This window comes from Onychostoma macrolepis, chromosome 14 (genome assembly GCF_012432095.1).
Source record: "Onychostoma macrolepis isolate SWU-2019 chromosome 14, ASM1243209v1, whole genome shotgun sequence".
Taxonomy (NCBI): domain Eukaryota; kingdom Metazoa; phylum Chordata; class Actinopteri; order Cypriniformes; family Cyprinidae; genus Onychostoma; species Onychostoma macrolepis.
Genome location: NC_081168.1, coordinates 4,892,952 through 5,012,335, shown reverse-complemented (window position 1 = coordinate 5,012,335; position 119,384 = coordinate 4,892,952). Strand labels below are relative to the sequence as shown.

General features: G+C 36.7%; 4 protein-coding genes across 4 annotated transcripts; 3 read left to right on the top strand and 1 right to left on the bottom strand.

Moving 5' to 3' along the window:
• The first annotated feature begins 4,065 nt into the window (after positions 1-4,065).
• fat2 (FAT atypical cadherin 2) lies at positions 4,066-53,636 on the top strand. The gene is given in 25 exon segments (XM_058797914.1): positions 4,066-4,292; positions 7,642-10,923; positions 11,533-11,844; positions 13,562-13,620; positions 15,012-15,323; positions 16,526-16,736; positions 19,010-19,149; positions 19,326-19,601; positions 19,953-20,163; positions 20,375-22,531; positions 22,534-24,411; positions 24,642-24,838; positions 25,245-25,398; positions 25,988-26,221; positions 27,251-27,640; positions 33,902-34,113; positions 35,636-35,773; positions 35,977-36,120; positions 37,748-37,945; positions 39,570-40,371; positions 41,582-41,736; positions 46,444-46,885; positions 48,156-48,315; positions 49,445-49,947; positions 51,198-53,636. Coding segments are annotated over 24 exon segments (13,011 nt in total). The 5' UTR covers positions 4,066-4,292; positions 7,642-7,670; the 3' UTR covers positions 51,671-53,636.
• A 4,759-nt stretch (positions 53,637-58,395) lies between these two features.
• Positions 58,396-66,767, top strand: mtnr1al (melatonin receptor type 1A like). Its single transcript, XM_058798097.1, has 2 exons — positions 58,396-58,621; positions 65,728-66,767. Exons 1-2 carry the CDS (start codon positions 58,435-58,437, stop codon positions 66,495-66,497), a joined length of 957 nt encoding a protein of 318 aa, XP_058654080.1. The 5' UTR covers positions 58,396-58,434; the 3' UTR covers positions 66,498-66,767.
• Positions 66,768-71,858: 5,091 nt separating this feature from the next.
• slc36a1 (solute carrier family 36 member 1) lies at positions 71,859-112,842 on the bottom strand. The gene is made up of 12 exons (XM_058798193.1): positions 112,645-112,842; positions 111,070-111,179; positions 110,220-110,331; positions 110,046-110,136; positions 107,602-107,690; positions 107,212-107,301; positions 106,308-106,392; positions 105,665-105,883; positions 104,187-104,285; positions 103,918-104,084; positions 101,355-101,524; positions 71,859-75,436 (listed from the first exon to the last, which is right to left on the bottom strand). Exons 2-12 carry the CDS (start codon positions 111,095-111,097, stop codon positions 75,168-75,170), a joined length of 1,419 nt encoding a protein of 472 aa, XP_058654176.1. The 5' UTR covers positions 111,098-111,179; positions 112,645-112,842; the 3' UTR covers positions 71,859-75,167.
• A 437-nt stretch (positions 112,843-113,279) lies between these two features.
• On the top strand, positions 113,280-114,964 carry atox1 (antioxidant 1 copper chaperone). The gene is made up of 4 exons (XM_058798194.1): positions 113,280-113,480; positions 113,671-113,743; positions 113,955-114,105; positions 114,689-114,964. The coding sequence occupies exons 1-3, from the start codon at positions 113,475-113,477 to the stop codon at positions 114,077-114,079; spliced, it is 204 nt and encodes a 67-aa protein (XP_058654177.1). The 5' UTR covers positions 113,280-113,474; the 3' UTR covers positions 114,080-114,105; positions 114,689-114,964.
• Positions 114,965-119,384: the final 4,420 nt, after the last annotated feature.

The following is a 119,384-nucleotide window of genomic DNA, read 5'->3' as shown; positions in this document are numbered from 1 at the left end:
TCTTCCTAATGTTGTATAAGGCAAATCTGCAGGACCGGGCCGTTGTAGCAATATGGTCTGTGAAGCTTAACTGATCATCTATCACAACTCCAAGGTTCCTGGCTGTCCTGGAAGGAGTTATGGTTGACGAACCCAGCTGTATAGAGAAGTTGTGGTGGAGTGATGGGTTGGCTGAAACCACGAGCAGTTCTGTCTTGGCAAGGTTGAGCTGAAGGTGATGGTCTTTCATCCAGCTAGAGATGTCACTCAGACAAGCTGCAATGCGAGCAGCTACCGTCGGATCATCTGGTAGGAATGAGAGGTAGAGTTGAGTGTCATCAGCATAGCAGTGATAAGAAAAGCCATGCTTCTGAATGACCGATCCTAATGATGACATGTAGATGGAGAAAAGAAGTGGTCCAAGCACTGAGCCTTGAGGAACCCCAGTAGCCAGAAGTTGTGACTTTGAAACCTCACCCCTCCAAGACACCCTGAAGGACCTATCTGAGAGGTAAGACTCGAACCACAGGAGCACGGTTCCTGAGATGCCCATCTTTCTGAGAGTGGACAGGAGGATCTGATGGTTAACTGTGTCAAAAGCAGCAGACAGGTCCAGTAAGATGAGTACAGAGGATTTGGAAGCCGCTCTTGCCAGTCTCAGGGCTTCTGTAACCGAGAGTAGGGCAGTCTCAGTAGAGTGGCCGCTTCTGAAGCCAGATTGGTTGTCGTCCAGAAGATTGTTCTGTGCAAGAAACAAAGAGAGTTGGTTGAACACAACTCGCTCAAGTGTCTTTGCAATGAATGGAAGAAGGGATACCGGTCTGTAGTGTTCTAAAAGTACTGGATTTAGAGAGGGTTTTTTAAGCAGTGGGGTTACCCGAGCCTGCTTAAATGCTGTGGGAAATGTACCAGAGTGAAGAGAGGTGTTGATAATGTGAGTAAGCGCAGGTATGACTGAAGGAGAAATGGCCTGAAGGAGGTGAGTGGGGATAGGATCTAGCGGACAGGTAGTGGGATGATTGGAAAGGATGAGTTTGGTGACCTCCGCCTCCGAGAGAGGAGAGAAGGAGGTGAGAGAGTGTGTATTTGTCGGTAAGAAGTTATCAGTTTGTGGTGGGAGGAATTGGTCACTGATGGTTCTTGTTTTATTTGTAAAGAAAATTGCAAAGTCATCAGCTGTAAGAGTTGATGAAGGAGGAGGGGGAGGAGGACAGAGAAGAGAAGAGAAAGTTTTGAAAAGTGTGCGAGAGTCTGAACAGTTGTTGATTTTGTTGTGGTAGTATGTCGTTTTAGCAATGGAGATATTTGCAGAGAAGGAAGAGAGGAGTGACTGATACGCACTAAGGTCAGTAGAGTTTTTAGATTTGTGCCACTTCCTCTCTGCAGCCCTTAGTTTAACGCGATGTTCACGGAGAACATCAGACAGCCAGGGGGCAGAGGGGGTAGTGCGTGCTGGTCTGAATGAAAGGGGGCAAAAGTTGTCTAGGCAAGATGTTAGAGTGGAGCAAAGAGTGTCAGTAGCACTGTTTGTGTCCAATGCTGAAAACTGGGAGGGTGAAGGAAGTGTAGATGAAACCATTGAGGAAAAGCAAGAGGGAGAGAGAGAGCGTAGGTTACGGCGAGGTGACCTGTGGGGGAGTGTGTGCTATGTCAGGAGTTAGTGTGAGGTTAGAAGTGATGAGGAAGTGGTCTGAGATGTGCAGTGGAGTAACTAATGTGTTGTCAGTGGAGCAGTAGCGTGTGTAGATGAGGTCCAGTTGGTTACCTGATTTGTGAGTAGCCATAGTAGACACTCGCTTGAGGTCAAATGAAGTGAGAAGAGTGTTGAAGTCAGTAGCCTGGGGTTTTTCTAGGTGGATGTTGAAGTCACCAAGCAGTACCAGAGGAGTACCATCTTCAGGAAAGTTTGAGAGCAACCAACTCCTCCAAGAAGTTTCCCAGTTGACCTGGGGGACGATACACAACTACAACGTGGATTTTAACAGGGTGGGTAATAGTAATAGCATGAGATTCAAATTAACTGTTGCCTGTAAGGGATGGTAGAAGATCAAATTTCCAATCATTTGAAATAAGGAGACCCATACCTCCACCCCTCCCAATTGTGCGAGGGGTGTGGGAAAAAGTGAAATTAGTGGAGAGAGCTGCAGGAGTGGCAGTGTCCTGAGGTTTGATCCAAGTCTCAGTTAGGGCCATGAGGCTGAGGCCGGAGTGAGTAGCAATAGAAGGAATAAAGTCTGCTTTGTTTACAGCAGACTGGCAGTTCCAGAGACCAATTGGAATAGAGAGCAAAGTGGTAGATGACAGAGGAACAGGCCGTAGATTAGTAGGATTAGCCTGCCTCCACCCTGCCTTATTAACAGTATTAATTGATGTTGGACATCAAAATAATATTAATTTAAAATGTGTAAATGTAAAATTCAAACTCAAACCAGTCCGTTCACTTTAAATTATTTAAAAGTACTTTTAAACAATTAAAAAAAAAAATAATATTAGTGTAAAATTCTATCCACACATTCATATGTACTTTAACATTATTGCATAAATATAGCCTACAAATAATCATGATCGGATAATCAAGAATAGCCATTAGAAAGAAATTAGAAATAATTAAGTGTCTGCCAATATCCATTTATTTGCTTATTACTATGGGACTATACAGCATCACTCCTGAAACGGCTTTTTAAAATTGACACACCATGTCTGGAAAGACTGATTGTGACTTAATGCAAATATTCACATCCTGAGTGACTACAATGACTTAATTAAAGTTTAGCGTTTTTTAAAGGAAGCTGAACACCACGACACACTCTGTTTCACTCCTTCACAGTCCTCTGACGGTTAATGTAAATTCAAGGCAAATGAGGACATGAAGAATCAGAGAAGCACACAAAGAGAAGGTCAACACATTATCTGAGAGGATGCAGATAAAACAGAGCTGTCACTCAAGTCTGTAAAACCCAGATGAAACTGCTTTTTCTGCTGACTGATAGTGAACGCTTCGCTCTGAGGCTGTGCCAAGAAACTCTTTGTATCTTTTAGTTTGTGTATCCTAGGATTAAGGGGTTTGGTTTCCTTCCTTGCATTTTGTAAGTGATGATTGATCCATTATCAAGATATGGTGTGAAATCATGTCAGTCCACAAGCTCTCAAAAGACAGGATGTCACTAAATACTGATGTGAACATGCTTAATCCACTCATAAAACTGTCCAAATAAGCAGCATTGTGAAATGTAGATGCATGTGGCTTTCTCTCGTGCCCTTAGGGTTGCACATTTTTCACTTCATCCTCAAAATGCACTTCGGCGAAGTCCACCTGCTGCCGGTGGCCCGGTGCCCACCGTCTGTTGAGTCTTATTTGTGGGCCGTGCTTGCTCCATGTGCTCATCCTCTCTCGCTCCACGGCAGGTCTTGGCACATAGAGCGGGGTCTGTTTACATCATCTCTGGCGGGTAGTTGGACGCAAAAGTGCTGTCGTACCTCAACGTACAGTTCTGAAGCCATTTTGGGTCTGTGACTGTGGAGAACTTTTAATTGGGGAATCTGCTAAAGAAGTGCTCACCTTGCGTCTCAACATGATACGCATTGCATTATAGGTAGCCTGAGTGTGAACAGTGATCTCTGTTTACATAACAGTCCAACAAAGACTATGTGCTTCAGGCTGTTAGCAGTAGCGCTAGCACTAATGATAGGTAATTGCCTTCTGGTATCCGTTGGAGCGGTTTCGTGAGTTAATCAGCCACTAATTTTCTTAAGTCTGTTTCAGTATTTTGTCCACAGACTTCAAAAGCATTGAGGTGACTGCATCTAGCACAAAGCAGAGACTCTGTACTGTACTCAGCAATATGAAACCTATGAGGTGTGCTTTTACTTTGAACAGGACTTTGTGTAAAACTTAGAGATCTACCTCGCCCAAAGGCTAAAACAAACAAAAAGACCGACAGAGAGAGAGAGAGAGAGAGAAAGGGTAAAAACGCCTCCAATCTGTGTGCCCGGCTGATGGTTGACGGGTGTTGGGCTGAGTTTAGGGGGAGGGTTTCAGAGGGAGGGACAATGTCATCAGGATTGGGGAGGAGAAGATCAACCTGATTCCTCAGGGAATGAGGTGTCTCACCAGCCTTGCAACTCTTTAGTGTCGTGAACATGCTAAATTAGCTGGAACCGTCAGCGCTGGCTTTTCTGGCAGAGTTTTAGTGTTCATTATGGATGAAAAGCTATTAGATTTATTTCCGCACTGGAATACTGTCATACCAAAGGTGTGAGGACTTTTTATGCAAAGAAAAGAAAAGTTTTATGCACGCAGTCGAGGACCTCAGGTGAGTTTCTGAGATGTCAGGCATGCAGCTGAACTTCTTTGCTTCATTTCTGTTTGTGAATTTTAATCTACATCCAAAAGTGGTGCTTTGTGGGATTTTATAAATCTTGTTATTTCGCTGTGGTAAGCATTTCTTTGGGCTTCAGGTAGGCTGTTACAAGTGTTTCAATTAAGCAGATGAAACTCATGTGATCACACTTTATTTTAAGGTCCAATTCTCACTATCAACTACAACTTTTGCCTCAATAAACTCCTCTAATTTTCTGTTTATTAATAGTTAGTAAGGTAATTCTTAAGTTTAGGATTAAGGGATCTAAAATATTGGTCAAGCAGAATAAGGCATTAATATGTGCTTTATAAGTACTAATAAACAGCCAATATGATAGTAATATGCATGAATTGGTCCACACACACACACACACACAAAATACAGATAAAAGTATTTTAAATATTGGTACAAACAAAAAGGTGTTAGTAATTACTAATGCGAAGACTGTGCAAGTGCATTTCACAGGTCTGTGTGTTTATAAAAATTAGTTATTAAAGCACATAGTAATATTCTTTTTATATTATTATTGTTAATTCAAATGTTCGACTTGTTATCTGAAACACAAACAGAAGCTCTCCTCTATTCTAACACCTTTTCACTGGGGCCTTGGGTAATCTCGGTCAATATAAAATGTTATTTCTTCCTAAATACACACAGCAATTTCACATCTCATCCATCAAGGCCTTTAATGTGTTGTGGTCGTTAAGAGATTATATACTGAACATTGAGTTGATTACATATTGAACATTTATTGAACATTTTGTGGTACAAGGTGGTTATAGACTAAGGTGGACACCTTGACGATAACAAGAAGGTGGTCACCTTAAATGTCCAGGTCCAAGTAAACTGGGTTTTAAGCCAATTTTCTAAACTATCCATTCTCTGAAGCCCTCCTAGCAATTTAGATAATTGCCTCCCTGTGGCACTAGGTGTGGATGTGAGGAAATTTATATGAGGTCCTCACGTAAGTATCCATAGACAGATAGGGAACCTACTCACAGATTTTTCAAAAAAATATTTTTTTTTATGAGGAAAGGATTTAATCTTTAATCTCCAATGGAATATGACAAAAAAAAAAAACATGCATTCATTGCTTTGCTTTAAATAAAGATAATTACGTTTATCATCATTTAATTAGCAGGCAGTTCAAAAACACTTTGGGAGGAAGTTCAATTCAGCGTCATCCGTAATGTCTCAACACCGCCAAACTAGCTGTTCTGTTAAAAATGACGCATCTGTGGGCATGTTGATGCTTGGCTCTGGCCACAACTTTTGCAAACAATAAACCAACAGCAAGAGCTAGTGTAATCCTGTAGTAATCCATGCACCACAAAGCATTGATCGTGCAGGGAAAGTAATAAGAACTCCTGTAGAGTATGAAAAATTGCTGTATGTGCAATAGTTGAAGACTGCACTTTGTTGGCTTACTTGTGGTTACAGTAGTACATGTTTAAACGCATGCTACAGTTTGCTTTGATGTGATTCTCCTGAGTGTTATTAGTGCTTGCTGCATGTAAAGTTTGATTTAGTACCATCACAAGAGTGCAAGCGTGCTGAACTGTTCACAGTATCCTTAAATGTCATTAAATCTAACAAAACTGGCAAAGTGAGAACTGATAGTGAAACCTGATCCGAGTGTGTGCCGCCTGGCTGAACGTGTGGCGGCAGGTAGCTGTGAGAGTGTAGGCTGGAGGGCAGCACACTGCACATCCTACTGCTAACAGACTCACCCTGAGGGATTTCACAACTCTTACCAGTTGGATTTCAGGAGATTTCAAAAGAGTTAAGAAGTATTATTGCTGAAACCCACACAGAAACGCAGGCTTTATTTAAGTCTAACCAGTATGGGACAGATTCATTCTCTGTTACTACCTCTATCACATTGATGCGTTCTGGGAAATATGGCTCCATTTACCCCACCCCCATCTTGAGAGATTTATGGCGGTTAGAACTGTTATCATACATTTACATAAATATACAGGAGACTGACGGAGAATAATAGTTTAAATAAACGTAAATTAATACAGCTTGCTTTTAAATCTTTACAGTGTCCTTTTTTTTTTTTTTTTTACCTGGTGTCACGCACTGTATTGGGGCATAAAAGTCCATTTTTGTGGATTAATGCTATACAATATTTGGAACCTCTCAAAGTACATTTTCAGTCAGTTTGCTAACTTTTAAGTAAAAACATCTAAAATATCTTAATATTTGAAATTCAAGCTAATTTAACTGACAAAAAAATAAAACTAAAGACTAAATTGAAATGCATTTTCATGGCTCCAAAGCAAAAAATGGTAACACTTTACAATAAGGTTCATTAGTTAACATTAGTTAACAACATTAGTAAACGTGAACTAAGAATGAACAACTGTATTTTCATTAACTAACATTAACAAATAATTAAGATTAATAAATAGTGTAATAAATGCATTGTTCATTGTTTGTTCATGTTAGTAATGACATCTTATTGTAAAGTGTTACCCAAAAAATATATAGTCATTTTAAGGTCCAATTCTCGCCATTAACAAACCATTAAATATGACTTTTGCCTCAAACTCCTATTGCTGCTTATTAATAGTTAGTAAGGTAGTTGTTAAGTTTAGATATTGGGTAGGATTAGGGATATAGAATATGTTTATGCAGAATATGTGTTTTGTAAGTACTAATAAACAGCCAATATGTTAATAATAGGCATGCTAATAAACAACTTGTTAATAGTGAGAATTTGTCCCTATACTAAAGTAAACATATTTGTTTTAGGAATAAATTGTAAGTTTATTTGAAACTGGGTGGGATATGAAACATTGGGTTAAATCTTGTCCTTAAAAATTGCTGTCAAACAAGAGGGTGAGGAAGGGAAGCTCAATGTCAGGGGTGCCTGACAAAATAAATAATTCTAGTACCCGATTTAAATAGCATCCCAATGTAGTTTAAGTTACAAAACCCATTTTCATATGCTAGTTGTAGTTGACTTGTAGTTAAAGAAAACTGGCTCAACCATGTGAAAATGTATCACCTGGTTTAAAGAGTTCTGGTGCTCTTCTCACGGTTAAACAATGTAATGTAGCTTGTCAAGGCATGTCAAAACGGGACAAAAAATTCCTTACTATGGTCTTTCACTAGGTGAAACAGACAATGAGATGAATATGTGTGTGGGTTTTGCACCTTCTAGTTTCGGTATATGGTTAGATAATGGTCATTGTAATATTACTTTGGCATATCAGCTCTTGGTAAAAGCATGTCGTGGTCTACTTGTCAGAAAAATAAAGGAATGTTAAACATTTTTTTTTCTTCTCTTCAGGTCTGCGGGCCCAGGTTGAGACAGTGAGAATGGCTTTCACAGACACAGCCATAATTCTCATTGTCATAGCAATCCTAGGAACGCTAACCAGATGTCAGGGGAGCCTGGTTAAAGACAACTCTCTGCTGAGGTTCACCCATCATTTGTATAATGCCAGCATTTATGAGAACTCTGCCCCCAGGACCTATACGGAGAGCCCGGTCCGAATGGGCATCATACTATCTGATCCCTTCTGGGAGGTTAAGTACAAGATTGTCTCTGGCGATGACGATGGCCTTTTCAAAGCCGAGGAGGTAAACGTAGGAGATTTCTGCTTTCTGAGAATCAAAACCCGAAGCAGTTACTCGGCTGTGCTGAACAGAGAGGTACGAGACATTTACACTCTCACCGTCGAGGCTACTGAAAGCACCTATGACAACCGAGCTAGAACAAAGGTATCGATCCAAGTGCTTGACACAAATGATCTGAAACCACTCTTCTACCCTGCCTCTTATCATGCGCTAATCAAAGAAGACACACCGATCAAGTCCAGTCTGGTGAGAGTGAGCGCAACGGATGCTGATATTGGCAGCAACGCAGAATTTTATTACTCATTCACCACTAGATCACACCCCTTTGCCGTTGATCCGTTCACTGGAACCGTTACACTTATCAAGGCACTTGACGCCAGTCAGAGAGACAGGTATGAGCTGACTGTGCTGGCAGAGGACAGGACAAAGAAAATCTCTGGCGTGCAGAAGTTTGGAAATGTAGCTAAGGTTGTTGTGACCATACAAAACGTGACAGAAAACTTTACCCTCGTCACACCCACCAGTGCAGCGACTCCACAAACAGATGACGACAAAATAAGTGTGAACATAAAAACGGAACCCAAGGAGAAAGTGGCATCTTTAAGTATAGTTGAAGGAGATCCGCTGAAGTGGTTTCAGATTATTCCATCGACGTTGCATGATGGTGGCTTTCAATTGGTCTCAACAAAATGGACCGATTGGTCGCAAAACCCATTTGGAGTAAACATTTCCCTGCAAGCCAAAGACAGAAGAAAACCTCCTTTGCTAACATCAATACAAACCGTGCATATCCCTCCTCCTCCTCAAGTTAAACCTTTGGCATTCGAACAAGAACTCTATTACGTCACTCTCAGTGAATTTTCTCCACCGAAAAGTCACGTAGTTAGAGTATCTGTAGGTTTGAGTTTCAAAAATATTACCTACAGCATCAAAGAAAACCCAGATAGCTATAAATTCAAAATCAGTGCCAAAACGGGTGTGATAATGACTTCTCAGACTCTTGACTTTGAAAAGCACTCTCATTACGAGTTTGATGTCACAGCAAATGATGGAGAAGCGTTTACCCGTGTCGTTGTGGATATAATTGATGAAAACGATAATGCCCCCAGGTTCACGTTGCCCTCATACCAGGCTTCTCTGCCTGAAAACATCCCTATCGGAACAAGCATCTTGGCTGTCTCTGCTATCGATGTGGACAAAGATAACAATGGTTTTGTAACATACTCTATAGCAAACACAAGTCCGGTTCCTTTCAATATAGACCCACTGACCGGTGTGATTTCGACCTCCCAGGAGTTTGATTATGAGCTCATGAAGAGATGGTACCACCTGAGAATCTGGGCTTCTGATAGCGGAAGCCCTTTTAACAGAGTAAGCGAATGCTCAGCAACCATCACCATGACCAACGTCAACGACAATGTTCCAGTGTTTGAGCGGGTGGCATGCAATGCCTCCATACCTCGAGACTTTGCTGTGGGGGAGAGTATTGCAGAGATGTCAGCACTTGATCTGGATGAGCTGCAGCAGATCATATACAGGATAGAGTCTGGGAATGATGATGGACTGTTTACAATTAACCCTGTTTCTGGCTCCATTAAACTTGCTAGAGTAATTCCCTCAAATTCCGAAGGCACAGAAAATCCTTTATATATTCTTAAAATAATAGCAAATGATGGCAAATATAGTGCCGAGCCCAACACCGTGACTGTGCGTATCACAAGCAAGGGCGAAGTCGCAACCACACATTGCGAGGAGACCGGAATTACAAGACAGCTGACAGAGAAGCTTATTGAGTCATTTAAGCCGTCTCTCAACGCTAAAGAGGAAGAGTACATCTCTGACGTTCATATTATTAACCAGCACTCTCCAAAGTTTATTGCAGGCACACCAAGCTCGATCGATGTCAGGGAAGACTTTGCTCTCGATAGATCGGTGTTGCAGTTTAATGCCACTGACAATGACTCTGGCTTCAACGGAAAGCTTGTCTATGCAATTTCCAGTGGAAATGAGGATGGATGTTTTACTATTGACATGAACACAGGTGAACTGCAGATAATCAGTGCTTTGGATAGAGAGAAAAAAGAGTTTTACATTCTCAACATAACAGTGTATGACCTGGGATCTCCACAAACCTCTACATGGAAGCTTCTTGCTGTTAACGTTCTTGACGCAAATGATAATCCTCCGTTATTTTCTCAGCCAAGATATGTTGTGAACATCCCAGAAAACACAGAGGTTGACAAAAGCATATTCAAAGTCAATGCAGTCGATTTTGACTCTGAAGACAATGGAGCATTTCAATTTTCATTGCTAACCTTCACCGATTTGTTCAAGATTGATGAAGTCACAGGGGTGGTGAAAGTAACTGGGCCTTTAGACAGAGAGACCTTTAGCAGATACGACCTAACAATTGAGGCCAGAGATCAAGCCAAACTGGACCCACAGCTTTTCTCATTTACAGATCTGGTGGTTGTACTGGAGGACATCAATGACAATCCTCCAAAGTTTGTACCTACAATCTACAGGATCAAAGTCCCTGAGGACGTTCCTCCAGGCACAGTGCTGTTATGGGTCGAAAGCTTTGACTTAGATCTGGAGAGTGGAGGTCTCATAAGCTACAACCTGAAGAACAGCGAAGCAGGGACGTTTTTCCTGGATACATCCACAGGGTGCTTGACTCTGGAGCGTGAACTGGACTTTGAGAAGCAGCAGTCATATAATCTAACTGTTCGAGCTGTAGACCACGGAAAGCCTCGGTCTTTATCATCTTCATGTTTTATTGAGGTTGAAGTGTTAGATGTAAATGAAAACCTGAACCGGCCCCTCTTTACCCAGTTTGTGCATAACGCAGCCGTTACGGAGGATGCTACGGTAGGAACCTCAGTATTGACACTAACCGCTGTAGATAACGACATGGGACGAGATGGAGTAGTCAGATATTACATCCATGATGGCTCAGGGCTTGGCGTCTTCACAGTTGATAAAGAAACAGGTATGATTGTGAATACAACACGTCTCACATGCTTTACCTAGATAGAAAAATACCTCATGGATATTGCTGACCTTTTCTTTTACAGCACCTGCCTTAAGCATGTTGGGTCAACCCTGCATGTTCAAACATTTACAGATCAGTCATTAGGCACACCAAACATATGTAAAGACAAAATGATACATGGCTTTCTCCTGCACGTTGAAAGATTTTAGGCATTTGTTACATTACATAAACTATTATTCTTTGACTACACAATCATATGTAGTAATATTTTTAATATTATTTTTAATTATCCGAGTAATTAATGATAGAATTTTCATTTTTGGGTGAACTATCCCTTCAAGTTTAGGTATAGGGTAGGGTTAAGGGATCTAAAATATGGTCATGCAGGATAAGGCATTAATGTGTGCTTTATAAGTACTAATAAACTGCTGATATGCTAGTAATATGCATGCTAATAAGCAACTAGTTAATAGTGAGAATTGGTCCTTAAAATAATGTATAACCGAATGTTTAACATTAAATGAAGGCAAGCACACAGTTATTGTTAAATGTGCAGTATATTGCTGTTGCTATTGGCTAGTAATTCAAGACAATTACATTTTGCAGGTGTTATTCGGACCGCAGGCCTTCTGGATCGTGAAGCCGTGCCACACTATTGGCTGACAGTTTATGCAAAAGATCTGGGCACTGTACCACTGGTATCCTGGACCGAGGTCTACATTGAAGTTTGGGATATTAATGACAATCCCCCTGAGCTGTCCCAGCCTGTCTACTTTGGCACAGTGCAAGAGAATTTGCCAAAGGACAAATCTGTGCTAAAAGTATCTGCCACCGACATGGACAAGTCCTCTGAGGGGAAGCTCGCGTTCCAGATCCTAGATTCTCAACGCGTATATTTCACCGTAGACGCAAAAACAGGTAAACTCTATACTTCAAATGGTCCATCAGAAAGTACTTGTTCATCAGTTTTGGCTTTTTATGAGAATGATGAAATGGCACAAGTTGGTGATTCATGTCATGCAATCTTTGATGGATTGATAAAACGTGTCTAAGCACATGTTTTTTTATAAGGGTGGTATGCCTTGTGAAGGGCACAATGAATAGGACCTCTAATTACTGTGAATACTATGATCAGTGTGTGTCATTTTATGTCAAGGGTGAGGACAGTTGTTAAGCAGGCCCACAGAGTCACAAAAACCGCAACACCTCTGACCCTTTTTGCAGCTCAACCTGGCCTTTGAACACTAGCTATGAAAATTAGAACTGCATTAACCAGCGTTGCAAGCTCGCACTTGTCTTTACTAAATCCTGTCTCTTTGTTGTTTCATATGCCCCACCCTTAGCTAATAGTCAAGGATTACAAAGAAGACAGGGGGTTGGGTTGTATTATATGAAGGATCTACCACACCGAAATGTTCATTTGTAGATGTTTAAAAAATTTCTATATTTGCATTTCCATTGTTAAAGTGCTGGCGGGTTTGGCTGGAAGCTTGAGGTGAAAAGTTCTGTCCAAAACCCAACCGGTGTGAAGCATTACTTTTAAAAGAGATCTCTATGAATATTGTATGCATGCACTCTATAGTCCAGGGGGATCAAGGAGAATGCTAAATGAATATAAAAGTGTAATATAATCGATGGTACATCTCAAGAGCCAGCAGAGACAGCAACAAATCACACTTCAGTATGGTTTAGCCTGCTTCCCTCAGGGCTAAAGGGACTAGAGTTTTTTTGGCTCTCCATGTCAGGACAGGACAGACTGAGATGACTAATCGTTAGAATGAACACTATGACTAAGCTAACCGCCTTAACAGCTTAGCACCACTAAACCATAGCATTTATCGAATATGAACACTTTTTAGTGAGTAAGTAGGCAAGCCAAATATTTCTTGTGTGGGTTGGGAACAGAGTTTACATTATCAAAAGCCAAATGCTCTAAGGGAGATTAAGACACAAGAATAGAGTCAAAAAGGGATGCTTTTTTGCATGCTGAAAGTGCTAAAGACGTCTTTTTAATCCATGCAGTTGCCTATTGTCCCATGCACGATAGAGCGATCTTTCCACAGGTGGGCATTAATGCCAAAACCACACTTTCAGGATTGCCTGCCTAAATACAGGCTGTCATAAAAGCCCAGCAGGGTTTGTTTTGAGTGCTGCACAAGTTGATAGACACTGTGGGTCCCTGCCAACCCTCGTCTACTGAAACGACACTCTGCGTTTATTGCAGTCACTGGTGCATTTTGTCCGCCCTTAGCCTGAAATCAGCTGTTGAGCCATGGAGCACACTTATCCAAGCCCCTAACACCCAGTTGTAAAAAGGTGTCTGAAAACCTCTTTTACTAATTCACAACACTTCAGTGGCTCTTAAGCCGTGGCTCATTTTCAGTCAGTTTCTTGGCAGCTGGGAAGACTGGTCTTTTGGCTAAATCCTCACTGACACGGATGTGAATAATCGTTGTTCCCACGGCTTGTATACCACAGGCTGACCTAGTATAAACAGTGGAACAAAACAAATAAAGCTTGAAAAACAAAGAAGGGAAAGTAAAACGGGCAGCCTGGTGTGAACGAACAGGTGTGCCATCCATCTGAAGCTGGTGGCATTGATCAGCTTGTCTGTTCTTCTTCTGTGTTTGTTTAGGTGTGATCAGCACCCTTGCTCCTCTGGACCGGGAACAAAAAGCAGAGCATATCATTGAGGTTGGTTCACTTGCTTCCTTCTGTTTACTAGGTCATGAACCTCAGGCCTGAGCCTTTCTCTGGCTGATTGCTGAGAACAGGTTGTTGTTTGTGTTTCCAGTGTGTTGTTATGTATTATAGTCTTAAATGGATAGTTGTAAGTTACACATAAAGGAGAAATTTTGGAGAATATTCAGGTTCGTCTTTGCTATACAACAATTCACAGTGTCCATAAGCTTCAAAAGGACAAAAAAGCATGATAAATGTATATATGACTTATTTTAAGTCATCTGAAGCCAAGCTCATTTTTGAGTACTGAACAGACAGAAATGTAAAATGATTCACTCATAATCATTTCCTCTAGTGTGCTGTTAACTTCAGATCCATTGTGACCGAATCATTGAGTCAGTGTTGAATCAGAGAACCAGATCTGTCCAATTTGTGAATGAATCACTCTTTTGAGCCAGTTTTTTACTTTTTTTATTTTTTTCGACAAACTGGTTGCTCTGGTTCACTAATCAAACATGATCAGTTTGAATCATTTGATATGGCGCTGTTGTTGTGTGGTAAAGAAATACACGAAGATTCACTTAAAATTAGTCCTATAAAAAGCATTATATTAGTCCTATGAAACAGCATTTCATTTTGGGTGAAGTACATGAAGCATATTTGTAGTGTGCTTAATAATTGGTAATAATAAAAGGGTTGATTTTGAAAACATTTTTGATCACCCATTAAAAAATTACATTTGATTTTTGATAACAATTTGCTGAAAATTCACATTTGAATCACATAGTGAGTAAACTTCATTTTAAAACAGTTACAGTCACATACATTATTTGTTTAAATGTGCTGCCTCAAAGAAATGTTGTTGGAAAGTAAAATGGATATGAATTCTGTGGATATGGTTACAGTAAATGCTAATATAAAGAATATTGCAGTTATAATATTTTATATTTAGACTGTTGTATTATTCATTATTAAATATCTCTGTTTTTAATATTTATTTAATGTTGGAAACATTTTATTTTATGGTGTCCATGTTACATTACATGTGTACTTACTATTATAATAACAACAGATTATGCATAATTACATGCATAATTTATGTATGTAATTAATGTAATTGCATAATTAATGATTATGCATAATTACAAGGACTGTATCTTAAAATAAAGTGTTACCTTAATGTTTAAGTAAAATTTGGATTTGTGAACCTAAGAGCCAGTTTTATAGTTTGTCTTGTGTTTGATTACAGTGTTACATCGAAATATTTAAACATTTTTAAAATTTCATAATGCATGCAACAGAGAGTTAAATACTCTGTGGAACAGCTGTTAATTTAAAGACAAATGCGTTTTTGATTTGTGCACATGATGTTCATGATGTTTTCCTCTCCTGTTGTTGTTTAGGTCATGGTATCAGATGAAGGGGCCCCTCCACTAAGCTCGACTGCAACCGTAGTCATTGAAGTCCTGGATGAAAATGATAACAGCCCTCAGTTCAGCCATAAGCTTTTCCAGGTAAAACTCCCTGAGCGGCAGAGCATGGCTGGGCCTCAGGAGATCTACAGGATGGTGGCCCGTGATGACGATGTGGGGCCCAACGGCATGGTCAAGTACAGTCTGGAAGACAGCAGTGAGGATCGGTTTAATATTCATCCTGAGACCGGGGTGGTGACAGCTAGAGGAGAGTTTGTTCGGGGCAGCTACAGTATTCTGACGGTACGGATACAAATTAGGGCTGTGGATTTTTAGGTTGACTCACGCTGTTTTGATTTGGTTTGGAACAACCATTTGAATCAGTATTTTAAAAAAATGCATTTATACAGAATATGTTAAGAAATATGTGTGTGTGTGTTCACTGCTGTGTGTGTGCACTTGGGATGGGGTTAAATGCAGAGCACTGATTCCGAGTATGGGTCACCATACTTGGCCACATGTCACGTCACTTTCACTTTCATACTGTTGTTAACTCATTACTCATGTCACAGTTCTATCACAGCTTTGGGGGGAAATCACACATGAGTTTAATTTTTTTGTAGTAAGAAGTACACTACAGGTCAAAAGTTAAGATTTTTTAAAGATTTTTAAAAAATGTTTTAAGTATCTGTTGCTCACAAAGGCTGCATTTATTTGATCATAAATACAGTGAAACTGTAACATTGTAAACTATTATTACAATTTAAAGGGACTGTTTTCTATTTGATTATTTTAAAACGTCATTTATTAGTGTGATGACCAAAATTTTATGGAATATATTGTGATATTTGTTGGTATAAATTTTCTTTATGCTTGACGAATGTTTTAGTGAAATCAATGACTTGATTTCAGGATATATTGCTTAAAAATACTGCAGATTCATATGCATCTTTCTTGAAATATGACTTTTGAATTATGAAAGCTGAATTTTTAGCATCATACTCTAGTCTTCAGTGTCACATGATCCTTCAGAAATCATTCTAATAGGAAGAATTTATTTCTTATTAGCAAAGTTTTGTGGAAACCATGATACAGAATAATTTCTGAAAGATTATGTGACACTGAAGACTAGAATAATGATGCTGAAAATTCAGCTTTACCATCACAGGAATAAATAACATTTTAAAATATATTCACATAGAAAACAGTTATTTTGAATTGTAATAATATTTCACAATTTTTTTAAAATCAAATAAACAGCATTGGTAAGCATAAAAATATTTAAAAATCATAATTATTAAAAAATAATAATAATAATTAGCCAGTAGTGCAAATGATCCACAATTCAAAAGTCATATTTCAAGAATGATGTATATGAATCTGCAGTATTTTTAAGCAATACAAGTCATTACATTCTACAAACATAAACCAAATTTATGGCAACAAATATCACATGATATATTCTATATGTTTTTCACCTTTTGTTTTCTCCTTCCCTATAATAGATTCAAGCAACAGACCAAGGCAACCCTCCAAGAATGTCTAAGACCCGTCTGCATGTTGAATGGCTGCCCCAACCTGAGCCCAGCTCCGATGTGCTGGCTTTTGATGAGCCTCCCTTTAACTATGTGGTGATGGAGACCGATCCTGTCACTGACATGGTGGGAATCATCCGAACGGAGATCCCACAGAACCTTCTCTTGTTTGACATTATCGGTAAGCACATCTCTATCACTTATCAAACTTAACTGTATTAGAGTCAAACAGTAAGTATGTTGGGTATCATGCTACAGCATGTAGGGGGTCTGGTGTCACGTGATGAGATCTGTGCCAGGAGCCTGATCTTAGCAGTGACACATTTCTTCAGATGACAAGCCAGAGCACCAGAGGAGCTGCCTTCCTCACAGCTCTGCCATCAGTCTCTCTGTAGCCGTGCAAGCAGCACATATTCGCCTGCGGTTAAGGGCTGAACCTGACCTTCACTCTGCTCCCACATTCTTACCTTCAGCCCTGCAGACTCACTCCGAGAGAAATGAGCTTCAGTGGAAATAAATCACAAGCATTTGTAGTAGGGAGGGAAAACGAATCGCATGGAAGAGAATTCACCTGTTGGGTACAGATCTTGTTTTATCTCAGCGTGGTTCTGAAATGAAGACAGCGAGGCCCGCATTAATTTACATTCGTTATCTTACTCTTAGATATGAACACATTATATTTTAACCAGAAAACTGTGGTCATTCTGATGAAAAAGACTCTTTGATACGAGACCCAGAGTCATACATTTCAGATAACTTACACATAGCTCTGAATTTGTCATGCATAATTTTGTGATTTATTAATGTTAGGTCATATATATGTATTTTTACTTTGTGCTTTAAATTATGATTTTTAATTTGATTCTGTACTTGATAAATGAAGCTAGACAGTTAGAAGTGATGTGATTACCTAAATGTATAATTAAAAGTGCTAGTCTGTAAACCCTGCACCTATTTAATTAGAAAGAAAACCAATGACAAAAATACGCAAATATTGTAATAAGTCATGGATTATTACTGTGCATGCCTGAATTAACAGTGCATATTTGATTTGTTCATTAAAGCATTAAATATTCTATAATGGTTTTATGATGGACTTCAAAGTATTAATTTATATTAAAATCAATAATTTACATAAACAGCAGAAAGAATATTCATATTCATCTTAGTGCAGTGTTGGTTAGAAGTTGCATCTCTAGTGTGTTTAACTTTAACCCTAACCCTGACTTTTCATCATTTAGTTTGAAGGCTTTGTTTTGCTGTAGCAGCCCATGAGAAGCCAATTATGTAGTATTAATTAAAAAAGATCATCAGACAGCTTTTGTTCAGAATATATCTCAAAACCTCCATCAAGGCCAGTATTAGATATGGTTGATCTTCAGCAAAGAGATAGATCCATTTGAAGACTGCTTTGTAAAGGTTAGAAATAAAAATAGTGAATAGGCACCTGAAAATATAGTTATTAAATCAGGACCAGAAAATCTTCAATAGGTGGAATTTTTAATAAACACCATCTGTTAAAGCAAGCATGAATTTACCCCCACTGAGTAAGACGTCTGGTCTTTTCATGCATGTGCCAAATATTTTCCCTTAAACAATAGTGCTGATGTGATGAATAGTGTCACAGGAGTGCCCTTGTTTTCTGTCATTATTGTACCAGGATGGGTATAACAACAAAGTCTCATGTGGGTGTTAGAGAGAAACTGCATGATTGGTACCCATAATCTGAAATGTTGAATCTACAGTATGCTGGTGCTTTTCATCAAGGCTTTTTTTGTTGCAACTCGTGCGCTTATTTTACTCATACAAGATTTAGAGGATTGCATGTTTATTATAGTTCACCTGAATCTAACTGTCACAACACTTCATGTTACTCAGCCCTAAAGCAATGCATACGGGTACACACACTTGGTAAACCACGTGTGAAACGTTATTTTCTAACTCAGCAGATTTTACATTGGACACTGAGTGTTGACCTAAAACAGAACCAAAAACAGTACAAAAGTAAGCAATTCTCTTAAAATCAAACATTATAATGCATTAATCTTCATTATATAAATATAATATTGAATTAGAATGTTTGAAGCAACGTGGTTACATAAATTTATAATTAAAAGCACCACTCTCTATACAAACATTGTAATAAGTTATTACTTTTATGGATTGTTGTAATTGTGTAATATTGAAATGCATACATTTAAATAATATTACTGGAATGTTATATTAAAATACATAAACAATGATTAATAGACCAGCTAGAGAAGCAACAAATGAATATGCACCATAAAGTTTGATTGGATACACGCCTTTGAGTATAATACATGGGAAGTGTTTTATTTTTTATTTTTTATTTTAAAGTTGACAAGCCTTTTTTGTGGTTGCATTTATGTGGTTAGTTACAGACCGATGGGTTGAGAACCACTTGTCTAACCAGTAGCTGATGTTATACCTTAGGTGGTGATGAAGAGCAGGACTTCTACATTGAGAAGAACACAGGGAGCATTGTGAAAGCTAGACGTCTGGATGCAGGCAGAAAATCTCATTACAACTTAACAGTCAGAGTCACAGATGGATTTCAGGCCATAACCACTCAGGTATGAGCACACATGCCAAATCCATCACACAATGAATGCAGAGTCAATAAATTCATAGCGTGCAAATAGAATGCGAGATGAAAGATTTGCCATTGTTATCTGGTCAGCATTTTAATATGTCTCACTTTAAGCCAATGGACAGCTGAGAGTGTAGTGGTTTGTCTTTCTTCTCTAAGGCCTACATTCAAGTAGTGGATATAAATGAGCATCGGCCCAGGTTCTTGAAGAGCCTCTATGAGGTGAGAGTGCCAGAGGACACATCTCCATGGAAGGAGATCCTTCACATCAGTGCCCACGATGCAGATGCCAACAGTGGACTCTTTTACTCCATCCACAGCAGCCTTAACCCAGACAGCCTCAAGTACTTTCACCTGGACCAAAGGAGCGGTGTGCTTGTCATGAAAGAAGAGCTAGACTACGAGACCATCTCCACTCATACACTAATTGTGATGGTAAAGAGATACTTGACTTGACTCATCTAGACTCTCATCTCAAGGTCTTATGTAAATAGTAGCCAGTGCAATCTGTTACAATTACGCACAAGCTTTTAAATTAAATGGGCATGAAAACATTTGGTTATTTTTCCAGTTGAATGATATTAGAATTCATTTAATCATTTTGAGTCACTCACATAATGATATAGATGGGGTCAGAGCACATGGAAGACCATAAATCCACATTCCTGAAACATTCCTGACCTCAATTAAGCACCTAAAAGAGAAAAAAAAAACATCAGTGGTCAAAAGTTATCTTCCTGACCCTTGCACCACACACACATTAAACTGTTTACTTTATCATTGCAGGTACGAGATGAGAAGATCCCAATAAAAAAGAACTTTGCGAAGGTTGTTGTGCATGTAGAAGACTGTAATGACCACAACCCATCTTTTCTGAGTACTCATTATGAGGGCACCATAAGTAATCTGGCACTCACTGGCACTGAAGTGCTACGAGTCAAAGCCCTGGACAAGGATACAGGGAGCAATGCGGAGATTGTTTATTCCTTTCACTCTGGTAAGACATTTGCCTGGAGCACTATGTTGCCTTTGCTTTTTAACAACTTTTGCGTTCATGGAAAGCACAGATACAAGTCTTGCCTTTATACTTAATTTTTTTAATGTGGCATTTATAAATACTCTTGGGTGGCAATTAAAAAAATGATAATCATGTTTAATCTGTTTTTGACATTTAACAAAATAAAGCAAACTCTCTCTTTTTTGTCCAGGTGGGAATATAGATGGTGCTTTTGAAATCGATCAGGAGACAGGAAACATTCGTGTGTCTGATGCATTAGACAAACTTCCACAGGAGCAGTATCACCTCACAGTAAAAGCCACAGATCAGGGCTTTCCCCAGCGCAGTGCCCTTTGCCCAGTTACCATCACCGTAAAGCTGTCTGAATTCACACCACCCAGGTTCTCCTCTGAAGAATACATCACTGAGATAAGTGAGGCCGTGCCTCCTGGCTCCCCTGCACTGTTTGTCTCCGCCAGCTGCCCATCTTCAGTGCTGTACAGGATCAATGACGGCGACCCCAATGGAACGTTCCACATCAACATAAACTCTGGACTCTTGTCTGTCCGAAACGCACTTGATTTTGAGCAACACCCTTCCTACCGTCTGACAATAAGAGCTACAAATACAGCGGGAGTCTCATCTGATGCAATGGTTTACATTTATGTGATAGATGAAAATGACAACGCCCCTGTTTTCCATCAGGACACTTATTATGGGCAAATTAGCGAGTCTGCGCCCCTCAACAGCTTGGTAACTGGAGAGAACAACACGCCATTAGTGATTAAGGCGTCAGATGCGGACAAAGACGCAAACGCTCTTCTGGTCTTCCAAGTCCTTGAGCCTGCTGCTCAGAAAGTGTTTAAAATAGACCCAAGCATGGGTACCATCTCCTTAAAGTCTACAGTTGACTTTGAGGCAACACCTGAATTTTTCTTCACAGTTCAGGTGTGGGATTCTGGTGAGCCATCACTAAGTGCTTCCAAGCCATGCAGAGTAAACATTCGTGTACTGGACATTAATGATTGTCCTCCCAAATTTGCTTTACCTGTATATGAAACTGCCCTCACCTTACCGGTTTTTGAAGACATGGATGTGATCCAAGTGACAGCTCATGATGCAGATTCAGCAGTGGCCTACATGATTTCAGAGAGTACTAGTAAAAATGCTTTTAAAATAGACCAGTCCACTGGAATCATCTTGGTGAATGATTCGTCTGAACTGCAGTCTCATAATGAGTTAAAGATCACAGCCTCAGATGGGTTATATAAAGACACTACCCTAGTGAGATTCAATATCACCAATGCAGCAAAAACTAGTCTGAAGTTTGAGGACAGGATGCATGTAGCTACTGTACTTGAGAACAGTACATCTATTAAAATTTTAGCCGTTCTGAGAGCAACAGGTAGCTACCTGAGTGAGCCCTTGCAGTACACTGTCTTGAACCCACATGGGAAATTTGCAGTGATTCCATCGTCTGGAATCCTGCAGACCACCGGCGTTCCGTTTGACCGGGAGGAACGGAATGAGTATGATGTGGCTGTGGAAGTCCGAGACATGAGGCATCCTCCACGTGTGGATGTCACTCATGTTAAGGTCTATATAGATGATATCAATGACAATGCCCCAGAAATATCAAATTTGCCTCATTCGCTGAAGATATCGGATGAAACCGAACCAGGGGATGTTCTCTTTCAAGTGCTAGCAACCGACAATGACTCAGGTGAGAATGGATCCATACTATTTTCACTGGAGGACGATTTCAGTCTCTTCAGGATCGACCGTTATCTTGGAGATGTGTCGTTACTAAGACCTTTAGATTTTGAGTCTTTGAATAAATATGTTCTTACTGTACTGGCATCAGATGAAGGTGAGCCGAGTCTGTCAGCCGTCGGGACGCTGTATGTCCAAGTGCAAAATCGTTCTCATCCCATATTTCAAAGTCTGTACTACCCATTGAAATTACCTGAGAATATTAAGCCATTTACAACGATCCTGCATGTGCAAGCAAGAAATCCTGAAGGATACCGCCTTATCTACAATCTAGAAGAAGACAACGCCTCCAGGTTCTTTAACATCGATTTCAAAACAGGGGTCTTAAGTGTCACTGATTTCCTAGACTTTGAGACTCAAACAAAGCATATTTTGACTGTTCGTGCCACGGATTCGGTGACTGGCACCTTTACCGAAGCCAATGTAGAGATTGACGTAGAAGATATAAACGACAATGCCCCTGTCTTTCAGAGTCTGTCTTATGTTGCAGATGTGTCTGAAGGCCTTCCAATAGGCACATCTGTTTTACAAGTCTCGGCTGTTGACAGAGATTCAGGCAGGAATTCAGATATAACTTACCAGCTGGTCGATAAAGAAAATTTTTTGAAATTGACCCACTAAGTGGGATTTTGGCGACATCGCAAGTATTGGACTATGAAACCTCGCAACAGTTCACTCTGAAAGTTAAAGCCACAGATAAAGGCACACCACCTCTCAGCAGTGAGGCTCAAATCATCGTGAACGTCATAGATGTAAATGATAACCCTCCAGATTTTAGCGAGCCGTCTTATCGTGCCTCTCTTGATGAAAAGGCCACTTGTGGCCACATCATTATCAAAGTTCAGGCTTCAGACCCCGATAGCAAAGATGACCTCCAATATAAGATCCTGTCAGGCAATGAAGGGAGATATTTCTCTATTAATGAATCATCCGGACTTATCTCGTTCTCGAATGTGTGCAAGAGAAACCTGGATCCGTTTTATAATCTCACCGTTGCGGTTTCCGACGGTGTGTTTCAGAAGACTGCCCCTGTTAACATTGACATGACAAACGGCAACAAGCACAGCCCCTATTTTAGCCAGAACATTTACGAGGCAGATCTGGCAGAGAATGCAGAAGCAGGAACTCGTGTGATTCGATTGGCTGCTATTGACCCGGACGATGGTCCATACGGCAGTGTTGATTACACTATCATTAACAAGCTTGCTGATGAGAAATTCTCTATTGACGAAGACGGACAAATTGTGACTTCTCAGTCTTTGGACAGAGAAAATCCATCGCAACGTGTGATCGCGATTAAGGTCATGGCTAAGGATGGAGGAGGAAGAGTGGGGTTTTGCACTGTGAAGATTATTCTAACAGATGAAAACGATAACGCCCCTCAGTTTAAAGCCTCAGAGTATCAGATTTCCATTCAATCCACGGTGAACAAAGGCTCACCGGTTATACAGATAATGGCTTATGACGCAGATGAAGGTAAAAACGCTGACGTCACTTACACAGTAGAAGAAGCAGAAGAGGTTACGGAAGATATTATTGAGGTCAACCCTTTTACCGGAGTGGTCAGCGTCAAAGAGAGTCTGGTTGGTTTGGAAAATAAGATTTTCAGCTTCAAAGTTAAGGCCAGAGATGGAGGCATACCTTTTTACAACTCCTCTGTGCCAGTACAGGTCAAAGTGGTCCCACCGGAGGTCACTCTGCCCCAGTTTACAGAGCCATTGTACTCGTTCTCGGCATCTGAAGACCTCCCTATCGGATATGAGATAGGCACAATCAAGGCGGACGCTGACATGCCACTGATATACAGCTTGGTGAATGGCAACACTGTAGACAGCAACAACGAACATGTTTTTGCTGTTGACAAAGACAGCGGTACTCTTGTAATGCAGAAGAACATTGACCACGAAAAAACCAAGGTGTACAAGATCGATGTGATCGCTCAAGGAAATCACAATGGCACCGATGTAGCATCTCTTGTATCTGTTCACATAGAGGTTCAAGATGTTAATGACAATCAACCTATGTTCGAGGCGGACCCCTATGAGGCCTTCCTGGCTGAGAATTTGCCCCCTGGCACCACGGTCATTCAAGTGACAGCTAATGATGCAGATACAAACGTCAATGGAGAAGTCTCATATATGCTTGAGCCGGAGTCAGATGATATTGGCGACATTTTTATCATTGATTCGCAAACTGGCTGGATTACTACCTTAAAGAGGGCTGATTCTGAGACCAAACAGCTTTATAGATTCTATGTGGTGGCCACTGATCATGGTGACTCTGTCAAACTATCCTCTTCTGCACTAGTTGAGGTTACTATCACAGATGAAAACGATAACCCACCTCAGTTTACAGACGAACTGTACCAAGGGTCCATCCTTGAGAACAGCAAGCCTGGAGAAACCATTGTCACTCTGACGACTGCTGATAAAGACGTGTCTGCAGAAAACAGACAGATTGTATGTTATATAACAGGTATGCAAAGTCACTTCTGTAGTTAAATGATGCCTCATTGTCTGTAGAGATTACAGTTGTCATTACCAAGTTTAAATCATTCATGAAACTGAGTTCTGGTAGTTCTTCTGGCTTTACAGTTCAGCTTTGACATTTTAATTCAAGTCTGACTGTTGTATAAACAGTTTTGCATGGGTGAAGTTATGTATTTTGGTTTTAAACAAATACTGTTGGTGTTTTCATCTCTGAAGATGGAGACCCATTGGGCCAGTTCTCAGTCACAGAAACTGGGGAGGAGTGGACAGTGATTTCCAAAAGTCCGCTTGACAGAGAAGACAAAGACAGATATAACCTTAAGATAATTGCCACAGATGGAAGGTTTCAAACATCTGCTAATGTAGAGGTCCATGTTCTTGACCTCAATGACAACAGTCCTTTGTGTGAGCAAGTAAGTCAGATATTCTCCAGAAGATATACAGTATGTATACTATGTGTGCTTCTTCAACTATGGACACTTTGTCTCTGTGGACATGTAGAAAATAAATGCAAAATAGTAATAAATAAATCTGGTGAAATGAACACATTTTTAAATGTAGGAAGAAATAAACAATGCATGCATGGGAAAATGTTTCCAATATGTTATTCATGAAGTAGATTGAAAACATTGAAATCCATTCAAGAAAAATCACTCTAGGGACACAAAAGTGCCTGTAGAAACACCCAAATACTAAAAGTACTTGGGTTATTGTTCTCAAATGACATAACTTTATGAAATATGATGTTAATGTTGAAATATGATGACAAGCTATTTTTTTTTTTTTTTTGGAAACTTCCCACTTTATCCCTTTTCCCAGCTACTTTATACTGAGGCTATCATGGAGAATTCCAACTCGGGCTTGTTCATCCTGAAGATCTCTGCTTCTGACCCCGACATTGGGACAAATGGCCAAGTGTCATTCACTCTCCATGGACCTAATGCAGACAAGTTTCATCTTGATTCCAGAACTGGTAATTTTGATCTCCAGATCTAGTCCCTCCTACATTTTCCTAGAAGAATTAACTGTTTAAAAATAGTTGGAAACAGTTAGAGATTGCGTTTGCTTACTACTTTTTTTGAGGAAATCAAATCAACAACAAAGATAAGAGGCAACTTTCCCAGGGCATTTGGAATTTTTGGAATTCCTTGTAAACAATGAGAGTATTTGATTTATGATAAGTTTATGTGACTTGCCTTCTTCCAGAGTATCCTATCTTAATGTAACATCTTTTAAGATGGTTATATTGTGTTTCCAAGATACAAGATGCATGAAATGCTTTGGGCAAAGGTAGAAAACAAAGGACTGTGTCAAGCTCTGAAGTGTTTAATTCCTGAAACAGCAACTTTCTTTGTTTTTTGTAGCCATGTTAAAGAAAAGAAACCACTAATTCCAAGTAAATAATCTGTTGCACACCTTTATCAAATAAATAACTAGTCGAGGCTCGTCTCAGATACCGTACATGTTACAACACCTTGTGTTTAACCCTCCCATGTTATTGTCAGTAAAGCCTTGTTTCGAGCATATGCATGCTTTAAAAAAAATTTTCTTTTTTTTTTTAGGAGAGCTGTTCACCCTTGCTGTCTTGGACCGGGAGCGAGAAACGGAATATGATCTTGTTGTCAAAGCGACTGATGGCGGTGGCCGCTCTTGTCAGGCAGACATCACACTCATGGTGCAAGACATGAACGACAACCCGCCACAATTCTCCACAAGCCACTATGAAATCACGGTGTTTGACAACACAACGATTAGGACGCCTATTGCAGTCATCTATGCCAAAGACCCAGACACAGGTATGGTACTGCTTCTCTTGTCACGAATGGCTGCTTCAAAGCAAAAAACACAGACTATTTTCGGCTTATCCACTCAGAAAGCGTTAAAAGCCCCCAGTTTTTTTTCCTTGACCCATTGCACGCAGGTTGAAATCCTAAAGGTATGCATCGTTTGATGTGGGATTGAAGGCTGTGACAGAGAAACATGATTAGGGAGGGAAAGACCACACCTGGAGATGTGTGTGAACATGTACACATACTGACTGCTGTCACAGGGATTCATGTGAATTTGAACTACTTTGCCTTTATAGAATGTCTTCAAGCAAATTAATAACATTATCCTCTCTAAGCACAAGTATTACGCAAATGTGCAAAGTCAAAAACAGAATGTGTTTATCTTGCAGTGTGAACATCAATCAATGGTAACATTTTATTCTGATAGTCCACTTTGCTAACTATAAGCAACTAGATGTCAACTAACAGTCATTAGAGTATTAGTAAACTGTCTGCTTAATATCTGCTAACACTTTAGTATGACTATAAGTAACTTTGCAAGTACGTCAACTTATTCTACCAACCCTAACCTAACAGTCTACTTATACTGAAATGAGTGTTAGTTGACATGTAGTTACAAATTAATGACAATGGCAAAGTTACTTAGAGATAATAGAATGTCTAAAGTAAAAAATAAAGTGTAAATCAACAGTAACCAATTAAATAATTATACGTTAACACTTTATATTAAGGACCAATTCTCACTATTAACTAGTATGCATATTACTAATATATTGGCTGTTTATTAGTAAATATGAATGCATTATTCTGCATGACCATATTTTAGATTCCTTAATCCTAAACTTAACAGCTACCTTACTAACTATTAATAAGCAGCAAATTAAGAGTTTATTGAGGTAAAGTCGCAGTCAGTAGTTAGTTAACAGTGAGAAATAAACATATTACATTTAAGACCCCAAATCATTTTTAAGCATCTGTTGTTCTGCCATTCCTGAACTGAAATACTGAGAATATTATGTTATATAACTCTTCCAGGTATAAACTCAGAGGTGAGATACTCTCTTCAAGGCGCCGACAGCGGTTTCTTCTCCCTAGATGAAATCTCAGGCATTCTGAGACTGGAGAGATCTCTAGCCGATGAGACCAAGTCCACTTATGAGATGAAAGTGAAAGCCACTGACCGAGGCCTCCCTCGCCACCTTTTCTCCTTCGCCACCATTACAGTACACGTGGTCATCCTGAGTGATTACCAGCCGTTGTTTCTTAGCTCGGAGTACTCTGTACAGATCCCAGAATCACTTCAGATCGGATCGGAGGTGATCAGCGTGTCCGCCCTCACCAAAGATAGCACTGAAAGTGAGCCTGTGCGATATACTATCATCTCTGGCAATGAAGATGGCCGATTCCAGATAAACCCCATGACAGGTAGGGGCTTTTCAAATTGAGGTTGCTTTTTTGAAATATACAGCATCAAACATGTCAACATTTTTACATACTGTATAGAAACACTTAAAATTTTAGAGGTAGATTTAGGTTTATTTTTGGTAGTGTGAGATCTTTTATTATGATGAAATCAAAGTGCAAACAATGTTATTTATGAATTAATGATATAAAAAATACTTCTATGTATTTAATGCACATAATGCACTATGTATAAAATGTTTTTACTTTTCACTTGATGGTTATGTGGCATTTTTAAAGTGATTCAATTTAATCTTTGAGAAAATGCCATTAAAAGTTCCAATATTGTTTTCAAAAAAGTTTGGTCACACTTTATTGTAAGGTCCAGTTCTTACTATTAGCTAACAATTAACTATGACTTTTGCATCAATAAACTCCTAATTTGCTGTTTATTAATAGTAGTTTAAGTTAAGGATTATGGGATCTAAATTATGGTCATGCAGAATAATGCAATAATATGTGCTTTATACACTGAACAAAATTATAAATGCAACACTTTTTTTTAGCTCCCATTTTTCATGATTTATTTGTTGTTTCACAACAATGGGCCTCAGGATCTCGTCACGGTATCTCTGTGTATTCAAAATGCCATCAATAAAATGCACCTGTGTTCGTTGTCCATAACATACGCCTGTCCATACCATAACGTTGACATCAGCAAACCGCTCACCCACACAACGCCATACACGCTGTCTGCCATCTGCCCTGTACAGTGAAAACCGAGATTCATCCGTGAAGAGAACACCTCTCCAAAGTGCCAGACGCCATCGAATTTGAGCATTTGCCCACTCAAGTCGGTTACGACGACGAACTACAGTCAGACGGCTTATGGTAGAGAAATGAACAGTCAATTCACGGGCAACAGCTCTGGTGGACATTCCTCCAGTCAACATGCCAATTGCACGCTCCCTCAAAACTTGCGACATCTGTGGCATTGTGCTGTGTGATAAAACTGCACATTTTAGAGTGGCCTTTTCTTGTGGCCAGCCTAAGGCACACCTGTGCAATAATCATGCTGTCTAATCAGCATCTTGATATGACACACCTGTGAGGTGGATGGATTGTCTCGGCAAAGGAGAAGTGCTCACTAACACAGATTTAGACAGATTTGTGAACAATATTTGAGAGAAATAGAAAACATGTACTATGTACTTTTGTGTACATAGAAAAAGTCTTAGATCTTTGAGTTCAGCTCATGAAAAATGGGGGCAAAAACAAAAGTGTTGCATTTATAATTTTGTTCAGTGTAAGTACTAATGAACAGCCAGTATGCTAGTAATATGCATTGGAATTGGTCCTTAAAATAAGGTGTTACTGAAAGTTCTTATGTATTTTACACTCTTACATTTTAGGGACCTTTTAACTAAAAAGATTTGACTGCAGCCCATGCAACACAAAACAATTACATTGACTTTGAGGCTGAATGTGTTTGTGATCTATGTACAAAACATTACTCATCATTACTTGCAAAAAGTAGACATGATATATTAGCATACTGCCATTGATCGTCTGTGGCTTATTCCTGTTGTGTGTAGCTGGAATTTTCTTCAGCATGAGTAAATGTTGAACAGAAGAACCTGTGCTGACATGTATCCACACAGGCACTTGCCAGCTTGTTTATTCCCATCTGTTCATTCCTCTTAGTCTCTTCTCTCTCTCTCTCGCTCATGTGCTCTTATCGCGAATCCTCAGAGCCTTCGTGCTGTAGGACTTTTGTGAGCGATTGAGCCAAACTCTTTATTAGCTGTCAAATAATACACTACTTTGAGTTCTGCTAGCAGGCTTTCTGCACAAATCAATTGGCTATTTAGAGATCATTTCAATCCAAAAGCTATAAGTCCACTGTGTAGTTGCTTATAGTCTCATAGCACATAACAGTCAAGCTCAGGTCTGCTGGGTATGCATTAGATTTTTGACTTTTTCTATTTGCCTAGAGTGTAGTGATTCTTTTTAAGATGTGCTATCTAGACAAACCTTTATATGGTATAAGAAAGTAAAGAAAATAGATGATTTATTGTAGTTCAGTAGCAGTTTTCTATGTCAGCAATATTTTCTTTCAGTGGATTCTTTTAGTGAAGTTTGCATGTATTTTTATACCACTGCATTTCAATAGAAATCTCCCCTTCTTTGAACAAAAGCTGAGGCTTTTTATCTTTTTATCTTTGATTGTTCTCAGGTGTCCCGTTTTCCAAAAAGGGGCAGCTAATCACGTTTTAACTTTAATAATCAAAGACTGTTTGTACATGAGAATATTTTTCTTCAATAAGTTCATCAATCATACATTAAACCACTTGCACTATATTATTTTGCCTTTTTCACAATAATTGTAGGATTAAAAAATAAATACATTTAATTTACATTTCTTAAACCTAATTAAACGCAATGAGAACCAGTAACACTGATGGATTCATGGGTAAGATGATTTACATGATGTAGCCATGAATTACAGGAATAAAAAATATGACCACATAAGACAATCACCTGACCTACTCTGGTGAAAAAGTGATCATAATTTGATTAACAACATAACACTGCTGACATTTCAAAAGAACTCTTAAATCAGGGGGGCTTAATGAAATGTCACAGAAATATAAGACTATGGACAATCTAATGGCTCAGTCACTGCAAATAGCCTCAGGAAAGACTTTAAAATATCAGTTTGCTACTGCACTTTTAAAATGACTCGGAGATAAAAAAAAGAAAAACTATAAAATTGAGAATATCGCTGCTTACTTGAGCTAATTGTTGAACTGGCAAGTTTGCACTTGCTTGTTAAAACTGGAAGGTCCACAAGGGTTAATTATGTGCAAGTGAGTCGTTTTGCAGGTTACTGTCGGCTAATTAACTAGGTTATTTTCCCCCACCCATACAGACCTTAGTCAAGGTAAACAGAATATTTATTTATTTATTTTTTTAATGGTGAATGACAATGAGGTGATGAGGGATAGATGAACTTTTATTTGGTGAATGACGATAAGGCAGTGAGGGATAGATGTACAGTCTGTTCAACAGATTGTACTTTTGTGATCTGGGTGTTAATCATCAGTCAAGTAAAGCTGTCCATTCTCACAATAATTATGAAAACAGGCAAAACTACCCAACACAGAATTTGTCATTGTGAGCTGAAGGGACATAATCCTTTATTGTCATACTGTATGTGTGACATCAACATTACAGGATAATAGGAGCAATTATATGCTATAGATTCATAACTGATTTAGACATGCTGACATGATAAAGCACATGAGTTTTTCATTGCAGGAACTCATGAATGGGACTACTGACTACTTTAGCCGTTCTACTAAGTAACTTTGCAACAGACATGTCGTCAACCTGCAGCAAATTATTCTACTAACCATAAACTAACCCAACAGTCTGCTAATACTCTGAGAGTTAGTTGACATGTAGTTGCAAAGCTACTTGTAGTTATTAGAATGTCTAAATTGGATCATCGAAATAAATTGTAACCCATGAATCATATAACTCATAAAATAATTTCATTTTTCCAGTTTTTGCATCTTCCAGTAGATGTCACAGTTTTACATCTTATTACCCACGGTTCAGTGTCACATTGCATCTCTCACGACGAGATGATTCTTGGGCTGTGATCTCTGCATTGACAAAATGCTCTAAAGTTATTTCAGTCATTCAAAGCAAATGAAAAATAAAAATAAGACCAGACATAAACTGATGTCTGACACTGATGGCTATTGCAATCCACATGGACTGTTATTTTTATGAATGCCGAGCTGCATCATTCTCCATCTTACAATTAATTGATCTACAAAAACACACATTTGGCAGAGAAACAGAGAACACACTGATGCATCTTCATCACACTTGACATTGACAAGTGCTCCTTTTGCTTAGACGAGGATTACTTTTGCTGTCCACTCTTGCATTGAACACAAGCTCTATGTTCAACCACGCCTCTATTGACAGAACGTGTACCAAGGACAAACACAGCCCTGTTAATAATACGGTGGAGGATCTCTAAGAAAGCCATTAAGTGACACAACATAGCCCTTGATCTTTAAAATCAATAAAAAGAAACATTACAGAAAGCAATTTTGCACTTGTTGCAAACTGGATTCTTGAGCCAAGCAAAAGTGCCAGTGCTTTTGTTGTTCAGTGCCCTCTCATTTTACTCTAATGTGAGCAGACCGACTAGCAAAAGGTCCAGTAGTAAACTTTCTCTTCTGCTTGAGAATGAGACATAAAATAGCAGCGTCTACCCATAATGCACAGAGCAAATCCCACCGGCTTTTCAAATGTTTTAGATGAATCAGCTTCTTGTAGGAATCAACTGCTTTGCAAAAACAGAAAAGGCAACATTGCATAAAAGATATCATGCATTCAGTCCAACTCCACTGTTAAGTACATGAGAGTTATTAATCGTGTTGGAATGTGAGTTTTCTATGTGGTCGGCGGATGCAGCAATAAAAGAAAATCAGCTGGTGTTATATTGAAATGCTTTCAAACCTTATTCTACCTGAGTTTCTGTCAGCACTATTCTGCACTGAGCACACAGTATGTTAGGCACACAAAACAACAGTTTAGTTTGGATAAATCTAAAGCAGATGAGCATAAACTTTGAACAATAAATCTTTCATTATCGCACTTCACATTAGAAACAGGTTTCTCTTCACCAAAACCCCTAGACCAGCTGGTAATGTGCTTCTGTCACTGGGGAAATGCAAAACAAACTTATCCAACCCAAGAGATTTTGTATCCTGCCAGCATTGTATTTTGTATTTTAAACCCTCTGGTGCTCCTTATTTGGGAGTCCCACTTGTGATCTTCACGGTCAAAAGTGACCGGACACCGAAAATGTAACTTTTTTTCCCCCTAGTAAAATCCATGTAAAATATTTTTGTTTAATAATATTTTTTCTTTTGTATTTTGAGAGAATTTCATGGTAATAATTAATATTTGATGCAATAATTATGATAAATTTTTCCCATTGAAAAAAAAAAATCAAATATTTTCTATTACTTTTCAATTATGGCAGTATTAAAATAGAGCCAATACCTTTAAAATCAAATTTTTGAAGCCAGATTAGTGCCATCTGGTGGGAGTAAAATAAGAAAAACATCTGCAATTCCATGGTTTAGCCCATAGATTCCCATATAGCTCTATATAAAAGGCCTATTATTTCTCTAATTGCTTTTAGACATAAATACTTATGTTTGTTAAATTGGGGGTTTATGGATATATATTTAGACATTTTCAAAGACAATATTTTGTAAAGGTTTCGATTTTTTATTGGTTTGAAATGTTGATTTAAAGCGTCAGTTTTTGAATTATTATTATTACTACAGTCAAACCTGAACACAGAGAAAGCATTTTGTTACACAAAATATTAAAATTCTATAAAAAGTAACAAAAATGAACAGGATTGTTTTATCAGAGCTTAATCCTTTAGGGGGTCTGATCTGATTTCAACCTCTTATTACAGATTTCTGAGTTGTTATGGCTAGCTATGTGGTTATAACCATACCAATTAATTTGAATGTGTATAATTGTGTATGTGTGTGTCTGTGAGTGTGTGTATGTGTGTGAGTGAGTGGAGCCTAGCAGCGTTTCAGAGTGTAACCCCTTCCTTGCTGTCCCTTTTTTTTTTTTTTTACTGCATTGTAGTTGAATTATTGCTTTTATTTTATATATTTGCTGTGTTACAGTCACACCAGTTCATAGGTGTGTGTGTGTGTGTATAAGTGTGTTTACGCATGGGTGTGAGTGGATGTGTTGGTTTTGCACTCTTGATGTTTTAGAGTTTCACGCCATCATTGCTGTGTACTTTTTTCTGCATTGTGGCAGATTTGTAGATTGTATAGATTTGTTGAATTTTTATGTTTTTCTCAATTTCCCATTCATTTCCTATGGTCATTTTTGAGCGAAGACCACAAATGTGACAATTTTTTCCGGCCACTTAGCCTACTCGAATCAAGCCCTCAGTTTTTTTGTTTGTTCATTATCCAAATGCCATAAAGTCACCAAGTTTCATATTATTCAGATGAAGCTGTGATTTAAAAAAAATACAAAAGTGACCGAAGAGCACCAGATTGTAAACCACTATTTAGTATTTTTTAATCCAAACTTTTCCCATTTTTTTCAGAACAAACTTTACTTTTCTTTGCCATTTTTGCAATTACTTTGGACTAGCTGGAAACTGATAAAGAGATGGCCCAGGCCTGGATGTGATTTTGTTGTTTTGTGCCACAGGTGTGCTGTCAGTGAACTCTGCGCTGAATTTTGAGCTCTGCCGCGAGTATTACCTGTCAGTGGAGGGAGCAAGGGGCAAACCGTCGCTCAGTGACATTGCCACAGTTATCATCAATATCACAGACGTCAATGACAACCCGCCTGTCTTTAACCGCAGTAGCTACAGTGCTGTGATTGCAGAGGACATTTCACCTGGGGACATGGTTCTGCAGGTATCACGCTTTCCCTTAACTGTCACTCAACATCCAATGATAAAACCTTTCAGTCACACTTTATTTTATAAAATAAATCCAATTCTCACTAGTATTAATTAACTATTAACTATGACTTTTGCCTCAATTAACTCCTAATTACTGCTTATTAATAGTTAGTAAGGTAGTTGTTAAGTTTAGGTATTGGGTAGGATTAGGGATGTAGAATATGGTCATGCAGAAAATTTGCTTTGCAATTATTAATAAACATCCAATATGCTAGTTATATGCACGCTAATAACCAACTAGTTAATAGTGAGAACTGTTCACTAAACTGAAGTGTTACCAACTTTTCAAAATAAGGCTAAATCAGACACTGTTATTCCTGAAGGTGCACAACAATATATAATTTTCTTAGTTTTTTCCATGTAAAAATAAATAAAAAATAAACATATAGATACACTGCATATCAAGGTGATAAAAAAATTGTATAAAGATATTAGGTAACACTTTAGAATAGGGAACACTTATTCACTATTAACTACAACTTTTCCCTCAATAAATTCCTAATTTACTGCTTATTAATAGTTAGTAAGGTAGTTGTTAACTTTAGGTATTGGGTAGGATTAGGGATGTAGACTAAGGTCATGTAGAATAACGCATTAATATGTGCTTAATTAGTACTAATAAATGGCTAATATTATAGTAATATGCATGCTAATAAGCAACTAGTTAAGAGACCCTAAAATAAAGTGTTACCAGATATTAATATGGAATAATTATATACAGATATTAAGAGTTATATATTCAGTGAAATATACTGTAATTATCTAGAATTAAGTGCATTTTTCTTACCACATCAGACAATTATATTTTTTTCTTGTTTAATGCTTAAATCGCTTTAAAGACAGAAAATAAATAAATAAAGAGTTAGTTAGTTAGTTAGTTAGGGGGGAAATTATGTCCTCCCTTTTTAACAAATTTTAAGTTGTAATATCTAACTTATAAACAAACAAATATAGTGTTATTTTAGTATTATTTATATGCTATTTTTTCTTAGTTATTTTTATAATTCAGTCATAATTAAAGTTTTAATCACTTGATTATGTGGTTTTGCCATTTTTTAATATTTCTATTTAGCTTTAATTTATTTTTAGTTTTAGTAATTTTAGTACTTCACCTTAAAATGATTTCAGTTAGCTGCCAAGTCAACGCTCAATGCTTTCTATGAAGCAAAATAATGCCAACTGTTGTCAATCTGGTGACAGGATTGAGACAAGCTATTGTGACAGCTGTTGAGTGAATGATTTACTGCATCTGTCAGTTAAGCAATCAGAAAAACAGTTTGAGTGGAGCAATCAGCTAATGGTGATTGTATATGAGCACTCACAGTCTGCTCAGCGATTCGCTGTGACATTAGCCGTGTCTGATGCAGACCGCTAGATTAGACGAATCTGCCGTAATCCAGAGCTTTAAAGCTTTGTTTAATACCATTCAGGTGTGCTCATCTTCCTTTCCTTTCCTAACTGTGCATCTGTCTCAGGTAATAGCCGTCGACCTTGATGGGCCTCCAAATAACTTCATCATCTACTCTATTGTGAGCGGTGATCCAAAGCATCAGTTCAGCATCGACCCTCGCACTGGCCACATAACTGTGCGCTCCACGCTGGACAGGGAAGAGGTGGGTTTCACTTTCACTCCTGAATCACCGCCCAGAGCACTACTCATTTGTTTTTATCAGGGATTTAGTTGTATCTGTTGAATCCTGTGATCACAGATGAACATTTTAATCACTACTGTGCGTATTTGACTGCTGTTATTGAACATCGGTGCCGTGATGTTCATATCTTCATAATCCCACTGACACGGCCCCTCGCCTTTCAGATAACGCACTACTCATTAACCGTGCAAGCTGCCGATGAGGGCGACCCCCCTTTATCCTCCGCCGCCCAGGTGACAGTGACCGTATCTGACGTCAACGACAACCCACCGATGTTCTCGCAGATCAATCACAACCTCGTTCTTCAGGTAAAAACACACGGCCAGAATCTACCTTTTTGCCTCCCTGCATTCCCAGTTATTGATGAATGATTTTGCTTTCTTCAGTCAGACGGCACCGCAATATCACACCTAACGATCTAGAAGAAATTCAAATGAGCTCTACAGATAACCAAGCAAACATTTGATGATTAAAATGGTTATTTCATGGTAGAAATGAAAGAATATGTTAAAAATGGATATTTGCTTCTTGCCGCTCCATCAGACACAAGGTTCAAATAACCAATTTTCACTCAGCTGCTTGTAAATTTCACAATTAGTTACAAACAAAATGCTAGTAACGTGCTGAATTAAATTGGAAATTTTAGAAAGAATGAAATAGCCCTTTCTTGTAAAATGTAATCCAATAGTCTGTTTTATTTATAACGGCAAAAAAAAAAACTTTTAGTAACAGTTTACTTAAAGCCTTTACATATAATGAATTCTAAAATTTGTTTTAATGCATTAATTATGTCTTGTAATAAAACATTGTATGATCTCATGAATAATTGTAACCACAGTTATAATACATTATAATGCCTTTCTATTCACTGTTACACCTTGAGTAAATGTAATGCATTAAAACACATTAAAAAACAAACTTTGGTTACATTTATTTATGAAAAGATATAATGCATTACAGTGTACATTATAATACTTGTATAATGCATTACACATAAAGGCTTTAAGTAAGCGTTACCCCCTTTTGTTTTTTATCAGTGTTGCAATTTCACCATTTTTTTTCCTTCAGTGCACTGAATCACAAGCATAGGATCGTGGGTCATCGAAGGTGCAAAAACGGGACACGGTTGTCATCACATTTGTGCTCTAAGATGCACAGAGGAAGTCAAGAGTTCAGGCTAAAGGGCCAATGAGCCATATATAATATAGTCATTTTTTTCTGCAACAGTGTTCGGACTGTTTACCTTTTCGGTGTCAGCCGGATCCATTGCTTCTAATTATAGGTTCAACTCTGCTGACTTGGAAATATTTTTCACACCCCATTTACCCCCACCCAAGATGTCTGTGTCTTCAGAGTGCAGCGGCTATTTGTCACCATGTAGGTGGTCAGTAACAATTAGGTTCATCTCTGCCAGCCGAGTGCTCCGTTTCAATTACCTGTTCCAGTTGTGCCAGCTTGAAGGTAGACGAGGAGCACATGTCGGTCCAATCGGTAGCACTTTGTTGACAAATGCAGACAGAGTGATAAAAATCACCAGCTGTTCTTGCCGTGTTTTCATTTCGACAGAATTGGGCTGTTTCTTCAAGCTTAGAATTGTTTGCACAGAAGGATCTGGCACTGAAAACGAGTCCCGTGACAGAAATATGCTATCGATTTGAAAAACAGCAAGAAACATACAAACATCACATTATTTTATACAAACATCATTGATTATTTTTATTATTTTCCAGCAATTTCTCTCTGTTCGCCATGATACATTCTGTTGCCAGAGCAATAGAATACAATAAAACTCACCTGCGTCCCGATCAAAATAAAGAACACATTTATGTTAATTGTTCATCTACTTGCGAGAAAGGACAGCTACAAGTTTCCTAAAAGTCTGACGGTATTTTCCAAGCATGTGCGGCTTGATTAATGGTGTTTTTCTGGACACAGGAAGGGGAGGCTGTGGGCGGTGGAATTCTGCAGCTGCTCGTAACAGACAGAGATACGCCTCAGAACGGCCCTCCTTTCTCCTTCTATATTGTCTCGGGAAACGAGGACAGGAGCTTTCACATTGACCAAGGAGGACTGCTGTCCGTATCCTCCCCGCTGAGGAGGAGAGGCAAGCCTCAGCATCTGCTAAAAATCCAGGTGAAAGATTTCACTCATTAATTTCAGTTACGAGTACAGCGCATGTTTACAACACATGCTCGTTTTAAGATTGAAGTGATAGTTCACCCAAAAATGAAAGACTGTCATCATTTGCTCATCCTCATGTTGTTCCACAGCCATAAGACTTTCTTTCTGCTGGAAAACACAGGAAGAAGATTTTTTTTATGCTACTCCTTTCTCCTGTAATGGAAGTGAACACAGATGGGTGCTGTCAAAATGTCCAACAAACACTGTGAAACTACCATAAAACACTAATTGTATGCCATAGGACTATTCCAAGCCGTCAGAAGCCATAATGCTGTTGTTTTTTTTTTGTTTTTTTCTTTTTTCCTTTTTCACTTTTAAAGCTCAGCAACCTAGGTCCTCATCATTTTAGTTCAGAATTTAAGAATTTGCTCCCTTTCAATTCATGATGCAGAATTATTATATTATATTATATTATATTAATGATAAAGAACAAATCTACTTTCAAGAAAGGACAGCTACATACAACTTTCGTTAAAGTCATATATTATGTTATATTATATTATTGATAAAGAACAAAAAATAGGTTTGCTAATAGTTCATACTTTAACGAAAGTTGTATGTAGTTGTCCTTTCTTGAAAGTCATATATAATGTTATATTATATTATATTATATTAAATACATTATATTGTATTATATTATATTATTGATAAAGAACAAAAATAGGTTTGCTAATAGTTCATACTTTCAAGAAAGGACAACTATGTACAAATTTCTTTGTATTTAAAAATTGTAAATACATTATATTATATTATATTATATTATATTATATTATATTATATTATATTATATTATATTATATTATATTATATTATATTATATTATATTATATTATATTATATTATATTATATATTATAATGTTGTAAATACACATTCCAATAAGTTTTAAGTTTGAAATTTTAAGTTCAGATCTATTTATTTGTCTGCCTCTCTTTATAACCTACATGACCTTCAAGAATTCAGGCGTTTCATGGAATTCAAGGTTTTCCTAACCTTTCAAATTTGTCTTGACATACTTTTCTTTGCTAGTTAAAAATTAGACTTATTATAATTATATATTATATTACATTATACTGTATTATAATATATATATATATATATATATATTATACGACATATTATAATTATATATTATACTTATCATAATTATACTACAGTTTCCTTGAATTTAAATGTAAAATTAAAATTTTAAATAAATTGTAAATGTTCTAATTATACTTCCTTCAACTTAAAGGAATCTTTGTTTACTATTCATTGACATTGTATAGAATAGAGTACAGTGAACATTTTTCAAAACTTCTTCATCCTGTCTTCCATAGAAGAAAAACAAAAAGTCATACAAGTTTGGAACAACAGTAGAGTAAATAAATTAACCTTTCATTTTTATGTGAACTATACCTTCAAATGGAATATGGCATGTATGTGACAGTACAACCTGACATATACTTGATTGTTATCTGTGGACCGGTGATTCTACCACACCGTCTTAAATTATTTAAAGCACTCTTCAAAGGTCAGTGTATTGTTCGCACGTCGCAATGTTTTTTTCACACATCACATAAATATCATCTCCACAGGTCACTGACAGCGGCCACCCTCCTCTGTCCTCAATATGCGTGGTGAAAATCAACATCTCAGAGCAGAGCCGATATCCACCCACTGTGACTCCGCTAGAGGTTTTCATCACCACCGCCGGCAGGACGTTCTCGAAACGTGTCATCGGCAAGCTGCATGCCACAGACCAAGATCCCCAAGACGTGCTGTCTTACAAACTGGTTTCTGATGGCCTGGACCAAGGCCTGTTCTCTGTGGATACAGGGGATGGAAAGATCGTGGTGGAGAAGAACCTGAATCCAGGCCTGTACCACTTGAACGTGAGTGTGTCCGATGGGAAATTTAGCATCTGGGCGGGAGTGAAGGTCCATGTTTGGGCTGCCGCTCAACACGATCTGGATCAGGGCTTCACGTTGCAGTTGGCTGGACTTTCGGCGGAAGAGTTCGTGTCCGATCACTGGCGAGGCCTCCAGCGAAGCCTGGGCTTGGAGCTGAACATCCCCAGACAAGAGCTGCACATCGCCAGCTTGCAACAGCAGCCAAACTCCGTCAACATGGAGGTCCTTCTGGTCCGGAGAGCTCAGGACGGCTCCGTCCAGCCCGTGTCTGCTCAGCGCCTCACTGGGGTCCTTTCCACCATAGAAGATACGCTGGGTTTGAACGTCTTGAGACTGAAGCATGATGGTTGTGTGGGCGCTGGTTGCCCACCTCGGGGTTGCAGGAACGCTGTGGTGATGAGGCAGGGGAGAATGAGTAACTACGCCACAGCGAGAGCGAACTTCATCACCCCACAGCACAGCTGGGAGAGCGTGTGCTCCTGCAACGGTAGGCGACGAGACCACCAGCGTCTTATTTTGCATTCCTCTGAGGATTTAGACAAACCCGGAGGCCTTGAATATTATCTTGTTTCTCACTTAGTTGCACCTTTCTGGGTTTGCCTTAAGGGACAGTTCACCCTAAATGAAATGCACCCTCATATCGTTCCAAAATCATATGACTTTCAGGTTACACTTTATTTCGATAGTCCACTTTAGTACATAGTTTCCAAGTAACTTTGTAACTACATGTCAACTAATTCTCATTAATTTGCAACTCCATGTCTACTAACTCTCAGTAGGGTAGGTTTAGGGTTAGTAGAATAAGTTGACATGTACTTGCAAAGTTCCTCATAGTCAGTATGTTGTATGTTGTGGACCCATCAAAATAAAGTGTTAGAAGATATTAAGCAGACAGACTACTAATACTCTAATGACTGCTAGTTGACATGTAGTTGCAAAGTTACTTACTGTTAATAGAATGTCTAAAGTGGACTATCGAAATAAAGTGTTACCGACTTTCATTGTCCAGAAAACACGATAGGAGATGTTTAGCGGAAATTTCAAGCTGCACAAGTGACCAGGGGCTTTCAAGCTCCAGTAAGGAGCAATAGTCTGTATCGGTGGTTCTCAACCAGGTGGCTAGGGCCCACAAGATGACTTAAAATGACTCAAAATAAGACTAAATAAGCTCTAAAATAAGCTAAACAATAAAAAATCAAGATATTTCTTATAATTCACCCCCTCAACAACTGTTTTTGTGTTTGACAAACCTCATTTTGTGTTTCCCACCTCATTTTAATACTGTGATTCAAGTAAATAGCAAGTAACATGGAAAAGTCATGGGGTATTTGAATATTGTTCTGGACATTGGGGGCCTTGAAGAATAGAAAGAACAGCATTCATTAAAAAAATCTTTTATAACTTTGTATGTGTGTTTACTGTAATTTTTTGATCAGGTTAATGAATCCTTGCTGAATAATAGTATTATTTTCTTCTAAAAAAATCTTACTGATCCCAAACCTTTGAATAATTTTAGCCTGTATGTAAACAGTACAGTACTTAGATTTTTTTTGGTGAACTCTTCCTTTAAGATGTCTGTCGTGATGTCCGTTAATAGGCCTGTTTGACTTGATTCCAGTTATTAGTTTCAACAGGAAGCAGACAGCTGCTGCACATTTTGCCAAATGTTTTTACTATTTATGCTTCCTGCGTTGCAGAGTCTGCTGTGAGATTTGACGGCAAGGGTTATCTGAAATATCTCTATCAAATGGAAGAGGGCAAAGAAAACTTCCATCTGTCTCTTCGACTCAAGACGTCTGCTGCAGAAGGCACAGTGATGTCCACCAATGCCTCTGACTGGGGAAAATTAGAGGTACGACATTTTTCAAACACACGTCTTTAACAACTTCCTTTGTCTTGCACAAAAAGCTTACTCTGAGCGAATCGCTGTAGGTATAAATCTAAAATACAAAGAAAACCCTGCCATCCAGATCACAATAGAACGATCACAGGAAACTTCACTCCACCCCATGACAAATGCAGTGTCCAAATGTTTGCAGTAGAAGCTTGTTTGTTCTCATGAACGACTAACTGCATTAAACGCGTTAATATTCAGGAGCACATTCCAAAAGGGAATGAAAGCGCTTGTGATGTGGATTTCATCCCACCCTTTGAGCACATCAGGGATAAATCAACCTGTATTTCTGAAATGAGTGTTATGATAAATTCATGGCTGACTGCTCTCCTTCTTTGACTCAGAGGCGCAGTGAGGGCTCTTTGAGTATTTGTTTATTTAAACGGCCTAATGCAGCTTTGAAGCTTCAGCTAGAGGAAGTCTTTATGGTTCTGCACAAAAGACTGTAAAGTGCATTCATGCTCTATACATTGTGAGGAAGATAAAGAATGCGGCAAGCATGACTTAAAACTCTGACCTCTGCTTCAAAATCATACGACATCTCTCCCTCACCTCATTTATGCACCATAATTGAATATTCAATTTAAATGGCTTGCAACATCAAAAGTGCACTCTCCTTTTTTTTCAAAGCTTTACCTCTGGGTTTTGAAACTTGGCAAGCTGGACCATTTCATTGTTGCAGAAGGGCTTCAAAAGGAATTGTTAAACATGGTCATCCAAGAAATCTTCAGGGCATTCATCTTCACACGTTGCAAAGCTATACATGACATAATTCATCTCTCTCTCTGGAGAACTAACATTCCGGCGCACCTCAGCAAATTCCTATCAGTCTTTTAATTTGAGAGGAGCGACAGCTCGTGCTTTGGAAACTTGTAAAATTTGAATCAACTGCTAAGCTAGTACTTTCAGTTTTCTTACCTTTTAAGTAATTACTTTCAAATGGAAATCGAGCCTGTTTGAGCAAAGCCACCTGTGACAAGAGAAAGGGAAGAAAAGGTGACTTGTCAGTTAAGCAGCTGTAGCATTTATGAATACTGACAGCTGCGATCTAACATCATTAAGAGAAACGAGATCTGTGGCGGGATAGATACGCTGGAACTGATACCCTTTAATGCAGTGAGGAGTCTGAGCACGGGGGCATTGAGCGCAATAATTAGGTTTTTCTTCAAACCGGACTCACATCAGGAGGTCTGTTACGAAACCTACCTAGACAGCGTTGTAAGGCATCGCAGACACGATCATGATGCCAAGACTCTTCCAACCAAATGATTTGTCCAAATTCTATTGCAAAATTTTATGCAAGATAGAATTGATCAATTTTATTTATTTATGTAAATATATACATATACATTCATAAGTTTTTTTTTTTGTAAGAAATTAATGTTTTTATTCAGCAAGGATGCATTATATTGGTCAAAAGTGACAGAAAAGACATCTATAATGTTACGAAAGATTTCTCTGTCAAACAAATGCTGTTTGAACTTTCTATTCATCAAAGAATGACTGTAAAAATAACTAACTAAATACATATGTTAAGCAGCACAACTGCTTTCAGCATTGATAATAATAATAAATGTTTCTTGAGCAGCAAATCAGCATATTAGAATGATTTCTGAAGGATCATGTGACACTGAAGACTGTAGTATTGATCCTGAAAATTCAGCTTTGCATCACAGGAATTCAAATTATGACCTAATTATTTTAAATCGGAATAATATTTCACAATATTAATGTTTTTACTGTACTTTTGGGTCAAATAAAAGCTGCCTCTTTATAACACTTAAAAGTCTTACTGACGCCAAACTAGTATAAATACATTCATACAAAATCAATTGAGTCTATCACTACTAAAAAGTATCAATAAAAATTTTTATTCTAGTAATCCAATGGTTATCAATCCTGTTCCTGTTTAAATCACATGCTATTTGTTCATGTGGAGTTACTGCCATCTTGAATAGGATGCTGCCTATATGAATCCAGTGGACAATAAAGCAGAGCTTTACAGAGCTTTCATCCATCATGCATTGAGGGATAATAACAATAATCAAGTGAGGGTTATTAGTCAGGCAGTATGAATATATATAGATGATCAGGACATTTTTATTATGCATAAATGGTGTATTTTGTTAAAATGACCAGTGCAATATACATTATCTCACTTAATACACAGCTGCCTGCCAAATACATTTTAAACATTAATGTGAGTCAAAATTACTTTTATTTGGCCACAGAATACCACAACTGACCAATCAAGAACAAATATTCCGGAGAATGAGTTTAACCACATCAGCAAACAGAATTTTTGCCGTCATATCTAACAGTCATCATTTCTTAAGAAAAATAACTGGGCTGGGAATATCACTTTAAGTATACTCTCTACTGTTTGCTGGCATGTAAATGTTTAGTTGGCTGATGTTTTGTTTCCTATTTACAAGCACAGCGAGATCATGTGCTGTGTGTGTTGTTTATTTTTTGATGTGGACTCTGGTGGATAAACAGCCTTCATACCTGTCAAACTCAGCATTGCCCTCGAGGAACCAAAACTCAGATCGAACATTCACCCTCGATGAGGTCTCTCGGGAAAAGTTCCTCTTCCTTTTTTGTGCTCAGCTCACCACCACCACTGCACACTCAGCTCAGCCCAGCACAGCAAAATCAAACAGCAGCTCCGTCCAATGAAAGCAAATGAGCAAAACCCATGGGCTGACTGGTATCAGATCAGAGCAAAAGGCTCTGTGCTTCGCTTCTCTCATCGCAAAACTCTCTGAAGATTCTGCCGCAGCAATTAAGAGGCTGGTGTGAAGGAGATGATTGTTAATAATGCATACTCTCAGCATCAGTGTAATACTTTCAAATGTGAAGTGCACACACACAAGCTATGTTTTTTTAATGGACAGAACAGGAAACTAATAAATGCATATGTGAGTGATCCATTATTTGTGGGTGGATCGCTGATGAGGCATAATGTCAGCGTCCGTTTGAATGCTTTGCATCACAAAGTTGTTGGTGCGATTGAAGGAGAACCAACCGCGTTCTCCCACGAGTTCTGTCTTTCACAACTACCTTCAGTGCACACAAAGGGCTTCTTATCTCCCATGGAGCGAGCGCAGGGAGCACAAGCTTCCAACTGTGCAAAAACACAACCTGTCTAACCTACCTCAGCAAGAGCTTCGCTGGCTCTTCAGCAACCTGGGCACAGTCCGTAAATATGTAACTTTATTCAAGCCGCAGACATCAGGCTAAATCTAATAAGTGTGCACTTTTGTTTTGATGGTTTTTGAATATTTGCCAGACTGAAGGTGCTTTTCTGGGTCAATGACGTGATGCTCATTTTTCTTTAGCCTTTTCAAAAATACATTCAGTTTGCAATTCATACATGCAGTGGCTTGACTAGGTCTCTTTAGTGATGAACATGCATTCAATTTACAACTCTACTACAAACATAGACTTGGCTTTATTTCTTTTGTCGAATGAAGGCCTTAAAGTTGGCCGAAACATCACTGTTTTAAATAAAAGTCAAGTCTGTGTTTGTAGAGTGAGAGTTCTGCACGGTAGTAGTCTAAGCCTCAGACGTCACTCCCACGGACTGTTGACTGAACATCTGATGCATATCGCACACAAAATTGGAAAAACTTCAGGAGCCTCAAAGTCATCACTGGATTGGTTGAATTATACAGGATTTCTGGGAGATGTGTGTGTCGAGTTCTGTAACGTTCCATCTGGAAACAAAAATGCAATGATGCCAAATCCCCTCATGGAAGAAGAAAGCCATCGTGTTTACAACTGTGCTTATCAGGATCAACTAAATGCTGGTTTTTCAAAAATATGTGAAATATTTAAAGTTCGCAGCATAGAATCTTTAAAATATGTCCAAGAGTTTTACACATCAGTCTGTTATTGTGGGCACATTTCCATGCCCCTAAACGTGACGTGGCACGAAACATGATTGGTTGCTTTACCTGTCAGTCATGCGGCCTCTTGGGCGGACCTTGGCCATTCAAAGCGGCCAAGGTTCCTAGAACTTCTGCAGTCATTCTGGCATGGTAGTGATTCATTTGAAGCCTGAGTTAGCACGGTACTGATTTAATTGGAGCCTGATTCTGTGCAGTAGTCATTCATTTGTCAAGCTCACAATCCTCTGTTGAAAGAACCAGCATATGCTGGTTAGGTATGTTTTGAAGCTTAAACCCAGCTCAAATCAGCAGCCATGCTTCAAAACATACCTAACCACCATAAGCTGTTTTTTTTTCAACAGAGTCATGACACAGCACACCATTTTTATAGCATCAAATAACTAACTAAAAGCAAGCTTATTAGGAAAAAACAAACACTTGAATATACATTAACATGACAAGAACGACCTAAAATGTTGGGAAATATTTATTTAAAGTGTAATTTGATTATTTAGTTTGGCTTAGATCCCATTCGTTTACATGGAGATGGCGGGGTTTATGACCTACACTGCAGCCAGACAATTTTTTTAATGGTTACATCACATGATATTTGTATAGTCACTATACAGAATATTATAGTTTAATTTTTTCAAATCCCCATGAAACAGACATGAATACAAAGAGTACATTTCTAACTTTTAAAAAAAACTATTCCTGTTCTTATCATGAATGCTGTTATTTGTCATTGACTCGTGTGTGTTTGTTTTTTTAGCTGGTGGACAAGGATCTGTGGCTCAGATATAGATGTGGCAATATGCTCCCTGCCAGTCTGCATGTGGCCAACCACCCTGTGGCTGATGGCCGCTGGCACCACGTCTCTCTGGAGGTCAACGGCACAACCCTTAGACTCACCATTGATGCCAGCCACTCCAACTCGGTGGTTCTGCCTCAACCCTGCAGGCTCAGTCAGTCCGGTGGGGCCCTGGTGCTGGCCAGCTCCAATCCCAGCGCAGATGCAGAGCGCCTTGGCTTCACCGGCTGTTTGGAGAGCGTACAGTTCAACGGAGAGGCAGTGAGAGCAGAGGAGAGGATGACAGGAACTGGCCCGCAGACCGGCAGACTCTTCGGGATCTACCAGTGCTGCTCGGATGTGAAGATCTGTGCCAGTAATCCTTGTGAGAATGGAGGCACTTGTGTTGAAGAGCCCAGTGGAGGTGGGAAAGCAATGCTACTCTAAATTTGCACACACTGTCTTCACTGTTTTACCTACCCGTTCTTAAAATTAGATATGCAAACTAGGTCAGCAAATCTGAATGCCATTTGCACAACGCAGTTTCCCAACTTGCTTGTCTACACTATGAGTTTTGAAATATGGATGATTATAATGCTACATTATTTAATCAGCATATGATGAACTACTGCTGCCGTGATCACTAGAAAACATCAAAATTAAATGCATTTTATTGTGTAGACATAATAGTTTGCAATGAAAATAATAAAAATTTGTAATAATAATGAATTGATAACACTTTACAATAAATTTAAATCATCACCATCATTAACATAAGGATGAACAATACAGTTTAATTGTTTTTATTAATAGCGGTTAACTTTACAAAAAAAAATTACTTTTGTAACATTTCATGTTATATGGATTAATTTATAATTAATCTAATGTCCTCATTTGTAAGTCGCTTTGGATAAAAGCGTCTGCTAAATGACTAAATGTAAATGTAAATATATATATAATAATTATTATATGCCTGTAATATATTTAACTATGCAACTATACATCATTTAATCAGCATATGATGAATTACTGCTGCCATGATCACTAGAAAATGTACACAAACATTTTTGTAAGATTAAAAATAAATAAAAAATTATAAAAAATGAATTCATTGGTACCACTTTACAGTAAAGTTTAAATGAACAACAATAAAGTTTAAATTATGCAAATATAAAAATGAACAATTAGTTAACAGTAAACAATAATATATTTACTGTATAAATAAAAAATAACCAAGATTAATAAATGCTGTAAAATGTTTACTGTTAGTTTAAAAATGCATTAACTAATGTTAATGAATTGAAGTCATCTGTACCAGAACCTGGTTAAGCTGGAGGTTTGAAGTTGTGCTAAAGTGGTGCAAATGTATTCACCCCTTATATATTTCACCTTTTTTTCTTTTTTTAAAAATCTGTTTCATGTTATAAGACTGTGAAGTACAGAATTAATTCTTGAATATTAAACAAGGTCCCTTAACAAATTGGTAAGGGACAACAAACAGAAATGCTGGAATGTCTTTGGAGTATCTAAGCTGCACTACACAGATATGGAAATAAAGCCAGGGAGATCAAAAGATCTCTCAATACCCCAGTGTCAGTCTACACTTTCATCTCAGCACAGAGAAGTTCCCGTGGAAATGTCTTTATTATCTTGACCATTACTCTAAGATGCATTTTTTTCCATCTGTCCTCCAGAGTTTCGCTGTAGCTGTCCATTGCAGTACTCTGGCTCTCGCTGTGATAACGGCATCCTGCCGGACGATCCTTGTGCATCCAAGCCATGTGCTAATGGTTTGTGTATGCCAAATAATCAAGGGTACATCTGCAACTGCTCTGCACAAATTGCTGGAAACAGGTGAGACTCACACAGCGAAGCTCTTGAAATCACACATGCATATTATCTCCTTGGTGAAGGCATTGAGAAATCTGATTAATTTGCATGAGAATGCATACTCACCCACACAGGTTACATGCGTTATGTGCATTTACCATTTGCTGTGCACCTTTGAGTTAACAAATTAAAATGTTATTGATTGTCCTCATTCATATATAACACTAAAGCTTGAGCAAATTAGTCATGGAGTGAGAATTTCAATCAATAGATGTCCTTCTGGGTGTCTCTGTGCGCATCAAAGCATAACACTGTATTGGTCACCAAAGCATCACTGTTTATATGTATATTCTGAGACTGGAAACATGCATGTAAAGATGTAAACTAAGACTGTATGTTTAGATTAAAGCTTTTTTTTCTATAGTGTTTTCAAATTATTTTTTATTTAATATGAGTTAATAGCAGCAAAAAACAAGAAAAAAAGAAAAATATTAAAAACAATTTAACCTGCTAAAAATAATAGTCTACTCTACAGAAACTGAATCAATAATCAAATGTAAAAATAAAACACTGCATGGTCTTCCCCGTATTAATTAAATATACACTGATTTACAGTATATTAATGTTACTAAAGTTATTCAGTGAAGAGGAGTGAATTATTCTCTCGTTTTCTTACCCACATTCAAGTGTTGATTTAAAAAAAAGAATGCACAAAGATAAAAACCTTTGACATATTGACAAAAATGCTGTCCGTGACTGACAACTTAAAAAAAAAAAAAAAAACGCTGACAGGGAAAGTTAACTGTAGCATTCTATAATATCAAATGCACAAAGATATCAAAGATAAAAATATGGAATGAATTAAAACAAGAAAATACTCTTCACGCCTGGAGAAAGAGGTGTGTAGCTGGCATTTTTGATTTTATTACTCAAGATGAAAAGAGTTGATCACCCAGATGATAGCTTGATAACATAACTGTTATTCCATACATAAAGAAAATGTAAAAGAAATGCATCTGGTACACTGGACATTTGGGATGAGGAAAATGTTAAATTTTGATAAGATGGCATGTGACTGAGTGTGAGAATATCTATATCAGTGTGGTCCACATACACTCTCCCACATTCAGTCAATTGTTCCTTCTCTTTGCAGATGTCAGAATGCATGCACTCCCAATCCATGCCTCGCTGGCTTCGCCTGTTCAATGGCGGGAAACTCAATCCACTGTGAGCGCACCACCTCCCCTCCTTATGTGGAAATCGCAGAGATCTGCGCAGGCATATTGGGGCTTGTCCTCCTCGTCGTGGCTTTTGTGTGTTTCCGAAAACACTACGTCAGCCGCAAGAAGCACAAGTCTGGCTGTGTGCAAGATTCCAACGGCTACTTCCCAACGTTGCCCAAAAGCATGATGAAAGAAACCGAGATCAGCTCTCCTATGGAGATCAACACCCTGATTGGCTCCGTAGGCGATCTGGACAGTCCTTTCCGTTCCCTCAAACCTCGAGAACAGCGGGAGCTCGGCCCTCAGGTGGGCTCTCGGTCCAGGCCTCAGGGTCCTGTGATTTGCAGCGTGGCCCCCAATTTACCTCCTCCACCCTCGACCAGCTCTGATAATGACTCTATTATGAAAAACAACTGGGAGCACGACTACGAAGGTGAGAACTCGAGTTTTTATTTATTATTTTCCCAGCTTCAGCAGGCACTTCACTCCATTTTGAATTTAGTCACATCATAAAAGACGAGAGCGGTGGAGGACAAATAGCTGCGTGTGCTCCTGCAGGTCAATGGAAAAGCATGTGTGGGTCATATTCAATTACATCTTCTGTTTGCTGCAGCACTGAGCACTTTCTCATGTGTGCCTCTTTTTAAAAGCTATGGCTTAAAAACTATCACATTTAAAATTGTGACATATAAGCACATCCTTAACACTCGAAAACAGCGCAGAATTTGACTACTTTTTGAATTTTGACTTAAAACATGGCTAATTTTTACTAAATTGAAATAGTCAGCAGGACAGTGTTTATCTATAAACTGTCATAAACAGTGCAAAACATTCACATCCCACTCGCATAGTGGGAAAACTCTGAGTGACACTTTATTAATTTCATATATTTGGACATATTGGGTATTTTATTGGTTTAATAATAAAATTAATGTCACACACCATTGAGGAATTTTCTCCTGCTCTTGCAATTAGGGATGCACAATTTATCAGTACCCATATCGTTCTGTACATTCTGTACATTCTGTACATTTATAAGGTAGTGATTCCTTAATTCACTTGTAGTTTATTATTTTTTTATTATAAGTATTTTTTTCATTTAAAAAAAAATTAGATGAGTAAAAATAAATAAGTAAATAATAATAAAAAATACCCTACTGTCCAAAAGTTTGGGAAATAATATTTTTTGTTTGTTTTTGAAAATAAAAGTATCCTTTGGCAAGGACACTTTAAAATGGACCAAAATATTAAGCAACACAGCTGTATTATTGATGATAATAATGACTGCAGAAAATTCAGCTTTGCCATCACAAATAAATTATATTTAAAAACATATTGAAAACTTCTAAATACAAGTTAAAACAAATATTTTAAATGGTAATAATTTTTCACAATATTACTGCATTTTCCATCAAATAAATGCAGCCTTGGTAAACTTCTTTTAAAACATTAAAAATCTTCCCAAAACTTTCAAACAATAGTGTTTATCAGCCATAACATGAAAGCATAATTTTAATATTGGTGCATCACTACTTGTAGAACACCTGTATAGACCAAGAGCAACTGAAGTCATGTGGTACAACTAGTTGACATAGACTTAACTCATCTATAGTGTCAGAAATAATTTGTGCAACCCCCTGTTGCAAGAAATAAACGATTTCTAATAATAACTCTCATTCACAGTGTATCCAGCTGATCCTGACTACTACGGCCGTCCCGCGGTTCAACAGTTCCCACAGTTTGACATTGTGGAAAGCACCTACTCGACGGCTTCCACAGAGTCACGCAGGAACTCTCGCTTCGGAGGCTTCCCTTTCCCGCTGGACCGCGCCGACCGCCGCGCTCCATTACCCCCTTGTTACAGCAATCAGAATTTAGATGACTTCTTGGGGCCGGATGGTCTGCCGCTGCCCAGCTCTCAGTGCCCTAATGAGTACACTGCCATAAGCTACTACCCTACCCAGCACACACGCAGCCTGGACAACGTCTCCAGCGGCTATAAGAGGCTCAGCGTGCGTTTGAGCGTGGCACAGCCTTCGTACGCGGACGGCGACGGCTCCAAGCGGCCTGGATCTACTAGAAGGACGTCTCGCGGTTATGCTGGCTCAGATATGATGGAGAGTGACTACGGCAGCTGCGAGGAGGTCATGTTCTAAGAGACTGCGGAGGATCAAAGGTCCCGTATGAGTGGGGTTATAGAGGGGAAGCTCATCTCGTACATATGAAGCTCAACGGCTGAAAGCCACAGAAGCACTATCAGTATTAAGTCACTTCCAGGGAAAAGAAATACATTTGTGTGAAATGCAACTTTCCCCATAATGTATAATCTGTGGAATTATTGCATGACTTTAAAATGTCTACGGTGTGGTTATAAATGATGTTATTAGTGTGTAGAGATAATGCGGCCTCATTTGGTATAGCGAGTCAATCGCACCCTGTCCAGTTTGGTTGGAAAAAGTTTGTTATTTTCAGCACATGTTAAATGACTGATTGTAGTGTCGCATGTCATTATCAGATTGGAAACCAGCTGCAGGGCGGATGATTATTTCTGTAAAACATATCTGAGGTGTGTTGTTCTCCGAGCCCATATGTGCGCACCAAAAATCAGCGTGTAATGAAATTTGAAACGTTTTCAAGCGTTCCATATGGTGTAAACATTTTTAGCAACGGCACATTTCACTTCAACGAAAGTATAGAGGTTACATTGACTTGTACATGCGACTGAAGCAGAGGCTGGTTCCCTGCTGTATCAAAAAATTGGTACACAATGTGAAATATAAGATGTATGTTAATGAAATATCAAGTATAGGTCCATGGTAAGTTGATGTGTCATTGGTTGTTGGGAAGTTTACTTTTTGACTGTTTAAAAAATTTGCTAAACATTTACTCACACTCAGGCCTGTAGTTTTTTTACTTATTTATTTTTATTTTTTATGGGAATACATTTTTTTTAAATTTAGCATTACATCACTTGGTATGGGGTGCCGTCCAAATGAGTGCCCAAACACAATAATCCCAATAATCCACACCACTCCAGTCCATCAGTTAACATCTTGTGAAGTGAATAGATGCTTGTTTGAAACAAATCCATCATTAAGGCATTTTAACTACAAACTGTTGCTTCTGTCCAAAATATGAGTGCATAATAATGTTTTCCTTAAATGGAGAAGTCCATTTCATGTTGTCCTCTCACCATATGGCATGGACTTTTTCACATTGGTGAGCAAGTGATCTAATACTAAACATCTCCAAATCTGTTCTAATGAAGAAACAAACTCATTTACATCTTGAATGGCCTGGGGGTGAATACATGTTCAGCAAATTTTTGTATGAACTATTCCTTTAAGTCTGAATCGCTGCGCTTGGTGAATAGTAATTTGAAATGTGAACTCTGGCTTTATCTTCTCATGCTGCAGACGTTACACAGTTTTAGAAGTTTTCAGTGATCAAAGGTAATCAAACTTAAGCCATAAAAAAAATTCTGTGCAGCTTTTTATGGCTCAATTATGCTTCTTGACAAACTGTCATAATGCTTACTAATCATTAAAATGATCACAGATACTGCCAAAGTATGAAAGAAACTAAACTGATTGAAGAATCATGTATACTGTATGTGTGTGTGAACATCACAAACAGCTGCATTTTATATTCTAAAGTGCTTCTGTCTTTGAACTGTATTCATAACATTGATGTCATCTTTAGGATTCAGTGTTTTTTGTTATGAATAGGGATTTCCAACAGAGTACATTTTATTGGATGCAAAGATGACCTGAATGCGACTGGCTTTGGAGACAAGTTTAGCGGACTGCTGCATGTGTCATCAAATGATATTGCATGTACTCCCTTCCCTCATTGACTGTAGTCTATAGTGTTTCATATGACATAGTACAGTGTTGATGTATATATTATTGGCAGCTGTGGCAAGTATTTGTTGTGATCCGCCGTATGTTTGTGCAGTGGGTGGAAAGTGCGAATGTAATTTTTTGTATTTTGAAAATTCAATGTGGGATGACACCCATGTTTTAAATAAGTTCCTCTGTGAGAGAATCTGTGTTGTCTTTGCCATTTCCCATCTATGTAAAAAATACTATGAAATATATAAAATAAAATTATGTTTAATATACAGAATGTACTGTGTTGTATTAATTATAATCTTGTAGACTCAAATATTCAATAGTAAAAAAAGTCATTTTTTTATTTTTATTTTTTTTTAATTCAGCAAGAATGCATTGGTCAAGAGTGACAGTAAAGACATAATGTGTCTTTATAATATAATAACGTTGTTTTTCAAATAAAGGCTGTTCTTTTAAACAAAGAATCATTAAAGAAAGGTCATGGCTTCCAGAAAATGTTAAGCAGTACAGCTGATTTCAACATTGAAAATAGTAAATGTTTGAGCAGAACATCAGCATATCAGAATGATTTCTGAAGGATCATGTGACACTGAAGAGTAATTGTCACCGCAGGAATAACCTAGGTGAAAAAATGCACTTCCATACAAGTGCTCTATTTTCACACACTAATTTTGTACTTAATATACTAAAAATGATTCTTTAGTACTTAAGATAAACTTAAGATCATCTAAGTGTACTCAACTGTGCTATTTTGGGACTCCATGAATATGAACTAAAATGTGCTTTAAAGAATTTAAGTCAACTTAAAATGTTAAATCAGCATGATAAATTATTTTAAGTTGACTGAACATTTTAAGTTTAGTCAACTCAAAAAAAGTTAGGTATTTTAGCTGACTAAACAAAAAACTGTAAGGCAGCTGGGTAACAAATTATTTTAATTTGAAACAATTTTTTACAGTGTTTACAGTTACCACTTGTAGTACACTTGAGCGTACTAGTGTATGAAAGATGGGTTCAAGTGTACTACAAGTGGTAACTTAATACATTTTTTTAAATACAGAGATAGTAAAAGCACATTTTAGTTCAGTTGAGCACACTAAGATGATCTTAAGTTTATCTTAAGAACTAAAGAATCATTTTAATGATTAAATACATATGGAAGTGCACTTTTTTTTCTCTCCTGGGAATACTTAAAAAAAAATTATATATATTCAAATACAAAGCAGTTATGTTAAATTGTAATATCTGTTTTTACTGTATATTTGTCAAATAAATGCAGCATTGGTCAGCAAGAGACTTTAAAAACTTTTAAAAATCTTACTGTATATGCTACAATATATATAAATGTGCTTAATGTGGTAACATCTGAATTATTTTCTTCAAGCCCAAGTATCTGTCTTAATGCTACATTTGGGGACACTATCATCAGAACTGTTTTTTAGTGCTTTTTGTATAGTGCGTCTAACAGTTGTTTCCATTCCAGACGTCTCTGAATGAATTAAGCAATGGATGAGGGAGACTCATTAGCTTTCAGATGCAGAATAAAAGCGATTAGAGTAATGGAAGAACATAAGCGATCGAGGTCGTGAATCAGAGCGGCAACACTCAGAGGAGCTCTGACTCAGCTCGCCGGGGGCTTCGCCACAATTACTGTAACTCAGCTATTCCCCAAGATCTATGCACGAGTGAAAGTGGAGCAGTCCCATAATGTACAGTATACATCCCCTGTCCTGAAGCACAAGAATCTCAAATAGCCCCACAGCTGAGGACCCTTGAGGCTGAGGACCCTTGAGACTGTCAACTCATAACAGCACTGAGTGCCGTAACTCATCTTGAACTCATACACATGACATCTGAAGCGTAGGATGTAACTGTTTAGAATGTCGTTTGTTAAACAGTACCGACTATTCACACTCCAACTCTTTAATATTAATGTCCTCGATTAGATGCTGCGAAAGCTTGGTGGATTTTGGAGTGGGCAGGTTTGTGATAAAAAAAATAATAATTTCAATTATTCAATTAATTTTTTAGTGTTATCAGAAGGAGAACGACACACACCTCAAGCTCAGCCTAAAAATGCTGACCAGATATTTCACATGATAGGCTACAGGAAAATTGTCCACCCTGTTACACCATCTTTTTTTTTTCATTGGACCTTAACGGAATGGAGGTTTTAAGTCAATGAAACTCATTAGGAAACAACAGCATGCTAGCAGAAGATTAACATTTATGAGGAATTTTAATAGATATAAAATCTATCAACACAACAGGGTGGACATCTTATGTTTTGCACAATTTTAGGTAAGCCTTCTAAAACTGAGGAAATGAGAGAAAAGTTTATGACTCACTTATGACTCACTTTGTGTTCGGAATTGCTTTCCCTCAAAAGAAATGATGTCACTTCTAGCAAATCATGTGATTTAGGGCACATGCTGAAGATTTTAAAGGGCAAGTAGCACCAGTGTATCAGGGTGGACTGGAGTCAGTGAGACATTAACTCATTTTTGGGTCATGCCTACATTCCTACAGGATTTTGGATGCCCTCTTGAAACGGTACTGCGTATTTTGCTTTAAATGGTAGTCAGCTTTCATGCCACATGGTTAACATGCATAGATGTACCCCACTTGAGTACTAGTGTATTCATTTGCATGTTCTTTTTATCATAAAATACAATTCATTGTGATGCATGTTTTTTTTTTTTCTTTGATGTATAAAACCATAAATTAGTTTAGGTCCCACAATCTCCAGTCCATCATGTGGTGCTACTTTTCCTTTTAAATCTTAATCATTTGCCCTAAACAGGGCATACAATCACCCTGTTTTATGTCAAATAAACTGTATTGTTTTATGTCAACTGTGTCCCACTGTGCAGCTGTTTACAACTTACAAGCTTAGATGCACACATAGTTGACTCATCAGCATAAAAGGGTCACCTCATAGAAACCTTGTCCCAAACCTCTATAATCAGCACTGCTACTGAGCGTTATTCAGATGCCAGTCAAGTTAAAAACCATTCACCTCGCACATACTGAAACACAGCAGCACGAGTCATAATTTTAACAGGATACAAGTGAGCTCCGTGTAACTCTGGCTTTGATACTCTCACGTAGCATGTGGGTACACTCGCTCACATCTGGATTGTTAAATACGGTGGCTGGAGCGCAATGCAAACTGCTTTGCATTCATCATCATACTCCGCAAACAAAAAAGGCTGGTTATTAATATGACCCCTAGTCATTTCCGGGTCAACAGATGGAGGGCAGCAGTGTTTGTGTACTCAGATTAGTGCTTCTGTAGTGCAGTTTCAGAAGAAGGGAGAGTAGAAGCAATCGACTATGGGGAAAATACTGTGAACATCATGCGACCACAACTCACGTGCAAATACAAATATATGTGTTTCTGTCATTCTATATATATATATATATATATATATATATGACCATACATTAGGCAATTCATTCTTATCTCTCAGGTTTAACACATTTGTCTGTTTGGAAACTGATAGATGATGTTCAGTCTGTTATATATGGCTTCACAGTGCAGCATAAAACATTGGACATGTTCATATCGATCATGAATTTCATGCTTATTTTAAATACTTAATTATTGCCTCAACAACAACAAATTTTTTTGAATGAAATGAAACTAAACATTTTATCTTCAACACATGATCATATACTGTATGTAGTAAGTGAGTGCACGTGTTCTACATGCTTTGACATTTGGTATTCTGTCATAAACTTATCAATAAACCAGCAAAGAATGACAAGATAAAGGATAAGATATTTATTGACCTGGCTGACTGACAGATGATGAGGTAGTGGAATACATCAGGAGAAAATGTGCCATTACTGACAGCTTATTATGAGCCATAAACCCACACCTGGTGTCCAACCCTTCTTCAACAACTATCATTACAGCGGTCAATCATCATCTTAAGTATGTAGAATGCCACATTTCTTTAATGCTACTGAAGCATTGTAAACTACATAGGTGTGCACAAAAGGCATGATGGATGATGTGAAGAGCGAGTGAGACAGCCACATATGAATGCAGTTTAAAAAGATGCAAAGGTTTTACATATTTGTTGTGATGAATGAAATTATTTTTGAATTGGATTTTTATGCTTCTGAAATGTCAAAAGTGAAAGAAATAAATGTCCCATTACACACACACACACACACACACACACACACACATGAATTTGTGCTTTACTCTCCATAGGCGTAATGGTTTTTATACCGTAATAATCCCAATGCAAAGCAGCGTAGCATACTGTTGCTATGGTTTCTTCTAACGCAAGAACGCATAGCATTTAACTAACAATACAATCTTATAAAAGTTTTTACTGTAAAGTGTGTTCTCTAAAATATATGTTATACATACTTTTAAGACTTCCAGCATTGTGCTTCGATATTTTTAGGGCAGCACGACAGCGCGCTTTAACAGACAGGAGCCATCAGGTACACTCACATGACCAGAACATCCTCATCCTCAGCATCAGCATCAGCATCAGCATCCAGCTTTACACAAAGCCAACGCATGTCAGAGCACATACGCGGATATAAATGGCACAGGTCTCTGGATCTCCAGCTGCGTTTCACTATGGTAGCCTACTGAGAGAACTTCAGAAGTTTGGGGGGCCGTTTATCCACTCTTTTATTTCCTGACAGCTTTTTGGAGTCAACATTGTGAATGAGGGCTGCACGATTAAGAAGTGAATGAACGAACCCCAGTTTTATATTTTCTGTATCAGATTTATGAATGGGCGTCTTGACAAGCACAGCGCGCTTCGTAAGTTCTCACGATCTACCAAAGAGACGCTGGATTACAAATGTCTCTCCGCTTGTCCAGCAGGATTTTATGTCTAAAAACGAGTTTGAATCGCAGCTATTTTATTTGAAACGACACCAGTTTTCTTTGATTTTCGATTTAAGTACTGCTTTGCCTGTTATCGCATCTACATGCCTCTGTGGCAGCTGTAAGAGCGCACGGCTGAAGCGGCGGTGTCTGGATGCGCGGAGGACCGGAGCCCTCGCCGCTGTCCGGTGATGATGAATTGAGGATGGTGGAGGGAACAGACGCCCCTTTGAGGAACATTTCGACAGGAAATCGGGACAGCAAGTACCTCTCTTTCCCCTGGGTGGTGACTTTACTCTCCAGTGTTCTCATCACTACAATTATAGTAGATGTTCTGGGCAACCTGTTGGTCATTGTATCGGTCTTCAGAAACAGAAAGCTCAGGAAGGCAGGTAAATGTCTTCATCTCTATAATTCATCACGCTGACAGTCATCTATTTGTATATTTTACTGGCAAGGTTTTCAGAAGTAACTCGTTATTGATATCTCTGACTGTGACTGATTAAGAACAGATTTGAAATGTTTTTGAAATGTTTTTGTTTCTGTTCTTTGACAGAGTAAAATAATATGCATTATGAATATTTATTAGCCTATTATCACCTGGTATGCATGGTCTTTAAACCTGAGCTACTAAAAGTGCCTAAAACCAGAAAACAGACCATCCTGACCAGTAAGACCAGCAAATCAATTAATACTGTATTTTTATCCCCCAGCATTTTTTGAGCAGGTCATTATTAATCTTTTAATCTTCTTTTATAATAATAATAATAATAGTTGTTATTATTATTATTATTATTATTATTATTACTATTACTACTATTAATAATGATAACAATTTTACTACAAAAAATAATTGTTCAGTAGTATCTTAATGTTTTTATTTTTACAATTTATTATTATTATTAACAATATCAATAATAATTTAAATTTAGGTTATTATTAATATTTAAAATCGTTTTATTATAATTCATATAATAATAACAATAATATTAATAATCGCAGAAATACTACAAATATAAATAATAGTCCTGCTGAACAATTATTGTTGTTGTTGTTATCATCATCATTATTATTATTATTATTAATAATAATAACACAACAATTTAAGTGATCACAATTTCCATCTTTGTTTTGGACTGTCTTGCTGTTAAGCAAAAAACAAACAAACAAACAAACTTAATTATTAATAAATGACTGTAAACAACACCTTAAAAACATACTTTACCTGTGAACATCTTTTTTTTTTTTTGAACAGACTGTGGTGTAGTGGTGTTGTTTGATGCCATTCTTTAGACCAAACAGTAGCTAGTATTCATTTACAGCCTTGATATTAAAGTACCATTATCTGATTAGCTGTCTGTCTCAGCTCATTATTTAAGATTCAGACACAGTAATTGACTCATCAATGATTTCCAGACCATCAGGTGTCATACTGAAAAGACAAAAGCATGGTGGTGTGCAGCTGCTGTATGAATGCTTCTGCATGCTGCCCTGTTAACATTGTCAGTTTTAATCTGAGATGCAACATCTCAATCTGTCCTCCGGCCACTGGTCTTATCTCATGAACACACACACACAGCCTAACCTTTTCCTTTTGGAGATTTAAGCTTTAAGTGGTTCTAAGGTGCAGTTATTTTGTCTGACCAACTAATAATTGACCTTTAAAAGATACAAGCACTGAGAGAATGTAAAGACAAATGAGATACAGTACACTTCTCTTAATGAGCTCAGCCTCAGATCTTCTCTGCATGAGAAATAAAGTTTCAAACAGAGCTTGAAACTGAGACAGCTTGCATATGCAAGCAAACCAGACACATACAGATCTGGCTAATGCAACATGTGTAGTGTTTTGGATACTAAATAGTTCCAGACACAAATATCCTCATATGTGATGTTTAATTCTGTTGATTATACCTCCTTATACAGAACAATACTAAACAAATTGTTGTTTCCTCTTAAAATGAAGACATTCAGGCTATTTTAATGCAGGAGCTCACTCAGTGCTGGCAGTGAGACAGGTTCATGAACTCCTGACACCTCCAGTAATTAGAGCTCCAGTGTTTTGCTGCCATGTGATGAGTGTGGTTGCTTTAGAGACACCAGCACAGTATTTACACATCATTTGGTCTTCTGTCTTGGTGTGATTTTATTTATTCATTAGTATTTTCGTCATGTTTTTCAGTAAAAATATTCAAACATCCTTAAAACTAAATAAATTTACTTAAGAGGCAAAATTGCACAAGATAAATAAGATAAAGTCCATTTCAGCCATGAAAAAAAAAAAGCTCACAATTCTGCCTATTAATTAATTAATTCATTTATTTATTTATTCTGAGAAACTTGTATGAAAAATTGAAAAACGTATGAAATTTCAAGATATAAATGATAAAGTAAGAACTACAAGATATAAACTCAGAATTGTGAGATATAATATAAATAGAAATGGAAACAGAAAAAAGAAAAAAGAAAAAAAAAAGAAAAAACACAGAATTGCGATTCTCTTTTTTTCCCACCATGGAATAATAAAATTTTAAAAATACTTGTTTTCTCACATTTATATTTATATCTCACAATTCTGAGTTTATATCTTGCAGTTCTCACCTTTTCATTTATATCTTGAACTTTCATATATTTTAAAATTTTTCATACAATTTTCTCAGAATTATAAATAAATAAATAAATAAATACAATTTTATAAATGTGAGAAAACAAGTATTTTTTAAAATGTATTATTCCATGGTGGGAAAAAAAGAGAATCGCAGAATTACGAGATATAAACTGAATTCAGAGGAAAAAAGTCAGAATTGCAAGATATAAACTTAGAATTGTGAAATATAAACTTGCAAGTCTGAGAATAGAAGTCAGAATTTTTGTTACTTTTTATTCCGTGATGGAAACAAAAAAAGAAAAAAGAATTGCGCGAAATTGTCAGAATTGCAAGAAAAAAGTCAGAATTCTGTGTTTATATCTCACAATTCTTTTTTTCGTCAGAGTTAAGTCCCAATTACTTTATTATTATTATTATTTATTTTTTTTGTAATTCAGTGATAGGAAAAAAGGTTGAATAAAATGTATTTTTCTTGCCTCATTGGCAAGTGTTTTTCTTTCTTCTAAATGTTGTTAGATTTAAGCTAAAAAAAAAAACAATTTTAAGCTGACAACAACTTACAGTAATTTAAGATATATATTCTGAAAACAAGTCTTAATACCTTATGCAATGTTGCTTCTAAATTTACCTTGTTCTAAAGTTACCTTGTTTTCAGCTTTGCTGTAAAGGTCAAAAACCATTTTGCTATAGAAAATGGTATAAGTGACCATGCTGTCTATCAGGCATTGTATGTTGGTATTTAAATGTGTTTTCATTGTAAACACTTATAGCTGAAGCTCTACTTATCTCATCACTTGATGCTCAGTGAGGGCAGATCCATTACAGATAGTGGATCTGGATCAAAGAGATTTTAAATGTGATGATTTATTCCATCACAGGTCCTGACACTTCAGACTGGTGGATGCACAAGTGCCAAATTCAATTTGAGTCCCATTTCCATCACATTCATCAATAGACAGCAAATTAATTTATAGCATATGAATTCATCAGTATTGTTGACCTCTATTCTAGTACCTCCATGACACCAGAATTCACATGAAGAACAATCTAGTCCATCAAAATTCACACACGTCCATCAGTAAAAGAGTCTGCTTTGATCACCTATCTGAACTCCCAGAACAGCGCTGTGAGCTTATTTCAAAATGACAGCCTGTAGGCATGAATTTACATGTGTCCTGTCATCACGGATATCTGTCAAGCAAGACCAGGTGATCTGTGAATTAATTGTGCAGTGCTACCTGTGCAACAGAGTAAAACAATAATCCTGCAAAACTACAACTACAGTTCGTCGTCGTGTCTTCATATCATGTGTCATATTTGTTACCCTTCTCCACATGACTGGGTCTGAATAGTCAATCAGAGAAAGCCATTAACATGTTCTTTGCTTCACCCAAACAGACCATTTTCATTGAGTCCCTGAGCTGATACTCATGAAACGCAGTGGTGACAAATAAAGTAACAATTACGGCATTCGTTCGTTGATTTGTTGGTGATTGAATTGACAAGAAGAAGATAAGGCAGATATCGCATTATGGGGGAAATTGGCTATCAAAATTGCTCCAAAGTCATGTCCCGGGGGTCGTCTTCAGTTGAAATCACGTTCTGGGAGATCAGGGAATTTTCTTTTTAACCCACGGGCTGAAAAAAACAACAACCAGTGGCAACAGTATAAAAGTAGCTTGATTCCACGGGAAAAACGCAGACTTGGCAACCCTGGTTTACACTTGTTGTTCAGTTATCTTGGCTGTTTTGGTATAGACCAAAAAAGAAAGTGATGCACTTAGTCCTGGTTCGCTTAGCATTCACACTTTTTAACCCTTTTCCCAAAAAAAAAAAAAAGTTGCCACTTGATCACAAAAATTTCATGGCCCCCAGAATATTTTGTTGCATGAATATCTGAACATGCAATTTGTCAAAAGAAAGAACAGAGCCTCTGCTTTAAAAAAAAAAAAAAAAATCTAATAGTGTCATGTATTAATTTTTATTTTTAGCAATACTTGAATGTGGGTTTGTTTCATGAAAAACATTTTGAATAAAAAGCTGAGAAAATCACGTTTTCAACTTCTTGGCTCGACATTTCATTCGCTAACATTTGGCAGTCTTGATTTATATGCTGTTTAATGTTTGACAACGCTAACGACCTCACTCATATGATTTTGTACAATTTCTGTGACGGCTAAGTTTAAGGACGGGGTTATGTGTGGTCCTTCGTACGAATTCCTACGAATTTGCCACCTCGTAAAAAACATATGATATTTCACATTTGTACAAGTTACGAATTCGTACAAATTAGCCACCTTGGCCAAAAGGCACGAATTACCGTGAGATCGGGTTGTTTGATGATTGCGTTATTTCACATATGCATCTGCTTACATATGAGATCGCTTGTTTCTGATTCTTCTTTAACAGGTTTTGATCCAGAAATTAAGTAATCATTCAGAAGATGCGTAATAGCACCCCCTATTGTATAACAGTGAAAATACGGAACGCCAGAAAATCCTGGCAGGGTAAGAGTTAACACCGAACCTAAAGATACAAAACTAAAGGCATATGGATATGGTCACAACCTGATTGGACAGATTTATGCCTTATATTTTGAGAAGAAACTTGCCGAACATCCAGAACTGCTGTGCGCTGCGCTAAATGCACTAATTACATATGGAGGTATTTTTACCAGTTCATAACTCACAAAGAACTTAATAAATGTGTTAAGGACTAGAGTCAAAACAGTGGCAGGAATTCCAGGTGTGTTTGAGCATTCAGTCCATTTTAGGGACATCTAGTGACATTACATCCTGTTTTTGGTTCGTTTAGATGTCTTTGGTCTATGTTGCATTCATATTTTGAAAGGCCCGCCTTTTAAGGCATCTTGGTCTGCTTTTGAGCGCAGGTTCAGATGGCAGAGTTCACACTTATTCAAATGAATTGCACTAACAAAGCAGTCGCACCAGAGTTTGTTTTAATTAAACAATCTCTGTGTCCAAATTATGATGGGTCCAGCATCCCACACTCCTAATACTTTTGCTAGAGGATGGTGAAAATCATTTGCAATAAATGTGTTGTTTACGTAGTACAAGCCTGGCCGACATGTGATGGATTAACATAGCTGGATGTGAAGCATGTGCTCAGTAATTCAAAGAATTCAATTAATTGACTTCAGTCACAGAAGTGGATGCACAAGTCAATACAGAAGTGGATGCACAAGTCAATACAGCACTTGTTGAATGGAGCATCTGGTACCTGGAGAGTTGAAAAGTGAAATTTAAATAGAAAAAACAATTTCATTAGTGTGTTGGCGTAAATCTGAATTCTATTATGAAAGTCAGCCCAGTTAAGAGATCCCACAGATGCACTAAATGTAAAAACCTCGTGTTCAAAGCGCTCCACAGGCACGGACCTGATTTCATTGTTTTATTATAATTGATAATCGCATTGATGTAGTTACACAGAACTAGCAAATCCTTTCATTAAAGAAGAAAGGCCAGGCATTGGTCTTATTATGTGTGTGATCTTGAGCTACATGAGTTACGTGAGAGAGGAGTATGAAGACATTGCTCAAACATTACAGGATCCAATTACACCGTGTAGGTCACTGCTTTGAACCTCCTGGATTTGTCTACTCACAGTTTGATATTGATATTTACAGCACATGAGGTTTGTGACTCATATTAAGCACCCCTGTTTGTTTTGGGTTTATCACACAGATATGTTGCTGGCATTTATGTTTAAGTAAAGAATAATAATCGGACACCACAGAGGCTGATAAGAGACTTTACCAGCCGGTTTAAGACTGTTAACTGCTAATCGAGGTGATTTGTATGATTACAAGTTTTCACACGATCATGCTACGATACTTCAAAATACTACAAAATATTTCAAAACAAAAAACAAAACAAAAAAACAGTACATATGAAACTGATAAATCTCGCATTCTTCTAATCAAGTCAAGTCAAGTCACCATTATTTATATACTGTAGCACTTTTTACAATACAGATTGTGTCAAAGCAGCTTTACAGTAGCTTCTACTGTCATGACATTATAGAAATAATAGAAATAATTTTATGGTATATTTATTTTTAATCATGAGACTAATGTTTTAAAATTACACATCACCAGTGCTGGGTAATAACCCGACTGATGTAATCAGGATCAGATTGTCAGATTCCAAAAGCACATGTAGTTAGATTATATTGCATTTTAAAATGCTCATAATCAGAATACAGTTACTTTTTTATGGGTTACATATATTATTCACTCAATGGCAGTCAATTTTTCATAATTTTCATTACTGATTCTCCCCAATTCTTTTTTTTTTCAAATCAATATGTTGTATGTATGTACTAACTCCAATTTTTGTCATGTAATTTGTAATCAGTAATGGACTACAAGTAATCTACCCAGCACTGCACATCACATATCACATTATATCCACAGAGGACAAGCAGTTTGGAGAATGAATGAATGTAACATAAAAATGGTCAAATTAAACATTTCCTTTTTAGTTTTATTTTTTATTTTATTTTATTTTTTTTACTTAAAAAAATAGTTTCAAAAAGGTTTTTTTTTTTTTTTTGCAACAAGCAGCATTTTCATTCAGAAATTGGTAGCAAATTTCACAATTAATTACAAAGAAACAGCAAGTAACGTTGAATTAAACTTTGTGAATTGCATTTTTTGTTCTGTTTACAACTTCAGGAAATATTTAGAATTTCGAAATGAACTTTCATGCTTTTTTTTTCTTTTTCTAAAAATCATACATTTCCGTATGAATCACATTGTAAGAATTGATATGGAATCTACAAAGCAACTGGATATAGCTAGACAACCTGGACAAACAACACATCTTAACTCTGTGCTTTCACTGATCTTTTACTCTCTTGTCCTTTCAGGTAATGCCTTTGTGGTGAGTTTGGCAGTAGCGGATCTGGTCGTGGCCATCTACCCCTACCCGCTCGTCCTGACCGCCATCTTCCATGACAGCTGGATCGCTGGTGATATTCACTGTCAAATCAGCGGCTTCCTCATGGGGCTCAGTGTGATCGGCTCTATTTTCAACATCACAGGCATCGCCATCAACCGCTACTGTTACATCTGCCACAGCCTTAAGTACGACAAGCTCTTCTCCAACAAGAACACAGTATGCTATGTCATACTAGTCTGGGTGCTGACTATCCTGGCCATCGTCCCAAACTGGTTTGTAGAGTCTCTGCAGTACGACCCGCGTGTCTACTCTTGCACCTTCGCCCAATCTGTGAGCTCGCTCTACACCATCACGGTGGTGGTGGTGCACTTCATTCTGCCCATCGGCATCGTCACGTACTGCTACCTGCGCATCTGGATCCTCGTCATACAGGTGCGCAGACGGGTCAAGCCCGACAGTCGGCCCAAGATCAAGCCTCATGACTTCCGGAACTTTCTCACCATGTTTGTGGTGTTTGTGTTGTTCGCCGTTTGCTGGGCTCCGCTGAACTTCATAGGCCTGGCGGTGGCGATCCACCCCAGACTGGGTCAAGCCATACCCGAGTGGCTCTTCACAGCCAGCTACTTCATGGCGTACTTCAACAGCTGCCTCAATGGCGTTATATATGGAGTGCTAAACCACAACTTTCGAAAAGAGTATAAAAGGATTATACTTGCTATTTTCAAGTTTAATTGTTGAGTTTTCGCAATGAGACGAGCACTGTGTCTTTCTTAAAATTCGCAAGTTATTCAAAGCGATTGAGTGCAGCGTAACGATGCATCTTTTGTGATTCAAATGTTTTTATTGTTTGCATTTTGTTATACCAAATATGGACATATTTTGAGTCCCTGTATTTACATCCTAATATTTGCACAAAATGATATATGTTTGAACTTGAGTTCCTTGTTTACATTATCATCTACACAATATGTTCTTATTTAGAAATGTAATTGGCATCTAAATGTGGAAGATCCCAACACTAATCAAAACCCTTGATAATATCTATTTGAAATCCTATTTTTCATTTGATTTTGTTGAATATTCAAATGTCTAAAAATGTAGTGTTTAAATATATATATAAAAAAAGAAATATTTTCTTAAATGCAATTGCTTTTAAACGTCATGTGATTTTTATTTTTTAAATATTTATTATTATTGTACTGATCATGGTGTCTCATTTTTATTGAATATGTGGGAGGAAAAACTACAAAAACAATTAGTGAATGTTTGAAGTACTAATGGAGCATATCGTATCAGTGAGAGGATTTTCAGATTATAATTAAGATGATGATTATACTTAAATCTACATATCATTTTATCTCAATTTAATTACATGTCATTAAGGTGACATATTTGGAGAGCCTTAGGATTTATTATTAAATAAGAAAAATATATCTATGTTATGAATTAATTAAAGTTAGCATATATTAATGAGGATGTAAGATAGGAGATTTTGATAGATTACATATATGAGCATATTTTTGCTGAGCTAAATTAATTTACTGTATTATCTGATACCTCAAGTGCAAAAAGGAATGTATGATTTAATCTAAATTACTTTACACAAATGTATAAAAACAAATTATAATATGAAATTTAATATTATAGCTTGTTTTCTGGTTAAAACAAAGAAAATGGACCATAAGTGGAAAGTTAGAGCAGTTTATCAATCCATTAAATTCATGACCTAGAATGTTGCAAAAACATGCACAGAAATATGAAGGTTTTTTTTTCTTTTTTCTGAGCGTTGAAATGGAAAGCACTTCCATGTATCCTACAAATATTTGTTTTTGTGTGTAAAGGTGGAAATCAAAAAGTGTAATACTGTGTTATTCAAAATCTCCACTGCACATTTTCTGATCAAATATTTATCATATTTTTATATGTAAACATTCCTATGAATGCACATCTGAGTGCTGCATTCATGTTTAATAGTAAGATATCTTAATAAAATTTAATCACTGTGCAACGTGTTGAAATATTCACTCCTCTGTGGGAAAATGAAGGGGTGTTTTACTCATAAATATAAAGAAACTTTTTCTGACGTGGTTGTTTTCATAGATGAACACCACACCACAAGTACATGTTTGACAAGGCGTATGTTGTTTTCAGCGACTCAAGTGTTTTACAAACAATAAACACAAGTCTAGAAACTAACACTTGCCTGGGGCAGTTCTCATCGTGGCGTGCTGCCAGTCATCATTATCCATTCAGAGCAGGTTCAGCTGAAGAAGAAGTATAGATCTCTGACAGGGAGCTTTGTGGGTCAGTGAGGACAAATAACTTGTAGATGATGGATTTATGCCTCAGGGTTTGAGATGAAAACACGGAAACGTCTCGCAGATGCTGAGACTCACACTAAACCCAAATCACAGTAAATGTTATCGGTCCCACATTATATTAGGTGGCATTAACTACTACTTACATAAAAAATAAGCACAATGTACTTATTGTGTTCATATTGTATTGCAAAACACTTCTGCTGCTATTGAGGTGAGATACGGGACAGGTTTGGTTGTATGGGTAAGTTTAAAGAGTCAGCAGTGTAATTATAAATGTAGAAACAGAAATTAATTACAGATTAAGCCTGTAAGTATTTTTTTAAAATATAAATGTAAAATATGTATGTACGCAATAAGTGCATTGTATCAAATGATTAATTTAAATGTAAATACATAGTAGTTAAGGCCACCTGATATAAAGTGGGACCAATTCTCACTATTAAAGGGTTATTCCACCCCAAAATGAAAATTTTGTCATTAATCACTTACCCCCATGTCGTTCCAAACCCGTAAAAGCTTCAATCGTCTTCAGAACACAATTTAAGATATTTTGGATGAAAACCGGTAGGTTTATGACTGTCCCACTGACTGCCAAAGAATTAACACTGTGAAGGCCCAGAAAAGTATTCTCGTAGCTTTGTAAAATGACGGTTGAACCACTGATGGCAGATGGACTATTTTGGCGATGTCTTTAATATTTTTCTGGGCCTTGACAGTGTTATTTACTACGCAGTCAATGGGACAGTCACAAACCTCCCGGTTTTCATCCAAAGTATCTTAAGATGTGGTCCGAAGACGAATGAAGCTTTTACGGGTTTGGAACGACATGGGGGTAAATGATTAATGACAAAATTTTCATTTTGGGGTGGAGTAACGCTTTAAATTTGGTTAGACATGCTTGATTGTTCCAGGTTCAATGCAAGTTAAGCTCTATCGACAACACCATTACTACAGAAAATCATTGTACATAGATCACATTTACTGTGATGTACTTACAGTGGAAATTTATGGGGTAGGGCATTTCACTGGAATATTAAATGTTACATTTTTCAAAGCTTGACAAAGCAATTTTGAAAGCCCCCATCACTAATATCATATTCATCATAAAACATAATTTTGCAAAGAAATCTGTTCAATTGATTCAAAGTTTCAAAAAGTCTTGTTTCTCCCATCATGATATGTAATAACTCAAGTTTGATAGGATATAATTGCTTAGGGTTCTCTCGAAAACCTGATTTGTCAATGACATAATATGATGATATTACTGCAGTGATCGTCTTGTTCTAAGCCGTAATAGACTTTTTTCTTAGCAGTAATTTGCTCAATAATGCAGTAATAAACTCTTAAAATCAATATTGTCCCTGTACAACGTTCTTTTTAACATTACATTTATTCATTTAGCAGATGGTTTTATCTAATGCAACATGCACATGAGGAATAAAACAAGCAATTCATTTTAAGGATTTCAGAAATCGCTCAAGCTAGACCAGGAGGGATTAAGACATAATGAAAACATAGAAGAAACTTCTTTTATTTGTTACTTATTAACTTCATCTTCAGCTGGTAGACTTCAGCTGCAACTTTCTCATGAGTGATGACACGCTTCACATATTGTCGACATCAAAAGCTGAGTCAAAACTCATAAAATTTATCTGTCTCTTGGTAGATGCCAGCCAAATTACACAGAAGCCAGTGTGACCAGGTCGTGCCATCCTCTCATCCATGAACACAAACTACACCAGGTAAAAGAAAACACGACCCAGACTATATTAAATGCAGCTTCGCTTGCTGTGAGTGTAAATATGGTTTGTGTCGACCACAATATGTTCTGTGTAGTGAATTTCTGCCTGCCGAGAGCATGAAACCATGAAATTACACAATAAACCATTTCTGTGTTGGGTCACCACTTGATGTTCAATGTAAAATCTGGGTTTGGAAGCTAAATCAGTTGATAATGTGACACCTCAAATAACACTCACTATTGTATGGAACACACACACACAAAAAAATGGGTTCTTCAGCAGTTCTTTGTGGTAGTTGAGGTGCTATTTAGCACCGCTAAGTGGTTCTTTGGCTCGTAATCATAGAGGAACCAATTTAGGTGCTATATAGCGCCTATAAAGAACCTGTAATAGTTCTTCAGCAGTTCTTTGGGGTGGTTAAGGTGCTATATAGCACCATCTTTAAAGACATAGGGTGGTTCCCCTATGATTACGAGCCAAATAACCACTTTTAGCGCTATTTAACACCATTTTTTTTTTCAGAGTGAAGAATATCAACATTTTGTCAAAAATACGAGTCCCAATTTCTACTTTTAAACGCAGAGGAATGCCAAAGTTGCTGTGTATTGTAATTGACAGCATGCCACAGATGCTGTCCGTAGACTTAACCTGTATTGAACCGGGAAGATTTCTGTATTTCTGTCTTGATACAAGTCAGATATTACTTGACCTTCATTACTTCCGGAAAAGTGCTGAACACTAGGAGTTCTTTTGTTGTTGTTTTGTAAAAACGAGCAGCTGAAGATAATAGACCATGAGCAAAACTTGACTTTAGCCCACACTGTATTTTTTCCTTATAAATAATGACAGCCTACCATAGCAATTTCCGTTTGATCTGTCCTAAGTACAAAAGACTCTTCCTGCAATCTCTCACACAGTATTGTGGATGTTTTACCATGCCAATCAAAGGCTTTGCCATGATGCAACTTCAATGAAAGAGTTGTAGATTACAAATCTACATTCTCAGCTCGTTCATTTAAGCAGACGTCATATTAGAAGAAGGGTAATAAAAGTGAAATGTATGAATAATCAAAGCTAGATTTCACACAAATTGTCTATAAGTCTGCAGAAGGCAAACTTGAAATTTGATGAAATTTCTCAATTAATTTTCCCTCACAATAAGCAATATTCTGTTGGCAGTGCTAGATAGATAACTGGCAAACTGTAATCCGTTACTGATTCCAAATGACATGACACAAACGTAATCCATTACATTGCACATTTTAAGTAATATAATCGGACTACTTTTTGATTACTTTTGACCTTGTTTTTAACTCATTTACCATGCTGATTTAAATAGGATAAATGTGCACCATATTGATATAATAATACAAAGATAAAGAAAATATATTTCATTCGCTGTTAACAACATGAAGTGCATTAGACATTACATTATATCAAGGTTTCCTAGACTGGGGCTTGTGAAGGAATTGCCGGGGATTGTGAATTTAATAAAAAGTAAATAATTAACCAAATCATAAAAAAATAAAATTTTAATTAATCATTTTCAAAAGAACAATCATAATAAAACTCTCACTAAAAAAAGATTCAATATTTTATTTGCTAGCATGACATGAACATGCAAATGTGTTACTTAATTATTCATTTCTTACCTTAAAATCTCAGGGGGTACTTAAAAGTAAATTGATTACGTGGAAGAGGTTTAGCTGACAAAAAATGTTTGAGAATCCCCATTACGAAAAGTAACCCACCAAATTGGCTAGTGATTTGACAGCCTTACCTGCATACAAACCTGCTTTGACTTTCCTTTCTGTCTTTACAAACCGGCAAACCAAGCACTACCTTTACAAAGTGTTACAAATTTCTAAAACTAATGCAACTCGAGCCACTTTTAACAGCCAGACACAACTGCCAACTGTTACAGCATCATTTCAAAATCTTTCCAAGTACCCTTGTAGCATGCATACTGTTGGTTGGAAAACACTGTCTTACAACAAAAAGACACAAGTGAGAAAAATCACACCTGGAAGAGGCAGTAACATCAAGACAGGCTATCGTTTCTTTAATTCAAACACAGAGCACATAGCAGCTCTCAAGGCCTGCTGTTTTACATGAACTAGAAAGACAATGACGCAATTCAACAGGTGGACCTTGAAACTCTAATGTTGATAATCCACAAATAAATTAACTAGTAATATGTACAAAAATGAGCAATGTGACGCTTCTCTATTTGTAGAATCTTACCTTTACATATTTAATCTATTTTAAAGTAAGATATGTCACCCTGGACCACAAAACCAGTCATAAGGGTCAATCTTTCCATTGATGTATGGTTTGTTAGGATCGGACAATATTTGGCTGAGATACAACTATTTGAAAATCTGGAATCTGAGGGAGCAAAAAAATCTAAATATTGAGAAAATCGTCTTTAAAGTTGTCCAAATGAAGTTCTTAGCAATGCATATTACTAATCAAAAATTAAGTTTTGATATATTTACAGTAGGAAATGTACTAAATATCTTCATGGAACATGGTCTTTACTTAATGTCCTAATGATTTTTGGCATAAAAGAAAAATCAATAATTTTGACCCATACAATGTATTTTTGACTATTGCTACAAATATGCCCCAGCGACTTAAGACTGGTTTTGTGCTCCAGGGTCACATATGTTCATTTTCAACAAGGTGAGCATGAATAAATGACCTACAGCATATGTACAATAACACAAAAATACATGAAGTCACAAAATCAAAACAAGTAACACTGCAATTACAAAAGCAGCAGTTGAATGCAACTTAAAAATTACCGTAAATCTTATATATATATTAAAGAAAACTCTCCAGTAAATAACTTTGGCACTGCCAACCATACAGTGCTGCTCACTAATACCGGCACCCTTGGTAAATATGAGGTGGCTGTGAAAATAAATCTGCATTGTTTATCCTTTTGATGTTTCGTCCAAAAAAATTTACAAAATTCTAACCTTACATTGAAGTAAAACAATGGAAAGTTTTCTCTAGTTCACATTAGCCAGTTATTGGCACCCAATTATTGCAACATCCTTTTCCTGAAAAAACAGCTCCGAGTTTTCTCCTATAATGCCTGATGAGGTCAGAGAACACCTGACAAGAGATCAGAGACCATTCCTTCATCCAGAATCACTCCAGACCCTCTAGATTCACAGCTCCATGTTGGTGCTTCTTCTCTTCAGTTCACTCATTTTCTACAGGGTTCAGGTCAGAGGACTGGAATGGCCAGCAGACGCTTGGTTTTGTGCTCAGTGACACATTTTTGTGTTGTTTTTGAGGTTTGTGTTTGGATTATTGTACGGTTGGAAGATCCAAATATGACCCATTATAAGATTTCTAACAGAGTCAGTCACTTATTGATTTTTTATCTGTTGGTATTTGATAGAATCCATGATGCCATGTGTCTAAACAAGATGTCCAGGACCTCCAGCAGAAATATAGGCCCACAACATTATAGATCCAGCAGTATATTTAAACATGGACATGGCGTACTTTTTATCCCTGTTTGCACCAAACCCATCTTGAGTGTTTGCTGCCAGAAAGCTCTTTTTTAGTTTCATTTGACCATAGAAGCCAGTCCCATTTGAAGTTCCAGTCGTGTCTGATAACTGAATACGCTGGAGTTAGTTTTTGGATGAGTGAGGAGAATTTTTCTTGAAACCCATTTGAACAACATGTGGTGATGCAAGGGATGTTTGAGATATATATATATATATATATATATATATATATATATATATATATATATATTTGTAGGCTTTCTGACCCCAAGATTCAACTAATCTCTACAATTCTCCAGCTGTGATCCTTGGAGAGTCTTTGGCCACTCAAACTCTCCTCCTCACCGTGCATTACGACGATATAGACACGTCCTCTTCCAGGCAGATTTTTAACATCTTTAGTTGATTGGAAATTCTTAATTATTATCCTGATGGTGGAAATGGGGATTTTCAATGCTTTAACTCTTTTCTTACAGCCACTTTCTATTTTGTGATGCTCAACAATCTTGTTCTGCACGTCAGAACTATATTCTTAGGTTTCACTCCTTGAGATGGATGATTAAGGGAATTTGGACATTTATTTCATAATGTGAGTTTCCCCCCCACTTTAAATTGTTTTACGTCAATGAACATTGAATTTTGTGAATTTTTGGAATGAAAGATTAAAAAGATAAACAATGCAGATTTATTTTCACAGCCCCCTTTGCTCATATTTACCAAAGGTGCCAATATTAGTGAGCAGCACTGTATATATATATATATATATTTATATAGCACTTTCATACAACCAAAAAACAAAAATAAAAAATTCAAGTACCTCAGTAAAAAGTGTGTTTAACACAACAGTACAAGTGTTTTAAAATTAAAGTTACTCAACATGCATACGATTAAAACACACTTCTGTTGGTCTGCCTGAACTTGAAGTGTTTTGTGTGCTGAACATCATGAGATCTGGAGTCTGTTTTAAAACAATTGTACACTGCACATCTGGAAAGAAATCTGGTTATATGTACTGAAAAAACTACAACTTGTAGATAACGCACCTGTTGAATATAAAAGACTGTTTGATGTGTGAGATGGCACAAATAAAAATAAACCAATAAAAAATTACTTAAATATATAAATCAATAAAAAAAAACAACAACAGCAGACACGGTGCAGATAAAATTGTTTAAAGACCACGGATCTGACTAATCTTTTGATTGATTGAGATTGAGAGGTACTGGGTATTGTGTAATTGTGCAAACATTCTGTACTTTGAATGGATTTTCCACATATTTACAATCAAGTCTAGGTTGAGTCTGTGTGTAATATGCAGAAGTAAATAACTCGCTTTTTGTCTTGAAACCAAGAGCCCTAAGAATACAAAAACACAGTTACAAACTGAAATTGTTGACGCCGCTTCTTTCCAATTGCAACTACTCCGAATGAGTAAACAACACGTGAGAACCTGTTAAGTCTAAATTAATGTGATAGGAATCTGTTTGTGGCACTGAAACACTGTAAACAAGCCATTAAAATGAGCAATACAGATATTATTCTGTTAATATTCACCTTAAAATTGGGATGAAAAGGCTGTTTGACCCAAAAGATTTTGTAAAAACGAGGTCAAAGTAACTTGGGAACTTGATATGAAGAGACTTTAGTGCTGCAAAAACTGAAGGACAAAAACACATAAAAAATCCATGAGCCATCTACGGACTTTCAGAAAGAAGAATCCCAAGTGAAATTTAGCAGAAATCAAAGGAGCATGTAGTAAGTAAATGATTCAGCCGGTCTGCACGGCCAACATTTAATCTGTCGCTGCGTCAGCATTCACAGCAGCTGCAGGTGAGTGCTGTTGTGTCTGCTGTTGTTCCGTGCCACAATCTCCTGGATGGAGATGTACGTTCCCGCCACAAAGCCTACAAAGCCAATGAGACTGATGGCGATGTCCTTAACCATCACCCACAGCTTCATGTCTTCATTATGGAAGGTGATGATCTGAAGCAGGGGAGGGATGATGAGGGCCAGAGCGCTGCTGCTCACGGAGCCCACCAGAGAGATGACCAGGTCAAGCTCCGGGATCAATACGGCCAGAGCACCTGCGGTGAGACAGCAGAGGAACATCACGTTAAACCGCAAGACCACTTCCGGCTGCTGCGCTCTTCAATGCTGTTTGCATTGTACCATGTTAAAGACGGTTGTAAGAGCGCATATTTTATCCCTAACATGTTTTACAGCGAGCATCCAGTGATAGTAAAGTACAGACTTTTCATAAAATGAGTCTGTGTGTTTTTCAGCTTTGTTTATAATTAAAAGTAAAATGACTTGTATATTAAGTCTTGTTTTCTGTAAAATTTATACAAATTGTTAGTTTTTGCTTAAAACAAGGGAAAAAAAGGATCTTAACCCTTGTGCATTGTTCAAATTCACTACCCTTTCGTTATGAAAACATCCACTAAATTAAACTGCTGTAAAATTGTATCAGATAAATATTTTGTTAAATTTTTTTTTTGCGTAAATCTGTTAAATCAACCTCAGTCCTGATCAAAACTACTAAATCTTTTAAAAAATCTAGGATTTTTACTCTTTAATTGTCAAGTTCATAAATGATGTCACTGATTTGGGGGAAACAAACAAACAAACACAAAATGACTTATTTTCAATATAAAAAGTGATTGTGAACTGGATATTTGTTTACCTTTTATCACAGTCTTGGACATTGATTAGTAACAACATTGGCTTTGATGCATTGTTAGTTTTTGTGCAGCATCAGATTTAAATTTTTTCTCCCTCATTTACTGTTCGTGGCTGTTTTTGCCCCATTGACTTCCATTATAACAACATTTTTTGATTGCAAAGCCATGACACCATATAATCATGCATTCTTGATTGTTGGTGGTTTTCCCTGTTGGGAAGAGGTAAAATTTGTCATTTTTACTGTTGATCACCAGGTAGCACCATTAACCCTTTAGATAGGCCTGTGCAAAAAAAAAAAAGCTTAGTTTCTGGCTTGTATATGGACTTATATGGAGTATAACAGCATATTATAGTGTGAGTGTGTGAGTGTGAGTGTGAGTGTGTGAGAGAGACCTTTGCTCACTTACCTTGATGCATCTGAGAAAATCAAAATATGCACCTCAGCTCTCAGAACTACATGGAGCAAACAAAAACTAAGTAAGTGTATTTATGCACCTGCTGCCTTTTGATGGTGAGAAGTACGAACGGCCTGTGTGAGAAATGCTTGTCTTTTCTTGATGGTAAAGCCAGTTTAAAACCTTAAAATCCTTCAGTGATACACTTTTCCATTTTTTCTGTAAAAAATCTACTCTGCATCAAATTTATGAACATAATTTATTATGAACCAAAATGCAACAACAACTTCAAATAAACTGAACAATGGTGCAAGAGTTGAGGATGGATGGAGAACTAAACAATTAAACTAACTATTTAGTGCGTATGTGTGCACGTGTGTGTGTGTGTGTGTGTGTGTGTGTGTGTGTTCAGTCTTTCCAGCAGGACTTGCAGCATATCACTTGGACATATCACTAACAGATGCAAGTGCTGACTGAAAAAAGGGAGTTGGTCTCCACGTTGGTGGAAAACCACACTTCGCCGTTTCTCCCAATCCACCCAGATCCAGGATCCTCTGAATCCTCCTCGCCTTCAGTGGAAGCTGGAGAGGATGATGAGGATGCCACAACAAAATCAGGATCTGACTCTCCTGAGTCTGTGGTGTCAGAGGGAGAAGACAATACATCCTGCAGCTCGCTGGAGGGGTCAGGCTGCATAATCATTTCTAAAACTACGGTACAAGTCAAGCCCTTTCTCATGTTGCTTGCTGCTCTTCTCACCATCAAATGACCAGCCGGATGGCATTTTGTTTAGTCTGTACTTCTCACCATCAAAAGGCAGCAGGTGCATAAATACACTTACTTTGTTTTTGTTTACTCCATGTAGTTCTGAGAACTGAGGTGCATATTTTGATTTTCTCAGATACATCAAGGTAAGTGCGCAAAGGTCTCTCTCACACTCTCTCTCACACTCACACACACACACACACACACACACACACAGAGTATAATATGTTGTTATACTCCATATAAGTCCATATACAAGCCAGAAACTAAGCTTTTTTTTTTTTGCACAGGCCTATCTAAAGGGTTAATGGTGCTACCTGGTGATCAACAGTAAAAATGACAAATTTTACCTCTTCCCAACAGGGAAAACCACCAACAATCAAGAATGCATGATTATATGGTGTCATGGCTTTGCAATCAAAAAATGTCGTTATAATGGAAGTCAATGGGGCAAAAACAGCCACGAACAGTAAATGAGGGAGAAAAAATTAAAAAACTAACAATGCATCAAAGCCAATGTTGCTACTAATCATTTACATGTCCAAGACTATGATAAAAGGTAAAAAAAAAAAAAAAAATTTTTTATATTGAAAATAAGTCATTTTGTGTGTTTTTTTCCCCAAATCAGTGACATCATTTATGAACTTGGCAATTATAGAGTAAAAATCTTGGATTTTTAAAAAACATTTAGTAGTTTTGATCAGGATTGAGGTTGATTAATAGATTTATGCAAAAAAAAAAAAAAAAAAAAAAATTGAAAAAAAATATTTATCTGATACATTTTTACAGCAGTTTAATTTAGTGGATGTTTTCATCCCGAACATAACGAAAGGCTAGTGAATTTGACGACAGTGTATTGTTGAGTTTTTGAAAAATTTCAAAATAAGATTTGTCACCAAAAATCATTCCATTTGCTGAAACACCGAGAAAGTTATGGCCACATTAAGACTCAACAGCACTCCAAAGTGGACGAAAACTTCCACAACAGTACATAAGGGTTAATTAAAAGGAAAAACAAGATAATTTTTTTGCCCCATTGGCAGATATTTTTTCTTGTTTTAAGCAAAAAAATAACAAATTTTAAAAAATAAATAAATAAATTCAGAAAACAAAACTTTAATTTTGTTTCTCAAGTAAGTGTATCTTGATTAAAGAATGTTTAGGTATTTTTTATTTATTTTTTTAAATGGAAAACAAGATACTAGATACATACTACGCAAGAAAATACTTTTTTTCTTCATGGTTATTATTGCCATTTTGGTTACAGAATATACTGTTTCTGCATTTAAATGAAAGTAAACTCTTGTAGCTTCTGTTCCTTGTAATTTTGTATTTTAATAAATTAAATCCTTATATATATATATATATATATATATATATATATAAAAAAAAAACATTTTTCATAGTGATATTTCCCCCCATTTTAAATTCTTATTATCCAATGAAAGGTTAGATTTTCATGAATTTTTTTAATAAAAGATCAAAAGGATTAACAATGCAGATTAATTTTACAGCCTTCTTTGATCATATTTACCAAGGGTGCCGATATTTTTGGCCATGACTAATATATATACACATATACATACATACACACACACAGTGTGTATAGGCCTAATAATAATTATTAAAACCATTTTGAAGCACAAATATTTAAAAACCTACTTTACGTTTTGTATTCCAAAATTAAATCCCTATGAAATGTCTCCATTCTTCCTGTTATAAAGGAAAAACACATTATTTGCTAAATTGTCACTGCGCCTCCAAAGTTCCTTAATGCGTTCCTTGAGGAAAAAAGCAAGCGCCAAGCCCTGGAGAGGGAAAATGTAAAAAGCCAGAAGCCGATCGTAATGCTGATGAGTGCATTTCATGTAGAGTAGAGGACAGTGCATGCCGTGCGCTGCTTTGGGAATGAGTTATCTTGATCTGTCACTAAGGGGATTGAAGTGGGCATGGAAAGGCACTGTTCTCCACCAAACAAGCCTCCTCTGATGTCCTCTGAACGTTCCTCTGTTTTTCAAACTGTGCACGGCGGGAATACACCGCAGCTTTTAAATCTTCAAACGTTCACATGGCAAATTCCTGTCTGTCACACATGAACACACACCCACTCCTGTCACTTATTATTATTTTGTAGGGGTTGTCGGCTGTTCACTTTCTTCTCATTTGACACAAGTCTTTTTGAACCAGGATATCTGGTAAATCGACACTGAAAAGCTGATCTTTTGAACGCCTTGCCACAACCCACTCTCTCTTGAAGACTTTGGCGAGGGAAACCAAACCGAACCGGACGGCCTTCTTTGTAATATGTTGTTTTGAAAGGCCAAATTTGAAGCCCAAAGAGGGATGAGATGTAGGTCACTTTGAAGATTTGAGCAGCAAACACCAAGCAGATTACAAAGCAGACACAGGTGACAGATTCCCCTCGGGGACCGAGAGCAGAACAAGGCTTTAAAAGCTATTGCAAAGTAAATTCACATTAAGGACATGTGCTGGATCAATTGATGGATCCTCCAAGCACGACTCTCTTCCAGCAAACTAAACCGTACAGGCGTCTATGAGTCCTCGGCCGGTGACTCATTTGTTCCTTACTGTGATAATGGAGAACACGAATTTGCAGAATGATTAGACACATTACAGAAAGATTACTGTATGGGTCAAATGACATGCAAATTGTTTTATACAGATCTATTAATTTATTAAAAAACACTTTAAAAATACACTTCATACATACATGCTTACAATGAATTAAATAAACCTCTTCTATTATAAGCATGTTTTTAATTTCTGAATTATCATTAAGAGAATAAAGTCAAAGATTTCAGAGTGATTTACCTGTCCCCATATCATAAAGAAATCATAATGATGAAATCTTGAAAAGAAAAATTGCTTAAATAGTTTGGCATAATCTTTTATAATTATTTACTTGACACAATACTGCGTATTAATATTTGAAAAACATGCAAAAAAAAAAAAAAAAAGTCACCAACTTGCAAGAAAAAATTAATTAAAAAACAAACAGGAAATGACATCATGACTGTGTGTCAAGGTCAAAAAGTGTCTTATAAAATATTATAAAGCCAGGTTAGTTCAAGTTGTAAAGAATAAAAACAATATATTTAATATTTATTTTTAATTGATGGTTACACTACATGACATTTTGCTAACACTTTACAATCAGTTTTAATTTGTTAACATTAAATGAACTATATTAGTTAACATGAACAATATTTATAGCATTTATTAATGTTAGTTAATATTAAATTCAAAACTTACTAATACATTATTAAAAGTTGTATTCGTTAACAATTTGTTTACATGAACATTTTTATTAACCAACATTAACAAAGATTAATGCTGTAAAACAATTGTACATTGTTGCTTCATGTTAGTTAATGCATTAATTAATGTTAACAAATGAGACCTTGTTGTAAAGTGTTACAGACATTTTTTGAGTAATTCATTAGAAAACTTATTGAAAATGGTACAAAAGTTTTCAAAACCATATGAAACCATCATAAATATAAAAAATACATTTCTAACAACTAATTTAATTTAAAAATTAAGTTAAATTGTTTTTTTTTTATCGTGGACTCTCAAATGTGTCATTTATCAAAGCCAATCGGCTTTAGTAATATTGAGAAAATATATCTGAAGAGGTTTGCGTTCCTCTGACATCTTGTCTATATTAGTTAGCAGTTGTCATCGTTCGGTCAGAAAGATTTCACAGAGCATGCTTTAGACAACAGCTGGAGCTCTACCATCCTCATGTCTCTGCTCAGTGTTTAGTAATTCATGTCCTTTCCCAAATTTCAGAGATCAAGGCCAGAGCTGTATCACAGACAGCTGCCATCTGTTTCTCTGTACTCAACCAGCCACGTCCACAGCCCTGTAACACTGGCTTCACATCCTAAACAAACCGTCCTTTACGAAATACACTGACGTTCAAAAGTTTGGGGTCAATATGATTTTAATGTTTTTTAAAAAGAGCATAAGTCTCTTATGCTCATCAAGGCTGCATTTATTTGATCAAAAATACAGGGGGAAAAAAAAGAAGGTAATATTGTGATCATGATAATACTATTGCAATGTATACTTTAAATTGCTTTAAACTTTGAAATATAATTTATTCCTGTGATTTTTCAGCATTATTACTCCAGTCTTCAGTGTCACATGATCCTTCAGAAATCCTTCTAATATACTGATTTATTATCAATGTTGGAAAAAGTTTTGCCTCTTAATACCATTTTGTAAACTGTAATATTTTTTCAGGATTCTTTGATGAATAAAAAGTAAAAAAAGTACAGCATTTATTCAAAATGGAAATCTTTTGTAACAATATAACTACCATTTAAAAAGATTGGGGTTAGTACATTTTTTTCCCCCTTTTTTTTTTTTTGAAAGAAATTACTACTTTTATTCAGCAAGGAATCAAGGATGTTAAATTGATAAAACATGATAATAAAGACTTTGTTGTTTCTTTTCTAATGTTAGAATATATTTCTATTTTGAATAAATGCTGTTCTTTTTTAACTTTTTATTCATCAAAGAATCCTGAAAAAAAGCATCACAGGTTCCAAAAAAATATTAAGCAACAAAAAATATATTTTATATTTTACAACATACAACATTTTGAAACAAAAAATAAATAAATGTGGGCATGGCTCAAACATCTATTAACAAACATACATGTTTATTTTAGCACTTCCGTCAGTAAACACGGCAACACGCAGCCTGCAAAACACTAGGCGATCAAAGAAATAATACAGTTAAATAAGAAAGTAGCCTAAATAATTCGTAACAACTTCAATCACATGCTGGAAAATCTGCGTTGGCCTGATAACAATTAGAATGTAAACACTAATGCTTACCTCGGCTTTTATATAATGTAAGATTTAAAATTCTCTGACAGAAAAACAAACATGTTGATATTGTCTGGTTTAAGGGAGGACCTCATTGATGTTCTGATGTTTCCAGCCGCACTGAACACGCGTTCAGATGGTGTGCTTGTTGCGCAAATGCATTTTAAGCAACCGTGGCCAGGTATCTTGCCTCATTATTCCACCACTAAGCAAATCTTCGCTGGCCTCCTCTTGCAAATAGCACCTGGAAACGGCTTGAGATATGAAGTGCTCGCCCATTTAACACTTAAAGCGCCGCACCGCAACAGCTAAAGTCTGTCTACACTTGACACGACAAAGCGAGCGTTAAAAATCATTTGAACTTTGTGTCAGCACATCATAAAACGAGGCAGTCGTGCAGTACCGCCATCCAGTGTAGACCGCATCACTGATTATAATGTATTGTATTCTATTGACTATTGTATTTTGTTGTGCCGTGCCGTGCCATGCAACGCCTCTCGCATACGGTGTAGACGCGGTGTAAAGGAAATGCCATGGCGTTTGAGGTAATTTGTGAATTACAGTCTAAATAAAGCAATTTACAGCTAAATGGTATATGCTATAAATACCGAATTCTATTGCAACTGTTACTGTTATTGCACTTATATCCAAAACTTTGTATTTTATGCTTGTTATAGTGTGTGACGTCACACGCATTACCGCGGTTCTTATGGCTACCGTCACAGCCCTAAAAAACGGTTTCCATTATTGATAACAAACTGTCATATCAGAATGATTTCTGAAAGATCAAGCGACACTGAATTTTTCTGATCACGTAAATATTTTGATCAAATAAATTCAGCGTTAATGAGCATAAGAGTTCTTAAAAAAAACAAACAAAAAAAAAAAAATTTTTTTAAATTTTTTTTTTTTTTATAAATTTTTTTTTACTGATATTAGTGTAGAGAAAGCTGATATTTGATCAGACAGGCCTGTCCCTCTCGCTCATTAACTGGACGTCAAGCACATCCCCAGGTCTGAGCGACTCACCTCTGGCTCACCTTAACATGTCACTGAAGACCCGTCTGCAGTCAGCACATTTCTCCTCTTGGAAAGGAAAACGGCTATGCCTTGCCAATTGAAGGACTTCTAGATTAATGAGGTCTGCCACTTTATTTAAGCTATTTTTATAAAGGCAGTTCTCGCACAGCAAGCATTTGATTTGCACGCACAGCAACTTTGACAACTGTGCTTTGAGGCAAACTGATTTATGTATAGAAGAATACGAGAGAAGCCCACTTTCAGACCTTTAGAGAAACTCAAAAAGTGTCAAGCGAAAAAGGTGTCAAACTACAGAGGATATAAGAGCTGTTGGCAAAGGACATCATTTCCCATTAATCATATTTAACCCCAGAGCACGGTTTTATCGGCTCAGCACAGTATGAAATTCATTATAAGATCCAGCGCATATCAAGCACATTTGCTATACGGTTTAAAATGGCATAAGACGACGAGATTTTTCTCTTGCCAAGTAAAAAAGTGAATGCCCATGTGTAACCCGCCATAATGCTGCACTCAATGCAAGTCTATTTCTTCTGTTTTAGAAGTCGAGTTGCTTGTAAAATGAATAGCACACTTTTCCACAGCCTACTACATAATATTAGGTGACTAAAATAGCATAATTTATATTTAAATATTATTTGTTCATTTAAATGGACTTAAACACATTATAAATGTCTAATTTTGTGCAGCTTTGCCTTTATTTAATGTAAAATATCTCTAGCTGACGCATTAGTTAAAAACAGAATGGATTCACTTCATCATTATCGAAAATATTAATACTTCAGGATGTCTCCACCTAGCCAAACGTTTCCTTTATACTCATGACCACATTTAGAGGAGGCGATAAACAAGCAACAGCCTGTCTGGAGATTATTAGCCTTGGTGGTAACATTACGAGATCCTTGGCTTTTTGTTGCAATTACAATGCAAAGAACACTACAGGAGCAGGAACGAGCTTAAAGCAGTCTCAAGGCAACAATATTCAAGGATATATAAATGTTACATATCCTTAGTCTCTTAATTACCAAACGCAGTGAACCTCAGGGACGCATTTCACAGTTGTAAACACAGAAGACATACAGGCATATCTGCACTTCCCAGCACTCAGAGACGGCAGCAGACCAAAGTCAGCTCTGGGTCAGAGCGAGGGAGTCCACATTAAGCGTTTCGCATTTAACAACACTTCTTTTTAGAATATTCCCGGCTCTGATTAGCAGAACATTGGTTCGTTGAAGTTGGAAAATGGCCAGGCTAATTTGTTTATTTCAAGCTTTGAAAGTTTCGGCGTATTCGGACCACACAAGTGAGATAATTTAATAACAATCCAATTTACATTGCTGCACAGGGCAAATCCCCTTCTGCCATGTGAAGATTTCTAGAGGCGGACTGTGACAAAACTACAGAGGGGAGCGCAGACGCTGCGACAAATTACCCATTATTCCCTTGTGAACAATTCTTGACTGTCAGACAATGACTTTTTGAAATATAAATAGAGGCTCATCATGGGTTCATTGTCAGGAGACCGATGCAGCGGCCTGTGTTTGAGCAGTAATGAATGTTTGTATCTTGAAACGCACTACGAATCTCCATGGACAAAATATCCTAAAAAATTCAACTATTTATAAATATCTGTTGTCTGAAGATCACAAACAGTAGGCAGCTATTGTTGGACGCAACACAGGCCTGCATCTGTTTAATGAAAGTTTGATGCTGGCGATGTGATCGAAGCGTCCGGGTGACTCGCTGCTTACACGTCACATCAGATGTCAGAATAACGTTTTAACATGTGCTCCTCAAAAACGTGAGCCAGCATTTATACAAATCGTGTTGTTCTATATTACGTGTCAAAAGCAAATAAACCGTCGCATATTACGTTATTACAGACTGGCTGCACAAAAAGATCATTCTAGTGCGAGGAAAATGTATGTCAAGGCCTTTGCCCATTCTTGCAAAAATAAATAGAGAAATAAACATGCATATTGCCAGTAACAAGTCCATTGAGATGTTCCCAATGAATCCTTTCAGTCCATTAAGAAGGCCTGTTGTCAGTGGCCATTATACAAAATTAATAAGCTCATCTCAGACATATCAGTCACAGAGCAGCTATTTATTTCTCAGCAGCATTTCAAAATGAGCAACTATTAAACTGTCAGAAGCACATGGAATATGTTGTTTAGGATAAAAGAGCCTTCAAAAGGTGGGATGAAACACAACATAACGCCTCATTACAAAGTCTAGGACAGTTAGTGTCATGAACACTGTGGCATTAGCCTTGAAAAATAGTGTGTTTCAGCCTCTCCTATGGCACTATGGTCAGAACGAGAAGAGATAATGAAGCTGAGACTATAATGTCATTATAAATTAAAATAGGAGTTGTATCTTAGCTCTAAAAATCCTCCAGGAACACAATGACAGGTCTGCATGTACCATCTCATCAATGCATATGTGAAAATGAGGTTGAAAATCTATAATTAGTAAATCTGAGTATTCATCATCACGCTCAAAATGAGCATCACACACTCAGCAGCCAGCATTTGTGAGGACTAAAACTGATGCTCATGCCTGTCTTAAATTGCAATGTAAGAATCTTCCGGTTCTTATCTTTTTAAGACATTTTGCTATTTTTGAGGAGGTAAGGTTAGTAGAAAAAGAACACTTCTGAATGATGGGGAAAAGAGGGTGAAGGACTTAGGGGATGAAACCGACTGGACTCAAGCATGAGAATCCAGGCTCAACTTGCTGGAACACATGCAATAACTGCTACGTCATAGCTCTCAATTAATTGATGATTATTGAATATTATTATTATTGATTATTATCATCATCATCATCATCATCATCAATGTGGAGTGGAGAAGGGGTAGGATTAAATAAGATGCTACTTCCTACTCCTTTTCAGACATGTATATGTTGTTAAAATGGTTTTGTATTGTTTCACAGTTTTTATTGTATTTATTTTACATGATTGAAATAAAAGTCTTAAAGTCAAAGTCAAAAGCAGGGGTTTACACCACAGACTTGGCAGTAAGCAACCCCCCAGCAATAACATAGCCAGTTTTATTAATTTATTTATTTTGCATGTTGCTAATTCATATTGTAAAGTAGATTTAGTATTCTCACAGTTTAATCTGAGTTACTGCTACTTTAACAAACAGTGAAAAAGCCTTGACTCGAGACGCTGTGTGGTCTTATGGTTCACTCGTCCAACAAGAGCACTGCAGATAAATCCTCAGAGCTACTGAAATCAAGCTACAAGTCCAATATTTTCAGATTGGATTTAAACTGAATTTATAAACTCACATGTCCTAGTCCCAACATTCCCAAATCAGAAGCCCTGTGATTCCCTGCCTTCGGCTCAAGACACGGGGATCCATGACCCCTTTAGTTAATTAACATTCCACCTTTTCCAATTGCTTCAAGGCTCTCTAAAAATACTTGATTCCGACTGGACAGTTGCCGTATTCTATGGGCAAATGAATCATTTTCCCAGGAAATGGATGCCTAGTATAGCTGTGCTAGTTTCATGTCTTTCATGTCACCCCAGGATATCCTTCTCACATGATTAAAAAAAACCCACACAACAGATTTATCATGTACATTATTTATTTGGTAACACTTTAGTTTAGGGTACAATTCTCACTATTAACTAGTTGTTCATTAGCATGCGTATTACTAGCATATTGGCTGTAATATTAGTACTTATAAAACACATATCAATGCCTTATTTTTTTAGATCCCTTAATCATTAACTTAACAATTACCTTGCTAACTATTAAGAAACAGCAAATTAAGAGTTTGACACAAAAGCCATAGTAATATTTAGTTAATAGTGAGAATTAGTCCCTAAACTGACCATTCACTCATCTGCCATAAGGCTCTCAAACTAAAACTTAAATTACGATATGGCTTAGTATAATTATCCAACGGCAAAGGCTGCAATTTAATTAAACAAATATTTGTGCTGCGTGTTTCAGAGTGGCACGACTGTGTTCTTACACCAGAGTAGCTCATTATCCACGTGTGTTTGCAGTGCCTCAGTTCGCAATAAATGCTGCTTCATACGAGTTTGTGTTGTTTTAACACGCATCTGGGAATGCAACATGCGCCAACCACCTTCACATCCTTGCAATGAGAACAGCTTAATATCAACAAAAGACAAACTTTATTGGCTCCCAGCAGTTTTAACGCAAAATAAAAGTTTGATGGTTTAATGTCTGAAAATTAAGACCACCATAAATATTAGTATTGTGATTTTATAGTATAGTACAACAGTAATATTTCTTATTTAGCTTAGTAATTGATATATTTGGTAAGACTTTAGTATAGGGACCAATTCTCACTTTTAAAGGGTTACTCCACCCCAAAATGAAAATTGTGTCATTAATCGCTTACCCCCATGTTGTTCCAAACCTGTAAAAGCTTCATTCGCCTTCGGACCACAGTTTAAGATATTTTGGATGAATGGATTGTGGGATTTGGAGGTTTGTGACCGTCCCATTGACTGGCAAGTAAATAACACTGTCAAGGCCCAGAAAAGGATGAAAGACATCGTCAAAATAGTCCATCTGCCAACAGTGGTTCAACCGTAATTTTACGAAGCTACAAGAATACTTAAATAAACGTAGAAAACAGCGTATCTGTGTGGTGCGGCTGACACAGAACTGCATACGCTGTTTGCGTTCAGCAGATACTCTCCAAAATGACGCTACACTGACTCGGAGGAGACAAATTGTTGAATAAAGTCGTTATTTTTGTTTTCTTTGTGTAAAAGTATTCTCGTCGCTTCGTAAAATTACGTTTGAACCACTGATGGCAGATGGACTATTTTGATACTTTTCATACTTTTCTGGGCCTTTACAGTGTTGATTCTTTGGCAGTCAATGGGACAGTCACAAGCTTCCCGGTTTCTTAACCAAAATATCTTAAATTGTGGTCTGAAGACGAACAAAGCTTTTATGGGTTTGGAACGACATGGGGGTAAGTGATTAATGACAATTTTCATTTTGGGGTGGAGTAACCCTTTAACTAGTTGCTTTTTAGCATGCCTATTAATAACACATTTGCTGTTTATTAGTACTGATAAAGCACATATTCTGCATGAACATATTCTACATCCCTAATCCTACCCAATACCTAAACTTAACAACTACCTTACTAACTATTAACAAGCAGCAAAACTGGGTGTTTATTGAGGCAAAAGTTGTAGTTAATGGTTTGTTAATAGCAAGAATTGGACCTTAAAATAAAGTGTGACCATATTTAATAATAAAAATAATCAATCACTATTCTTACTCTTAAATTAGATTCCCCTCCCCCCCAAATCGTGTAGCCACGATAATAACCATCTGACTGTACATTATCCCTCACTTACCAGGTGAAAAATGATAAGTACAAATATATACAGTAAAAGGTCAGATGTAAGGAACGATAAGTGTGTCTCTATAAATGATTAAAGGTCAGATCGTCATGTGAGCGGAGAGCGAGGCATCACGCGAGTCCATAAAAAAAAAAAATTAAATAAAAATAGTAGTTCTGAAGACCTTCACTCTTTACTGGATGGCATTTTCAGAGACCTTTGGAGCCGCATGGTTCAGGTGTCTCCTTTTGTTTCAGCAGGACTGAAGCAAGCAGGTTTGGAGCCTCCCTGGGGCTGCGGGAGGTCAATTTCAGCAGCTCCTGAGGTAAAGCAGAGGAACACTGCGCAGTCAGAATGCCCTGGTGCTCATGTGTCAGCGTGCTGTCAGCGGTAGCGCTGCACTCCCAGAAAAAGTACAGGACCAGAGGGGGCTCACGCACTGTCCATTCCACTTTCCATTAGGAGCACACACGGGCACGCTCGCACCCTTGGAAACACAGTAATCCTGCTCTCGTTTTTGATGTGCTCTCCTGTGAAGCTGATTTTGAGAGCAGGCACTCCTCTGTGAGAATAGAGGCTTTATAGGAAGTACAAATGCGCTCATTTCTCCTTTCTACGTGTCACGAACCCAATTCATTCCTATATGGCTTTCTTCAAGAGAAATTCTGTATTGAACCATCAGGGAGCAAAGCAAACAGAGGAACTTTCTGCACTTAATTCATCCAAATACGATTCCGGTAGAGGGGATTCTTAAACAAATGAAAGACAGACAGCTTCCTCGCCTCAAATCAAAGCAAGACACAATACTGTGACACTTACAGAATTAAACAACTCAGAACGCTAAGCTCTAACCGTAATCCAACAACGCTGTTTGAATGCACAATGCCTTTAAACAGCATTAAAGACAGAAAGGATTCCGAACTCCGAAGAGCTGTTTTGCTGTGAATTAGTCATCATCTAGCATTGCATGATTTGTACGGGATGCTTTTTTCTGAGTATTGCAGATGGCATATGTATGAGGAGGAAATGTATGTCACAGTATGAACGGCGAATGAATTTTAACAGAGTAACTTGTATGTGCCCGCCACATGCATACCAAGTGCTTGTAAGAACCAGACAGTAACGATAATGCCACATCTCAAGTTGCTTGCTGACATATACAATAAGTATTTGTTGACAAAACGTTTAGGGAACTTGTTTTTTGTAGGTTTATAGCATGTGACACACCAATTACATGCTGACAATGCCATAATAGCTTTACAACAAAAAAAAAAACGGCAAACGGAAACACTAAGACATGGTTTTGTCTGCAGTTATAGATGCTCAACTATGCATGTCCATGATCCATTTTTTATTATTCATCTATTATTTTTACGGTCCATTTCACTAGCACACTTGGTTGCCGCAGGACAATACCTCTTAAATTTCTGTGTTATTTTAAACATCGGATATTAAACTTTATGAAAGAGTTCTTGGAATTTAACTTTCTGTTTTGCCTTCGGCATATCTGCGGTTTTCAACCCACAACACTTTCTGCTCATCCCCTCCCAAACACAGTGAAACAAACTGTGACATGCATGTTTTGATAATCACATGCTAAAATGAATCAGATAATATATATTGGCGAGCAAGTGATGTAACGCTACATTTCTCCAAATCTGTTCTGATGAAGAAACAAACTCATCTAAATCTAGGGGTGAGTAGAGTGAGTGGAGTGAACTATTCTACTATTATGAGTTGCTGCTCATGTAGAGCATTTCATTTCATTTATGAGGTTGTTTCAGTGAGGATGCTGGCAGCAGGACAGCACACCTGTAGCTCAATAGTTTTTGTAACAGTGTTATGCACACTTCATAATAGCTTGGTTGCATGATCTGACGTCTACACACTGCGCTCTTTTCTTCGACCTCAATAAAGGAGAAACATAAGGCTGACAACAGATGAACAGGACAACAACAACTTTCATAAGACCTCATTAATCTGAAAGCAAACAACATGAAAAACACTTTACACAACCAGGTCAGTGATGATCATGAGCCAAAGGACAAGGTAAACTAGGGATTTTAAGATCCTTTCAGGCCAAATGCAACATTAACCTAATGTTCTCAACACATTCTTGTTGCCTTAAATATAGCAGGAGCTCATTTCTTAGTGACTTTGAGAGGACAGATGATGTCTTATCTTTACGATACACATGTCTGTCTGTTTTTGTAGAGTGACTGATGTTCTTAAAAGGTTTCGTGGTTTCAAGAAGCACCACTTAACTGCTGCATGTTTTATAACAGCAGTCGGATCAAGTATCCTTCAGTTGAGACACTGGCGAACACAAATGGAGCACATCGTGGCTGTGGTCTCTTCTCAGTCTGATAGCTTTAAACTGGATTGACTTCTTAGCAGTGACGTGACGAACATGCACTGCTTTTTTGTGCATCTCCTGCTGTGCATTTCCACGGCCTTTAGGGTTCATCTAAGTACTGTATACAGCTGGGGTGATGGAGGAGTGTGGAGGGATGCTCGGATGTATTTGCTCATTCATCTGGAGAGATACAACTACACAGTCCTGCTGACACACCAATTACAGCACAGAGGATCCCTGGCTAGCCTCAACATCAAAAAACCTTGAGAAGCTCTCATTAGTTTCGGAAGTGAACAAGTTGATCAACAGTTTCAATCTTTTGGACAAAGGCCATTTGAGGAAAAGGAAGTGTAAGTTACTTAAGTTTTCTTTGGTCTTTTTCACTGGGCATTACAGGACATATGAGCCGGATCATTCAATAAACGATCATCTAACATGAAAGTTCAAGCAATGTCACACCTGCGGCCATTTCTGTTAAGTAGTAGTACATAACAGATACATAACCGTAACTAAAAAAAAATGAATTTGCTTGTGCTGTGGTTTAAAAGAAGTGTTTGCATAAAAATCATTCATTAATATGTTTTCAAAAAGTGTAAAGACATAATGTTACAAACGATTTCTATTTCAAATAAATGCTGTACTTCTGAACTTTCTATTTAACAATGAATCCTTACAAAACGTGTCATGGTTTCTACAAAAACATTAAAACATTTTTCAACACTGAAAATGATAAGAAACGTTCCTTGAGCAGCAAATCAGCTTATTAGAATGATTTCAAAAGGATCGTGACACTGAAGAAATTTAAATATAAAACATTTTAAATATGAAAATGTAAAACTACTTATACTATAAAACAACTATTTGTGTTATTTCACAATATTTCTATTTTTACTCTATTTTGTCAAATAAATGCAGCCTTGCTAGGAATTAAGTTAACTATAAAGTTTTAATTGTTCTATATGAGAATAGGGAAACTATGACAACGTCACACAGGAACACTATTGTTGGAATCACATTCAGAGCAACTTTTTTCCCCCAGCTGTTAAGCAAATAAAAAAAAATAAAAAAAAACATCAACATTGATAACCAATCAGAATCTTAAAAAAGACTTAAAAAAAAAAATAATAATAATAATAATAATAATTAAAAATGCAATTGAATGCAAGCTGCAAAAGTAGCAATACTCACAAATAATTGAAATAATTCATAACTCATGAAATAATTCAAAATTCATCCCTATGTTAACATAACTGAAATATTATGATACAATTATTTTAAAACTACTAAAATTGTTTCTCAACTTTGGTTCACAAGTTTCCCTTTTACGGAAAGAGTGCTTCAGCATAATATAGCCTAGACATTGTGATATTTCCATGTCAAAACACCATGCACTTGCCATAAAATCTAATAACAATTGAACTCCAAAAGAAGCAAATATACAAAGCAAGACATTTGCACCTCAAATATATGTTTCAATACAACTACACAAGCCCTAAGAGGTTAATTAGCTCTTAAAGAGAATCGATCATGATGACATGTCAATTAGCCTTTGAAAAGAGTACATCAGTCCCAGCTGGAATACGTCACAACCAGAACCAAACTATTCAGCTTTAAGAGGGATGAATGGACAATATAACTGCTGCTTGCTGCCCTTAAAAGCCACGCTTCACAACTGCTCTGATTCAGGTGAAAGTGGAGGAGATAACTTCCCTTAGCTATTGTCTCAGAGTATTGGTCTTGATGTCACTTACTCTCACTGAAATGGGAAAACACACTTTTCTTTTGAATTTTGCATGTCAATTAAATCAAACTGTAAAGAATGATAGAGCTTAAAAGAGGAATTAGGAGAAAAGAGGAAAGCAGCATTTGCAAAGCAGTTATGTATTTGTAAGCTGGCATGCTTTCCTTTGAAGTCTGGTTTAAAATCAAACCACAACAGCGCCTGAAAAATGGCAAGTAAGTCTTTAATCCGGTTTCATTTTTCTGTACACCAAAACCTGAAAGCTGAACTGCTAAAACTAAGCACAGAGAAGAAAATAAAACATCAGATCAGTTTCCTGACAGTCTAAAATGAGTCTTAAGAGATTATCAGAAATACTGAAGCAATTAAACTTGTTTAAAAGAAAAAAAAAAAAAAAAAAATCGCAACGCAGACAAACTGTGCAACGGCTCATGAATTAATAAGAACTGATACAGCATGCAAAATAAACTTTATCAGTGCGTGTCAGATGATTTTTGGAGTGAATTGGGATTTTACACTCTACAGATCCCTTTAAGGCATTTAAATCTTTAAACTGTTTGATTAGAAGCAATGAGCAATACGTCCTATTTCTAACTCAACAAACTAGGACAGTTTCCTACAAAGCTGAAGAATTTCTCATTTAAACATCAAGTCTGTATCTCTCATTTTAACATTAAATTCTTTTGCATTGTTAAAAGAATAGTCCACCCAAAAATGAAATTTCTGTGATAATTTACTCACTCTCATGTCTTCCCAAGCCTGTACGACTTCATTTTTCAGTGAAATATGGACATTTGTGTGACAAGATGTTAATTGATGGACTGGAGTGGTGTGGATTATTGTGATGTTTTTATCAGCTGTTTGGACTCTCATTCTGACGGCACCCATTCATTGCAGAGCATCCATTGGTGAGCAAGTGATGTAATGCTACATTTCTCCAAATCTCTTCCGATGAAGAAACAAACTCATCTACATCTTGAATGGCATGAGGACGAGTACATTTTTAGCAAATTTTCATTTGTGGGTGAACTATTCCTTTAAAACATGTGAAAAAGCTTTAAATATAGCCCTTGTGACAACTTTCTCACCTACGTATTTGGATTTTGATGTTGACGCGTTTCTGGCATGTATTGTATATACATTAACCAATCACTACTTTTGAAGTGATTTGATGTCAATCCTTTGCGCAAACAGCTCTCTATAAACTAATTCTATATGCCAACTATATGTCAGTCAGCTGTGAAGCCTTTAAGCATAAAGGATCAGTCCTCTTGCCAAACACAGTGTTCTTGTCTTCTGACGTTATTCTCTGCGACACATGCTTACTGCATCCGCACTATCGGCACAGCCCAGCCACTGCTGGCATTTGATGGATTTTGCATACACTTGTGATCATACAAGGAAGAAGAGCCTCAGCTCTGCACACTAGATGAAGCCCTCTAGCTTCTCTCTGGAGATCTTCGAATCAGATGTCATATGCTGCACACTCTTGGTCTCTCTTCATCTCCAAGACAAAGGCACTGCCAACCACATCCTGTCTGCCCTCAATAAACCAACGCGGATTTTCTCCAGTGTTTGATTTTGAATTCAGAATTTAAAAAGGAAGGAAACACGTTAAGACACTAATGCTACAGAGTGAATATTGATGCAAATTGCTGAGTAGACAGAATAAAGTACAGCGTTCTTCTATGCTTACACTGAGACCATCCCAATGGACTGAAAACTTCCAGAGACGCTGCAAATCAAAGTTGGAAAAACACAAGTATCGAGGTTGTTGCAATGAGATATATGGCACATATCACCAAAAAAATATTTTTAAAAAAGGTAACACTTTATTTTAAGGTGTCCTTTCTTGTTACACGTTGCATGAACTTACTATTATAATAACAATACATTATGCATTATTACATGCAAGTAACCCTAAGCCAAACCCTAATCCTAACCCTAACCATACAGCAAGTACATTTAGTTAATGAATATTACTCAGTACTTAAATGTACAATAACACTGTAACAAGGACACCTTAATAAACTGTAACCATTTTTTTTTTTTTTTTGGTTATTTAATTTCAGGACTTTTATCCTGTTTTCCAGTACAATTATCTGAACATCCTTAAAACACAGCAAAATTTGCATATTAATACTTGCGGCAGTGTATATATATATATATCCTGAATTTTATTATTGTTTTTCCCCCAATTTATTGATTGTTGCTCTTATTTTAGGCATAAACCTCACTAAATGGCTCAATAACTCATTTAAAAAACAGCAAAAAATCTAATCCTTTTTAAAATATAATTTAAATTTATAAAGTCAAGTTCTTTAAAAATCCTCGTTGTACTTATGTTTCATATGGAAAAGTTTCAAATTAATAGCTCTAAAATGTCCTGTGTTTTAAAGTAAAGTAAAAAATAAATAAATAAAATAAATACTGAACTGCTTTTTTTTTTTTTTTTTAAATGTACACTACCATTTAAAAGTTTGGAGTTGGCAAGATTTTTAGCAACTCACCAAGGCTGCATTTATTAATTTAAAAAAATACATTAAAAACAGTAATATTGTGAAATATTATATAAAATTTAAAATGACTATTTTCTATTTTAATACATTTTAAAATGTAATTTATTTCTGTGATCAAAGCAGAGTTTATCATCATCATTACTCCAGTCTTCAGTGTCACATGATCCTTCAGAAATCATACTAATATGCTGATTTGGTGTTTAAGAAACATTTCTTATTAATATCAATGTTGCAAACATTTTTTTGGATTCCTAGAAAAAAAAAAAAAAAAATCTTACTGGCACCAAACTTTTGAATGGTATAAAGAAATGGATCAATTATTTTTTTCTAAGTTTTAACAAAATCACATGGACAATTATGCTATAAAAATACCAAATGTATACAGTTTTGAAATGTATATCTTGTTTTAAGGAAAAAAAAAATTGCGGTGAAAAAAAATAAAAACATCAGACAGAAGTACACATTATGACAGCTGTGACAGGAAGGACTGAAGGACTTTGACCCGAAGTCAGTGACATTCAAATGGAGGGCAAGATGAATGGCTAAAAATGTCTGGTAGCCGAAGACCGTCTAAACTAAATGGTCAGTGGAGCGTCCAGCACTCTGTCAAAGTATCATTCTGAGGAAATGACGACAGATTGCGGTCGGCACAAGCTTTGATTAGGCACTCCTGGACATGCCCATTTGTAACTGTCCGGCGTAAAGCGTGATGAACTGTGAAGGTGCTTTGACAGCATCTTCACCTCAGAGACTCGCATCCCGTGTGATTAATATTCAGAAAGCTGACCCACAATCACAGGCCTAACACCTTGTAATTGATCTGCTAAACCACAACCCTGATTCTTACACTGAATAAACTAGCAGCCAAAATTTTTTTCTCTGTCAATTTAATGCATATTTGAAACAAAACAAAATGAGATATTACTTGAGACTGGATTAAAATTAGTATTTTCTGGGGTTTTTTAATAACGTAATAACCTATAACAAAGGCTGAGTGCTATTGAACATTCCTGCTTCATGACTTGTCTTCCAGTGAAATGGGTGCAAAAAAGATTGAACTACACTTTATTTTTATTTATTTATTTTTAAAATTTTACCTTTTCAAGGGAATGTCTTATTGTTAAGGCAGCTTGCCTTGGATTGTTATGCACTCTCAGTTATGTGCTTAAAGCAATGAATAACAAAGGTTTTTATTCTTGTCATTTCATTTGAGATTAACGTGAACACCTTGACTCACTGCGAATTGTTAGCATCTTCCTTTCTATTTGTTAGCTCTTTTATTAAAAGTGCAGCGCATAGAGCGATATGTTTCTATGAAAGAGCAAAGTCATAAAGGGATTGTTCACCTAAAAATTTCAATTCTGTCATCAGTTGTTCCAAACCTGTATTTCTTCTGTTCAGGTTTGGGAGAACTTAAGGGGGAGTCAACTGAAGTCAGTTTTCTTCATTCTGCTAAATAATATCCAATACTATCACACGTGCTCACACTGGGTCATGTATGAAAAAACATTCAGGTGAGGAGATAAACATGCATTACATTTCACATCACAGCTAATGTGTCACATGACATTTTCATTCCCTTCCATTCTCAAAAAGGCAAATAAAAACATCAAGCACAATGCCTTGGGCGATTTAAACACGAAAGGCCCATCTCTTCCGGCCCCTGTGGCATTATCACACGGGAGTTCGCAAAAAAAAACAATGTTTACAACGCTCAATTTAACTAATAACCAAATATAATCTCGCAGCTGCACATCCGACTCCATGCCAACACCACAATGCTGACAATTTTCCCTCCACGCTTGAAAGCCATTAACATGGCCGCTGAAATGGTCCCTGCGAATACTGCTTTAATGTTTCTGCTTTAAACCAGTTCAAAGCAACTAGGTCGACACAAGCAACAACACAGAAACACTAGGAGCATATTGATTTCTCAGATTCTTCATACAGTCCTTTTTAATCAATTAACAAATATTTTTTTTCCATGCATGCTACACATTGTCAGATAATGGATATACAAACGCAAATCTCCTAAAAACTGTCAAGAAAATGTCTGGGTCATATTTTACGCCAAAAATCAAACAAAACAACAAATAAAATATATTTAAAAAAAAAATTACACTAGGTGTTCAAAACTTTGGGATTACCATGATACTAAAGACCAGAGTAATTCTATGGAAGCTAGTTTGCCCCACAGAACAAATTTTTTTTCTCAGAATTCAGTTTTTTCCCCCCCTCGCAGTTATAAGTCTCTCTCTCTATAACTTTTCATTTCACAATTACAAGATGTAAACTCTCTTTATTTATTTATATCTTACAATTTCCAATTTTTTTGTTGCAAATCTAACATTTTTTTCCCAGAAGTGCAACACAAAAAAAAAAAAAAAAAAAAAAAGGTCAGAATTGTGAGATATTAATATGTAAGGATAGAGTTTACATCTCAAAAAAAATAAAATAATTGTGAGAATAGGGAGATATAAACTCGGGTCATTTCTACTCACAATTCTCTTTTATATGCCATATAATTCAGCTAAGCCATGAGAGGAATAATAGTTGTTTTAACTATATTTTTTAAATCAAATAAATGAAACCTAGCAGTGAGTTGCATTAATATGTAATCTACATGTTTGATCCCCATGTGATACCTGAGACTAAGTAAAGTATATTAAGATTAATAGGCTGCACATATAAGTGAAAGCTGTGTTAACAAGATGAAGGAGTGTTCAAGACTGCCTCCTAGTGAAGAAAACACTATCAGCTGCTGCTCGTGTGAGATCACACCTCGCGTATCAAACAGGAATGAACAACCTCAGGTTTGAAAAAGATATTTCAAGGCCTAGGATGTGTCTGTTGTCCTGTAATTAGCATGATCTGGTTCAGCACGTGAGCCATTCACAACAATTTTAAAATAGAAGTCATGATTTCCTTCATGCACACGTTCATGTTTACTACCCAACCACCCTATACAACCCACCTACTTCAAACAATCAAAACACAAACCTTATTTTCAACACCCCATCCATATATCAATCGCACAGCTGAGTCACACGCGGAAAACATTCGCTGTTGTGTTCAAGGTCCGGCTTGTTTTAGAAAAAGTGACAAAAGGTAAAAATAGACTTCTAACAATGACAAATGCTCTGTGAAGTGGCTGAACAACCTTGAGCATGAACGCGCGCACAAGCAAATGAGCCGTTGAAAACACTCCTGATTCTGACGCAAGCAGCTCAATGGCTGATGGTTTTAACTGAATGACTGCTGGAGTTGTTTTAAAGCAGGGGTCACCACACTCGGTCCTGGAGGGCCGGTGTCCTGCAGAGTTTAGCTCCAACTTGCCTCATCACACCTGCCTTGAAGTTTCAAGTATACCAAGCAAGACCTTGATTAGCTGGTTCAGGTGTGTTTGATTAGGGTTGGAGCTAAACTCTGCAGGACACCGGCCCTCCAGGAACAAGTTTGGTGACCCCCGTTTTAACCCTTAAAGACCTAGAACATTTTTGGGGCACCTGACACGCCTGTAATTTTCTTTGTTTTTTCAGACCTATTCTAGCAGTCAGCATCAAGTGCCATATATCATTATAAACAGGAGAACTTGAAGTTTCAGTCTAGCTAATTTAAAGTTTCAATTTTCCCTTTGTTTTCTCTAAGAATTAACAAATTTCCAGAATGTTAAAAAAAACGCAAGCAATAATTGGGTGTCACACTTTCATGTGCACGTGCTCCATTAACTCAGGATAAAGCCCGAGTTGACAGAGGAAGTTGATGATCAGCTTCATGGTACCAACAAAGCCGGATTGGACTGGTTTGGTTTTGTCAACTCGAAACTAATCCTGTAACCCGGAGTTTGTTTAGCCACCATCATGGTACAGGCCCCCAGGCGGTGCAAATGTTGTATCTTAAAAAGTTGTATCTGTGTTTTACACTTAAAAATAAAATTTTGTCTACATATAACATTCCCCAAGCAAGTTATAGCCATTTATTACAATATTGTTATAGGCGCTTTTCAGTGAAAAACAGGTCTATTTACTTTACTAACAATATAGATGCATCCAAAACAACATTTAGGGAGTAAGGAAAATGGAAACCGTGTTATATAATAACAAAATACAGTAAAAAAAAAAAATTACTTTTTTTCCAGAAAAAATATATTTTCAATCTGACTATGAACAACAAACATTTTAGTTTTTTTGTGAATGTTTTCATGCACACACGATACACTTTACGTTTGCTCAAATTCCCATAGAAACACACTAAACAATGGTTCAAAAGACCAAATATGTCTTATGTGAAATATGAATGTGTGACAGTTTGAACCAATCTGGGCAAGGGGGTGGGACTTAGCATCAACAATCATTCCTGTTTGGCTCAGAAGGACGAAATGCATTGGTTTCTTCTGACCAATCAATGTTGTCAAAATGTGATGATGTAATCACGTACGCTACGGAGCCTCTGAATATCCAACTGAGACAACTGTGATGCGATATCTCCGAAAAGCGGAGAATCTCTGCTTTACGACACTTTTTAAAGCATTCAGATAAGATTAGCAGTTCAAAAGTTATTAAACATTTAAGAACAATAGTTATTTTTAGCCGTGGGCGGGTGCCTCGGTTTTTGAGGGTTAAAGGGTTAGTTCACCCAAAAATGAAAATTAGCCCATGTTTTACTCACCCTCAAGGCATCCTGGGTATATATGACTTTCGTCTTTCAGACGAATCCAATCAGAGTTATATTAAAAATGATCCTTGCTCTTCCAAGCGTTAGAATGGGAGTAGGCGGGTGTTTTTGTTCAATAGTCCAAAAGTAGTCAAATAAAGCGCATCCATCCATAATAAAATGTGCCTCACACAGCTCCGTTGGGTGAATAAAGGCCTCCTGTAGCAAATCGATACGTTTTTGTAAGAAAAATATCCATATTTAAAATATTATAAGCACTTTTCTCTCACTTCCACTAACTGTCGTATGCAGAAGCGTTCCGTCGGATGACGCAAGATGTATGCGTCGTGCACGTGCCTGTGAGAGATACTAGTCTCGCGAGTTTGTTTACAGGAGCAAAGGAAGCAAAGTTTCCTTACTTTACCAAAGGAAAACCAGCCTCCTCTTGGCTTATATCCAAATCCTGACATTTTTCTTTACAAATCCTTGTTTTGTGCTTCTAATTCGTGACCAGAATTTTGTTTTGCTGTCTCTCCGTGTTGGTCACTAATTATAGACGTTACATTTATAACGTTTTAAATATGGATATTTTTTCTTACAAAAACGCATTGATTCACTACAGCAGGCTTTTATTCACCCCCCGGAGCCGTGTAGTGGTGCAACGGATCACAAAACTCACGGTTCAGATCATATTACGGATTTTGAGTGACGGATCGGATCATTTTTTGGATCAGCCAAAAAAAAAAAAAAAAGAGTTTGCTTTTCATTTATTACTGAAAGCTTACTCTACCACAGCAAAAACTACTAGCTGAACTAATAAAGTCAGTAACAAAACAAGAACAATTACACAAATTACAAGCATGGATGAATACAACAAAGTTACTAATAAAGACAGTAACACTAGTATTCAGGTGCAGAAATGTAATAATTAATTGTAAAAAAAAACACAATATTGCTCTTCACTGCAGGTATTTATAGGCTGCTGTCTCTTTAAGACCAAATGCACGTAGTCTACCTAATACTGACACGCTTCCGGTTTCTTTCTCAGCTGTTTCGGTTCACTTAAGACATAATCGACTGTGTTTACTAGCCAAAACGGGTATTTAAACATAACTTTGTGTGTATGTTTCCTTTCAAAGAGAAGTGAAAGAGGAATCAATCTGTGTGAAACCCCCCCCCCCCAAAAAACAACAGCATGTGTTCTCTTTTACTTAATGGTTTAAAATTGTTTGAATGGGTAAATTGGCAAGACAAAACACATGCAAATGATAAACTTTCACTCTGTGATGGTTAAACTTAACAGTTAACCCGTGAATCACATGCGTGCCGAACCGTGGGTCTGGTCCGTACGGATCGCAGATCATCTACGATCTGTTGCACTCCTAGTGTGAAGCACTTTTTATTATGGATGGATGTGCTTTGACTACTTTTGGACTGTTGGAACAAAAACACCCGCCTACTCCCATTCTAACGCTTGGAAGAGCAAGGATAATTTTTTAATATAACTCTGATTGGTTCATCTGAATGAAGAAAGTCATATACACCTAGGATACTTTGAGGGTGAGTAAAACATGGGCAAATTTTCATTTTTGGGTGAACTAACTCTTTAAGGTGTTGTGTTGCAGCATGACTTACATGTGAGGCATACGAGAGCCACGCGGATGCTGAGGTCCACCATCAACGCCCATCTAGGACCACAGCGCGCCACCGCCGGTGGGATCAGGATCTCTGCTGACACGTAGAACTGCAGCGCATAAGTTATGTAGATCCCAAAAGAGTAAAGCAGCTTCACGGTCTGATATAACCTACAGAGCAGACAGACATTAGACACTGATGTCGAATTGATCATATAATAATCCGCCCTAGTCTTTATAATCAGGAGGAAATGTAAAATATGAGAAGTGTAATAACAAATGAAAGCATCGTAAAAGTATCTCTGATATATTCAATAATCATGAAAGAGCATTGTCTCTGGAGTGACACATCAATCACTAAACTGCTGCTAATAGAAACACAAGACTGACACTTCTGCGATTTTGCATTGAGTCCACAGCTTCTCCTCTGCACCGGAGTTTGTCAGCAGGGAACAGAGATGTCAATGGGTGTATTTGGGTCTGTTCCCGGTTTCTAAGTAGTTTCAGTCAGCTTTTTTGTCACCTGGGCTCAGTGACCTGTTGAAAATGTTTGCTTTGTATTCACCTGATGTGAATAAGCCTCAAACCATCTGAAATCAGCTGCCTTCAATTTCCCAGCAAGTCTGAGTTTTTGGTAGAAACTAACAAAATCTTTTTTTTTTTTTTTTGAAAGACTAGGCTAGACTTGGTGTGAACAGTTTTGGTACAAAAAATACATATGAATATTTAAAAAATATATATATATATAATTTATTATCATTAATAATCATAATCCATAATCAATTACTTTAATAATGACATTTTTTTTGTATATTATTGTACACTTTTATCACTTACACTGTTAAAAAACGGTTTTGTTATTCATTTAGCAAAATACAGTAAAACATTAATATTGTGAAATATTATTACAATTGAAAATATTTTTCATGTTTATTTATTTCAATATGTAATTTATGCAAAGCTGAATTTTCAACATCATTACTCCAGTCTTCAGTAAAACAGTAAGAAAAAAAAGAAAAAAAAAAGTAATATTGTGAAAATATTACAGTTTAAAATAACTTAATGTTCTTCATTTCTGTGATGGCAAAGCTGAATTTTCAGCATCATTACTCCAGTCTTCAGTGTCACATTTATTAAAAATAAATAAATATGTGTATGTGTGTATGTATGTATGTATGTATGTATGTGTATATATATATATATATATATATATATATATATATATATATATATTATATTATATTATATATATATATATATATATATATATATATATATATATATATATATATATATATATATATACACACACACACACACACACATACACACGTATTTATTTTTTGTTGTTGTTTTGACTTTTAATAGATCTGGGAAATAATAAACTGAGGAAAAATTAATTGTCAACATGTGCTCAAATAATTTTCGAGATACTCTTTGTTAATCCATTTTTAATCCCCTTGGGGAATATGGGTAATGGAACTACAACAAGTGTTTCTCAGGTTTGTAGTGCATTGATATTAGACTCATGTCAATCCTAAAAATCAGAATAGCTTTTGTGTATTATGTTTTTGTAATGTCTTAATAAATATATAAAGTGGGACTAGAAAACAATAAACATTAAAGGGGACCTATTATGCAAAAATCACTTTTATAAGGTGTTTGAACACAGTTGTGTGTGAAACAACCAACCTATAATGGTAAAAATCCACTCACTCTTTATTTATTTTTTTTTATAATCCCAACACATCATAAACAGTCTCTCAGAACAATTCCAGATTCTCCCTATGTACACGTCACCGTATGGAGAAATCCCCGCTCCTGCCCTATTAGCATAAACACAACCTCCCTCCATCTAAGCTGCTGAGGACACTGTGGTTAAGTATTATTTTCGAAGGAAATGTCCCGAAATTCCTGTATGATTGCGACAATCATTTTACGCCAGACTGCCTCACAAACGAGGGTCATTTCAATGCTGAATTTTCCCAAAAGTTGATTCTGAAAGAAGGATCAATACCAATGCTTTGTGCACGAACGCCAGCTGCAGACAAAGCAAGCGCGTGATATTTTGTTTTCCCAAAACCTTTCTGAGAGAGCTTCTTGGCACTCCATAAAGCTAATGTTGCTAAAGCTACCATTGTCTCTGCCTGTTTTCACTGATGCTGCCTTCACCTGCTTCCAGAATGATCGTAAATAGGAATGCAGTAGTTAAAAACTGCATATGAAAGCAATGTGAAGTCGACTGCTTGAGAGTTTCTGGCATTTTCAGTGTGTGAGATTGTTTGTTGTTGCCGTTATTACCGGAGTATGAGCTCTTGATGCTCCGCCCTCTTCTGAAAGGGGGCCAGGAGAACCAGCTCATTTGCATTTAAGGGGACAAACACAAAAACAGCGCGTTTTGGCTCATACCCTAAAAGAGGCAACTTTAACAAGCTATAAAAAAAAAATAACCTGTGGGGTATTAAGCTAAAACGTCACATACACACTCTGGATATCAGAGATTTACTTTACATCTTGTATAAAGGGGCATAACTGGTCACCTTTAAAGATCCCCTGGCACTCACCAGCACAACGGTAAATTCAATGTGATGCTGCCTCGAATATGCTCTCCGAAGCCAATGTAGCCGATGGTGCCCAGGGTGATGTAGAGGGTGGTGACGATGCCCATGCCAATATACAGGACCGTGGTGAAGTTTCTGGGATTCTGCATCTTATTCTCAAGTGGTAGCACCTGATGAAGATCGAGTATGACACCTTTTAGAATTGAACTTTTTTCACTTGAATAATATTTCTGTAGTGACAAACATAATATCAGAGCAAAAGAAAAACTTACAACTCCAATTCCCTCAAAGGCGAAAATTGCTGTTCCAAAGAAGAGAGGATAGTCAACTCCTCTTCCTGCCAGCGGGAGGTTGATAGGGTATGGAATATTCTGACAAGGCAAAGCAAGAATAGAAAAGAACGTCTGACAGTCTGTGACACAGTGAACATTTCAAAAAGAAAAAAAAAAAAAAAAAGGTTTACATGAATGTATTGTGGAGTTCAAAAAGTCTGAGACAATGAATATTTAACATTTTCTCTTTTTTCTGTTGCATTTAATTTATCAAAATTAAAAAAAAAAAAAAATTACTATTGTTTAAAAGAGTTGTTTTCTATTTGAATGTTTTAAAATGTAATTTATTTCTGTGATGCAAGGCTGAATTTTCAGTCTTCAGTGTCACGATCCTTCCGAAATCATTCTAATATGCTGATTTACTGCTCAAGAAACATTTCTGATTATCAATGTTGAAAGCAATTGTGCTGCTTCATATTTTTGTGCAAACCATGATACTTTTTTTCAGGATTTACTGATGAATGGAGAGTTGAATAGAACAGCATTTATTTGAAATAGAAATATTTGTAAAATTATAAAAGTCTTTACTGCATCCTTGATATATAAAAGGTTTAATTTCGTTCTTACAAAAAAAAAAAAAAACCACGCAACTTACTGACCCCAAACTTTTTTACACTATAGTTAGACAGTTGTTGTCTTAAATATTTCTTATTAATTATATACTGTAAACAAAATGGTTATATTCCCTGATAAAATAATTCTCAGACTTTTGTGACACACTGTATAAATCAGATTTTAAGTAAACAATTTTTGGAGCACAAATGTTACACAAATGAATCGTGTCTTTAAGTCGCAGTATAAATTTACAGTGATTGTATGATGTTCAAGATGCAAGCATTTGAACCCTTGGCTCTTTACAAAAAAAAAAGTTTTCCAAACTCTCTCTAGCCAAGCTGTTTCCACCATGACAAATTTTCTTTCCTTCCTGAAAAAATGTTTTACCTGCTTGCTTGTTTCTCAGTAGCTGCAATGCTGATTACAGACGCAGGGTCTGATTCAAGGCATTTTAAGCTGTTCAATACGAAATGTGTTCTAAAAAACAACCCTGAAACCTGTCATTGACACTTAACTCTTCATCCATAACATCTGAGACTCAATCAGCAGCCCCGGGGAGAGGCCTTGGTCCCAAGGATTGCTTGGAGCAAAGTATCTATTGTTTCAAACCTAACAAACTTTTTCAAACATTCTGCTTGAAAAGTGTATCTGGGCTATATACACGTGTTTAAAATAAACAACACTTGGTTTAATATTTGTGTTATTGTAATATTTTTTAACACATTCATACATAATGTGGCTTAAGTGTTCAAATACTTTTTGGTCCACCCAGGATGTTGTATTGTGGACTAAGTATGTATCATATATGACACTGATATATTTTCACCGTATTAAGTGTGTGTTGTGTGTTTAACGTGTCTTACCGTCAGACAGTAGTAGTATATGAGGACCAGGCTGATACACATGGAAATGTTTGCCACAAACGACAGCGGGGCCAAGTACTTGAGGTTGCGGATAAACACCAACACGATGATAAAGGGCAGGAAGAAGAGCATGTAGAGGCGAGAGTCGTAGCTGGGGACAATCACTGCCGTTTCGTTGTTGTGACAGTTCACGGTCGTCCCGTTTGCAGTCTCAACCACCTACAATGTGCAAGTCAATGGAAAGATTATTTTATGGCAGTAACAACGATCCTTTAACAATATAAAAGAAGAATTTTCCATTTGTAAATTCAGATTATAGAAAGGAAGCACCTCTTTTTAATCAAGTGAACTGAAAAGCAATGCTGCCCTCTTGTGGTCAACAAAGAAATTTTGGGAAAAGCTTTTTGATCCAAAAAGAACAATATATTAAGTTTTTAAAGTTTATAATTTCACTGTGAATTCACATGTTCTGCCAGTTGGCCTACATGAACACTACTGTTTTCTCTGCTTTCTTATTTTTTTAATAATATGACAATAAAGGACATTATACTGTGCGATTCTGAAGATTATTATTTTAATGTGGACAAAACCTTTATTCAAATCTGAAAAAAAGTCTCTTCTTCATTATTTAAAGCTCTCTCACCTGTTTGACATTGTCGCTGAGGAACACAAAGTAAACACAGCAGAAACCCAGCTGGGTTATGTTGAGGAACAGATTCACCACACGCCTGAAAACCAAAAAACAAACACCGAAACAAATCTATATGTCAGTAAGATTTTCCTTTTAAAGAAATTAATACTTTTATTCATCAAGGATGTATCAAACTGATCAAAAGTGACATTAAATACATTTATATTTCAAATAAATGCTGTTCTTTTGAACTTTCTACTCAAAGAATAACAGTTTCATCAAAAATATGCAGCAGCAAGCGGTTTTCAACATTAATAATAATAATATGTTTCTTGAGCAGCAAATCAGCATACAAGAATGATTTCTTGTGACTATAGAGACTAATAATATAGCTTTGAAACAGGAATAAATTACATTTTAAAATGCATTCAAATAAACAGTTATTTTAAATTAAATTTTCACAATACTTGTATTTTTAATCAAATAAACACAGCCTTGGTGATCAAAAGACTTTAAAAAATCTCACCGCCCCCAAACTTTTAATTAGTAGTGTACATCTACTAGACAAGAAAAACCCCAATTGGAAAGCACAGTGTCTTAATTATTGCATGCAAACATCTTAAAATGCGTGGTTTCCTTTAATATATAATATTATAAAATGAATTTTTAACATATGACAAGAAACATTTCATACCACAGACGAGCAAAAACTCTTACAATAACATCTATGTATGTGTGCTATCATGTGCAAGATGAGAAACAGTAAGGTTGCACAGAGATCAGGTGCTGAGAGAGTCATGTGACAAATGGTTAAAGATTATAGTGAGAACAGCACAAACACAAGTTAACTTTAACATAGTGCTGATTTTAAAAACTGCCCTGTAAGCAGTGAAACACAGAGTTTCAGTTACTGTACCTTCCCCACAAAGAGTGTCTGCTCAGCCACGACACGTTCTCCATGCCATACGCCACTGCATCTCCGTAGGAAAGAAAGGGCTTGCCCATCCTAAATATAGACAACATTTCATTTAGAAAAACAGATAGAAACGTGTGCAATTCAACAGTCAACTGCATGACAGAAACACAAGTATTTACCCTACTAATAATTTCCTACTAAAAAGGTTAAAAAACACATAAATGTAATTATTAGACCATGGGTAGATGGATAAAATCTCACTGTAACTATAAAGGGAAATGACACTAAAATTTGCCATGACAGAAAACAAAACAAATCTTAGATGTCAAAAAACTTGTCAAGAACATGAGGGGCAGCATTTCTAAAAATAATCAAGCTGTTTATTCTCACTTTGCACTTAGATGATGTGCACATTTCACAAGGAGGTTCATGCAATGAACAGCCACGATTCCCATAGCCAGAAGACTTATAGGCCCCACCTGAAAAATGAGAAGAGACGGAGAGTAACAAACTATTGATAAAGCATGTTTAATCAACTAGAACATTTGGGTAAAGCATTTTAAACAACATGAATTTCAAATACAGCCCACCAGGAACAGTCTGAGGTTTAGTGCCTTAACATGGCACTCAACATGTTAACACAGTTGGTCACGGCTCTTCTGCTGATTTCAACTGATCCAATTTATTCCTGTGATCAAAGCTGAATTTTCGCATCTATACTCCAGTCTTCAGAGTCACGCAATCCTTCAGAAATCATTCTAATATACTGATTTGCTGCTCAAGAAACACTTCTGATTATTATCATTGTTGAAAACAGTTGTGCTGCTTAATATTTTTGTGGAAACTCGTTTTAGGATGATTTTATAAACATTATAACATTATGAATGTCATTACTGACAGGTTATTGCATTTCCAATTTGTGAGGAAGGGTTTTATGTGATAAGGAATAGTAACAATGGGGTGCAACTACATCTGTAAACTGCACAAAGCAACTGACAAAAAGGTCAAAGCGTGATATTCAAGTCTGGCAGTGAAGCAGAAAGCATCCTTCAGGGACGTGTCTACACGTCTGGCATCTGTGATCCGCTGGAAACACTTGTCAGATTGTGTCTTGTAGTTCCTGTGTCCTCAGCTGATGCTGAGAGGTTTTAGTGGTCTGCAGAGGCTGAAAACACAGCTCGGCAGTGCCATGACACAAGCACGCCTTAATGGTGCAGCTGTGTCACACACGCAAAGAGAAGTCCAAGAAAGACGTCGCTCAGCAATTTGTTGCTTGCAAAGAAGACCACAAAAAAAAAACTTCAGATGCTAGTGATTGTTAAGGCTTGAAACTAGGGCTGTGCAATTAATTGCATGCGATGGTCACATGCATCTCGGTGCAAGCCGGTTCCGTAATTAGCATTAAATTGCCATCATCTGCTCTCAGATGGAGCCGCATTTAATACACAGAGCCTTAGTTCACTGACAAGCTGTGCAATATCGCGTTCAAAATCGAATGTGATTTTGAACGCGATATTACATAGAACGGACAATTGCATGCGATTAATTGCACAGCCCTACTTTAAAGAATAACCATAAATTTAGTTCCGAACTTAGTTTGTGCTATAGACATGAATGAGGCCCCAAATAAAGCAGATTTTTGAGAAAGGGTATGCTATTACTCTTCCATTCGATCAAAGCCATGATTTGATTTGGTGCATTAAAATGGAAAGAAAAAAAAAAAACTATATATAAAAAAAAAAAAAAATCTAAATGGACTTCTGTTCAAAAGTTTGGGGTGAGTTAGATATTTTTTAAGAAATTAATAGATTATCCAGCAAGAAGGACACACTGATTTAATCTGAAGTTACAATAAAAACATTTATAATGTCACAAAATATTTCTATTTCAAATCAATGTTTTTCTTTTGAGCTTTCTATTCAAAGAACCCCAGAAAAAAAGTAGCATGGATTCCACAAAAAATATGAAGCAGCATATTTTTCTTGAGCAGCAAATCAGCATATTAGAATGATTTCTGAAGGATCACGTAACACTGAAGACAGGAGTAATGATGCAGAAAATTCAGCTTTGATCTCAGGAATAAATTACATTTTAAGATATATTAAAAAAAAAAAAAAAAAAAGTCATTTTAAATAGTAATAATATTACACAATTTTACTGTTTTTTATTGTATTTTTGATCAAATAAATGCAGCCTTGGAAAGCATGAAGGACTTATTTATAAAAACATAACCCTGAACATTTGAATGGCAGGAAAAAAATCTTGGGAACAGAATATGAAATTATTTAAATTATTTAAAATGTAAAATAAATGTTATTAATTAATTATTCTTTTTTGTTTCTTTAAACTCTGTAACAAGTCAACATTATATTTACTTGATTTTTGACTTGCACTTGGCAAGTGTAAATTCTGCACACTGACTAGGTTGTCTCTTTTTATTCGTGAACGCATGTACTGCATGTGCTGCTCCTGTGAGCGTTACATCACCTGACAGCTGCAACACACATGAACAACCACTGCATTGTCTCTTCAAAAACCAAAAGGTGTGCTAGGTGTGGAAGTTCTTAAAAATCATAAGACTTACGAGAAACGTGAGAGAAATGAAAATGAAAGGCTGACATGATGTTGACATAAGTAGATCATGTTCAGATAAGTACATACAGCTGCCACGATGACAACAACAAGATAAAGCTCAGAGAGAAGCGTATGTGCAACTATACACATTTTGATGCAATGATACACGATTTTATAAAAGGCAACCAGAACACAAGGTCAGAACAGTTAAAAATATAATATAATGAGCATTCATCTTCAAATTAAATTTTCTGTCCTACCACGAGCCCTGCATTCTTGACAGCCAGAGGCAACCCGAGGAGTCCCGTACCAATATTTCCTTTAAGTAAATGAATTATAGTCTGAGAAAACCTAAAGAAAAAAACAAATTAACACAAAATTAAAATAAGTCTAAGAACATGAAAGTTTTAATAGGTGAAGATGACAGTGCTTACGAGGATCCTGTTCTTCCTCCGATTCGTTCATATTCTGTCTGTCGTAGGGAACTGGGTGAATGGATGGGCTCATCTTCGGCGGGGCTCTCATCTCTTCTAGAACGGTCTGGGCCTTGAACCAACACACAAATATAGCTTTAACATGATCTTAAACACTGAACAATCAAAAACGTTTGGGGTGTGTAAGATTTCTTAATGTTTATGAAAGAAGTCTCTTATGGTCATCAAAGCTTTGATCACAAATACACTAAAAACTGTGAAATATTATTACAATTTCAAATAGCTGATTTCTATTGTAATATATTTTAAAATGCAATTTATTCCTATGATGGTAAAGCAGAATTTTCAGCATCATTACTCCAGTCTTCAGTGCAGGGTTATTATAGTTAACGAGACACATTTAATTTAAAGAAAGAAAGAAAGATTTAAATTAAAATAAATAGTAAAAAATACAAATAAAAACTAATTCAAATAATAATAAATAAAAAAATAGAATGCCAATGATACTAAAACAACCCAGCTTCAGTCTCACATGATCCTGCAGAAATCATTCTAATATACTATTTGCAGCTCAAGAAATATTAATTGTTATCAGTTCTGAAAATAGTTGTGCAGTTTAATAAATTATGGACACGTTGATGAATTGAAAGTTCAAAAGAATAACATTTATTTGAAACAGAAAGCTTTTGCAACATTATAAATGTCATTACTGTCCTTTTGATCTATGTAATGTGTCCTTGCTGAATAAAAGTTTTTTTTTTTTTTTTTTAAGCTTAGACAAAAAATAAATAAAATAAAATAAAATAAAGATTACAATCAGTGTCACATAATGCAAAGGACATTGGTTTACCATCCTGATAGTTGATATCAGAGGCCATGCTTGCTTTGGTGGGGTGTAATTTGCCACTGATAGCTTCACTGATCAAAAGCTTCCCTGCGGAGACGCTGCATCTACAGGCTCTGTGATCACAGACAAATGAACAGAGTTAATAGCCCACCCAGAACACACCAATGACGCACAATATGCCCTTTCTGCGTCATTATATTCTCCATCGTCTGTTGGGGCTAAAAACAATACGAGGATTTCAAATATGCCAAATGATAGTACGCAATCAACATTAGTTATATCTGACACTGTAATATGGCTGTGAGAATTTCACAGGGCAGCTCAAATGAACTACTGTATCACTCACAGCCACCGTTTGTATTATTACGCATGCAGAGAAAATGTTTATTAATGTTTTGTCAAATATGCTTTTTATGAAAGCTGCAAACTCTATATAAACTGTTTTGTAATGGTGAAGACAGCGTGGTAATACGAGGGTGAAATACACCAGTCAAAAAGATGTCACAACTATTTGAAATCATTCCAAACCACACGTGAGCAGAACCTTACGAGACAATTCAGCAAACTCATTCAGCCACTGAACAGTGAAAGCTAACTGACATTAAAACACAACAACAAGCAGACACGGCTTTTACAAATATGTAGCTAACTCAACCATCACACAATAGAATTACAACCTGAAGCTGTAAATGTTTCAAGTTAAAAAATAAAGCCTAATTCTTTTGCTACAGATAGGTGCGCATTAACAACCATGCTATCATATGATAATGCAAAGCAGCTATATTCAGTGCAGTCAAATCTAAAATCAATGTTTGACTTTGGAGTGGCCACTGCTTTGCCTTGAACACATTTCCTATTGACTACTTAATGTCTAGGTATATAAAAGTCAAATCAATACAAAAACAGATCAATGGGAAAATAAGTGTCTTTCATGACCATGCAGTTCACTTGTTACTGACGTACATTTAATAGACAGGTTACACAGAAGTCTTAATCAACAAAGTAGTTAGGGGATCTTTAAAGCAATACAAAAAAACACAGAACATCTTTGTAACTCATTTTCTTAGTTGTAACTATTTGAACAGCAGGTATTGTAACATTGCGCAATGAGATCCAATTTGAGATTAAAACATGTACTAGCTAGCATGACCTAAAAGTGAATAACATATTTCTTAAAACATTTATTAATATTTGTAAATGATAGTAATAATATAAATGTTCGTTAGTTCATTCAATTAGTGTATTAACTAATTTAACCATTTTTGTTCAAGTATATTGTACATTGTTAGTTCACCTAAACTAATATTGTTAGCAAATGAAAGCTTAATGTACACATACCGCAAGTATATCTAGGTAAATATAGTGCAGAAGAGCCACATTTACTGTACACTGTATTCTACCAGGTGAACACCCAGACTATTTTCATTTACGGTCTCGTTCACGACAAGAGTAAACACATAAATAGTAAGAATTTCATAAATATCCAGTGATATATCCTTTAGCCTTCAACAGTCAATGCTATCACAACTGTGCTGTATGCTAATGTCGTGCTACATGAAGTGACAGATGTGTACTTACCGTCAGCACAGTTAAACGATGTATTATAAACGATCTACTATACTAACATCATGAAGTCCACATCTGAAGCGGTATATGCTATAACAGCACAGAAGCGTACAGATAAGCGGACATGCTATGATTTGAAACCGCTCTCCTCTGAGATTGCGTTTATTCGCTCGGATTCGGATCCGCGTCCTCTTGTCACATGACCATCAACAGCGGGCCGGTCAGCTGATTTCACTTCTGCTGCTGGATGCACAGCAAACCAACAAACTAGACTAATGATTGTGTGTTTCTGTTTTTAAAAATGAAAAGCTTTTAAATTTAATTCACATGCCATGTTGCGGCTTTGAAAAAAAAAAAGTTAAAACAATGTCGCGAGAGAATCTACTGTAACATTCGATATGGAAATGCTTCAAACCATATTTATTTTATTTTAGATTTTACTTTATTTTTATATTACATTTAATTTTTTTTTATCCCTACTATTTTTATTTTATTTCAATTTATTATTTCATTTTATACCGGAAGGGGGCGCTTCGAAATAAGGGAGCGTCTAAAAATGAAGTATTATGTGTGTTTAAAACGCTTGTACATTTATCCAGAAATAACTCATTGACTCGTACAACAAACATGAACTAGTATAGCACAGTCTCTCACTATATGCGAACTTTGAGGGAATATATGTACGTATACTTAGTGGTTCAATTCAAACGCCCGCTTTGTAAGAAAGTAGTAGTAATTTAGTGATGATCCCTAAACTAAACAGCGCGTCATCTGACTGCACAGCGACAGTCCAGCAAAAGCGAGTGTTTAGACTTGAGCTTGCAGCGACAATCTGATCGATCATGACGGTAATTTCACATTTAATTTAAAATGTAACTCATAAAGATCTGTTTATATGGTGCTTCCTGATTTGTGGACATCCAAAATCACTTTTTATTTAGCATAAGTCCTCAGACACGTAGCTTTGTAGCTAGCTGGTGAATGGTGATTGATTCTCGTATAGAACTTAATCAAAGATGTTTTCTTTTCTCATGACAGACTCACGAGTTTTTTGTTGACATGACATGTGAGGGATGCTCTGGTGCGGTCACTCGAGTGCTTAAAAAGCTGGGTATGCTTTTGAATATTTCAGATTTCATTGCTGTAAGAGCACTGCACTGTGTTTATTTACCTCCCAAACTATTTCAAACCTGTAATTTGTTATATTTGTGGAACTACTTTGGTTAAATACATCAGAATGCAACTTAATTTCTCTCTTGTTTAAGTAGTGCTGCTTTGTCATGTGGGAACATAGTTCATAGTTCAGTTGTGTTTCTCAACAGATGTCAAGTTTGACATTGATCTGCCCAACAAGAAGGTGTTCATTGAGTCAGACAAAGACACGGATGTCCTTCTGGAAACACTGAAAAAGACTGGCAAAGCTGTGACCTACATCGGTCCAAAATGAAATATTATACTTTAAAAACTCTTAAGGTGAGAAGCAGATGCTTGAAATTCAAATGCATGCTTTTGTTCATTGCAAAGTACTATCGATTGTGTGGTGGACAGAAATATTAACTGAGGCATTATGTTAAAGTCATTTAAAATGAGGTTGGTGGTAGCTGGTCTAACTGGTATAGAAATATCTTTCCATTCAATAATAGTGTTTGACATGCAAATCAGGTTTCTTTATGATCACAGCATTGAAAACAAGCCCTGAAGTTTTCAGTCTTGTGATCAGACAAGACTTACTTGAAAGTCCAAAGTTGTAGTTTTTTATGTCACATGATGGTTTTATTATCAGTTTTCATCCTCCTGTTAATTCTCAAATCAAGTGTTATCTCTGCTTTTGTATATTGTAATACTCTTAATATACCTGGATATATTTGTTTTTATGAGTGCATGGTCACTTCTTTCTTGCAGCTAGTGAAGCTCTAGTGCTTTTAAGTTTTTTCTTTTATTGTCACTGTTATTCTGATCACGGTGATGTTTCTGCAACACATAAATATTGCATTTGAGATTACCTAAAGTGGACTTGTTCAGCTCTACTTTGGTTCATTGAAACATGTTTTAATAGGTCAGAATCGTGCTGCTTTGAAGATTATGAAGTGGGACTCCCTCATTGGACCGTACATCGCTCATCAGATGAATTATTACATATCTTTGGGACCACTGAAGGAAATCTGTTCACCAGAGCATCATGAAGAGCAGCTACCAGGCTGATTTATATATAGTCTGTATTATGAGAATGTTGAAATCTAATCGTTTATAATGTGGTTGTTTTCATGCCACACATACTTGTAATTGTATAAGTGTCTAGATGTTAAAATAAAGGTTCCTGTATTCACTGAGAGGGAAGTAAATCTGTGTGAGTGTTTGTCTATTACCAGTTTTGTTTTAGTTATTGTTACTATTATTGTTATTATTAATATTTTGAATTAATTTTAAATTTCTGTTCATTTTAGTTTGAGTAATATAAATGTTTCTTATATTTTATTTCAGTTAATTCAAATATCTTATGTATATGTGTATATATATACTTGTGATACCAGACACATAGATTATAAGCTAAATTTAAATATACATGGCATTTTCAAGTTTTCAAGTAATATATCTGGTTACAGCTTAAAATCACATTTTTATTTTTTTAAGCAAACATCATTGAACTGGGCTTATATTTTTAATTGCCCTCAGTTCACCAGTAGGGGGCAATGTTACCCTGTCAATAAAACAAAACCATTTCACCATGCAGCATTCTTTAAATCTGATATCTGCATGCTTTTTCAGGCCAGTGACCCTTGTTGGGTGGGAGATATGTATATATATATTAATGTAATGTATGTATATACTAATATCATTACTGCTGTACATTGTAATGCACTTTTGTATATTTTAAGTGTACTTAACACATTTAAATGTGGGAGGGACATTTAAACACTATGTAAATTTTAGTTTTCAAACAAAGTTTATAATGCATAATTAAATTTTTTCTCAGAAATTTGTTAGCATTGCACATATACAGTGGTGTGAAAAAGTGTTGGCCCCCTTCCTGATTTTTAATTTTTTTGCATATTTGTCACACTTAAAAGATTCAGATCATCAAACAAATTTTAATATTACACCAAGATAATGCAAGTAAACACAAAATGCAGTTTTTAAATGATGATTTCATTTATTAAGGGAAAAAAGCTGTCCAAACCTACCTGGTCCTACGTGAAAAATTAAATCATGAAAGAACTGTGATTAACCACATTATTTTAGAAAGCTGAGTTGAATTTCACTAGCCAAACCCAGGCCTGATTACTGCCAGACCTGTTGAATCAAGAAATCACTTAAATAGATCCTGTCTGACAAAGTAAATCATGTTTAAAGAGCAACACATCATTCCACGATCTTAAGAAATTCATAAACAGATGAGAAACAAAATAGTTTGTTTATTTTGTTTACTTGTGTCATCTTTGATTTAATATTTAAATTAGTTTGATGATCTGAAACATTAGTGTGACAAACATGCAAAAAAATAAAAAATCAGGAAGGGGGCCAACACTTTTTCACACCACTGTATATATCCGACAAAGAAGAGCCATATGAGCTGTTTCACAAAATGCTGTTAAGCAGTCATCAAGCTGCTGCCTAATAAGAAAGTATGACAATAAGCAGCTCAAGGGACAAAGTTCCATTGAAGTACAAATGACTGTGGAAACTGCTGTACTTTAGATATGGGTGTATGCTAGATACCAATATGTCCAAAGCATATTTTTGTGTATTATCAGCTCCGTCTAGTGTGTGGAACACAGATCCTCAAAATAAAGATGAGTGTATTGTTGTCACTGATGTAGAACAGGTTCTTCCCTGAACAGAATCTGAAAGAGTGCATCAGCGGCTTGTCTTCTATTGTTCTAGCTGGTATAATTGCTAAGGGAGTAGCCTATAAAAGCACGGGACATGCTGACAGGCAATGCAGCTGTACTGAACCAAGGCCATCGTCAGGGGTAAACAACTGTCATGAGGGACCCTTCAAGCACCTAGATGAATTTTATCAACTGTACTGTATATAAAATATATACATTTATTTACTGATGAAACAATATTTAACTCCAAGAATAGATGCCAGTCTGGACAGAATGCAGCAATGTTGCAGTTACATATCAGTCAACAATAACCAAAAGACAAGAGTAGAACTGTCTTCTGCCATTCTTTTCAAAGCTTGCCTGGTTTTAAGTGATGGAAACTGAGATGGAAGCTCCCTCATGGTGCTGTGATGTCAACACAATCGATCTTTTGTTGCCTGGAGTTGGCTAGTGAAAAGATAAAATGCAAGGAATGCCGTGTGTAGTGACGGGAGACGCCAAAGCAACTGTAACAAGTATCAAGAAGATCTATAGCGGCTGGATAAGTCAGTGAAAGGCAAGGAAATCCCTTGCATGCAACGAGGATAGAAGTATGCATTACTGACCTCTTTTTTGAACAAAGAGCCGGTACTCATTTTTCCTTCTCTTTGCATGACAAATGAAGCATCACCACACAAATCTGCAGTTCAGGGTAAATCCTTGATTGCTATGCAGGAACTTTGTCTCAAGCCCATTTGTTTCTTTGAATTAATGAATCACTGTAAGAGACTGACTGTTTTCAGTGTGATGCTGCAGATCACAAATACAGGCCATTAGCAAGTTATCACTGTGATCGTTTCTGGGTGTTTGTTTTTAAGTTAAGATGAAATAAAAGCTTGTTTCTTTAAAGTCTTTAACTTTAATCATAATGTAATGTTTTGCTTTTCACTTTTGTGACTTAGCTATGTGGGCTGTTGGGTATAATGTTAACTTATCGCTGAAAGGGTGTGAAAGGGCTTTTACATTTGCCGAAAATAGAACTGTTTTATATTAAAAACATACAAGTAAGCCCAGACCAGATGAGAAAAAGTAATGTAACATATTACTTTCCATTAAAGGTAACTAAGTAACACATTTAGTTACTTTTTAGGGAGTAGCGTAATATTGTAATGCATTACTTTAAAAAATAACTTTCCGTAACACTGCATATGGTTTTGTAGCACATATAGATTTACCATTCACTGCACTGTTTTTATTCTAGCACTAATGCATCAGAAGAAAATAGCCATAGCTTACTTCTGAGTTGCAAAATAAAATAGATGTTAAATTTATAAATATGTCAAATCACTTAAGTAAAATGTAACAGCAATTCACACTGACTTCTTATACAGTAGGCACTGTGGAGCTGCCACAGAAAATGTAAACTTGACAGCAGTTCTCAGACAGCCTTAAATGATGGAAAGATGAAGAATAAAGTCAGCCGTATTTACCATAGACATGTCTGTTTGCATCATCATGTTCTGCAGATAGAAATCACCACACACAATATGTCTGCTGCTCCATACTGTAATATGAGGACTTCGTGCTCACTGCATTGGAGTAAATGTATCCTTGTTCAGTTTTTAAAAACTGCTAGCAGCATATTCTTTTAATAAGGATGAAAGGGAGTAACTATACATGCAGTAGCTAATTTTTTTACTTATATGAAATAAAAACATTTTTTCTTCAGTCATGATAAAAAACAAGAACAATAAGAATATTATACATTTGAAATAACATATAGGCTATGTTTAAATAATTACATACATTTTATGACTGAGAAATACATTTTATGGCTTAAAATACATAATGTTTTTAATTGGCTAATTTAACATATTTTGGAATGTTTTTCAGTAAAAAAAAATAAATAAAATCCTTTCATACTGGAAAGATTTTGTTTGTTTTTTGCCTTAAATGAAAGTTGATTTGTAAATGCACTATTGAAGGCCACTGCTTAGGCCTGAGTGTCCTCAGCTGACCAGCCAGCAGGGCAGCCAGATTCAAAATTACTGTTAGATTCTTTCTCAGGACAGACTGTAGAAAATAAACATTAAACATATTTTTCTAGTCTGCTCTAATGGTCATCTAAAGCACAAATTTTTCAGTACTTTCACAGAGTGTTGATATCAGACGCGAGTTTAAACTCATAAACATGTAAAGTACAGTTCCTAAATCTACTGCAAGAGCAATTTGCTCCAGACATGATCAATAAAATTCAAAGAATTTCAGTGAAATTCAGAAATGTAAGCCTAATTCCAGAGAAGTTGGGACATTTTGTAAAATGCAATAAAATCAAGAATCTGTGATTTGTTCATTCTCTTTTATTTAATTGACAAAAGTACAAAGACAAGATTTCCAAAGTTTTCACTGACCAATGTAAATGTATTTTGTTAATATGAACAAATTTTGATTTTGATGGCTGCAACACACTCCAAAAAAGTTGGGACAGAGACATGTTTAACACTGTGTCACATCAACGGTCCTTTTAATTACAATGTTTCATTGTTTTGGAATTAAAGACACTAATTGTTAAAGTTCTGCAAGTAAAATTTTGGTCCAATCTGGCACAAGACTTCAGATGCTCAGCAGTCTGTGATTGTTGTTGTCTGATTCTCCTTTTCATGATGAGCCATACATTTTCAATAGGAGACAGATCTGCTGGCCAGTCTAGCAATTTCACTTTGTCTACATCTCTACGAAATCACGCTGTTGTACAGTACCACATGCAGAATGAGACCTGGCATTGTCTTGATACAATAACCATGGACTTCCCATGAAAGACATCATCTTGATGACAGTATATGTCTCTGTATAATCCCAGTATATGCCTCCCTGTCTCACATATTCTAGTCACCCATGCTGTTTGCTCTGCTGCACCCCCATACCATGACAGACGTTTGCTTT

Excerpts from the sequence above, each read along its gene's own strand:
- mtnr1al (XM_058798097.1), top strand. The coding sequence starts at position 58,435 with ATGGTGGAGGGAACAGACGCCCCTTTGAGGAACATTTCGACAGGAAAT. Across the intron at positions 58,622-65,727 it reads CAGAAAGCTCAGGAAGGCAG|GTAATGCCTTTGTGGTGAGT; the intron begins GTAAATGTCTTC and ends TTGTCCTTTCAG.
- slc36a1 (XM_058798193.1), bottom strand. The coding sequence starts at position 111,097 with ATGGCCTCTGATATCAACTATCAGGATG. Across the intron at positions 106,393-107,211 it reads AGACACTCTTTGTGGGGAAG|GCGTGTGGTGAATCTGTTCC; the intron begins GTACAGTAACTG and ends TTTGGTTTTCAG. Across the intron at positions 104,286-105,664 it reads TATACTACTACTGTCTGACG|AATATTCCATACCCTATCAA; the intron begins GTAAGACACGTT and ends TTGCCTTGTCAG.
- atox1 (XM_058798194.1), top strand. Across the intron at positions 113,744-113,954 it reads TCGAGTGCTTAAAAAGCTGG|ATGTCAAGTTTGACATTGAT; the intron begins GTATGCTTTTGA and ends GTTTCTCAACAG.